The 144,179-nt window shown below is 38.5% G+C and overlaps 5 protein-coding genes and 2 non-coding genes across 11 annotated transcripts; 3 read left to right on the top strand and 4 right to left on the bottom strand.

The window, feature by feature from the left end:
* Positions 1 to 7,482: 7,482 nt before the first annotated feature.
* On the bottom strand, positions 7,483 to 9,235 carry Actrt3 (actin related protein T3). Its single transcript, XM_027942214.2, has 2 exons — positions 8,913 to 9,235; positions 7,483 to 8,497 (listed from the first exon to the last, which is right to left on the bottom strand). The coding sequence occupies exons 1-2, from the start codon at positions 9,110 to 9,112 to the stop codon at positions 7,579 to 7,581; spliced, it is 1,119 nt and encodes a 372-aa protein (XP_027798015.1). The 5' UTR covers positions 9,113 to 9,235; the 3' UTR covers positions 7,483 to 7,578.
* A 1,377-nt stretch (positions 9,236 to 10,612) lies between these two features.
* Trnav-aac (transfer RNA valine (anticodon AAC)) lies at positions 10,613 to 10,685 on the top strand. Its single transcript has one exon. It is a non-coding gene; the product is annotated as a tRNA-Val (tRNA).
* A 1,086-nt stretch (positions 10,686 to 11,771) lies between these two features.
* On the top strand, positions 11,772 to 26,004 carry Mynn (myoneurin). 3 transcript variants are annotated; one of them, XM_027942177.3, is made up of 8 exons: positions 11,772 to 12,427; positions 13,373 to 13,669; positions 18,078 to 18,868; positions 19,260 to 19,419; positions 21,086 to 21,264; positions 22,128 to 22,211; positions 23,309 to 23,395; positions 24,315 to 26,004. In XM_027942177.3, exons 2-8 carry the CDS (start codon positions 13,404 to 13,406, stop codon positions 24,575 to 24,577), a joined length of 1,830 nt encoding a protein of 609 aa, XP_027797978.1. In that variant the 5' UTR covers positions 11,772 to 12,427; positions 13,373 to 13,403; the 3' UTR covers positions 24,578 to 26,004. The 3 variants fall into 3 exon arrangements, with proteins under 3 accessions (XP_027797978.1, XP_027797980.1, XP_071471583.1); XM_027942179.2 differs by lacking the exon at positions 22,128 to 22,211; XM_071615482.1 differs by lacking the exon at positions 11,772 to 12,427 and having other exon boundaries at positions 13,477 to 13,539.
* A 5,777-nt stretch (positions 26,005 to 31,781) lies between these two features.
* Positions 31,782 to 49,560, bottom strand: Lrrc34 (leucine rich repeat containing 34). The gene is made up of 11 exons (XM_027942147.3): positions 49,438 to 49,560; positions 47,539 to 47,659; positions 46,881 to 47,002; positions 46,733 to 46,797; positions 45,485 to 45,568; positions 42,037 to 42,165; positions 41,069 to 41,164; positions 36,523 to 36,677; positions 34,790 to 34,945; positions 34,005 to 34,131; positions 31,782 to 32,091 (listed from the first exon to the last, which is right to left on the bottom strand). The coding sequence occupies exons 1-11, from the start codon at positions 49,547 to 49,549 to the stop codon at positions 31,900 to 31,902; spliced, it is 1,359 nt and encodes a 452-aa protein (XP_027797948.2). The 5' UTR covers positions 49,550 to 49,560; the 3' UTR covers positions 31,782 to 31,899.
* On the bottom strand, positions 37,207 to 37,313 carry LOC114098118 (U6 spliceosomal RNA). The gene has a single exon (XR_003583682.2). It is a non-coding gene; the product is annotated as a U6 spliceosomal RNA (small nuclear RNA).
* Positions 49,561 to 55,429: 5,869 nt separating the features above from the next.
* Positions 55,430 to 76,820, top strand: Lrriq4 (leucine rich repeats and IQ motif containing 4). The gene is made up of 5 exons (XM_027942175.3): positions 55,430 to 56,452; positions 61,276 to 61,449; positions 62,884 to 63,022; positions 65,530 to 65,726; positions 76,509 to 76,820. Exons 1-5 carry the CDS (start codon positions 55,430 to 55,432, stop codon positions 76,659 to 76,661), a joined length of 1,686 nt encoding a protein of 561 aa, XP_027797976.1. The 3' UTR covers positions 76,662 to 76,820.
* Positions 76,821 to 76,901: 81 nt separating this feature from the next.
* Lrrc31 (leucine rich repeat containing 31) lies at positions 76,902 to 108,109 on the bottom strand. 3 transcript variants are annotated; one of them, XM_027942186.2, is made up of 9 exons: positions 108,014 to 108,109; positions 99,387 to 99,530; positions 96,457 to 96,624; positions 93,342 to 93,509; positions 92,943 to 93,110; positions 91,967 to 92,134; positions 88,971 to 89,138; positions 84,715 to 84,882; positions 76,902 to 79,147 (listed from the first exon to the last, which is right to left on the bottom strand). In XM_027942186.2, exons 2-9 carry the CDS (start codon positions 99,508 to 99,510, stop codon positions 78,813 to 78,815), a joined length of 1,467 nt encoding a protein of 488 aa, XP_027797987.2. In that variant the 5' UTR covers positions 99,511 to 99,530; positions 108,014 to 108,109; the 3' UTR covers positions 76,902 to 78,812. The 3 variants fall into 3 exon arrangements, with proteins under 3 accessions (XP_027797987.2, XP_027797988.2, XP_027797989.1); XM_027942187.3 differs by lacking the exon at positions 108,014 to 108,109 and adding an exon at positions 99,675 to 100,283; XM_027942188.2 differs by lacking the exon at positions 88,971 to 89,138 and having other exon boundaries at positions 108,014 to 108,097.
* Between the last annotated feature and the right edge of the window lie 36,070 nt (positions 108,110 to 144,179).

Here is a 144,179-nt window from a genome sequence, read left to right as displayed (position 1 = left end):
CAAGATTAGAGCTCTTTGATTTGCCCTCATAATACAGGCTCCTGGCTTTCCTGGACAGGGTAACCTAGAAACGTAATTCTAAGGAAGTAAAGGCACTAAATTAGGATGATGAATCACACATAAAGTTTGGAGTTTTCCAGGATGAGTGGGAAGAAATAGCCTTTTTTTTTTTTTTTAACTTAACGGGCCATCAGTTCATTTCCTTTACTGAAAGAAAATCAGACCCAATACCTTGGGAGGGAGTATGAATGGAGATGGACTAGAGAAAAGGTAAACATTCCTTTGTAAATTTTCCTTCTTTCTCCATTTAATATCTTACATCCAAAGGCAGAGTTAAAAATGAAATGTAAAAACCATTAAGGAACAAAGATTCCCCTTAGAAAAGAGCCAGAACTTTTAGTTAAAAACTTAAAATCTCGTGCTGGGGTTGTAGCTCAGCAGTAGAGTGCTTGCCTAGCTTAAGTGAGGCACTGCGTTCAATCCTCAACACCACATCAAAAAAAAAAAAAAAAAAAAAAAAAATAGAGGTACCGTGTTCACCTACAACTAAAATATTTTAAAAACTTTAATCTGGGACTGGGGTTGTGGCTCAGTGGTAGAGCACTTGCCTATCATGTGTGAGACACTGAGTTCGATTCTCAGCACCGCATATAAAGAAAGATCCATCATCAACTAAAAAAAAAATTTAAGATTACACAGGCGCGCGCACATACACACTGTTCTTCCACGCCTAAGGGACTGCTCTGCTCTTGAAAAGGACAAAACCCCAACACACTTCGGACTCAGGAACTAAATGATAAAGCAAGAATAAGGGCAACAAAAGGTGTGGGGGAACAAAATAAACCTCTAAGCGGGAACGTCTAGTTGGCAACCTTAGGTCACTGCCCATTAATTTGGGCCAACTCTGGAGGTTGCTCCACGTTTCCTGCCAAATTTACAAGCACTCTAGTCCAATTTTCTAGGTCCGGGGCGTCACTAAGCCCACCACTGACAGCGAGGGACGATGGACAGCACAACCGGCGTCCGCCATTCCATAGGGGATGTATGTATGAACCGAGTCCCGGGTCCACTTCCCACAGCTCAAGGAAGCGCACCGCGCACGGGGACCAGTTCCATTCCTCTTCCTGCGACCAGACGGCCTAAGCCTCGCCCTTCGCAACCGAGACACCCGCGGCTGACAGAGACGAACTCTTCACGGCGGCAATGGGTGCCTCCGGAGAAGCCCCGGGCCGACCGCGGCCTTTAGGCGGGGCGCGGGAACAGGGCGGGCGAGCCCCCGCAGGTCCCCGGGAGGGGCGACGGGTCAGTGGCTGACATTTTTTGTTTGCTCCAGACTAAACGGTGGTTGGCGGTAGGCCAAGGCTTTTCCGCCCGCTGAAAGTCAGCCAGAAAAACAGCGCGCGGGGACCAAAAGCACGGCGCCTACGCCAGTCTCAGTTAGGGTTAGAAAAAGGGTGACCGCCACCCCTCCCGGGCCCACCCTCCGCAACCGGCCGCGAAGCGTGCAGCAGCACCTTATAAAGGAAGGGGACGGCGCCGCGCGGATTGGCTAAGTAATTGTCACAGATCTCGCGAGAGTTGGCCTCAGAATGGGGGAGAATTCTTGAGATTGCATTTCCGGCCATGAGGGCAAGCACCGCCCCTCCCCCTCCGTGGAAGCCGCGGTGTGGTCTTTTACTGTACTTTAAAGATGAAACCAATTGTGCTTCTGAACGCCTTTTTCTTCTTTTAAATGTCTTTAAGATTCTTCTGATTACTATATATATATGATGGTGTGGGGCGGCCAGGACACTGCTCTGGTCTTATTTATTGAACCTTTTCACATATCGTTCCTCCACCCCCCCACACACCCACACACCCCCGTTCGAGGGTAGTGGGGAAGCCACTGATAGGGGGAAAATGGCCAGGTCTGTCTCTAGGGCTTGCAGAGTGTACCAGGAAGAGTGGAGCAGGCTTACTTTCTTTCCTCTAGAGCCAGTTGGCGGAGTGCCTTTTTCTGTCTCCAAACGGACCAGATGCTGTGTTCCTTCACTTCAAGATGGAGTTAACAGAAAAAAAAAAAAAAAATAGGGCCGAGAACCCAACAGGGATTTCTAGTTCCAATTCCCACATTTGTTTGAGACCTCTATGAAAACAGATTCCTGGGCAGCATCCGAATTCCTGCCCTGCCCACTTACACCTGGAAGAACTTTTTCAGCTTGTGCTGAAGATGGGTTTTATTAAGTGTAAGTACAACTGGTTTTGTTGTTGGCAATACTGGGGATGGAACCCAGGGCTCTGTGCACGCTTAGGTAAGTGCTGAACTACTGAGCTACATCCCCAGCCCTACTTCACACTTCTCTCTGGATTGGGGATATAGTTCAGAGGTAGAGTGTGTGCATGAGGCCCTGGGTTCTACCCCAGTACCTGAAAAGAAAAAATAAAGAACACCTCCACCTCTCCTTTTTAGGAAAGAAAGGCTTTCAGTCCTTGACAGCACTTGAAAGTAAGGTTGTGTTGTGATAAATAGAATCAGTTCACCGCAAATGGTAGGTTTTTACAATGGCTAGTATGATGTAGTTTGGTGTATAACTGGGCAGCTGATCTTAAATTTTACTTGTGCTCAGTTGGGAAAACTCAGGGGAGTTGACACTATTGGCCCTCCTTCTAAAAGTGAAATGATAATGTAACAGGGGTTCACTTGATGTTTTGACCCTTGTGGGTTTGAAAATTGCATTTTTCCCCCCAATCTTCTTTTCCCTAAACTACCCCTCCCTGATCTTCATTTCCCTAATCTCATTTTCTCTGAAACACCTCTATAAAAAACGTTTGTGTTCCTGCTGATGGGCAGTATCACAGCCTTTGGGACAGGAGTCACCACCTGTGTTTCTCCTTTGCTAGCAAAGCAATAAACATTCTTTTTCCTTTTTCTCAAAACCACGTCCTCAATGGATAGGATCACGAACAAGGATCAAGCTTTCGGCAACAATAAGATTTTGGTTTATGATGATTGTTAACGACAGAGAAAATATAACTAAAACTGAAATTTCATATTTTGTTCCCTAGATTTCACCTGAAACGGAATACCTATGACTCATGGAAGAGGCTAGAGTCTACAGAATATTCTAGGCTGGTTGTTCTTAAGAGACCAAGATTAAGGATTGTGTGCCTGGACTAGCCATGCAAGCTACTTTGGGATCACTTTAAACTGAAATCTCAACCTCTTTAAATATAGATTTCTTAACTTGTGAAATGGAAATAAGACTTATCTCTTGAAGTTGTTGAAGTTTAAATTAGATAATGTATAATTAGTCCTACTTTCTTTTTTAAAGTGCTTTACAAATTATAAAATGAGGAGTTGGAAAGTAATTGGCCTTGTGGGAGCTGAAGTCAGATTTTTGGTGAACTTAATGTGGACTTCGGTGAGCTTGTGTAGTTCTGCTTTATATTCATAAAGATAGGATTTTGTTTTAACTTCCAAAAAAAAGCTATTCTCTAATCGAAAAACTCATCTTTGGGGTAAAGAGTTAAGTGTCCAAAGGTTTTAACTGTTCATGAAGTCAGAGAGAGTTAGCCTGGCACCTGAACTCTGCCCTTCCACACCTTACAAGATTCCTACAGAAGTGTATTTAAATTCTCTAGTACTAGACAATGTTGGGCAGGGTGAGTGAGGGGATAGGGCTGGGTATTTTAACAGATGATTGCCGAGGAGTGGTATCTGGACAAAACAAAGTCACTTCCCATTTTTTTGAAACAAAATAAACTTGAAAAAATAATTTTTGTTTGGTAAAAATGGGAGAATTCCCACCAATGTTCCTAGCCACAAGGGACCAGTTCCTCTGAGAAATGAATAGTAGAAACTCAAATTTGAAAACATTTGGGGAAAAGGAAAATTGGCTTTCTGTTAATTGGCAAGTGTTCCAGTAGGACTCTATTTTTTATGGGATGTTTATGTTGTATGTACCTGTATATAGACCAGAGTCTCAACTGAGTTTATAAGGTTCAGAAAAGATGATTGGTAAAATTTTGATTTTTGTTAATTTATCTCAATAAAAGCCCACTGGAATGCCAAAAAAAAAAAAAAAAAGGGACTTGGGATCATTCTGTCTTCAGTGCTTGTGAATCTAGTTGAATGTGAGCATCAACTGTTAAAACTGCCCTCAAGTAATCATTTTTTACACCTTACCCAATCCAGACAATCAGTAAAATGCACCTCTTCACAAATGCTTGACTCAAGCCAAACGGAGTTATTTCCTGCTCTTTTTTTTTTACAGCCCAGAAATTTTGCCTTACAGTTCTCTTTGGGGGAAAAGTAGCTATATGGCCAGTTTTGTAAGAACCTTGCTTAGCATCCGGACAGCCACAATTTTAAGAAAAATTTCCCTCTCCCACCCAAGGGCATTTCTTCCAAAGATTCACCACTCCCTCATACCAACCCCACCCTTAACCACCCACATTTGGACCCACCTGTTTCTAATCTCAGCCTGCCCCATAAAAGTCCTGAACCCCAAGCCTGTTTTGCCTCTGTCTATGGAGAGATGGCTTTACTTGTCAGCTCTGACAAACTCTCGTGTGTATCTCTGCCTGGTTTCCATCTTTCATTTCTTGCATGCCTGTCTCCTGGTTCCACACTTTCCTTTCAAGTTTTGTATATCTATATACCTACCAGGAGTGTACCATAGTAGGCATCAGAGAAAAGGACAGAGATGAAAAGGAAAATCTAAGAGCTTATCTAGTGAGGGAGAGAGGCAAGCAAACCAGAAGATATTATTTCATAAATTAAGAGGTCAGCTGAAGTACAAGTAATAGAATGTACTAGAAAACATGAAGGAATCATTTTGATGCCATGGAGGGAGTAATATCTGAACTGTACCTGTAAATTCTCTTAATTTTATAAGCAAAAAAAAAAGTTATGTTTGAAAAATGCCTTTAAGTACATTATTTCATTGAACTTCACAATGACCCTGTGAGACAGATAGGAATCAGCAACCCCATTTTATGGATGAGGACATTTATCTTCAAAATGTTTAAACAGCTGGATTCCAGTGTTGCACACTATAATTACAGCAATTTGGGAGGCTGAGGAAGGAAGATTGCAAGTTCAAGGCCAGGCAAAGCAACTGAAAAACCAGCCTCTACCTCAGAGCAAAGCCTGTCCAAGGAAGGGAGAAAGACCCTTGTCCTTGGAAAGACCCACAGAGCACTCCTAGGCACATACCCACCCTGCTGAGTTGCTTATCTACAAATAACAAGAGAGATCTTTGGAGCCAGGTGTCCCTGACTCAGTCAGGCTAGGTGAGGACCCATAGCAACCCCCTAGCAACCACCAATCAGCATGAGACAGGGAAAATACCTGGGATGCTAGATGACCTTCCCAGTAGTTTATGGTGGTTGATAACATGTTGGGAAACCGTGTAGTTCAGCACGTACACCCCTTGTGGCTTAAACCAATCAATTCAAAGGAATCCTCCTCTTGTACTAACCAATCACCCTTACCCAACTTGTTCCCACCAGTGAATGTGCTAATCATGTTTTATGATTTTCCCGCGGTGTGTGATGATTTGCTAAGAGATGCTATGATGTAGTGAAGTCCCTACCTTCCCGAAAGAGTGTATAAAACTGTTGCAAACCCTGGGATCGGGGCCTCTCAGCGTCACCAGTTGCTGTGTACACGTGGAAGACCAAGCTAGCTTGCAATAAACACCTCTTTGCTGCTTACATGGATCTTGGTCTCTGGTGGTCTTTTGGGGGTCCCAAATATGAGCATAACACAACTTATTGAGACCCTGTCTCAAAAGGGGCCGAGGAGTGCTGAAGATGTACCTCAGTGGTACAGCACCCCAGTATTGAAAAAAAATAAAGTTTAACCAGTGGCTCAGGAGGCTGAGACAGGAGGATCACAAGCTCAAAGCCAGCCTCAGCAATGGTGAGGCGCTAAGCAATGAAGTGAGACCCTGTCTCTAAATAAAACACAAAAATAGGGCTGGGGATGTGGCTCAGTGGCTGAGTGACCCTGAGTTCAATCCCTGGTACCAAAAACAAACAAATAAATAAATAAATAAAAATAAAGTTTAAACAGCTTGCTTTAAGTCATGCAGTTGGTAGCCGGCAGAGTCTGCACCTAAACCCGCACATTTTGCCCCTAAATTCATATGGAAAGGCACTCCATTAGGTGTAAATTCTCATTGTCTTTCAAGCCTAGTCCCAAATCAAATCTATTGGAAAGTCTTCCTTGAGCTCTCAACTAATATTGGATCCTTAGAGCATTTTATACTTCTCATGGGACACTAAATCATTTTTTACCATGTATTGTTATAATTTAGGTATAAATGAATTCTGTCTGTTCTACGAGGTTGCCAGAGTTTGTTGTTTAAGAGATGAGGTCTTAGAGCTGGGATTGTGGCTCAGTGGTAGAATGCTTGCCTAGCACGTGTGAGGCACTGGCTTCAATTCTCAGCATCATATACAAATAAATAAAATAAAATAAAAAAGTTCATCAACAATTAATACACATATTTTTTAAAGGTGGGGGGATGAGGTCTCACTATGTTGCCCAGGCTGGCTCTCGACTCCTGGGCTCAAGCAATCTTCCTGCCTCAGCCTCCTGAGAACCTAGGACTATTTAGTTCATGCCACTGTACTCAGTCTCATCATCTTCAACACAGAATCTGATTCCTGGTTTAGCACTTATTACACTTGGCACAGTACCTTTCACAAATCAAAAACTTTGAATTATATGTCAATACTATCACCATTCTCTCAGATACCCAGGTCATTTCAGAACTTCTTTTCCCCTTCATATCTAACTTGATGCCTAGTCTTGTCACTTTTTCATAATTTTATTCTTTTTAATTCCTATTGCTCTTAATCTTGAGTGAAAGGGATGACTACTTTATATAACTTACCAAATGAGATCACTGAATCTCCAGGGCCTTCCCAGTCTAATTTATTCTCCAAACTACTCCCACATTCACGTTAACATAATTCCCTTATGTCTACTACTTTTAAATCTTTGCCTAAAAGTCATTTAACACTTAAAACCTTTAAGTCTTTGCCTTAATTTACTTTCCTAGTCATAGCTCTCACTCTGATCCCTATGAGCTCTTCATTTTAATGAAACCTGTCTATTATACGTGCCTTGAATATGCTTTGTTCATATCCAGGATGCTCACCTGGGTATCTGCCCACTCACCACTGTAACACCTATCTAATACCACCCCATCCATGATGTTATACCTCTGTTATGAAGACTTTCCTCACCAGAGCAACCTTCTTTCCCTAAACTTCAGCAAAACTTAAATCTTATCACTCATCTGACCTGACACATAGCACGTTGTACCACCTATTGGTCTCATGCCAAGGGAAACATAGGCTCCCCAAGGTCAAGAATAGTTTTTCCTGTAGCATTTATCTTGGTTCTACTCAATAAGTATCAATTTTTCCATCCTTATTACCATTATTATTTCCCCCATTATAGAAATTCAACAGACATGGACATCCCAATAATTGAAATATTTTCTGTTCTCCCAGAAACATAATATCCAAAGTTTTCTGCCACAAATACTCAAAACATTTTCTTCTGACCATTTTATCTGTATTTTAGAAGCATCTTTGGTGTACTATATTGTGTCCAACTTCTTTAAATTCTGCAGCAGTGATCCACATGTCCTGAAAAGCAGACAGGGATGCAAGAATAGACCCTCCCATCCACACTGATATTTTCCTTTCTGGGGGAACTGTAACCTGCACTGAGGTGTTAGGAGGTGCCACCTTTGCTATATCCTTAATTAGCCGCTTGTCTAAACCAGGGAAAGAGGTTGATCCCCCAGCAAGGATAATATTGGAGAAGAAGGAATTCCTCAGATCCACATCACATTTCATTATACTGCTGAAGCACATCTTGTCAATTCCAGGGGCATCTAGGTTCATGAGACACGGAGAGAAGAGGGCCTCTGGACAACGAAAGAGCTGGTCATGGAGCTTGAGGATCTTCCCATCAGGTAGTTGGTAAACTTTCTCTATGCACTCAGGTTTCTTGGCCCTTTCCTCTTCATAGTCTGTTGCCACATAACAAGAGGTTTCCTTAATGCTTTCAACAGTCTTTTTGTCTGTAGTACTAAGCAGCATGATGCCATGGTCCTTCAGTAGCATCATGAGGTAGTTGGTAAGGTCAAAGCCTGCCAAATCTAGCTGTTTTACACCATGAGGCAGACAGTAACCCTCAAAGATGGGTACACATTGAGTAACCCCAGCACCTGAATTCAGCACCAAGCCAGTAGTGAAGCCAGCGGCAAAGAGAGCCAGCACAGCCTGGATGGACATATAGAAGGCAGGAACACCCAGATGTTCAAAAAATACTTCAGTGGTTTTTTGCCTGTTGGCCAGTGGATTCAGTGCTGACTCTGTAATCAAGACTGGGCCATCACAGGGCTTTAGTTTCAGGTTAGAGTCATAGATATGCTTCCACATAATCTCCATGTCCCCCCAGGAAGTAATGACACCACGCTCCACAGGATAGCTGTAGGGAGAGCAATAAGATAAATGGAAGGTTTTAATTTTCCCAGTTTCTGCTTTCTTCAGACCTCCACATGTCCCTGTATTATCAGTATCCCTTTCTAGGCAGTAATTGCTACAGCCTCTCAGAGGAGGTAACTGTCAGCAGAAGCGGCTGTTGCAGTTATACGACTGTAATTTTAAAAAACTGGAAAATTCCCAAATTATGGTATAACTTAAGTAGTTATACTATTTAGTTATTTGAAGATAAAACTCCAAATGACAAACAGCACCATAAATTATGTAACACCATTAAAGGAACTTATATATTGTGAGCTAGAGCTTTATTTACACGTTTGTGTTCTCTTCTTTCTCTCACCGTAGCCCGCCCCCTCTTGCTAGGCTAGCGGCCCGCCCTGCCCGCGGGGAGGAGGGAGTACCTGATCGACAGCGAATGTCTCCTTTCCTGCACCTGGTCGCCCAGCCACAGCTGCAGCGCGCCGTCGGCCGCCAAGTTCTGACGTTTGTCGCGGCCGACAATGTTCGGGTAGACAAAGTCCGGCTCCCGGTTTCCGGCCAGGCCGGCCTTGATCACTCCCGAGCCGTTGTCGATCACCACTGGTAGCTGGTAGCAGTTCATGCCGCCGCCGCCTTCGCCGCCTGCTGTCCCCGGCCGCGCCTTCTTTGGACTCCGCCAGGCCAGAGGCCTGGAACGCCGCGTCACAGAGGCCCTGCACCGCGCAGTCCTGTCGGAGCCCCGTGGCTGCGGGCCGCGGGTCCGGAGCGCGCTAGGCCCACGGACGGGTTCCCGCGGTGAGCCCCGCGGTGCAGGCTGCGACTGCCACTCTTCCGCTTCGTGGAATCGCGGAATACCAATACTAGGAAAACCCCCCAAAGATAGCAAATCTACCCCTTCACAGGTGCATTTCTCAACACTCTGAAAAACCACGGAAACACATTGTTCCCCAAAGTCCTAGAATTCTACTTAACGCGTGTGCGTTTTAGAGTCCGCGGGAAGCTCTGGAAGGCGCCCTGGAAACTGGGAAAGTTGTCGCGGCATGGGAGGCACCGTTCTGTATCTGAAAGGCTCAACTTTTAGGAAAAGAAAATTGCCGAGTTTTAGACACTTTATTGTTTCTGTGCACTGGGCAATGCTCCCTTGAATTTCTTGCCTGGGATTTCTAAAAATGTACCCAGTGAAAACAAATTATCAAGCGGGTTGCGGACGCGGTCGCCTGAAGTTCCATTTCGGAGCCTGAGGGAGGAGGATCGCAGAAGTTCGAAACCAGCCTGGGCAAGGCCCTGTCTCAATAAAAAGGGCTGGGGGTGTAGTTCAGTGACAGAGCGTCCGTGGGTCCAATCTCTACAGTGTTCCCCTCCAAAAACCAAACAACAAAACACCTCCTCCTTTTTCTTTTGGTTTGGTTTAAATAGCAATGTCTTCGCATTATATCCCTTGGTTTTTGGAAGCTTAGTCTTTAGCTTGATTTTTAGGCATAAGCATGTGTCTGCCTCTTTGTAGTTTGTGAGGTTCACACGCAGGTCATATGGAGAAAAAAAGTACATTGCGTATTCAAAAACAAAGTACTTGGTACACCCTTTAGGGAATTTTAAAACAAGTACACAAATTAGAAATTCTGGTTGGTCTTCAGGAGCGCTAAAAGGAAATTAAAACGTTATTTACACGTTCTTCCATGAGGCCGAAAGGTTTGCTTTGTCGCTGGCTAAGAGCATTGCGGGTCGGAGGAGGGACCCGTCGCCGGCTTTGGAACGTGGGTATCCGCTCAGGGATCGCATTCCCAAAAACAAAGCCCCAGGACGTGCCCGGGATTCTGAACAGCTTGATGCTCTGGAAGGGTGGGGATGGGTTTTTAAGTGTGCCCAAAGAACTGGCAATTAGCAGGTGCCTGGGTTTTACAGCGGTACCGGGAGCTCTGCAAGAAAATCAACTCAAATTCGAACTTTCGAAATACTTTGAGTACTGTTCAATTGAACATGTGGTTTTATTTTTTGGGTGATTGTTATTTTATATATACATATTGTTGTCCATTAAATATTAAAACAATTCCGTTTCCTTTAGGTCAAACTGCATGTTGCCACATAGACATCAGGGACTTTGAGGAGGCCAGTCAACAGCTCGGTTTCCGTAGTGTAGTGGTTATCACGTTCGCCTAACACGCGAAAGGTCCCCGGTTCGAAACCGGGCGGAAACAGTACCAAGCTTCACTTTTAAAAAAATCAGTAGCAAACCGAAGATGAAAATTAAGTATCCATTTTTTCTTTCCATGGATGTGATTTTTATAACAACTCTGCAGAACTTTTGAGAATCTGAACTATTCAATTTGGCGTTATTTGATTCATTCACCAAACGTTTTAGTAGGAGATTTGCTACGTGAAAGAACTGACCCAGATTCTAAAAAATTGAATTTGTATTATATATAGTGTCATATTAAGTTTATAAGTATTTCTCAATAAATTATGGAAAATGGTTCTGACCCCTTCCTAATGGAATCAAGAAAAATATATAATTAAGACATTAGATTTTTTTAGGCTGTGGTTTTATTCACAAACTTGATTCATACAAGAGGAAATCCATAGAGCAGGAAGAAGCTAGTAGAAAAAATCTCACGGAAAGAAAAGGTAATAATTCAAGTTGAGATTAACCTTCAAAATAAAGTCATAGGTTAAATTCCTTAAAGTCTTTTTATTGGTGGGGGTATTGGGGACTGAATCCAGGGATGCTTAGCCACCGAGCCACATCCCCAACCCTTTTTAAAAATTTTGAGACAGGGTCTCACCTAGTTGCTAAGGGCCTCGCTAAGTTGCTGAGGCTGGCTTTGACCTCAGATCCTCCTGCCTTAGCCTCCCAAGCCGCTGCGATTACAGGCATGCATAACAGCGAGGGCTGACACAGATTTTTTTAAAAAAATACTTTATTAGTTATTGATGGACCTTTATTTATTTGATTACACATGGTGCTGAGATTGAACCCAGTGCCTCACACATGCGAGGCAAGCACTGTACCACAAAATAAAATAAATATTTAAGTTGTAGTTTTGAGATTCATGATGTCCACAGTTAATAGGAAAGAATCCACCCCAACACATCAGTAAGGCTCATTTTATTGTTTGATACTTTTGTATATTGTAGACATAATTGATAGCCTTTTCCCTAACTGTACTAACCCCAAACTCGAAGTAAATAATTGTATTAAAATTACTCGGGTCTAGACATTGGAAAACCTTTTCCGGTATAAAGCCCACCTTCCTCTGATGCTGCGCATGCCCAGTGTGTTCTACTGCTTTGGTTTGCTTTCGTGCGTATCAGACTTCTTTCACCAGGTAAGGCGTCTTGGAAACAGAGCTATAGTTGGCTGGCACAAACAAAACCTAGGGGGTCCCAAGAGACTTCGGGTATGTAAAAGGGAAGGGGGTGCTCGCCCTCTGCGTTAACAGCCCCCACGGCGGAGAGCCAGAGTACATAAAGCAGCAGTTACCACTGGCTGGGCCGGGAGGGAGGATGACGGGAGAAGACAAGCAACTACAAGCCCCAGCATGCAGTGCGCAGCGTGGTCTCCCGAGAGACTGGCGGTGCAGGCTGCCCGGCCTAGGTCCAGAGTCGGGCTGACCGATACAGGCTGACTGTCGGCCAGAGAGCTCAGCATGAGGAAGAAGGGTGCGGCACTGTACACCAGCCTTTAAGTCTCGCATCCCCGGTGCTTGCTGTTTCGGGGACGCCTGGCATGCTGGGGAGTCAGGGTTCTACGGGCCAGCTTGTCGGCCTTGGCCTGTGTGGGACCTCCACGGCACTAGAGCCTCCGGAGTTACCACGGGACTACGGAGCCGGATGTGACGCTACCGTGGAGGAAGAAGGGAGAGGCGGAGCGTGGCGCGGTGACGTCCTCCCAAGATGGCGGAGAGACAGTGAAGAAACTGTTCCCCCTGGGTGGCCGTCGGTGAGTGCCCACTTCGCCCTAGACCCCCGTCTCTGCTCTCTCCAGACCCTGGGCCATGGGAGGGCAGGCTTCTTGGAGTTCTAGCGCTGGTCGGGGCGAAGGTGGAATGCTGTGCGAAGCAGCCCCCGTGGTAGCCTTGGCCTGTCTCAGCTGTGGGATTTCGCGGGAGTGGGAACCGGGCGGAGGGCAGGGCAGTGGAGGCCGAGGAAGAACCGGCTTTGGTTGTCACTCTCAGAAGCCGCCAGGCGGGAGAGAGTAGGAGGGGAGGGGTGTGGCCTCCTGGGGCGAGTGACAGAACCTTTGACAACCCTTGGCCCTATGCATTCCCCGCCCCTTGGGCACGCGCCTCGCGCTTTGGAGAAACTGCACCTTGTAAGCTAACAGGTTTTGGTGATTTGAGGGGAATTTTTTTAAAAAATAATTTTCTTCCCATCTGTCCCAAGGAGTTGTTTCTTGATGCTTTGTTATTTTTTTCCCGTTAACCATTTACTGAGTGAAAGTTTGAGGGTTCAACTGATGTAAAACCTTGAAATTGTGCGGGGTTTTATTTTTATTTTTTGCAGTTTGTGCAGTATTTTCATTCACGTTCATCACAGTCATTTGTTGTTATGTGCAAGGATTGTGTTAGTGTCCAAGGCAAAACAAAATCATTTATCAGTTTTTTTTTTCTTTTTGTTGCTGGGATTGAATCCGGGTCGTTTTACCACTGGCTAACATCCCCAGTCCTTTTTAATTTTTTAGTTTGGGTCTCATTAAGTTGCCCTAGCTGTCCTCTAACTGCCTCTCAGCATTTTTACCTGGACAGGTTTGATAAAGTCTTTTCAGAGGAGATAAAATAAGACCTTTTTTTCTTTAAATTTTGTCCTCTGTCCCTTCTCCCCTCAAATGAGTGAACCTTTGATGAAAATTTGTGGTTATTGATTACTTTTTTCCTTTGTCTTTTAGATCAAGGGTAAAATCCCATTCTGATATCAAAATGCAGTATTCACACCACTGTGAGCACCTTTTAGAGAGACTGAACAAACAACGGGAAGCAGGTTTTCTTTGTGACTGCACCATAGTGATTGGGGAATTCCAGTTTAAAGCCCATAGGAATGTGCTTGCTTCCTTTAGTGAGTATTTTGGTGCAATCTACAGAAGCACTTCTGAAAACAATGTTTTTCTTGATCAGAGTCAGGTGAAAGCTGATGGATTTCAGAAATTGTTGGAGTTTATATACACAGGAACTTTAAATCTTGACAGGTAAAGTACACATTTTATTTTCAGTTATAAAAGCTGCTCAGTAGTCTTTAGAGCTCAAGTCATTTGTATTTTTTCTATTCGGTCTCTTCATTCGTTCTTCAAATATTTATGCACACAATGTTTTTCTTTTAATAAAGAAGTCAGTGTCACTGACTTGGGATTAACAAGTATTTGATAGGCACAAAAACCAAAAATTTAGCACATTTGTCAACCACAACAAAGCCTGTGATTTCAGCTTTGTAAATGCAAAATTTAAACAATAAATTCCAGTTTCCCTTTGCTTTTTGATCTTTATATCCCTCTGTTGTTCTTTCTCCCTTCTTCCATCTCCTACTTCTTAAGGTATCTGGAGTATAGATGGGGGAAGAAGGAAGAACTTCTGGGCTCATACAGTAGTGCTTCCATTGCCAACCATAAATAGCAGTGTGCAGGATATCTTCCTGATCCTGATTCAGGAAAATTGCTTTGCTGGAGCCTAGATGGCAGTAACTCTGTTCTCTCTTAACATTAACCCACCGTATTAATGCTTAAATCAGGTTGGTGCTAGCATGCTTCTCTAAAATGCTTACTGCTGTCACTGCATATACCAATAGGTTCTGAGGGACCCGACAACATAGGCACTGTGTGTCTTCTCTACATAATGAACCAGATAATTAAAATCAATAATTAAAATCAAATAAAATATTGACTTTATTTATTTATTTATTAGTAGTAGTAGGAGAAAAGGGGTAGAGGATAAAGCAAAGAGAAACTGATGGTATTATTGCTGTTTTCCTACTGCTACCACTTGTGAAAGTGGTAGAAGAATATAAGTAGACTATTCTCAGTTTCCCCCCCAACCTCTTGGTAATCCTGGGGATTGAACCCAGGGCCTAAAACATGCTAGGCAAGAACTCTACCACTGAGCCACATCCCCAGGCTTAGTTAAGACTATTCATAATCTTCTGACATAGATTTATGGGCTTTAGAATGAGATCTTGCCAGCCAATCAGTGTCTCCTTGACCAAGTTGTAACTTCCCTGGGCTTCAATTTCCCCATCTGTAAAAATGAGAAATAACTACTTTGATATTGTTGTGAAGATCACATGAGAATTTACTTGAAGCCCCAATAAACATTAGTTTAGTCCTTCTAATAACGAATAACATTAATTTCTTTTTTCTTCTATACTCCCCACCCACATTCTGATTCCACATTTTTCAGAGAAAAATTAGAAAGAAAAAAGGAAATACCTGAAATTTTGCCACCCACTAATAACCACTATAACTTTTTAATATATATTTATTCTTTTCCTGAAGATCTGTATAGATATTTACATGTACACATTAAGTAAAATTCTTCCCTTTTTTATTGCAGTTTATTATGGAACTATACTTTTTTAAAAAGTAAGAATCAAGATACTGCTTCATTTTTGAAAAGGAAACTTTTCATGCTGTTTTGGAATTATTTTTAAATTTTGGTAAAATGAAATTTTTAAGTGAATCAATTCTGTTTGATTAAAGGAACAAAACAGTGTCATAGATTAATCTCACAAAATAAATTACTTAAATTTGCTAAATAGTTGATTGTGCAGGTACCTCTGATCTAAGATTTTAGAATACTTGATAGAAAATAACCACATACTAGTGATTTTTGGTTGACCTTTAATTTAATGGTTTCTTTTTCTTGGTTAACTATGCAGGAAAAGATCTTAACTTGATTTGAACTCACTGCAGAGCATTTTTCTTTGTGCCTTCATGCAAAGAAGCAATGTGAAGAAGAGCCAGGTGTTTTGTTCAGTCTTTTTTCGATGCATATCTTTCCTGGTGAGCTGGGGAACTAATTGTTTGAGCCCAGCCACGAGTGTAAGAGAAGATTTATACCATTATTAAGAAAAAAGACATGGTGGTACGTAGTACCTGTAATCTCAGATTACAAGGCTGAGGCATCAGGATCCAAGTTTGATATCCTGACTCAAACAAAAAAAGGGCTGGGACATATGGTTTAGTGGAAGATTGTCCCTGGGTTCAATCCCTAGTACCAGAAACAAACAAAACCTAAACAGAGTAATAGAAAATCAAGTGGGCTCAGGAGCCAAATTGTCTTGGTCAAATCTTGGAATCTTAGTTCTAACACTCTGTAATCTTGGACAAGTTATATAGTTTCTTTGGAACTCTGACTTTTCTTTTCCTTTCTTTCCTTTCTTTCACTAGTGCTGGGGATTGAACCCAGTGAATCATGCATGTTAGACAAGCGCTCTACTACTAACCTATACCCTAGCCCCTGATTTTTCATTTGTATGTACAATGAGAATTATAAAAGATTTCATAGGCACCTTCTGAGGATTAAGTGAACCAATTCTGTAAAGTATTTAGCCATATAGCTGGCAATAAGTAATTAGATGACCTTCAATGATTAAAAAATGATAGAAGTCTGGATGTTGTAACTTTGTGTTTGTAAACAAAAGCAAAAGATTAGTTATTGAAATAAACAAATGCTGACTGGCTCTCTTAACTGTTGCTGAGATTATAGACTATGAAATAAACAAATAGTTTGTATAAATCACTGTTTCAGTATTGAACAATTAATGTGTCTTAATGCTAGTTTTATAGGCCTTTAAGGCTACCTGACCTGGTTGTTTGGTTCATTTTATGCAACACAGAGCATATTAATTTAAGACCACAAGATCTGTTTTAGTTAAGTATAATAAGTGGTACAGGAAGTTTGATTTTTATCCTAGTAGTGTCTCTCATTAATTGTACTTTTAGTAACACATTATAAAGTCAATAAAAATGCTGAAAGATGTTTTTAGATACTGATAATGCTGTATACCCATAAGAAAAAAATTGGATAAAAAGTGAATATAATTATATTTGGGGCATTTGTGCTATTTTGCAAGTAGAGAATTAACATGATTACAAAGAGTCATTATATATTTTAAAATTATAGCAATAAAGCCAATAAGAAAAGAATATCTTAGGTAATATTTTCGTATCTAGGGGAAAGACTGAGACTATACCAAAAATTTATTTGTAATCTGTTTAAGAATGTGGGATGGATTTTCTGAGAATAAAATATTCTAAGCTGGAAGTTAGGTTTACAAATTAGCCTACAAATCTACTTAATCTGTAATGAACTGAAAAATGATTGTTTGCAATAAAATACAAATTTTTAAAAGACTTTGTAATGCTAGATTGAATAAGAGAAAACAAGGCAGGTTTAATTGGAAGATGATGAGAAATAGGTAGAGATTTGTAGGTACTGTAGAATGCTTGTAGATATCCTAGAGGTTTCAAGATGTTATTATTTTTAATTAAAATTCAAATTTTAGTCCTAAAAGTAATAATATTACCAGCACTATATTAGTATTATTAGCTACAATTAAAATTAGAAGAGATCATCTTAGAGGACCAAATAATTTAGGAGAGAAATGACAAGTAAGGAAAGTTATTTGAAGGTGGTCTGTTTGTATCTATACTCAGTATGACCCTTTGGTCATATTTTTAGTATTGATAACACAAACTTTCTTAATTTTATAGCTAGAAAATTGGAGTTTCCAGAGGTGGACTCACCCAAATTAATTTGTTAGTACTACCAGCCAAATCTAGTGATTTTTCTCTATATTGTAAACTTGTGGTAGGCAGGGACTATTTGATATTTCTTAATATCTCTCTCAGTATCACTCATGTTAGATGCTCAGTATATATTAACTAGAATGCTGAACAGAGTGACTTGTCTTTCTATATAACTCTAACATGACAAATTGTAAAGCCAACTTAGATTCTGAATATCACCAAAAATGTGGGAAAGTTGCTAGAGGGAGCTTAATGCATTCTAAAACATTGTTCTTCTCGGCTATGATCCATGGACCTGAAGCATTGACATCACCAGGGAATATATTAGAAATGTAGAATGTCATGCTCTGTAAAGACTTCCTGAATTTGAACCTTTATTTAACACAATTCCTGGGTGAGTCACATACACAGTGAAGTTTTAGAAGCAATTAAAAGACTCCCAGAGGAGCAGGGCAGAATAGTTGAAGACAAGTTTCATTAGACTCTTCCTGTTGCCAATTAAGAAAAGTTGGATTGCTATCTGAAGAGACTTCATAGTGAATGAGAGGAAGCAGGGAGTTGCCAACAACTATTTTTGTTTCCATGGTTTTTTAAAAGCAACCAGATAATTAAACATTGTTTTCCTATAGTGGTCCACCTGCAGCTGTAGCCATTATTTTCCATCTTTTCATATTTTGTAAAATTGAAGATCTTTGCCTAAACATTATTTTGAATGAATTAAATTGTGTAAATTTGTTGTTAAGTTATACCTTTTTCAGTATTCTGTTTCATTTGGTCTTTAAAATATGTGTAGCTCTGTTTCAAAAACAGTTTTTCTTCGATCAGAATATTGTCATTTAGCCTTGTTTCCTTACAGTTGGAATGTTAAAGAAATTCATCAGGCTGCTGACTATCTCAAAGTGGAAGAGGTAGTAACTAAATGTAAAATAAAGATGGAAGATTTTGCTTTTATTGCTAATCCCTCTTCTACGGAGATATCTAGTATCACTGGAAACATTGAATTGAATCAACAGACTTGTCTTCTTACTCTTCGAGATTATAACAATCGGGAAAAGTCAGAAGTATCTACAGATTTAGTTCAGGCAAATTCTAAACGAGGAGCTTTAGCAAAGAAGTCTTCTCAAACTAAAAAGAAGAAAAAAACTTTCAACTCCCAGAAAACAGGGCAGAATAAAACAGTGCAATATCCCAGTGACATTTTAGAGAATACATCTGTTGAATTATTTCTAGATGCAAATAAGTTGTCCACACCTGTAGTCGAACAAGTTGCACAGACAAACAGTTCAGAACTCGAGTTGACATCAGTTGTGGAGAATACTTTTCCTGCACAAGATATTGTACAAACTGTTAGAGTGAAACGGAAGCGTGGAAAATCACAGCCAAATTGTGCTCTGAAAGAACACTCTATGTCTAATATAGCTAGTATCAAGAGTCCTTATGAGCTGGAGAACTCTGGGGAAGAGCTGGATCAGAGGTATTCCAAGGCCAAGCCAACATGTAACACATGTGGGAAAGTGTTTTCTGAAGCCAGCAGCTTGAGAAGGCACATGAGAATACATAAAGGAGTGAAACCTTATGTTTGCCACTTGTGTGGAAAGGCATTTACCCAGTGTAATCAGCTGAAAACGCATGTAAGAACTCATACAGGTAAGACTGGTTGACTGTGGGAATATTCAACTCTTTGTTTTTTTTTTTTGTTGTTGTTGTTGGATTGTTTTGTGTGTGTGTGTGTGTGTGGTTTTTTGTTTTTGTTTTGGTACTGGGAATTGAAATCATAGGTGCTTTACCATTGAGCTACATCCCCAGTCCTTTTTCATTGTTTATGACAGGGTTTTGCTAAGTTCATGAGATTGGCCTTAAACTTGTGATCCTCTTGCCTCAGCGAGCGCGCTACCGCTTGAGCAACATCCCCAGCCCAGCAGTTAACATTTTCTAAATACCAAAACTAGTACTGTTGATGAACACTTTTGAAAACTTAAATGACTTTAGCAACTAAAACAGAATTTTTCCTTCTTAACATATTTACTTGCTCCTTCAGGTGAGAGGCCATACAAATGTGAATTATGTGATAAAGGATTTGCTCAGAAATGCCAGCTAGTCTTCCATAGTCGCATGCATCATGGTGAGGAAAAACCCTATAAATGTGATGCGTGCAATTTACAATTTGCAACTTCTAGCAATCTCAAGATTCATGCAAGGTAATACAAACAAAAAATGACTTGTTTAAGTTTGTTAATTACCATAATCTTATGAATATACTGCTATATTAAAATTCAGGACAGTAGTGGTTCCAGCCTTCAGTATTCTTAGCACAGTCCAGGAAATGTGGTAGTTGAAGGGTAATAAGAAGGGGTAAAAACTAGGAAATAAGGTCAGGGTGATATGGTGATTGGATGGTATAGTTCCCCCCAACCCCATAAGCCATTGCAGAGCTTTACCTCCTGAGATTGAGAAACAAGTGATATGACTTGCATTTTAAGAGGATCATTTGGGCTGCTCTAGTAGGAAAAGACTGTAGGATTGCAAGAGTGGAAGCAGGGTGACCAGTTAGGAATCTGTTCATAAAATTCAAGTGAAGGGATTATGACTTAGGGCAGGGTCATAATAGGCAAGGGGATGGGTACCAGACATTTTAGAAATAGAACTAACAGAATTTGTTGACAGCTTGGATACAGGATCTGTAAGAAGAGTCAAAGATGATTTCAAGGTTTGGGGCCTGAGGATCTGAAAGGATGGAGCTGACATTAATGGAGGAGGGTTATAGAGAGAGCTGTTTAAGGAGTTCAAGAGTCTAGAAGTACAGTTCTGAACATTTTAAATTTGAAATGACTACTACACATCTGACAAGAGATGTGCCATAGACAATTAGTTATCTAAGTCTGGAGCTTAGGAGACAAATTTGGTAGTCATCAGTCTGTGGTCACCAAGAGAATGAATGTGGATAGAAAAAGGTGGGAAGACTAAATCCTGAAGTACTCTAGGGAGCTCTTAGATCTGGGATATGTGCAAAAACCAGCAGAGGTAGTCACTAGAAAAGAAAGGCCAGTGTAAGAGGAAAACCAGGAAAATGGGCTGCCCTGGTATCCAAATGAAGACAATTATTCCAGAAGGGCATAATCACCTCCTAAATTCTGGTGATAGGGAGATGAAGACTTAAGAATTTACTTGAATTTAGTGAAATGGGAGGTAAGCAATTCTCATAACAAAAGCCTTGTTAGCAGAGGTTAGTAGAGAAGGAAGTGAGTAGAGAAGAAATGGAAATAAAAGTTTTAGAGACTCAAATTTTTGGTAAAAAGGAACAGATAAATGGAGGAATAAGCTGGGTCAGGTTTGTTTTAAGAGGGAAGACATACTGTTTGTATGCTGTGATCCAGTGGCAGGGATGGATGGTATAGGATGGGGTATATTGTAGGAGTGATGCCGTTGAGTAGGATCTCAAGTACTGTACAAATAGTCTCTCTGGAGTCAGATGAACTGTCATCCTCATATTTGTTTCCAGAAGGAAAACGAAACGATATAGGAGGCAAGATGTCCACTGGGAGCAAGGATGGATGAGGATGTGCTGGTGATTTGAGGAAGTAATTTTGACAAATGAGTGAACGGACCAATAAAAATAATTGCAGTATTAGGAACTCACTGGCAACCATGTAAAGATGATAGCAAAACTTCCTGGCTCTCAGAACTAATGTTTTAATAATTTTATTTAACATTTAATTTTGGCACTATTTTACATTGAAACAACTATTGATTTTAATTTGAAATAAAATACTCTGTGAAATATTATTTGCAAAATGACTGCTGCATAGTTTTACCTCTAAATTGTTTTACTTAACAGAATACAATTGTATATTTATTTACCAACAGGAAGCATAGTGGAGAGAAGCCATATGTTTGTGATAGATGTGGACAGAGATTTGCCCAGGCCAGCACCCTGACCTATCATGTCCGTAGGCATACTGGAGAAAAGCCATATGTGTGTGACACCTGTGGGAAGGCATTTGCTGTCTCTAGTTCTCTTATCACTCATTCTCGAAAACATACAGGTAAGAGTTTAACACAGAGATTGCCTAAAATAAGGAAAGTTGTACATAAAAGAAAAAGGGGAATTGGCCCTTTATAGAAGGAAGATTATAGATTTTATAGTTAGATATCTGTTCATACTTCTTGAAGCTATTGTGATTTTCACCTAAATATTAGATAAAAATCTGACACATTTTCTAGAATAATAGAGGTGGATGAAATTTTTTATCATGTAACACACATTAAAATCAGTGAGGTAATTTTGATACTTACATAAACTTGAATTAAGACATGTTTTATAACTTTAGAAAACATCCTAAGCCTCTTGAGAATTTATTTCCTTTGGGTAAATTGTGGAGGGAAGTTAAGAGATAGGAATAGGTTTAGGTGGTACAGAATTTAAACTTCTTAAGACTTTTCCTATACAGATATTCTGAGGTTTGTAACTTAAACAGATAATGCAGCATATTATCAGTCTTGAAGCATACTACTGATTGAGTCTCATTTTTTGGTAAGGTATGTTTTAAAAGAGAATCGTCCTTAAGTGCTTTATTCTCCTTGAATAATATAATAGATGCAAGATCTGAAATATGGATTCATGAATTTACATAATCTTAATCACCTAAAAATCTACTTGCCCAGTTCATCTCTACCAGAAGGGACATTTGTAGGAATAAAGTTTCGGTATATGAAAAGTATCAGGTTATAAGAACAGTATAAAATGATTATTAATAATTCATATAAGTTGGATCACTGAAAATACCTCTAAAATACAACATAAGTTTTAATTTAAATATTTTAGAAAGCTTACTTTAGGTTATTTGTAATTGACAAATATTATGTTGGTTATAGTACACCACTTCGCTATCTTTTATTTTCCATCTAGGTGAAAAACCATACATATGTGGTATTTGTGGGAAAAGTTTTATTTCCTCAGGAGAGCTCAACAAACACTTTCGATCCCATACAGGTCTGTGTTTAGGGAGAACGTATTATTTTTTGTTCTCTCTTAATTTCTTTTAATGTAAACCTTGGCTTTTAAACCATTATGAACTATATGGTATCTAGTCATAATTTACCTATAACAATATTTTAATGTATGAATATCAACATTTTAATTGCCTTTTTTTGTTTAAAATATGAAGTAAATTTGGTCAGGAATTTTAAAGATTTTCCAAGAAATATGCCAGAAATCAATAGGATTTGAATTAAATCACACAAATGTACCAAGAAACAAAAAGGAATCAATAATATCAAGAAAATATCAGATTTTCTTATTAAACTGTTTCTGTATGCAAGATTTAGGAATAAATTTAAACATTGAAATTTTTATTGTAAAAAGTAGAACAAAAGCATATAAAGAAAATATTTAAAACAAAGGAAATACCACTTTTAGAGTATACTATTTTAAAGAATTCTTCCTCATAATTCCTAAGTAGATTAGTGTGAATATCTAGTAGAGATTTAATAAATTTATTGGCAACTTCTGTATTCTCATGTTTCTTGGTTTATAGTGTGAAGCACTGAATCGCTCTTATTTCAAAAGAATTACAGAGCTGGGGATGTGGCTCAGGGATAGAGTACTTGCTTAATGTGTGCAAGGCCCTGGATTCTATCCCCAGCACCACAAAAAAGGGAAAAAAGAGAATTGTAATAATGTACCCTATTGTCATTATTTAAGAATTTTCTAATTTATAAGCTATCTGAGAGCAGAAACCCATAATTACATTGTTTTCTCTAGCTCTTTTAGCCAGGGTCTGGCATAAATTGACACTCAATAAGTACCTAAATGATAGAAGTAAAAGAGTAGGTTACTTTCTGGTTTGTAAACAAATTTCAGATAATGAAAAAAAATACTCAAATTTTTTTGAAATAGGGATATACTATGAAGTACAGGAATGCCTACGTGTATAGAATTTCTCATTTCAGTATATTATAACCGAGCGATTAAAATGGTAGATTAAAACCAAATTTAAAAAGTATAATGATTTTTGCCTTATATTCATAAACATTGATATTTTTGTCTCAACAGCTTTGTGAATATTAAAGTTTTAACTTGCTTTTTAGGAGAAAGACCATTTATCTGTGAATTATGTGGAAATTCTTACACAGATATTAAAAATTTAAAGAAGCACAAAACAAAAGTCCATTCTGGTAAGTACTGGTATATTTAAAAAATTTGTTCTCCCATTGCTGCGTTTCGTTAAAATGTTGAGTGTACATTTTAACAGCTTAAATTAGATATCAGTTCTTAAAAACTAAAACCAGAAATCTAATAAATAAATGGAAAATGTAGGACATAATAGATACAGAAGTGAAATAGTTTTTCTGGGGTATTAGGAAAGTTCTAATTTTAGGAATGAAGAGAGTTCAAAGAATGGACATGGGTAGGGGAGGGTTCTTTCTAGGCCAGCCTCATCAGCCTAGTGAGATCCATTTCAAAATAAAAAGCGTTGGGGGTGTATGTGACTGTGGTAGAACTTCCCTAGGTTCAAACCCCCAGTATCGCTAAAGAAATAAACAATACAAAACAAGTAAAAAAAAAAAAAAAAAAAGGTAGTAGAAAGTTTTCCCCCTGAGTAAAGCAGAATTTCTGACTTCTTAATATAAATGAAAGTGCCATTGTCTGAACTTGAGTTCACAGAATAATAAAACACTTAAATTTTTTATTTTCCAGTATTTAGAAGGTACTGGAGTAAAATTTGAGGAATTTACAGCCTAGTTGAAGATTCAAGGCATACCTAGGTAGACTATTATATAGCAGTGAGAGAGAGATGCCACAAGGCAGTATATGAAACTTTACAAATGTATAATGAAGTAAATTAAAAAAAAAGTTTGTTCTTATCTAGAATAACTAGTTCCATTTTTATAATGGAGTTGGTGCTTAAACTTTGCCTTGAGACCCAGATGGAGTATGTATAAATAAGGCAGGTATATCAGTAAAAGAGAAAATGCTAACACAAAGCTGCGAAGGTTTAGTGCAGTTCTGGGACCAGTAAGTAGATTTGTGTAGTTCAGGCATTTGGGGTTTTTTTTAAAAAGATTGTGTGAATTTTTTCCCCTTCCATTTCAGGTACAGATAAAACTCTGGATCCCAATATGGAGGATCATACTTTGAGTGAACAAGATTCAATACAAAAAAGTCCTTTGTCAGAAACTATGGATGTGAAGCCTTCTGATATGACTCTACCATTAAGTCTTCCCCTTGGGACTGAGGACCACCACATGCTTCTGCCTGTCACAGATAATCAGTCTCCTACATCAGATACATTGTTGAGGTCAACTGTGAATGGATATTCAGAACCACAGTTGATTTTTTTACAACAATTGTACTGACTTTGTGAGGAATGTGGAATTGCTAAGACATCTGTGGTAGTAAGCATAAACATCTCTGGTAAGGTGCATATATTCATATTAAATTCTCATTCATTTGAATTGTGACCATTCTTTTCATTCACCGAAGTAAAAGCACCTGATGCTGCATTCATAACTGCAGTGCTTGTTTTGTTTGGGGGCTTTTATGTCTAGACTATATACACAGCTTTTTAAGGAATGAATTAATTCTATGGTAGCACTATCTTGGGTGGGTGGATTAGTTTTATTCTCTTTTAAGTTAGAGCCTCCTTAATTCCATTTTTATTTGAATTTTAGAGTTGCCTTCATTTATTGAAGTAGAATCTGTCAGTTTGTAGTGCTTCTGTTTTGACCTGTGGGATTTTCTAATCTTCCCCTGCCCCATTCCCGCTCAAAATTTAAACAAAATCCATGCTAGTATCAGTCCTAAAGTGTTGTAAGCTCCATAGATCAAACCATAAACTATGGTGGAAAAATTTTTCATATTTCCACCTATGAAAATTTAGTTACTGAGTAAGAGCTGTGCTGTTTTTATAATTATATGTTCCATTAGAGGTAACTTCTCTAATGAAACCAAAAGCATTGTTTTTCTTAAAAACTAGGAAACTATAAAAATTTTTGTCATTTAGAACTCAATATTCTGGGTTCTAAACCAATGGTCAGTTGAGTCGGTGTTTTTGATTTATTGGAGACTATATTTTCAAAATGTATTTTAAATAGACATTTGGTGTTTTTAATCTAGTCAAAAGACAGTTTTGGAATTTGATTCAGTTTATATCTTATTGAGTTTTTGGATTGGAAATGAGGAATATATACTGAGTTTTGAAAATTTTTGATAAGCCTCTCATGACTATTATACACTTTTTAAAACAAATATTCTAAAAAGAATTTTCTGGACACAAATAGCGTAAACTAGAAATCACTTTGCTTCTAAATTTGATACATTATATTGCATAAAGATTCAAGAAATTCGCCTAGCAAACTTGAGGCACTGGCTGTCCACAGCACTTCATAAAAGGAAAATTACAGTTAACATTTTGGGTTATCAAAAGTTCAGTTTATCAAACATTTTATATAAGCTTTGTGTTCTTAAATTTTCTAAGTTGAATCACAATTTTGGATTGTTGTCATGGTTTTATATTGGTTCTTTATCTTCCAAGAGAAAAATCAGTATTTATCCTCATATTTGCTACCACTCTTTTCCATCTCACTTTTCCCACATATTAATTTATTTCACCCTTGATCTTTGAACATTAAATTATTATTGTTTCACAAAGTCATTTCCCATAATGCTGATAGAACATCATGGTGACATAATTTCTCATTTCTTCCATGCATTAATTGTGGCTTATTTGTTTTTGAGTTTTAAACTACACATATAATAAAGTTAATGTGTTCATTCATCTTGATTTCTTTAATCATAATTTTCTTTATTTGGGATCCAAGTCATAGGAACTTATTGAAGAATGTAATAAAAACATTGAATTTTGTAGACTGAGAGATTTTCACCATTTCCCAGCACACACAATTTATTTTCACAATAAATTGCCACCAGTGGAAATGACTTAATTAAATAGAGTATAAAATGCTACATTTGTATAATGCAAACTTAATGTTTGGTCATTTAGTTAAAAAAAATCTAATTATGCATGTGTATTAAGTTAATGTACTGGGTTTAAATAAAATCTATAAAGTTTAATGTTAAGCCAATTTGTTTTAGCTTAAATTCAGTAGGAAATTTGAATGTGAAGAAATTTTAAAAAATTAAAACACTCAAGCCTCTTTAAGAGGTTTGCCAAAATGGAAAGATTAGTTTAATCTATATCTTCATTAATCCAAACTTCTAATGGATAAAATTTCTTTTTAAAAAATGACTATGGCCATGGCATAATTCTGTGAGGGCAAGAATGGTCAAATTTCTTCAAATATAATGATAATTAGTATTTTGCCTTTGCATAAATTAGCCTACAAAGTTATTATTTTTAGTATTATTTAGTAAAATTGGAGTGGCTGGGGTTGTGCTTTTTTAAAATCACATCTGCTTAGCTAAAATAATTTTACTTTAATATTGCTTGAGTCATTGTTATCCTCTCCTTTTCACTAATTATAGACCAAGAGAGCTTGAAGACAGTATCCCTTATAATTTTACTATTTATCATAATATGCTTGTATTTTAGTTTGTCTGGTAATCATGATAACACATGAATCATTTAATTAACTCCTTTAAATATATTTGTTAAGCAATGCAGGAAAGATTTAATTAGTCAAGTATTACAGAATTTTTTGAAAGTCTGTCTTTAGAATGTTGAATATCTTTCTGAGAAACTATTTTCTAAATGAGTTAATTTTATACTAGATTCCTACTGTATTGCTAGGTTTTAAACTTTATAAAAGGAAATCATAGATCATTTATAAATGATTTTTTTGCTATTTTTAAATGGTATTTGTTTTATGTTTAATTTCACAGGAAATTTTGGTAGAGACACTTTAGAAAACTTTTTTTTCCCCCAAAGTCAGAGCTTCTATCACTTCCATTGTAGTAGTATTTATCATCTTTTCTCTATATTTATTCATCTTTTCTCTATATTCTAATCCTATAGAAATTGTGCACATGAAAGTGGTTAAAATAGACAGGTTTTTTTTTTTTTTTTTTTTTTGTACTAGGGATTGAACTCAAGGGTACTGGACCACTGAGCCACATCCCCAACCCTATTTTGTATTTTATTTAGATACAGGGTCTCACTGAGTTACTTAGCACCTTGCCATTGCTGAGGCTGGCTTTTGATTCTCCTGTCTCAGCCCGCTGAGCCACTGGGATTACAGGCATGCTCCCTGCGCCTGTAACATTTTAATTCATAATCAGAAATGAGTTTAAGAAAGAGCAATATCCAGGCCCACTTCACCTTAGACTTAATAAATCAGACAATCTCCAGGAAATATATACATACTGGAAAAGCTCCACAAGTGATATATACCAAACACTGGGAACTATCCTAAACATTTCTTGGTTTTCTACCTTTGGAAAGCAGTTAAAAGAAGCTCTTGAATATAATTTTCCATCTTTTAGGGGACTTTGAGTTGCCATTTCTTAGCTAGAAACACCATCATGTAAAAAGGAGTCATAGTAAAATAAGAAATTTAAATTCTAGGGCTGGGTTTGTTGCTCAGTGGTAGAGCACTTGCCTAGCATGTGCAAGGCCCTGGGTTCGATCCTCAGCACCACATAAAAATAAAATAAAGATACTGTGTCCAACTACAAAAAATATTTTTTTAAAAAAAGAAATTTAAATTCTAAATTTTCACCCACTGTTTTTGAATAATAATTGAAATTTAGTTATTGGAGCAGTAATTTCTTGACACCATGATATAATCTACTCTTCTGTCCTCTGCAACCCCTGCCCCCATTCATTCAAGTAAAGTTTGATGTATTTAAGAAAGCAGGTAATTACAGTGTAAACATAGTAACTTTTTGGAACTAGCGTATTTAATTTTGAGAAGGGGATAGTAAACACTGGAGGTGAACATCCTCTGATTTGGATAAAATATCTGGCTAGTATTTCAAATGTTGGAACAAATACAAAATGTGTGAAGATAAAAAATAAGATAAACTCTACCCTTAAGTATAATCATGGAAAAAGCCAGCCTTACTATAACTAGCAGTAAAATAAGCCAGAATGTTGAGTGTTATGGTAACAGAAGGCAAGAAAGGAAATGTTAAGCAGTAAGTGGGTGTTAAATAGAGAAAGGGCCTTTGCCCACCTGGATAGACAAACAGGAAATGGCTGAAGGGAGGAAGTAGCATGAAGCTGACTGAGGAGTGAACTAGGAAGAATGGAGAAGTATTAAATGAATAGATACAGGAGTGAGAGAAATGTCCAGCATTGTACCCACACTGATTTACCTGAAATAGTCCTCTACCAGTGTCTGCTAAAGCAGAGGCAGATAGCCAGCTTTATAACCCATGATCTCACCCAGCAACCCCAGTTGACTTCTGGAGCTGCATTTGTAACACGATTCTATACTTGTGACCCCCATCTACTGGACACCTTAAGAAACAGTTCCTGGACCGGACACCTGGACAGACTCTTTCTCAAGAATTTGAGCCATAAAATTCAGACTGTCAAGAAATAATATATGTTTGGGGAGCCAAGAGACTGCTCCAGAGAGGAAGGAGTGGCCCTGGTTTTGGGCTTTGCAGTCCCATGCCTGAGGAGGGGTCACAACAGTGCTTCATTTCCTCCACTGGATGCCAGTGATTTTGACAGTTGTGTCCTTGCATTAAATCCCCTTTTTCTCAAATGGGCTTTAGAGTATCTGTTCCTTGGAGTCAGACAACCCTAAGTTGGACTCTTGATTTTGAATACTTGGTGATTGAGAAGATGGTGATACCATCAACCGTGAAAGAAACATAAGGAGTAGGTCTGGAAGGTGATCTTGGATATATATTTGATTGGTACTGGGATAGGCATGTGAAAATGTCTGGCAATAGTTAGAAATCAAGCCTAGGAATTGTTAAATCTAGAAATGTAGATCTTGCAGCTCTATATGAGGCCAACAATAATTTATTGAAATGATGAAGGCAGCCTGGGAGATGATATGCGAGAATAAAAGATGAGGACCAAAAATTGAGGGAAATATATATAAAGTACGTGCAAAGACAGAAAAGGAGGTGAAAATAACAGAAAAACAGGAAGATATCCAGAGTTGTGCAAGTTTCTCAAATGGGACTTTACAGTGATCACAAGGTAGAATGCAAATCAGAGACATAATTGGGTTAGGGAATTGAAGCATGATTATCATTTGAGAAGGCAGCTGCAGTGTAATACAGTAGGAGCCAGATGGATACTATTTGAGAAGTAGATATTAAGACATAATGAATGAATAGTACTGGAGAAATTTGAAAGTGACAATGTGTAGAGTAAAGAACATTATTTGAAAATGTATACTACTTTATTCCATTTTGCTTTCAAATCTGAAAGGAGGAGTATAATATGATCTGTGACTATGTAATAAGCTATATTTAAGCTGGATCTTTTTGTAGTAACAGGAATTAAACCAAGAGCGCTCCACCAATGAGCTACATCTCCAACACTTTTAAAATTTATTTTTAATTTTATATTTTTATTTTGAGACAGACTAAACTGCTGAGTCATTGGGATTACAGGTGTGTACCACTATGCTTAGCTAAGCTGAGTCTGATAGCTGCCAAGCTTGGTGGTGCATGCCTGTAATCCCAGGGATGCTGGAGGCTAAGGCAAGAGGATCCAAGTTCAAGGTAGATCTCAGCAATTTAGTGAGATCTTAAGCAACTTAGCAAGATCCTGTATCAAGATAAAAAAGGACCAGGGATGTAGCTAAGTTAAAGTCTAAAGGAAATTATGAGTAAGCAGAGAAAGGCAATCTGTAAAGGAAGAAATGAAGTTTGGGGAGCCAAGAGTTAAATTCCCAGTCACCGTCCCCCCCCCCCCCAAAAAAAAAGGATAATTGCTAAGAGGAAAATGGGAGACAGTTATACAATATGGTTGCAGATTTACTCATTATAATTAAGATGTGCAGAGGAAATGGAATTTTCTTACAGAACTGATATATCCTTCTTAAACCCTACCTATTGGTAAGTCCATAGAAAATTAACTTCTGATCTTAGCCAGTTGAAAACTTACCATATACTCTGATATAAAGGAGATATAAAATATAATAACTTAAGGTATCTAAAGTAATCCTTAATCTGCTAGGAAATGCTATCTGGCTTCTGCCTTTTTTGTCTCTCAAATTGTGTCCAGATGTATGGAGAGGGCTTACATGACATAATGGCATTAGTGTGAGGGATCTTGAGCTCTTCCATTCTTTGGGCATCCTACTGGCCTCTGATATAGTTAAGCAGTGGCTTTTAAAAATATATGATCAAGTCTTTCGTAACTCGGTCAGAGCCTGGTGGTTCTTGGCTGAACTGGCCTCACCTCCGTTCTCTTGGGTGTGGAGAAATCTCTGAGGCTCTGCCACCTGCAGTACTGTCTCAAGCAGTCTAATGTAGGTCAGGCTGCAGGTTTATCACATATGCCATTCCACAGTAGGCTCAGGAGAGCCCCGTTGCTTCCCCTTTAGTTATCTTATAAATCTCCCTCTCCAAAAATATAGGAACTTGTGGGTCCATTCCATACCATACAGGAATAGACAGTAGCCTGAGAAAGCAAACTATATTGCTAAAGACTTCTTTTAACATGGCTGTGTCTTAGCCTGAAAGGCCATATCTTTTCATAATCCTTTAGACTATTCTACTTCCAAGCATATGATAGAATACTTCAAAACAATTAAAAATGGACTACTGTACATTCAGCAACATGAATTGCATGTATATAATGTTGAATAAAAGAAGCCAGACACAAAAAGATTATATGATTCCATTTACATAAAGATAAAAAATCGGCAGAAAGACTCTGTAGTATTAAAAGTCAGTATAGTAGTTGTCTATGAGAGGAGGGTTGGGGAGCTAGCAGCACTCACTTCCTTGGAAAGGGTATATATTTATATGCCTGTATTTATGAAATAGTTATTAACATCTATCTGTACCTAAATAGGATATATACATAGAATATTTTTTCAACTTCTGAACTTTGAAAACCCTTTAAATTCACTGGGAATTTGTCACCTGAAACCCTTTCTACCATTTTTTTTTTTTTTTTTTTTTTTAATATTTATTTATTTATTTTAGTTTTCAGTGGACACAACATCTTTGTTTGTATGTGGTGTTGAGGATCGAACCTGGGCCGCACGCATGCCAGGCGAGCGTGCTACCGCTTGAGCCACATCCCCAGCCCCTTTTTTTTTTTTTTTTTTTTTTTTTAAATATTTATTTATTTATTTTAGTTTTCAGTGGACCCTTTCTACCATTTTGTAAACAACTTTCAGTTAAGGTATCTGTAGTGACCTTTATTTGTATCCTGTTTCACTACTTGGTTATATTTTCATTATAAAAATAATTAGTACAGTTCTGGTTTCTTCAGGATTAAAATTTTAGTCTTTTTTTTTTTTTTTTTTTTTTTTTTTGGTGGTGCTGGGGATTGAACCCAGGGCCTTATGCATGTGAAGCAAGCACTCTACCAACTGAGCTATGTCCCCGGCCCTAAAATTTTAATCTTCATATTGTAAATTTTTTTTTAAATTACCCAGTTTTTCACAATGACAGCTATACAAAGTTTTACATATTTCATAAAAGTAACCTAATTTATGAAAGAGAATAGGACATAAATCCAACAGAAGTAATTACATGAAAACTATTTTAGAGCTTGCTTTTCAGAAATATGGACCTACTGAAACAACACAGCAAAATCTGCACTAGATGAGGGGCTATTAGCATCTCTATGAGTTGGTGTCCAGTAATAATGCTTTTTAAGGCCGTTGGAGACTTCTGCAAGATACACGTGTCCATCCACCACATATGGCTCCACATCTGTATTGTTTGGTTTTAGATGGCCCATTTGAATTAAATCTGAATATGCCTAGGATTTTTAGGAAAAATTATCATTAGGAATATAATTTATTCAACTTACAATGCTGAAACAAATATAAACATTTGATTTAGCCATGCTATTTTGTAGTTTAAAATACTCTTAACATGGTTGAATTTTAATATTTTCCAGGTATTTTTTATTCATTTAATTACAATGAAATTGTAATATTGCAAAAAATTTTTTTTAAGTTTTTAATGTATTAGGCATGTTTTGTAATTTTGTAACTCTTCAATTCCTTATACTAAGTGGACCAAAGGTTTCACAGTCAAATTTAAGTCTTACAAGGTGATGGTGCACTGAGTAGAGGGTTGTTTTGGTTGCTCTGAAAAATCTGATGATAGCTGGGGACCCATTCCTCAAAAACATTCTCAAAAACATAAAAAGGACTGAGGATATAGCTCTGTGATAAAGTGCCCCTTGGGTTCATAGTACTTCCCCCACCCCCCCAAAAAAGAAAAGAAAAAAAGTGTTAAGGATGTTGTTCAGTTCAGTGGTAGAGTACCTGCCTAGCATGCCCAGGATGTGGGTTTGATCACCAGCATCATCAAAATTAAGAAAAAAGATTTAAAGCTTTGTTTTGCTTTCCATATTTAGCTTGTCATTATCAGTGGTTCCAAAATCAACTTACATACCTTCTAGTTTATAGAACTACTAAAGGACATTGATGTTTTTCAAAATTTATGAGTGTTTATTAGACAGTAGTATGTATTTTAGTACCCTGTAAGTAGTGGAGTTTTGGTTAGTCCTTTTGCAAATTTTGAGAATTTTATCTTCTTTTTTTCCCCCAGTAATTCCTTATTATTTATTCTCCTCTTAGAAAGACACGTGGAAATATAAATATAAAATGGTATATATCATACTTAGCAATAGCCAAATACACATTTTCTTGGTATTCCCCGTAAGAATAAACTAATGAAATTTTCAGAAGCATGCTATACTCTATCCCTCTTACCTTCTTGAAAAAAAAAAAGGTCAATTCTTTCAATTCTCCACAATTTTTTTTTTGAGGGGGGTGAGTTACTAGGGATTGAACACCCAGGGGCACTTAACCACTTAGCCATCCCAAACCCTTTTTATATTTTATTTTGAGACAGGGTCTCACTAAGTTGCCTAGGGCCTTGCTAAGTTGTTGAGGCTGGCTTTGAATTTGTGATCCTCCTGCCTCAGCCTCCTAAACTGCTGGGATTACAGGGGTGTGCCACTGCACCTGGCTCCATGATTTTTAACAATGGAGTCTCAGATTAAGTAATCTAAGTCTATTGAGAGGCTAAAATATCTAAATCAACAAATTTTAAAATATTTGTATGTGGGCCAGGCCCGGTAGCACACGCCTATAATCACATTGGTTGGGGAGATTGAGGCAGGAGGATCACAAGTTCAAAGCCAGCCTCAGCAAAAGTGAGACATTAAGCAACTCAGTGAAACCCTATCTCTAAATAAGATACAAAAAAAATAGAGCTAGGAATGTGGTTCAGTGGTCGAGTGCCCCTGAGTTCAATCCCTGGTACCAAAATAAATAAATAAATAAATAAAAATACACACACACATGTTCATATATATATATGTATGTGGTTGTACATCCACATACACAATGTATAATATCATGTTGCCAAGAAACTCCAACTAACAAATATTCTAAATAAGGTTTTCATTTCTTATATTTTGCATGAATAGATTCTGTTCTGTTCAAATCTGCATGGCAATTAAAACAAATTTGAGTGCAATATACATGTGTTTGTGTGTATGTGCACGCACACGTGTGTATTCTCTTAAGACAAAACATTAAATACAGGTATATTTAGTATACATCTCCTTATATCTTGTAACCATTTCTGAGGCACATGTAAATAATGTCTGTTTTAGAGAAGTTCCAGAAAAGCCTTCATTGACGAAAAACTTACCACACATGTGGCCTCATCAAATTTGTTTCCCCAAATGTAGATATTAGATAATGTGGGATTTGTTTTCACTGACTGTGAAAGTGCAACAAGTCCTTCTCCCTCTATATTGTTGCTGACTACTGATAATCTGTAGAAAAACAAAAGGTAATAATTCTAGAAACCAGAAGTTCAACAAAGAAAAAAATGTGTAAGCAATAACATTTATTACAGCCATTTTCACATATAAAATCTCAGCATTACTCTTTAATGTTTTAATGTGAACAAAATATTGGCCATATAATTTCTAAAGTTCAAGAAACTTAAGTTTTCTTATCATATGCTTCATTTAATTAGGAAAGCTGCCTAGCTTTTAAAAGTAGTCTGCTTTATATTATTCAGTAAATGTTTGGGTAAATTGTAGATATAAGTCTGTATCTCATTGAATGTTTCTGATTTTTCAATATAATTCAAGGTACATAATATAACCAACAAGAATTTTCTCATGAATTTTTCTTTCTTTTTTCCTGTGGTGCTGGGGTTTGAACCCAGGGCCTTGTGCATGCTAGGCAAGCACTCTACCAACTGAGCTATATCCCCAGCACCTCTCAAGGGCTAAACATCTAATATTTAAAAGGCATTACTTTTGAAAAATAGAAATTAAATATTTACTGTAACTTAGTAGGGAAAGATTTAGAAACTGAATCTTCACATTTTATCATAATTTAAGATTTAAGGAGTTTGAGATTAGTATTGTAAAAAAAAACATGTTTTTCTGTTAATGTGATTAAATATAAAACCATACTAACACTTTAAGACTTCTGTTGTGTAAAGTAAGAGTTTCACTGAGACAGTTTGCTCCTGCATTTTCTATTCTGTTAAAAGAAAGATCTAAAACTTCCAGGGTGGTATTGCTTTTCAGAACATCAGCCAAATACTCCATTCCGTCACGAGTTATTTTATTGCTGTGAAAGGAAAAATATTTGGTAATATTTGAAAATACAAAGTACTGCTTTGTTATTTACAGTAGTAAGATGCTTGAAAACATAATAAATAGTACTTTCTATTTTAGCTCACTCAATTTCCAAAAAAGTTAATGAATTTATAATATTGTTCCATATCTGATTAACATAACTAAATTATTCATTCAAGATATGAGATTATCAGGGACCTAGGAATTAAACCAGAGACCCTGTGTCTCATAGAAGAAAAAGTAGGCCCAGATCTTCATCATATCAGATTAGGCCCCTACTTCCTTAATAAGACTCCTATAGAACAAAACTTAAAATCAAGAATTAATAAATGGGATGGACTCAAACTAAAAAGCTTCTTCTCGGCAAAGAAATAATCAGTGGGGTGAATAGAGAGTCTATAGCGTGGGAACAAATTTTTATCACTTGCACATCAGATAGAGCACTAATCTCTAGGGTATATAAAGAACTCAAAAAGCTAAACACCAAAAATCAAATAACCCAATCAATAAATGGGCTAAGGAACTGAACAGACACTTCAGAAGATAATATATAATCAATCAACAAATATATGAAAAAATGTTCAACATCTCTAGCAATTAGAGAAATGCAAATCAAGACTACTCTTAAGATTTCATCTTACTTCAGTCAGAATGGCAGCTATTAAGAATACAGACAACAATAAATGTTGGCGAGGATGTGGGAAAGAAGGCACACTCATACACTGCGGGTGAAACTGCAAAATGGTGCAGCCAATATGGAAAACAGTATGGAGATTCCTTGGAAAACTCTGAATGGAACCACCTTTTGACCCAGCTATCCCACTCTTCCATGTATACCCAAAGGACTTAAAAGAGCAGCATATTACAGGACACAGCCACATCAATGTTTATTGCAGCACAATTCAAAATAGCTAAACTGGAACTAACCTAGATGCCCTTCAATAGATGAATGGATAAAGAAAATGTGGTATACGTACACAATGGAATATTACTCAGGAATAAAAGAATAAAATCATGGCATTTGCAGGTAAATGGATGAAGTTAGAGAAGATAAGGCTAAGTGAAGTTAACCAATCCCCAAAAAACAAATGCTGAATGTTTTCTCTAATATAAGGAAGCTGATTCATAGTGGGATTGGGAGGGGAGCATGGGAGGAATAGACAAACTCTAGATAGGGCAAAGGGGTGGAAGGGTAAGGGAGGGGGCATGGGGGTAGGAAAGTCGGAAGAATGAGATGGTCATCATTACCTTAAGTACATGTGTGAAGACACGAATGATGTGAATATACTTTGTATACCACCAGAGATATGAAAAATTGTGCTCTATATGTGTAATATGAATTGTAATGCATTCTGCTGTCATACATAATACATTAGAATAAAAAATTTAAAAAAGCAAAAAAAAGATGAGATTATAAGAGACATAATAACAATATTATCTAAATTAATAAATATTAAGGCTTAGGATGAAAAGTTGACAATGGTTGCCTTTCCTAATCACTGGAAATAGTGTGTAACAAAATATCTCATGTACAACTTTTGATTTAGTAACAAGTAAATTATCACTTACCAGCTGATATCAAGGTAACGCAGGCTTCTGTTCAGATACAGTGCATCGCATAACTTCTGCATACCACAGTTTTTTATACCATGCTTACATATGTGTAGTTCAACAAGCCAGTGGTTTTCTTTCAACATGTGGCCTAGATGGACAGTGGACTCTTCCTGAAAATAGATAAAATCTTGTTTTTAAAATACAAATTTGAGGGGCAGGAGTTGTAGCTCAGTGGTAGAGCACTTGCCTGGCATGTGTGAGGCTCTGGGTTTGATCCTCACCACATATAAAAAATAAATAAAATGAAAGATCCATTTAAAAAAAAATACAAATTTGAAGCAATGCGTGTTTATTCCAAACATATGCTACTATTTAAATTAGCTTTTTAGAAATATATATATATATATATATATATATATATATATATATATATATTTGTTTTGGAGTATAGTGGAGATTGAACCCAGGGCCTTATGCACACCAGACAAGTGCTCTACCACCAAACTAATATCCCAGCCCAAAAGTTTGAGACTTTCTTGCTAAGTGGCTCAGGCAGGCCCTGAACTTGTTATCCTCCTGCTTCAGCCACCATAGTTAGGATAATTTGACATGTACAATGATGCCAGACATGAGAAAGGTTATACTGTTTTTTTAAAAAATTTTTATTTATTTATTTTTTAGTCATACATGACAGTAGAAAAAAATATGGAACGCTTCACAAATTTGCGTGTCATCCTTGCGCAGGGGCCATACTAATCTTCTCTGTATCGTCCCAATTTTAGTATATGTGCTGCCGAAGCGAGCACAAGAAAGGTTATACTGTTTAAGACTATTAGTCTACTCAAAGTTGTATTTGGCCTTAAGAAAAAAAATCATCTTTGCCTCAAATCATATATTTATTTGTTTGTTTGTTTGTTTATTTATGCATGCAATACTAGGGGTTGAACCCAGGGGCATTCTATCACTGTGTTACATACATCCCCCTCCCTTTTTTAAATTTTTATTTTGAGATAGGGTCTTACTAAATTGCCAAGGGTCTTGCTAGCCTCAAATTTGTAATCCCCCTGCCTCAGCCTTCTAAATAGCTGGTATTACAGTTTGTGTCACAGTTCCTGGCTTGTACCCTCTTAGAAATAGGTATCAGGCACTTGTAAGATGCAGTGAGTAAGGATGTAGAAGAAGATGGAGAGTTTGATTTACAAAAACAATAATCAGTCATTTCATGAGGGAAAAAATAAAAATAATTGGTTCATCCTACATTAAACACGTAAATTCCCCTACTGCTGGCTGGACCCTCAAGAGTCTCTGAAACTTTCTTATATTCTCTATATGTTCCTGAACTTTGCCCCTGATTTCTACTCTCTTTTTACTTATAGTGTTGGGGATTGAACCCAGTGCTCTAATACTAAGCTATACATGAAGCCCCCCCCCCTTTTTTTTTGTATGTTTCATTTTGAGACAAGGTCTTGCTAAATTGCCCAGGCTGTTCTCAGACTTATGGGTATGCACTACTAGGCCCAGTCCTGATCTCCACTCTTGATGGTTTTAAGACAAAATACAAAGACATTTCCAATCTTGATTTTACTTTTAAAATATACTCATTAACCCTGTGATATATTTGATTACTTTCCTTTTATATGCATGCCAAGAATGTGTTCTATTCTTGTTTTCTGATCACCAGAAGACTTTTTTTTTCATATTTTAAATTTCATAGTCTAGCTACTTCTAAGAAAAATTATATACATAGTCCCAACTAAGGTTTGAATACTAAGCATTTTAAGTTTTTAGAAAAATCGAAGCATATCTTAAAATGAATGAGCCCAGGTATTTTGTGGTAAGAAATCTTAAGAATGCTCTGTAACATAAGTAGTTTTACAGTCACTGGAAATATTGATGATGAACATGGACAACTACATGTTCTTATTATGTATAAATACATTGAGATAAACTAAAAGTTAAAGGAAACAACATAGTAATAGCAAAATGTACATAAGTTTTATAATAATCAAAACTGTCCAGATGTTAGCTTTACCTTTTTCCTGGGCTATATGAATTTCAGCAAATTTCATCTAGCCCAGTCTCAATTTACTTTTCTGTAAAATAGGTGAAATTATGCTTCCCTCACAGAATTAAATAAGTCAACAAATAAGCTCCTGCCATAAAATAAGTATTCTATAGTAAACTGTAAATCATTTATTATTGTTCAGTTTTCCAAAATTCTGTATCTGATTTGTTGAAATTACTGAAAAGATATAACTAAAGAAATGCTGTGTAGTCTGGAATCTTAAAAAATGAAAACTGACCACTTACAGGTCCACTATTGCTCTGCTTCCTGCTGACAAGAGGACATAATACATTTTTGTACCTTGACTGCATTTTTAAACTAAGAAGCTTGAAAAAGGAACCATCTTTATTAAAGGAGAGAACTACTATCAGAAATAGTAAAGGATATTGTCCCCATTTGCTGAGTTTGTGACTTAATTTAGTTGCACCTGGCATCACTATTTATCTAAGCTTCCCAGATAATATCAATGAGCATCAAAGGTTAGGTCAACATTTACAACTTTTTATCTTATCATCCTGATTTTTCTATGGTAATGAACATTAAACCTTAAATGCAGTAGGTTTACAGGCTTTTATTTGGGAACAACACAGTATAGGAAAGAAGGTTTTTACTCTACAAATACTAAAGAGTGGACTAATGCCCTCTAGGATACATACAGTGATGTCTACCTTAGAAAAGAGAAGAGGCCTGAAGTATCAGGCTAGGCAAGAACATGGCCCCATATAGGAGCCCTGGGCTTTTAATATTTGTTCTCAGACAGATTTGTGATTAATGACACCACTCAACAAATTTAGAAGAGGGATTGCATCTAATGTGATTTCATATATTTAAACATACTTATTTCCTAAAAGATATAGTCCAAAAAATTTTTAATTTAACTGTCAAACTTGTCAGGTCCTCAATCTGAGATCCTTCCCTGCTGCCTCACCTCTCCCTGCTTTGATTTCAGTGACTTCCTTATCCTCCTGTGGCACCCCAAGCACATCATTCTCTAGACTGGTTGATTTCCCTCTACACAGACTGAAAACTCCTGAAGACAGGGTCATATGATTTGATCTTTTATCTCTGTCACCCTGCATTTTGTCTGGTTTAGGGTTGCATTCAAATATTTATGATTCGTAAATGAAGCAATTCATTGTGTGCCTACTTTGAGCCAGGTATTTTGCTGGTATTTAAAGCATTTTTAAAAGTATGTTTCTATTATTTGAGGATTCTGGGTGTCTTGTTGAACAGATTAAATTTCTGTTTATGAAACAATATGATATAAAACTCAAAAAATGTTAGTAAAGCAAAGTACAGAGGTAATTCAAAGGGAGAGATCTACATAGGCAAAGAATGCAAGATACACTTCTGAATGTGAAAAATAGTACTTAAAATATGGTTCTGAATTACTCATACTAAGGTGTAACTATCAGGTAGTTAATTTTAAGTTATTAAAAGAGCTTTGAACTTTGTTAAATTTCATTTGTATGTTCAAAACTCACTTAAATATTGAACTTAAAACATTAAACATTTGCACATTGAACTTTAATAAAGTTTATTTTTTGGACTATATAAAGTGCTTTTGGTGGTGCATGCATATAATCCCAGCAACTTGGGAGGCTAAGGCAAAAGAATCACAAGTTTGAGGCCAACCTTAGCATTTAGTGAGACCCTCAGCATCTTCCTGATATCCTGTCTCAAAATAAAAAAGAAAAAGGACTGGGGTCATAGCTCAGGGATTAACCGTCCCTGGGTTCAATTCTCAGTACTTAAAAGAAGAAGAAAAAAAAAAGTGCTTTGGATATTTACTTTTCCTTTTAGCAGATATATCTCTTTTTATTTAGACCAATAAAAAAGGGGTTCTTATTCCTTTTTTAACTTTTTTAAAATTTAAAATATTTTTAAATTTGTTCTAATAGGTCATATTCTCTCTCTCTCTCAACACTATTTAAGTAAGTTTAAGCCACTCTAAAGTGGCTTAAAGGATATTTGTTAAGGAAAAAGAAGCCTGAAAGAAGCAACCATGTTTTTTCTATCTCCAACATGCACCTTAACTACACATAGGTTCAAGTTCAAACTTGCCAAACTGCTGTTCAGACACATTTTGCTGTTATTTGTTACCATGTTTCAAAAATACAATGCTTCATCACATTTCAACAAATAAAGACAGTTGACACTGGGCTCTTACATCCTGGCCTTTAATAAAACTTTTACCATATATTATTTTTGTCTTGAATGTTTTAACCCTATAGGTCTACTCATTCAGAGTTTGAGTTTCAAGAAAAAAAGACATTTGATGCTTAAATAAGCAATATCTAAAAGCATATTCAATTTTAAAAGTCTTATCAAGAATATAATAATTTTCCTTTTAAAAATTTCTATTTGTAAGTAGTAGTTTACAAAGATATAAGGATAATTCCAAAAATACAATGTATTCATACACTATAAACTTCACTAAGAACTTAGTTTTATTCACATGCTGTTATACTAGCTACCATCACTTTGAAAACATACCTGTTCCCCGTACAGTATAGGTCGGTTTAGGTTTATTCCTTTAATTGCTTGGTTTTGAGTTAGTACTGTTGCAAATGCTATCACATTTTGCATTCCCTAAAAAATAAACAGGAAAATTCATTAAGGAAACTGATACTATATAAATTAATATCTCTACATAAATATTTCAAGATCATTTATCTGAATTCTAATAAATCAAACTTTGTTTTTAAAAAGATTGCTCTTTGAATTGTAGGTTGATTGAATTCAGAAATCAATTGTTATTATAGTCTTCTTTCCCTGGCCTAAAACCTGTTTGCAACATGCACAAGGAGTTTCTTAACATTTCAGTATTCATTTCTTGGGTGTCTGACTCTAGTCTTGCTTCTTGGCCCTCAAGGTTCTGTGTGGGGTTCTCAAGATGTGGACCCCAGCTAGGGCTCATACTTCTTATGCAATATACGACTTTGCACAGGCATTCTTTTATGTTCATATAGCACATGAAGTCAAGCAAAAACCACATTTTTCATTATCAGGCTCAGAGTAGCTTTTACCATCCTAGTATTTTTCTTTTTTTTTTTTTAGCATTATTTTAAATTTTTATGGCATAATGTAAATATTACAAAGTATTTTCAAAGTAAAGGAATTTGTATTATACTAGAGAACTAGTATTTGTTTAATTAAAATGAACATGATTGTTTTCTTCAAAAATCCCTTACAGGTTAAGATGAGTATGGACAAAAGTTTAGGAATATTTTTATTATACTGTATATTTTTCTATGATATTTACTATAATCTGATTTTATTAACAGTCTGTACTATTATATCAAGGAAAAAATCCCACTTTTTCTCTTATTTTAGACATTAGGGACAAGATTAACAATTCATAAGACTGCCATTTGACTGGTTTCTTGGATGGTTCTCTATGCTGATTTCCCGGGAGAATAACACATTATCTTGGTGATTTTTTTCATAAACAATTTACTCACCAGGTCACAGTCACCCAGATCTAATTTCTCTAAGGATGAATTAATTTGCAGCATTGAAGCAAAAAACATTCCACCTTTATTTTCAATCTTATTTCCAGTCATTCGCAGATATTTCAAAGTTGTATTCTTCTAAAAAAGAAAAGAATCAAAACTTATTTAACTCTTTTTGGGGGGTACCGGGCATTGAACCCAGGGGCACTCAATCACTGAGCCATATTCCCAGCCCTATTTTATTTTTTATTTAGAGACAGGGTCTCACTGAGTTGCTTAGTGCCTTGCTTTTTCTGAGGCTGGCTTTGAACTCACGATCCTCCTGCCTCAGTCTCCCGAGACACTGGGATTACATGTGTGCACTGCTGCGCCCAGCTGTTATTTAACTTTTTAATCCATGGAATTCTCTAAATGAGTTAGGAGAGGGAATATTACCATTTATAAACACATGTAATCTTCAAGGAGATAGACTAGGATATTCCTTAAAGGTAATACTCAATTTCCAACAATAGATAAAACTCTACTAGTTTAGTAAAACGAATGACCAAGAAACAGAAGTCCAGTCAATAACCAGTAAATAAAACACATTTTAATAAACTTTCCTTTCATTGAAAATATAAATTTATTTTCTAAGAAATTATACCACTTTTTTATAGAGGTGAAATCCACATAATGTAAAATTAACCATTTTAAAGTATACAGCTCAGTGGCATTTACTACATTCCCAATGTTGTGTAGCTATCATTTGTAGCTAGTTCCAAAACATTTTCATTACTCCTAAAAGTAGTCCTGTACCCATTCAGCAGTCATTTTCCATTATGCCATCACTTTTTTGTTGTTGCAATGTTAAATTCCTAACTCCCATTTTAAAGCAATATAATTTCTCAGACACTTGCAAGATTTAATTCCATTTCTTATTCCACTCTTGATTAAATAACAAAATTATAGATATTTCATTATTCTAATGAATACATGTTAGGATATATAATAATGTAAATAATTATCTGTTTAAAATGAATTCAAACTCCTTTAAGATCAGGAAGAAGAGAAGTGTGTCTGTTCTGGTCACTTCTATGTAACACTGTATGGAAAGTTAGAGCTAGGGAAATTTGGCAAGAAAAAGAAAAAAAATCCAAATTAGAAAAAATGCTTGGATATGACATGATCTTGTACTGAATATGAAACCCCCTAAGGAATCCACTAAAGAAATGCTGTTAGAACTAATAAACAAATTCAGCATAGGATACAATATCAAAATACAAAAATCAATTGTATTTCTATACTCTAGCAATGAACAACCTAAAAATGAAGTTATAAAAACAATTTCACTTTCAGTACCATCAGAAAAAAATAAAATATTAATAAATTTAACAAAAGAATAGCAGACCTGCACATTGCAACCTACAAAACACAGTTGAAAGAAATTACATGGAACACATTCCATGTTCTTCGTTTGGAAGACTTAATATTGTTAAAATGGCAATACTCTACAAATTTATCTATAGATTTAACAAAATTCCTATCAAACTCCTTGGCTGCTTTTTCTTATAGAAATTGATAAACTCCTAAAATGTGTATGGAAATAAAGGGACCCAGAAGATCCAATATAATCTTGAAAAATTAGTAAAGTTTGAAGACTCACACTTATTAATTTCAAAACTTACTACAAAACTATAAAAATCAAGATAGTATAGTACTGGCATAAGGACAGAAAATGGATTAATGGAATTCAGAGTACTGCAGAAATAAACCCTCACATTTACATCAGCTTTTTTTTTTGGACAAAGGGGTCAAGGTAATTCAATGGAATGGAGGTAAAGAACAGTTTTCTTAACAAATGTGGTAGGGACAAGTGGATAGCCATTATATAAAAGAATGAAGTTAAGAATGAAGTTTGATGCCTACTTCATACCATATATAAAAGTTAATTCAAAATGGATGAAAGAACTAAATGAAAAGAGCTAAAACTACAAAACTCTTAGAAAATATACATGTAAATCTTTGTGACCTTGGGTTGGGCAAAGCGCTCTAGATATTTAACATCAAAAGAAAAGCAACAAAATTAAAAATTGGGTTGATCAAATCTAAAAGGTTTTATACTTCAAAGAACATCAAAGAAGTGAAAACACAACGTACAGAATGAGAGAAAATGACTTGCAGATCACATATTTGATAAGAAACTTATATATAGAATATATAAAGAATTCTTACAACCCAAAAGGACAACCCACCAGTTGCAGGGCATACCCCTGTAGTCCCAGCCACTCAGGAGGCGGAGGCAGGAGGATCTCTTTAGCCCAAAAGTTCAAGACCAATCTGAGGGGCTGGAGATAGAGCTCAGGGGTAGAGCAGTTGCCTAGCATTTACATATGTAAACTCTGGGTTCAATCCTCAGTGCTTCAAAGAAGGAGAAAAAATAAAATGACCAACCTGAAATAATATAAGACCTTGTCTCAAAATAAAACCCAATCTCCAAAGGGCAAAAGATTTGAACAGAGATTTCTCCAAAGGATATATACAGATGAACCATAAGCACATGAAAAGATTCTCTACATCATTATTCATTAGAGAAAAGTAAATCAAAAAACTACAAACTGTTTCACACTCCCTAAGAAGGTTAAAATTAGGCAATAACAAGTGCTGGTGAGCATGTGGAGAAATTGGAACACTCAAACATTGCTGGTAGAATTGTTGGTAGCTGCAGCCACTGTGGAAAACAATTGTCAGTTCTTCAAAATGTTAAATAGACATCACATGACCCAGCAATTCCACTCCTAGGTATGTATCCTACAAACTGAAAACAAGTCCATAAAAAACATGTGACTATCCATAGTAGCATTATTCATAATAGCCAAAAAGTAGAAACCCAAATGTCCATCAACAGATAGATGAACACAATATGATATATCCATACAGTGGAATATTACTTGCTAATAAAAACAGATGGAACGTGTTACAATATGGATGAAACTTTACACATTAAGGCAGCAAACAAAAGGCCTTGTATCATAGGATTCATCTATATGAAATGTTCAGAAATAGGTAAGTGTACATATAGTAAGTAGATTAGTAACCTCCAAAGACTGGAGAGTACTGGGAGGGAATAATGGAGGGGGGATTGCTATAGGTTTGGAGTTTCTATAGGATGGGGGTGATGAAAATGTTCTAAAAATATTGATAGTGGTGATGGCTGCACAGCTCTCTAAATATACTTTTTATTAAAATCTCTCACTGAATTAAAGACTTTAAAAGGATAAATTTATTATGTATTATAATCTTGATAAAACTATTTTTAAATGAATTCAAAAGTGCTCATGTAATGTCCATACTTTAATAGACTAAAAGTGAAATAAAGAAATAGTATAATTTTACATTAACATTTAATTATGTTGTTACCAAGCAATCAAAACTTAAAATTCCCAAGTAATATGTTAGTTTGAAGTACATAAATGCTTACATGAAGTGCTTTAGCAATCAATTCTCCACCTTCAGGTCCAATATCATTAAACATAAGATTTAAGTAAATGAGATACCTCTGTGTCTATGAGAGATAAAAAAGAAGCTATTATGCATGTATTATGGAAATCAATCATATACACATTTATTTAATTAAAAACACTGATCAAAGAAAATTTTTATGATCCAGAAAAACTGAATTCCAGCAAAAGCAACTACCATTAAGGAAAAATAATGAATTTTCAATATAAGTGAAAGAAAATTACTGTATTCACTTTTACCAACAACTCAAAAAGTGTGGACATGCTATGGTAATTCATAATGGTGGGGGAAGAATAGAGGTATTTTGGACTAGAGAGAGGAGTGAAGGAGGGGGCATTCTGCCGCGCAACCAGCGCGTGAGCTTCATAAAAGAGGTTCGAAGCATAGAAATTAACTAGTGAGTTTTAAAATTAAAGAGACATACTCTCGTTACCTTTAATGCCCAGCTCCGGAGATGGCTTCTCCTAGCTCCCGCCTCCAGCCACCTAATGCGGTGAGCAAGAGAGGGAGAGCACGCCAGGGAGTGAGCTTTTATTGGGGAACAAAAAATTCAAGGGAAAATCCCATCCAATGAAGGTCGAGGAGAGCAGCATTCCAAGGTCAGGGTCAGTGACTGGTCTTCAGGTCAGTGGTCAGGCACACCTCCACACGGACAAGCCCTCGCCCCTGGGACAGGGTGGGGAAGGCTCTGACACAGTTGTCAAAGCTCCTCTCACCCAGCCAGGGAGGTGACTCAAATCACGGGCGAGAATGGCTTCCCACAGGGCATGGGTGTAGAAATGATTGTAGAATAAATTGGACATTATTACCCTATGTGCATATATGATTATATGACCTGGGTAACTCTACATCATGTATAACCAAACAAATGCGAAGTTATACTCCAATTATGTATGATGTGTCAAAAGGCATTCTACTTTCATGAATAACTAATTAGAACAAATTTTAAAATATTTAAAATTATTAAAAAGTGTGGACATACTTTATGTATTTAACAATGGTATACAAGTTTGCAAAAGATAACTCAGGAAATCTGGGTATCAGCTCTACTGAGACCAAATATGAATTTCCATGTATTTCAAGTATTATAAATATAGCACAGAGTCAGGACCTTGACATTTTGCATAAGTAGTGTTTGTGTACGTGCCATTAGACTAAGTAGTTTCACTGTAAACAGAACTAAGAATATTCTGTAGTCAAATAATACCTGAAGCAGGTTTGCAGCATAGTATGCACCAGCATCACTTAGAACGTTATATCTCACATCCAAACCTGAAAAACACAGATGAAACTTTACATTCCTTATAAAATAGAACACTGAAGAGCAGGAGGTACTTATTCTTAATCAAACATACCATTAATATATGGGCAAGTCTCTAAAATTTGGGAAAGAATCCCAAAATCTTCATCTGTTACTCTTTCTACTGGGATTAATCTATTGTTACCCACGATGTTTAAGGTGATTCTTTTTTCCAATCTGTTAAAATACAAAAAAAAAAAAAAAAAAAGGAAAGAAAGAAAAAAATGGAGAAAAGATTCTGAAATACAAAGATGACAGATACTGGAACCATGTAGTAGAATGACTTACAAGTATATAGTAGATTTTTACCAGGTAACTAAAAACTACTGGACATTCTATAGACTTTGCAAAGCACTTTAGTGTATTCTGTATGAATTAATTTCTCTCTTACACACACATACGCAAAGTATTCCCTCTTTATATTAACAACATAGACAATATTGATGATTTGCCTAAATTTGTCAGCTCACAAGAGCTAAAAGGAATCTGGAGCCCTGACTTGAGGGCTCTTGGTCTAGTGCTCTTCCCAGTATCCTATACCATCTCTAAGATCTACCAACAGTGTCACTCATCTACTTATTCATCTGAATCAAAACATTCATCCATTTTTACCCAGCTTTTTCATGGCTATAAAATCAGTGAGTAGCCCAGGACTTTCACACATCTAAGAATTAGTAAAACTACTAATGTAGTCAAATACTTATTTTTCTTACCCCTTTTTAATATCTTCATCCACTTCTTGGAGTACATGCAATATATAAGGATTTATTTTCTTGGAGTTTTCCAAACACAGATTACAATAATATTCCTGGAGCCCAGCAATAGATTCTGGAACTTTTAGAAAAATAAATGCATCTATCAACACAAATTATTCTAAAAGTTTTTTTCTCAATATACGTCCTTCAAAAGTGTGTGTGTGTGTGTGTGTGTGTGTGTGTGTGTGAGAGAGAGAGAGAGAGAGAGGGAGGGAGGGAGAGGGAGAGGGAGAGGGAGAGAATGTGTAAAAGAAAAGGAGAGAGAACTAAGGATAAAAGAGAAGAGAAATAAAAGCAATGGGAGACCGAATAAAAATGCTGATTTTCCTTATAAAGAATAATTTCTATGAGGGCCATTGATGCACCCACCAAGGCTGGGCAGACACTGGCTGATGACAGTGGAAATGACATAAAGGGAGAACTAACCTCTTTCCTTTGGTAGCTAAGGAAAATGCTGTCCAGAGAAATATTTTATGTAAAGTCATGTAATAATAATGGAATGTGCAAAATCAAACCGATTTCAGACTCTTCCCATTTATGAACTGTAAATATAAATGAAGCAAGTACAACAGATTTCACAAGTGTGTATGTATGTGTGTGTGTGTGTGTGTGTGTGTGTGTTGGCTGCACCATGGACCAGGATACCAGAAATGTATCAGATTTAGGAGTGGTTTTTGTGGAGGCATAAAGGAATCTTTGATTAGAGCCTAAACATTAGTTTAAGAAAGTTGCAAGAATATTTTTATTTAATTAGCTAGCCATATTTTAAAGCTTTGCTATATTTCCCTGTTACTCTTTTGATTTAAAATTCACCTGTGTTTTATATATGGAGATTTTATGGTGCCAATAATTGGCTTTCTATACTATATTCTTATTAGCATAAAAATATTAAATCAGTCTTCAAATTGTAAAGCAAATTGAAAGGCAAAACTAGGAAACAATAGCTGCACGGGAAAATGTCAAGAATCTAACCCAAATTTCGTTTTTTATCTACACCTCTGGCAGACATTTAAAAATTTCTAGAGAACGGGCCTACTTATTTTGGAGGCAGCTCCCTCCAGATGATCTTTTATGGCGGAACAGCCACATACTGGAAAATCCAAGAGTTGGAATCAGATTTTGTCGCCCTATCCATACTCTGTGGTACGTAACTTTAAGCAAATTAAATTCTCAGGGCTTAAATTTCCTTTTATGCTAAAGGCAGAGCATAATAATGCTTTGTTCCGGTGCAATGAGGATTAAGGTTCTTTATCCACCTCGTTTCACATCTATCAACACACACTTTAAAACAAGCCTAGTGACTGGAGAGGCCGAGGCAGGAAGATCTTGAGTTTGAGGCCAGACCTCTGCAACTTATTGAAACCCTGTCTCAGAATAAAAAATAAAAGGGGCTGGAGATGTAGGTAAAGCATCCCCGGGTTCAGTCTCTAGTTTCAAATAAATAAATAAATCAGAATCCAAATTTGAAATAGGGGACAGGTGTCATTCAGGCTAAGCTTTTTTCGTTAAACTAAGGCAGTCCAAAAGTGCAAAGTCAGAATGGTCTCCAGATTTCTCTTGCTCCACTGGTGTCTAACCAATGCGGCGACGAGCTCCCAAACACACCTTCCTTCAGACCCCAGAAAGCAGCTACGCGACTGGAGCGCACAGGGCACACCGCGGGCGGTCTGGGCTTCTCTCCTGCCCGCGTTTGGAGACTCCGCAAAGTCTGGTCCAGAGTTGGGTTGCCCAAGGGCATCCTCCAGCCGCGCCGCTTTGGGCAGGCAGCTTGCTCGAGGAATCAGCCGGTGCGACACCGCTGCCCCTCGCGCGTTGCGTCCGGGCCAGGTGGGAGCACAACGGCACCCTCCTTCTTACCGTTCTCGCTTGCGGAGGCCGAGTCTGGGTTGGGGTTAGGGGTGAGAGTAGGAGTTGGGGTATCATCGGTCTCCACCGCCTGGGCGACGTTCTCCTGCAGGCTACTCGACATCCTGTGCTCTTCTAAACGCTGCGGCGGCGATATTGCCTTGGCAACTGCTCGCCGAGCCGCGCCGCGCCATTGCCCGCCCAGGGGCGGTGCCTCAGGGAAAGAATAGGGCGGAGCCACGGCGCAGGCCCCAAGCGCCGGATCCAGCGTGTTGCGCGCTCCTTGCTCCGCGCGCGTGGGCCTTGAGGCCCTGCTGGGCACGCGGAGAAGCAGATTCTGAGGCTCCTCGGCTACCCCGCCGGGGCTGAAAGGCACACTGAAGGAGGGCTCCCCGGCTCCTTTGCAGGGAGGAGTTCCCGGGATTTGGGTGGATATAGGGCTAGGGGCTGGGGCTAGAGAGATGATTATGACACAGCCGTCACCCGCAAAGGGTGCACAGGTCTGCGGATGCCAAGCTCTGGAAACTGATGGTAGCACCAGCACGCGTTAAGGACGTGGCGGTATGGGAACATAAAGGGTTTTGTGGAGGGGCGGGACCATCCAGGAGGACTTTCTGGAGGAGGTGACAACCAAACTAGTCAAGAGGTAACCTGTCAGAGGGCACAACTGCTTAGTGTGTGTTGCAGAGGCGCAGGTACTTTGGGTGTACCCGGATCAGTTCAAGGAGTTGAGAAGCAGGCGCATCTTCCAAGGAGCACAACTGTGATGGAGCTGGAGCATCAACTGTTAAGGGACAGGGACCCCCAGAGCCCTCAGATCGCAAGACGCTGATGATGGAGGATGGATTTGACTGGACCTAGACGGGAAACCTAGTCACAGGCAGCTCCAGCAACCCAAGAGAGACTGGCTAAGGTGGGAGTCTTACCGCTCTGGTTTCACCGAAGGCGGCAAGAGGGGACAGAACCCAGTGATATTACAAAGTACTACTACGGTCAGGATGTGGGGCTTTTTTGAGTGTAGGAGGGAAACAAGGTAGGAAAAGGACAAGATCTTCTGTTTGGGAGTTGCCATAGACCGAAGCGAAGGAGATGGAGGGGACTTGTAGAGGACTGTGGAACTATTTGAGACTCCTTGCGGGTGAGAAAGTGGAGGAAAATGCGAAAGGTGAAAACAGGCCACTTATAATTAAGTATAGAATGCTGGACTAGTGCATGCAAGACCCCGGGTTCAGTCCCCAGAAAGAAACACACACACACACACACACACACACGCACACCACACTTCTCCTTCAGCTAATTAGCTTTTTAAAACAATAAACATCGGAGTCCTTCCTCCCTTGTTCTACCCTACTGGGCGAATTCCTAACAAACCAGCTCTCCATCTCATGAAATTGTGCTCGACCTTGCTTGCCTATATGTTTTAGAGTATCCCTTGAAATGTCCTTTCTCCAGGTGAAACATGATGATTATAGGGAGCGCTGTATTCATTTATACTATGTACTCCCAACAAAGTTAAGAGGCAGCTTGAAATTCTAAAGCAAGAGTGAATCCAGTTCCAGTCCCCATGTGCCTTTTCCTATCTCTCCCTTACAGTATTTAGAATTAAGAAGGTAAGGGAAAGCAAAGCGGGTGAGGATGCTACTACTGAGGAAGGAAGGAATACTCTTCCAAGGAAACAATAAGTGTGAAATGTTAGAGTCTCTAAACAAGTCAGGATGGCTCCTGGTATTTTGCCAGGGGGAGTGGTTTGTGAGGTGGCCCCAGTGAGCCATTAAGTGTGGAGATTTCTTATTGGTTGACTGCTGTATCTAGTTTATGTTAATTAAGATAAGCTGTGTGGAATGTATATATACCCCTCCTGTCCTACAATAAACGGCTCCCACTCCTGCTGTATCAATGTACATTAGTTGTTCATCACACCCCCTGCCCCACCCCTTTATTTTGCCGCAGCCGGACTGCGGCAGTGAAATCAGACTTTAGTTCCAGAGAGTGACTAATTAACAGAATAGAAAAGGAGCTGCCTTAAACCAAGCAGCACCTATAGCACTGTTTTTCCTCTCCATCTTAGCAAAACAAAGCAGAAACAATGAGAGAGCATTTACACCGAACTACAGTGATGTCAAATACATACCAAATAAAACGGTTGAAAGGACACTGACCACATCTACAACTAGTTTCCATCAATACATTTCTCCTTATTAGTGACTCCCAGGTGGAGGCGGATGTAGTCCAAAAAGCTCCCTCCTCTTAAGAATCACTGATGGGGAAAGATGTTATTGAACTGACTTAAAGGAAACTTGGGTGGGTTTGCTGAATACTTAAATTCAAGATTCCAGAGTGGAGGTATAATTTGATTCTGAACTTTCTAGAAATCAGAACAAAAGATAATATATGTTCCAATAAAGGGAAGTATTTGCATTTTTCTGGCTTCTTAGCCTAGGAAAGTTTAGTATGTATTCTTATATGAGTAACTTAATAAACAATGTACTATTGCTTGATAGAAGATCCATAAATATTTTTAAATAGTTAAAGCTTCTTTTGCTTTAACTCAATGTAACAATGGCATTCAATCATAATTTAAAGGTGTCATTTCTCTAGAAACCCAGATAATACTTATACAGAGAAAAGGCTTGCTGCCCAAAGCACATAGAAGCCAATACCACAGCACCCCGTTTTTGTGAAAAGAAAGGGTTTTCATGTCAAGGAGACAGGAAGCATTCTCAAATCTGTCTCCTCTCTGAGCTGTATCAAAGGAATTTAAGCAGCTTGGGGTAAGGAATTGTGCCCAGTAAAAGGGACCAGGGAAAATTGTGGATACTTTGTAACTGGGAAGTTTCCAGTCTCTTTGTTCTGGTCTGCTCTGCTCTGTAAGGTCCTGTTCTGATTATTTGTGTTCCACTCAATGAAGACTTTGGGTATGGCCAGGTTCTCAAAGTCATTTTAAGCCAAGTTGTAGGGTTCTGCACCTGTGTTCTGAAAACCAGCTTGGACAGTTTTTAGAAATAGGGAATTTGCTGTTTTATAGACCAGTTTCAATATGGCCCATCTAGGTATGTTTTCTTATAATTTAGAGATGGAACTCAAAGGATTCAGGGAATTCATACTTAACATATCCATCAGCTATCGTTTTTTTTTTTTTTTTTTCCTACCAGATGGCTCAACTGTGCTGCTATCAAGTGCTGGAACAGGGTAGACTTGTGGTTGAAATTTCTGACATTGAATTTTCTGAGGGGTATTTGGAGTGCTGGCTTCTGGTGTTATTCAGGCATGCATGTTTGGGTATTGAATATGCAGGTGGAAGAATTAGTGTTTTGTTACTTAAAAATTTTTGGCCCATAGATAAGAGTGAGTCATGAAAATTCTACATTTTTATTTTCTGATGAGATGGGAAAGTATGGTAGTGAAATACAGACCAATACCTTCTTGCTCATTATTAAAGGTAAGTTTGAAATAACAAATTCTTTAAAAATAAATAAACAAGATTTTTTTTCCTGTGAATTGCCAGAGAGATGGTGTGAGTAGGGGAATGAAGAGTAGAAACACTCCAAAAAATGGGTAAAATGCCATTTTTGAGTCTATCTAAAGGAAATAAGTCCTGAGAAGCTGTTTAGATGAATAGTTTGGTGTTGGGCTGATGGGGGCACACTGCTGTACACAAGTGCTGACAATTCTGGCAAAGGGATATTCTGCTAAGGACTTTTTCATCTTTAGGCAACTGATCAGAGATTTTTTTTTTTTTTTAACCAGGGATTGAACCTAGGGGAACTTAACCATTGACACATCTGCAGCCCTTTTTATATTTTATTTTGAGATAGGGTCTCACTAAGCTGCTTAGTCCTTCCTAAGTTGCCGAGGCTGGCTTTTAACTTGCGATCCTCCTGACTCAGCCTCCTGAGCCGCTGGGATTTTAGACATATACCACTGACCCTGTCCTGATCAGAGATTTTCAAAAGGATGAAGTTACTGAATCCCAGCTTATCAGAACTCTGGGGATATTTTAAAGCCCATGATAAGGTTTTTTTTTTTTTCCTCCTACCATTTTTCTCAAGCATAAAACATATCAAGGACCTAAAAATTCCAAACTCAACTCTTTTAAAAAAATTTTTTTAGTTGACGGACACAATACCTTTATTTTATTTATTTATCTTTATGTGGTGCTGAGGACTGAACCCAGGGCTTCACACATGCTAGGCAAGTGCTCTACCACTGAGCTACAACCCCAGCCCCCCAAACTCTACTTTTATGATTGGCTGAAACTTTGAGATTCTCTTCACCCACTGTTAAATATCTAACTCTCTTATAACAAGAAGTTCACTCCAGCTTATATGGAACTTCATTTCAAGGGATTTTATAGTTTCCCAGAAGTTTGTTTTAATCAAAGAAAAGGGTAGTGTTACTATAAGGTAGACAAGACTTTACCCACTAGGATCCCTTTCTGAACCTGAAAATTAATTTGACATAAAATAGGTAAGCAGAAGAAAATCATACAAACAATATAAATTTGACAAGGTATGAGAGCCCTTGTAAGAAAATGTAGACCCAAAGAAGTGGCAAAACCTACATACTTTTAGATTATGTTGAACAAAGAAAGGCAATTCTGGAAAAGTAACAAAATTATGTGGGGAGGCTTAAGGAAGATTGGATTTTTTTTTTTTTTTTTTTTTTTGGTATCAGGGATTGAACCTAGGGGTGCTTAACCACTGATCACATCCCCAGACCATTTATTGATTGATGATTGATTGATTGATTGATTCATTCATTTATTTTGAGATACGGTCTCACTAAGTTGCTAAGACTGGCCATGAACTCCAGCCCCAGCCTTCCGAGTTGCTGGGATTATAGGCATGTGCCACCAAACCCATGGTGAATGCCTGGCTAGGAATTATTTTTAACAAGGTCTGTTTGTACAGAATTCTCTCAGCTATGACTCCCATTGAAGAGTGTTACCTTGCTCCTGATTTAGGGAGGCCATCTTTCACAGGGAAGTTTTTTATCTCTTGCTTTCTGAGAAAAACAGAAAGATTTTCCCATATAAAATGCTTATCAACTTTTACTAAAAAGGAAAAAAAAATTGCTGAGATTTGTATTGGTATTACATTGAAACTAGAGATTAAATTGGTGGATCTTTGACATTTCAATCTTATTGCATATTCTAATCCACGGGCATCCTTTATATCTTCATTTATTTAGGTTTTTAATTTCTTGTTTACAGCTTTGGTTCAAATCACTGCAATTTTAAAATATTGCTTAGGGTTTTAAGCCCATTCCTCCAGCCAGACTTAGAGATCTAAAACATGAAATCTACAGGTTCTCCACTTTTTAATCCAGCCTGTGACTTTCCCTACAGCCACTTAGTCAGCCAAAGTTTAATAGAGGACACCTATCTAGTGGGGAGAACTGATTCTAAACATGAGAACACTCCAGATTCTAACCTCCTATGCCAACCCACACAGGGCTGGTAAAAAGTTTGGCTAGCTCTCCTCCTCCCAGAAGTTCTTCTCTGCCTACCAGCCCCAAATGTGAAACATGCCAGGCATGAAAGGGCCCCATCACTGGCCTCTACTTACATAACAACAGCTGGTCCATGTCTAGAACTTCATTCTTTTAGCTGTCTTCAGCTTAGTGGCTTTAAGGAAAATAATAACATTTTAAAAATATGATTCCATTTCTATTTTTCCCTCAGTGTTATGGCAAAACAATGATATTTTGCAAACTTCTATAGCCTATCTATAAGCATTTTTAGAAACTGGTATTAGACACCCCCCCCCCCTTTTTCCATGTGAGTCAGCCTGTTAGGAGAAAGAGGAGCCTATACTTTAATTCTTATCCTAACATGAAATACAAAAGTCTAAATTTTAGGTTGCATAATAATTTCAAGCACCAAATTTAATCAGTGAGATCTTAATTGTTTTCTTTCATAGAGATAGCAAATGACCGGAGATTTCTGATGTTTTTCTTTTCATAGTATTTTGGATTTTGAATATTTGAACTTTTCTCCAAAATAATGTCAAAGGATTTACTAAAATTACAAGAACATTCACCTAAAGTTCTTCTGAGAAATGATCCACCACAGGTCACAAATAGGACATTCTTCATTGACGCTTCTAATCAAAGCCTGACTGCCATTCCACTGGAGATCTTGGCATTAAAGGAATTAGAAGAAGTGCATTTGGAAAATAACCAGATTGAAGCAATACCCGAGGACATTCAGCAATTAAAGAATGTCAGGATCCTCTACCTGAATAAGAACAAACTGCACGACCTGTGCCTGGAGCTGGGGACGCTGAGCAACCTGGAGGGCCTGGACCTCAGTTACAACCCCCTCCTCTCCTCTTCCCTCCCAGTCATCAGCAGCCTCCGTTCCCTGCGGGAGCTCCGGCTCTACCAGACTGACCTGAGGGAGATTCCCATCCTGATCTGCAAAAGCCTTCGCCATCTGGAACTGCTGGGACTGGCTGGAAATCACCTGGAATCGCTACCGAAGGAAATAGTGAACCAGACCAAACTAAGGGAAATCTACCTGAGGAAAAACCAGTTCAAGGAGTTCCCGCAGGAACTCTGTGTCCTCTACGACCTGGAGATCATCGACCTGGATGAGAACAAACTAAATGCCATCCCAGAGGAAATCGGGAATCTGACGAGGTTGCAGAAGTTCTATGTGGCTTATAACAATCTGACCTTTTTGCCCGAGTCTCTGGGCCAGTGTAGGAAAATATCAGTGCTCGATTTATCGCACAACCTCCTCCATTCCCTCCCGCGTACCTTTAGTGAGCTCCTGGAGATGACGGAAATGGGGCTGAGTGGGAACCGCCTTGAGAAGGTGCCGCGCCTTATCTGCAAGTGGACCTCGCTGCACCTGCTCTACCTGCGCGACACCGGCCTGTGCGCGCTGCGGCGCTCCTTTAAGCGGCTGGACAACTTGCGCTTCCTGGATCTCAGCCAGAACCACCTGGACCACTTTCCGAAGCTGATCTGTGGGCTGAAGAATCTGGAAATCCTGGCGATGGATGATAATCAAATAGGGAAGGTACTGACTCCCTTTCCTGCTGTCACTATCTTCTTGGGGCTCTTCCTGCCCTAAGTTAGGGTGTTCTGTGTGTAAACAGAAAATCTGAACTGACTTTATGGGTGAAAATTCAGTGTGACCAAATATATCCTCCAGGGGAGGGGTACTTTGTACTGTTTTCCTCTAAATAGTAGTGGCGATCATAAATAGCAGCTAATATTTAATTAGAACCTGTATGTGCCAGTCACCAAGCTAAGTATTTTACACCTCTTATTTTGTTTAATCCTCACAATGACTTTTTTGTCTTTGGTGGTACATGAGGAAAATGACAGGCAGGGAGCTAAACTTGTCCAAAGCCACACAGCCTGAAAGTGATAGAGCCAAGAGGCCAACCCAGAGCTGCTGGCCTCCAGGGTCTATAATAAAGTACACTTCCTAATAGGGTTTCCATAAACAGCAGGTTTTTCTTATACATACATTTAGACCTAAATGTTCCTATTCATGGGAAACTGCACAGATTTGTTCCTAATCTCCCACATGTGTGCAGGCTTATGGTTCAAATTGGTCTTATAGCATTGTTGATAATCATGAAGTATGGGAGACAATCTGAATGTCCCTTAGTAGAGGACTGGGCAAAATCAACTGTGGTACATTTGTAACATAGAATGCTGTACCATAATCTAAGGACTGGAACTATATATGTGAAGGTGGATGGAACTCAAATTTTATATTAAGAACCACAGTGAATATTTTCTGGTTCTGAGCACTTTAGATCAGCAGTTCTTTTTTCTTTTTTTTTTTTTTTTAAGAGAGAGAGAGAGAGAAAATTTTTTAATATTTATTTTTTAGTTTTCAGCGGACACAACATCTTTGTTTGTATGTGGTGCTGAGGAGGATCGAACCCGGGCCGCACGCATGCCAGGCAAGCGCGCTACCACTTGAGCCACATCCTCAGCCTAGAACTCAAATTTTAGTATTGACTAAAAAGCCACAAAATTGTGGAACTTTATTATACCATTTGTACATTTTTAAATCACAAAAAAATCACACATGTATACATTCATATATATGTATACATATACATACAACACATTTTTATGGATATTTGTGTACATAATAAAAGTATGTAAATATAAATTGAAAGAAAAATGACTAAATTCTTGATGGTAGATGTCTCTTGGAAGAGAAAAGAAAGTCAACAAAATGGGGAAGGGATAATAAGGAAGCAACTTTAATATTAGAATTTCATTGTATTTATTAAAAGATTTGTGCAGTGGGCATGCATGTGTTTTTATCTTTATTATTTCTTAATATTTGAAAATTAAAAAGAATAGAGTTTCTATTTCAAGCAAAGGGCAACTGCAGAGAGAGAAAAGGGAGACTTTGGAAATCAAAATCTGGAACCAAGTAATAGTTCTGATTTTCCTGGCCATGGACACCAATCTCATATATTCACCATAAGTTATAAAAAATCCTGGGCCTTATGGATTTATATTTTAAATATTTGTGGGGGGTAATGGGGATTGCACTCAGGGGCACTCAACCACTGAGTCACATCCCCAGCCTATTTTGTATTTTATTTAGAGACAGGGTCTTACTGAGTTGCTTAGTGCCTCCACGTTGCTGAGGCTGGCTTTAAACTCGAAATCCTCCTGTCTCAGCCTCCCAAACTGCTCAGATTACAGGCATACACTACCCTGCCCAGCTATATTTTAAATATTTTTGATTTGCAATTTCTAAAACTTTTTCCTAATTGCTATGGGGTTTTCTTTTCTTTTTTGGCTTCACGATTTTATTTTACAGAAAAGTATTCAATATATACTTATTGAGCACCCTATTCCTGTGGGGTTTTAAAACTACATTTTGATGGTAATCTGAAATTTACCAAGAGAATTTAAGACTTACTCTCTACTAAGGTAACACCCCACCTTGGAGAATTTTCAAGGTTCCGTGGTACATGGCAGCAAATTTCCCCCCACTATTCAACTGCTTATATAAGAAATCATTTTTAGTGGATAAGCCTTTTATTCTAGAGTTGAAGTGAAAGTACTTAAAACATAAAGTGCTTTGGGGAAAGAAAACACATTGACTTCATTCCTATCAAGTTATGAAGGATACCTAATCCTTTCTTGAGAAATTTTAAGAGGTTAGAGTCATACAGAGACTGCTTGTTGACAAAGATAAGCCTTATTCAATACCAAGAGTTACTGTAAATGAAACTGTACTGCAATGTAGACATGATAAATATTTTTATATTGAACACAAAAATCTCTATGTACCATTGCTTTTATCCTTAATTATTCTGATGGCATGTTTTGTGCTTTTGTCCCTCTTTCTAGTTTTCCTCTTAGGCTAATTCTACCTGTAACCTCCAGGGCCTTTCTCTCCTTAATGACAGGTGGCCTTCAAACCAGCTTCTTATCTCTCCCATCCCAAAATCTCAGCTGATGGGTTTTTGGCTCTTGAAGCCTGACCAATGGCTTCTGTTTGCCTAGGTGGACAAAAAATAGCTGATGTTCGATGCATGGACTTAATTTGTATTGTAGATTTATATTAAGGGAGAAAACCAAAACAATGGATTCAATATCAAATTGGCATAGCTCAATTATAGTGTCAGCAATCGTTCCCCTCCATTGATGCGCTGTAGATTCACTCTATATCCAGATTTATTTCCATTATACTTTAATATGACTATGAGGAATCTAAATATTGGATCCTGAAAAAAATCTCTGAACATTCAATATGCTTTGAAAAAGAAAAGCTAAACCTATGCATTAAGTAAACAGCAATAAGAGCAAAATCACTAGGTTAAAATAAAGTTATTAGATTGAAAAATCTTTTCCCATTGTTTTGAATTGCACTAAACACAGGTGCTTTCTTCTTCTTCTCCATCTTCTTGGTATTGAGGGTTGAACCCAGAGATGCTTTATCATTTAGCTACATCTGCAGTCCTTTTTATTTATTATTCATTTATTTATTTTGAATTTTATTTCAGTGTCTTGCTAAGTTGCTGAGGCCGGTCTGGAACTTGCTATTCTTCTGCCTTAGCCTCCTGGGTTGCTGGGATTACAGACATGTGCTACCTTATGCCCAGCCTGCAGGTGCTTTGTATGGAAGGAAATGAAGTGCCTGATGAAGAATTTTTAAAAACCAAGGAGAAGAGCTTAAACATCAATTTCTCTGAAGATTGACTTATCTGATTTTTTAAAGTAAATAAATAGCTGTGTATGATGGCACATGATTGTTAATCCCAGTGGCCTGGGAGGCTGAGGCAAGAGGATGGCAAGTTTAAGGCCAGCCTCAAACTAGTGGTAATAATAATAATAATAATAACAACAACAACAATGATAAAATAAAAATACATTTTTAAAAAAGTAAATTTTTAAAATTGAAAACATTTTAAAAGTATTGGGAAAGTGAGACCATATTTTATGCACACACAAAAGAAAAATGTCTTCAGGATGATTCCAGGTGTATGAGACTTTAACAGATAAGTTGTACATCTGGTGGGCTTTTCCCCCGCCAACTGTGAGTGACCGGTTCACCAGTGATCTTCCACCCAGCTGTCGCGAGGTGTGAGGGAGAGGGGACCTGCATTGAGCTGAGGTCAAACCAGAAAGGAAAGCAGGGTAGCAGATTAGGGAATGGGTGGGAAGAATGCCCAGGGGCTGAGGCAGGGAACTAGGAGGAAGGATTTCCTCTGGTCAGGAATAAAACCAAATTCAGAAGTATGTGAGAAGCAGATGAGATGCACAGATGGGCTTTTTTCTTTCTATAAGAAAATCTGTAACACAATTAATAGGGTGATTATGTCATATATATTTTAAGAATGAGAATTTTTCCACGAGGTTCAAGAGAGCCAGAAAGAGACTGATTGGTGAACATGATAGTCATGCAGATTATGATTTGATGAAAGAAGGGAATCTGATGTTTAGAAGTATTGGCTGAAGGTAATGAGCTTGTCTTTCCAGGTGATGGGTAACTAGGAGCTGGGTGGCTAGTTATCACAGTGGTGGCACAGAGAACCTCCCTATAGGCTTCCAACCTCAAAAGTTTGGCCATCTTCGAGATGCCCACCCATTACCCATATGGGGCACAGGAGCTTTGGTATTCACTGGAAGGCAGAACGTGACAAGTGAGGGTCATAATAGTCTCCACTAAATGCTCTAATTGGAAATGGTATGAACACATTTGCTTCCAACTGAAATTTCAACGGGGGTTTCAAAATTGCTCAATTAAAGCCTTTAGGGCCCCGATGTGGTGGCACACGCCTGTAAACCCAGTGATTCAAGAGGCTCAAGCAGGAGGATTATAAGTTGGAAGTCAGCAAGACCTTGTCTCAAAATAAAAAATAAATAAATAAAAGATATGGGGAGGTAGCTCAGCGAAAAAGCACCCCTGGGTTCAATCCTCGGTACCACAATAAATAAAGTCTTTACCATAAAGGATGAGAGTCACATTACTAAACTTGTCAGTTGTGGAAACTGAATTTATTAAGAATTAATTATCACTGCAATATCGTACAACCACAGTACCTTTTCTTTTAAAGGTATCAGGCATTTACCATATGAGAGTTCATAAATTTGCAATAAAGCATGTTATAATCACTCTGATTTAAAGTAGTGCATAAAAGTGGGAACCAGAAAGGTGATAGGAAAAAAGATAGAATTTCAGAGTTATGATCTACAAGTAAATATACTGCATGTGTAAACTTTTCACAGTAAGAGATGCTGACTTGCCCTACTTTTCATTTAGCAATCTGCCTCAATATCAGAAGTGGCATTTATTTTCTGACTGTTAAAGATAATCTTAATTTTAAACTTATCTCTTTGGAATACTTCTAGTTGCCTTCGGAGTTGGGCTTACTTTCGAAACTGAAGATACTTGGACTATCAGGAAATGAGTTCTCTTCCTTCCCAGAGGAAATCTTTTCTTTGGTGTCTCTAGAGAAGTTATACATGGGGCAAGACCAGGGATCCAAGCTTACCCAAGTGCCAGAACACATTGGGAAATTACAGGTAAGTCCCAAATGAAGACAGAAGCAGGCCACTTACCCCTAAATACGGGGCCTAAGAAAACACAAGGTGCCCCAGAAGCTGGGTATGGGATCATCCATGTTAGATTTTCAGTTCTAAACAAGTAGTCATTTTTACACTTTGAGGTTTTGCTGTCACTGAACAACCCATACCACATGATGATCGCTGCTGGATATGTCATGCCATATTTCTTTCCATTGTGGGTTTGGTCATGTTCCAGTTGTAGAAATTAAGTTACACTTCTTTCAAATACATTTGCATGTTGGTAAGTAGCCCCCTTAAGACTGTACTATTTTCAAGCTAGAGTACTGTACTAATGGCACAACCAGGAGTCTGCATTCTGTTGGAAAGGATTCCCTCCAAGAGGTGGTGTGAGCTCCCTCCCTGCTTGGAGATGAGCAAATTATGTTGCACCAGGTTCCTGCTGATGATGGGTCCACAGTACTGTGCTGAATCCTACCAAAGTAACAAGATAGCTTCATTAAGAGGAGGCTTACTGGCATCTTTTTATATATTCATCCTTTAAGGGACTGGTGTTTTCCCCATGTTACTGAATTCTTAATAATGATAAAGTAGATAGCTGGATGCGGTGGTGCATGCCTGTAATCCAGTGATTTGAGAGACTGAGTCAGGAAGATTGCAAGTTTGAGGCCAGTCTCAGCAATTTATTTTGAGACAGTGAGACCCTGCCTCAAAAAAAAAAAAAAAAAGGAAAGGGCTAGGGATGTAGCTCAGTGATAAAGTAACTATGGATTCAATTCCCAGAATAGATAGATGATAGATAGGATAGATAGATGATAGATAGAAGTGTGGGCTACCATAAAACCCCCCAGTTATGGAACTGACCAACATGGCATGTATAACAGGTAATCCTCACTGTGACATAGAAGTCCTGTTCCTAATTCCCCATGCCTCTACCCTATGTTCATAGAACAACTTTTGTCTTCTAGCTCCTTGTACATGTTATACCACAATCATAGGGTGGAATGCAAACACTGAATTTTTAGCCAGGAAAGTTGGTAATGCTTATTGAACCCAAACCCATTATCAGTGCATTTTGTCTACTTCTACTTAAGTCAATGTTAGGTTGATAGCTGAAGCAATTATAATTCTCTTATAACTTCTGTGGATAACTAGTTATTCAAAGGAAGGAAGTGATAAATTGTCCACGCTATTTTTCTGTAAAGTTGTCGTAAGATAAATTTTCCATATTTTCTTTTCCCCAAATAAATGGAAACTAAATCTTTATTTAAAAATAATTTTAATAGTTGATGTTGGTCTTTCAAATTTGTGTTTCCTTTTATCCCAATGCATGATTTTCCATTGAGAGCTCATAGGCACTCAGAGGGGATTTTGATTATTATAATTCATTTTTCAAGATAAGGATTATTGTGGTGTACTATCATGTTTTTTCAGAGTCTTAAAGAATTGTATGTAGAGAACAATCATCTGGAGTTCCTGCCCATATCCTTGGGAACAATGCCTAACCTGGAAGTTCTTGATTGTCGGCACAATTTGCTTAAGCAACTCCCAAATGCCATTTGCCAAGCACAAGGTGAGAAACTTAGTAGACTCACACCTAGGAGAGTATGCAGTCAACAGTCCCATGATGAACATCTTCCTTGCCTTACTAAAGATCCATCTCAGTGCTTGGAGAACCGAGCCCTGTCCCACTACCTCCTTTCAGGGCTCACTAGTGAGTGGTGTGGGAGAGGCCAGGTGCCCTGATCATGAGATTAAGAGTTTTATACATGTAGGTTGTAATTTGAGTTGGAAAGAGAAATTAATAGCAACTGCTGAAAAAATTAGCATAAGTACACCTACTATCAGCAGTAGTTTACTGAATACTTCCTATATGTCAGAATTTTGAGTGGGGGTCCTGCAATAAATTTTCATATAGGACACCAGTCACTTGAATAAAAGGAAAAGTATTGGCACAGAATGGTGAAATCAAGAATGGGACTTTTGCAACTATATGATTGACTTGGAAAATCACATAACAAGCCAGGCACGGTCACACACAGCTGTAATTCTAGACACTCCTGAAAGCCTGAGGTAGGAGGATCACAAGTTCAAGGCCAGCCTCAGCAACTTAGTGAGATCCTCTCTCAAAAAATAAAATATAGATTCCGACCATTCATTATAGTATGGTTACCATTTTGATGAAGTTTTGTGTGCATGTATGTGTAGATCTTCATGTGCCTTGATAGTTTCTGTACCAAAAAAAAAAAAAAAAAGTACCCAAACATTTCCACTGGGCTAAATTGTTTCTTATCTGCATATGCATCCATCCATAGAACCATTTATCTGTCTACCTAGCCACTCATCCATCCATCTACTTAACAAGCTTTTGTTGAGTACCTACTAGGACCAGATGAAATTTTTTGGCCATATTTTGATGAATCTCCAGGTTTACTGACATGTTTTTAAACTGTGGCTATTCAATGAAAGGAGGTGAAGAAATATGAGAGTTGAATTTGTCACCTGCGTACAAGACATTTCAAAAATCAAGGTCAGGTGTGGGATATAGTATGCCTTAGAGATGCTCCTGTTCTTGGTCCCTGGAGGAGTAAAACATTCTCAAAATTTTCAGTGTTAACTCTCTTCCTGTCCCTAGTATTTGTTTACACTAGCCTAAACACTTCCTGTTGTTATGAAGAAGAGAATTTGGTTTGCCCCATTAAATCAGATGCCTCTTATACATGGCAGGAAACAAGTGTTTCAAAATAACTGGACTAACAAATGCACATTTTAATTTTGCCTGATTTTTATTATGCGTATGATTTGTATTATGTTCATGAAACATACAAATCAAAATTTCCCTGTATTTATCTTCTCTTCGATAAATCAAGTAGAGAAAAGTAGCTGAGTTTGTAAGCCATTTATCAAGGAGTATGATTTAAATAAAATTTTTCTCTTCTACCTCCTTTATACTGAGTATTATCAAACTTTTCATCTCTGCCTATAGGATTAATGAAATATTGCATTTTGGTGTTTCATTTGCATTTGTTTCCATTGCGTGATGTTGAGCATCTTTCCCAGGTTTACTAGTCATTTTTATTTCTCTTTCAGTGAAGAGTTTAAGATAATTCCTTGAAAAATATAGATCTGAATCATTATAGTATGTTATCATTTTGTAAAGTTTTATGTGCATGTATCTGTAGACCTGCATGTGCCTAGATACTTTCTGTAAGGACTCACAGAAATCTGATAACAGTGGTTTCTTGTGACAGTTAAGATGTGACAGGGTTGCTATGAAAGGGGGGAATCATTTTTATACTTTGTCTGCTGCTTTGGTATGCATACATTTTTATTTATATGAGGTTACTTTTATACCAGAAAGTATACAATTTTTCAAAAAATAATTGCTTATTAACTTGAGAGTGGTAGGGAAATGACTATGTGAGTCAGATGCCCCACGTTCCACATCCATGCGTCCAACCCTGGAGTGATAATACGAAGTAGCAAGGCTTGTAGGCTACTGAAGTGTCCTGTCCAAAGGCACAAAGTGAGGTCTTCCAATATTCTGCTGATCTAAGAAACAAGTCTGAGGGCATTTTTTTCCAGTGAGCCGTCAGTTGGCAACTACTGCTATAAAATAAAAGCAAAACCAAACAAAGACGACATCCACTCTTAGAAGGATAAGAATATCCAATTGCTGAATTTCTACTTTCTCTATTATGAGGAAGAAGACATGTAGAGATGGGCTTTTTATTAGATGAAATGAAAATATTTGTCCGTTCTTGTACATCTGTGCTCTGATTTCTCTTACTAATGCAAAGGTGGATCCCTCAGATACTGGGCAGGTTTAGGAGCCAAGTTAATGTTGCTTGTTCTTAAGATAAAAATCACTATTTGACAAAGTTAATTGGGTAACTTCCCTTTAGTTACACCAGAGAGTCATTATTATTCCCTTTACATATACATATATGGTTATTATTATTATTATTATTTATTTATTTATTGTGGTGCTGGGGATTGAACCAGGGCCTTGTGCATGCTAGGCTCTACCACTGAGCCACATCCCCAACCAAAATCCATTTGAAACAAAAATGTTTCTAGGCTTGAAAGAGTTGCTGCTAGAGGACAACTTGCTCACCCATCTCCCAGAGAATTTGGACCGCCTGGTGAACCTTAAGGTTCTTACACTGATGGACAACCCCATGGAAGATCCCCCCGAAGAAGTGTGTGCTCAAGGAAATGAGGCCATATGGAACCACCTTAAGGAAAACAGAAGAAAGAAAATAATGGTCATAAAGGTAAAATCAGCACAGATTCTTGATAACACATTCGCAGTTGCTTTGGAGGGGGTCTAGTGTTAAACAAATTAGAGATTTTTCTATGGAGCCGTTTTTATACTTCTCTACCTTGTCCTTCTTGGGAAGAGACTCTTTTTTTAAATATTTATTTTTTAGTTGTAGTTGGACACAATACCTTTGTTTTATTTATTATTTTAATGTGGTGCTGAGGATCGAACCCAGGGCCTCACATGTCCTAGGTGAGTGCTCTTCCACTGAGCCACAACCCCAGCCTCAGGGACTCTGAGGTACTTTCATATCCACATGGAATTTTTGAGAGAACTTTTAAATTTTGGCTCTCGTATTTTTGTCCTGTATGTCTCCTATCTCTTGTCAAATAAGAAACCAATACATAAGCAAAGGAAACCAAAACTTTAAATCCCAAGACAATCTAAAATTCTTGAACTATTTCACTTGAGTGAAAAAAGCTTGTATTAACAAAGGCAGAAAGTTGAAGTTGAAAAATTTTAAATGAAAGCATTTGTGGATCAGAAGCTCAGAGACCAGAGTTTTGCTGAGCCAGGGCCAGGATCAAAGGGCAAGGAGCCTTGGGATCCTGCTCTTGGCCATTAAGTCCATGAGACATAGAATGTGCCAGACAGACCAGGAGGTGTCCACTTCAGTCAGTGCTGGGGATTGAACCCAGAGGTACTTTACCACTGAGTACTTTACCCCAGCTCCTTTTGTTTTTTATGTTGAGACATGGTCTCACTAAGTTGCTCAGGATGGCCTCGAACTTGCAATCCTCCTGCCTCAGCCTCCCTAGTTGCTGGCTTGACAAGCCTGTCAATGTTCTTTATTCTTCAGCTGGTCAAGTCCCCATCATCTCATACCAGTGTCACTACATTAGTCCCCAAATTGTCATCCCTGCTTCCACATCCACTTACCCTATAATCTGCCTCCACTCAAGAGTCATACAAAGCCTGTTAAAATAGATTGGATAGCACTACTCTTTGCTGAAATCAACAATTCTTCTTTCACCTGGAGCAAGAATCAAAGTCTTTGGTCTGAAAGATTCTTTATCAATGACTCTCAACCCTATCAGACTTACTACCCTCCCTTTCATAAGAAATATTTGTGATATCTCCTTTTCTAAAATTTTAATAGAAAATATCACCTATCAAAACATAATTTCAATAAATCAAAATAATGCACAAATTACAACATAAAGAAATTTTATAATTGTGTTATAAATTATAAAGTAAATTAGAATTTTTTTTTGTACTGGGAATTGAACCCAGGGCCGCTTCACCACTGAGCCACATCCCCAGCCCTTTTTAATATTTTATTTAGAGATAAGGTCTCACTGAGTTACTTAGAACGTCCATAAATTGCTAAGGCTGGCTTTGAACTCATGATCCTCCTGCCTCAGCCTCCCAAGTTGCTGAAATTACAGGCAAGGGCCACTGCACCCAGCGTAACCTGCATTTCTTTTTTTTTTTTTTTTTAATTTTTTATTGTTGGCTGTTCAAAACATTACATAGTTCTTGATATATCATATTTCACACTTTGATTCAAGTGGGTTATGAGCTCCCATTTTTACCCCATATACAGATTGCAGAATTATATCAGTTACACATCCATTGATTTACATATTGCCATACTAGTGTCTGTTGTGTTCTGCTGCCTTTCCTATCCTCTACTATCCCCCCTCCCCTCCCCTCCCCTCCCCTCCCCTCTTCTCTCTCTGCCCCCTCTACTGACATTCATTTGTCCCCCTTGTATTATTTTTCCCTTTCCCCTCACTTCCTCTTGTATGTACTTTTGTATAACTCTGAGGGTCTCCTTCCATTTCCATGCAATTTCCCTTCTCTCTCCCTTTCCCTCCCACCTCTCATCCCTGTTTAATGTTAATCTTCTTCTCGTGCTCTTCGATCCTACTCTGTTCTTAGTTACTCTCCTTATATCAAAGAAGACATTTGGCATTTGTTTTTTAGGGATTGGCTAGCTTCACTTAGCATAATCTGCTCTAGTGCCATCCATTTCCCTGTAAATTCTATGATTTTGTCATTTTTTAATGCAGAGTAATACTCCATTGTGTATAAATGCCACATTTTTTTTATCCATTCATCTATTGAAGGGCATCTAGGTTGGTTCCACAGTCTTGCTATTGTGAATTGTGCTGCTATGAACATCGATGTAGCAGTGTCCCTGTAGCATGCTCTTTTTAGGTCTTTAGGGAATAGACCGAGAAGGGGAATAGCTGGGTCAAATGGTGGCTCCATTCCCAGCTTTCCAAGAAATCTCCATACTGCTTTCCAAATTGGCTGCACCAATTTGCAGTCCCACCAGCAATGTACAAGTGTACCCTTTTCCCCACATCCTCGCCAGCACTTGTTGTTGTTTGACTTCATAATGGCTGCCAATCTAAGTGGAGTGAGATGGTATCTTAGGGTGGTTTTGATTTGCATTTCTCTGACTGCTAGAGATGGTGAGCATTTTTTCATGTACTTGTTGATTGATTGTATGTCCTCCTCTGAGAAGTGTCTGTTCAGGTCCTTGGCCCATTTGTTGATTGGGTTGTTTGTTCTCTTATTGTCTAATTTTTTGAGTTCTTTGTATACTCTGGATATTAGGGCTCTATCTGAAGTGTGAGGAGTAAAGATTTGTTCCCAGGATGTAGGCTCTCTATTTACCTCTCTTATTGTTTCTTTTGCTGAGAAAAAACTTTTTAGTTTGAGTAAGTCCCATTTGTTGATTCTAGTTATTAACTTTTGTGCTATGGGTGTCCTATTGAGGAATTTGGAGCCCGACCCCACAGTATGTAGATCATAGCCAACTTTTTCTTCTATCAGACGGCGTGTCTCTGATTTGATATCAAGCTCCTTGATCCATTTTGAATTAACTTTTGTGCATGGCGAGAGAAAGGGATTCAGTTTCATTTTGTTGCGTATGGATTTCCAGTTTTCCCAGCACCATTTGTTGAAGATGCTATCCTTCCTCCATTGCATGCTTTTAGCCCCTTTATCAAATATAAGGTAGTTGTAGTTTTGTGGATTGGTTTCTGTGTCCTCTATTCTGTACCATTGGTCCACCCGCCTGTTTTGGTACCAGTACCATGCTGTTTTTGTTACTATTGCTCTGTAGTATAGTTTGAAGTCTGGTATTGCTATACCGCCTGATTCACACTTCCTGCTTAGCATTGTTTTTGCTATTCTGGGTCTTTTATTTTTCCGTATGAATTTCATGATTGCTTTCTCTATTTCTACAAGAAATGCCGTTGGGATTTTGATTGGCATTGCATTAAACCTATAGAGAACTTTTGGTAATATCGCCATTTTGATGATGTTAGTTCTGCCTATCCATGAACAGGGTATATTTTTCCATCTTCTAAGATCTTCTTCTATTTCTCTCTTTAGGGTTCTGTAGTTTTCATTGTATAAGTCTTTCACCTCTTTTGTTAGGTTGATTCCCAAGTATTTTATTTTTTTTGAAGATATTGTGAATGTAGTGGTTGTCCTCATTTCCATTTCAGAGGATTTGTCGCTGATATACAGGAATGCCTTTGATTTATGCATGTTGATTTTATATCCTGCCACTTTGCTGAATTCATTTATTAGCTCTAATAGTTTCTTTGTAGACCCTTTTGGGTCTGCTAGGTATAGAATCATGTCATCTGCAAATAGTGATAATTTAAGTTCTTCTTTTCCTATTTTTATGCCTTTAATTTCTTTCGTCTGTCTAATTGCTCTGGCCAGTGTTTCGAGAACTATGTTGAACAGAAGTGGTGAAAGAGGGCATCCCTGTCTTGTTCCAGATTTTAGAGGGAATGCCTTCAATTTTTCTCCATTCAGAATGATGCTAGCCTGAGGCTTAGCATAGATTGCTTTTACAATATTGAGGTATGTTCCTGTTATCCCTAGTTTTTCTAGAGGTTTGAACATAAAGGGATGCTGTACTTTGTCGAATGCTTTTTCCGCATCAATCGAGATGATCATATGGTTCTTATTTTTAAGTCTATTGATGTGGTGAATAACATTTATTGATTTCCGTATATTGAACCAGCCTTGCATCCCAGGGATGAATCCTACTTGATCATGGTGCACAATTTTTTTGATATGTTTTTGTATCCGATTCGCCAGAATTTTATTGAGGATTTTTGCATCTAGGTTCATTAGAGATATTGGTCTGTAGTTTTCTTTCTTTGAAGTGTCTTTGTCTGGTTTAGGTATCAGGGTGATGTTGGCCTCGTAGAATGAATTTGGAAGTTCTCCCTCTTTTTCTATTTCCTGAAGTAGCTTGAAAAGTATTGGTATTAGTTCCTCTTTAAAGGTTTTGTAAAACTCTGCTGTGTACCCATCCGGTCCTGGGCTTTTCTTAGTTGGTAGTCTTTTGATGGTTTCTTCTATTTCCTCAATTGATATTGGTCTGTTTAGGTTGTCTATATCCTCCTGACTCAATCTGGGCAGATCATATGACTTAAGAAATTTATCGATGCCTTCACTATCTTCTAATTTATTGGAGTATAAGGATTCAAAATAATTTTTGATTATCTTCTGTATATCTGAAGTGTCTGTTGTGATATTGCCTTTTTCATCCCGTATGCTAGTAATTTGAGTTCTCTCTCTTCTTCTCTTCGCTAGCATGGCTAAGGGTCTGTCGATTTTGTTTATTTTTTCAAAGAACCAACTTTTAGTTTTGTCAATTTTTTCAATTGTTTCTTTTGTTTCGATTTCATTAATTTCAGCTCTGATTTTAATTATTTCTTGCCTTCTACTTCTTTTGCTGTTGTTTTGCTCTTCTTTTTCTAGGATTTTGAGATAAAGTATGAGATCATTTATTTGTTGGTTTTTTCTTTTTTTAAGGAATGAACTCCAAGCAATGAATTTTCCTCTTAGAACTGCTTTCAATGTGTCCCATAGATTCCGATATGTTGTGTCAGTGTTTTCATTAATCTCTAAGAATTTTTTAATTTCCTCCTTGATGTCTTCTATAACCCATTGATCATTCAGTAACCTATTGTTCATTCTCCAAGTGATGTATTCTTTTTCCTTCCTTCTTTTATCGTTGATTTTCAGTTCCATTCCATTATGATCAGATAGGATGCATGGTATTATCTCTACTCCTTTGTATTGTCTAAGAGTTTCCCTGTGACATAGTATATGATCTATTTTTGAGAAGGATCCATGTGCTGCTGAGAAAAAAGTGTAACTGCTTGATGTTGGGTGGTATATTCTATATATGTCAATTAAGTCTAGGTTATTAATTGTGTTATTGAGTTCTATAGTTTCCTTATTCAACTTTTGTTTGGAAGATCTGTCCAGTGGCAAGAGAGGTGTGTTGAAGTCTCCCATGATTATTGTATGGTGGTCTATTAGACTCTTGAACTTGAGAAGAGTTTGTTTGATGAACATAGCTGCACCATTGTTTGGGGCATATATATTTATGATTGTTATGTCTTGTTGGTGTATGGTTCCCTTAAGCAGTATGTAGTGTCCCTCTTTATCCCTTTTGATTAACTTTGGCTTGAAATCTATTTTATTTGATATGAGTATGGACACTCCTGCTTGTTTCCGAAGTCCATATGAGTGATATGATTTTTCCCAACCTTTCACCTTCAGCCTATGTATGTCTTTTCCTATCAAATGCATCTCCTGTAGGCAGCATATTGTTGGGTCTTGTTTTGTGATCCATTCTACTAGCCTGTGTCTCTTGATTGGTGAGTTTAAGCCATTAACATTTAGGGTTATTATTGAGATATGGGTTGTTCTTCCAGCCATATTTGTTTAATTATGTTACTAAACATGGTTTGTTTTCCTCTTTGATTATTTTTCCCCCCTTTACTGTCCTACCTCCCACTGTTGGTTTTCATTGTTATTTTCCATTTCCTCTTCCTGTAATGTTTTGCCAAGGATGTTTTGAAGAGATGGTTTTCTAGCTGCAAATTCTTTTAACTTTTGTTTATCGTGGAAGGTTTTAATTTCATCTTCCATCCTGAAGCTTAATTTCGCTGGAAACACAATTCTTGGTTGGAACCCATTTTCTTTCAGTGTTTGAAATATGTTATTCCAGGATCTTCTAGCTTTCAGAGTCTGTGTTGAAAGATCAGCTGTTATCCTGATTGGCTTACCCCTAAATGTGATCTGCTTCCTTTCTCTTGTAGCTTTTAAAATTCTCTCCTTATTCTGTATGTTGGGCATCTTTATTATAATGTGTCTAGGTGTGGGTCTCTTATGATTTTGCACATTCGGCGTCCTGTAGGCTTCTAGGATTTGGGATTCTGTCTCATTCTTCAAGTCTGGGAAGTTTTCTCGTATTATTTCATTGAATAGATTGCTCATTCCTTTGGTTTGAAACTCTGTCCCTTCCTGTATCCCAATGACTCTTAAATTTGGTCTCTTGATGTTATCCCATATTTCTTGGATGTTCTGCTCATGGTTTCTTAACAGTCTTGCTGAGCTGTCTATGTTCTTTTCAAGTTGAAATACTTTATCTTCATTGTCTGATGTTCTATCTTCTAAGTGTTCTACTCTGCTGGTAGTATTCTCAATTGAGTTTTTAAGTTGGTTTATTGCTTCCTGCATTTCTAGGATTTCTGTTTGTTCGTTTTTTATAACCTCTATCTCCCTGTATAGTTGATCTTTTGCTTCTTGGATTTGTTTATGTAATTCATTGTTGAAGGGATCTTTCATTGTCTGATTTTGCTGTCTGATGTCTTCCTTGAGACTCCAGATCATCTGAAGCATGTATATCCTGAATTCTTTATCTGACATTCCATCTGCTGTAGCTATTACCTCTTCTAACATTGAGTTGACCTGCATTGCTTGTGGTCCTTTCTTTCCTTGTCTCTTCATACTGTTCGCGTTCCTTTCTACTTGGTGAAACTGTTGTGCTATTGAATTTTCCCCCTATATATTTATATTGGTCTTGTATAGTTGCAAATTCTCCCTCGTAGGCGCAGGCGGCGGCTCTGCCCCTCCTCCAATTGGGGCAATGTGCCTACCATGCCGGCAGGCCACTGGGCCTGCTCTGCTGGTTGGTAGCAGGTCCGCCGACCTTGCAGGCGCGGGCGGCGGCTCTGTCCCTCTGCGGGCCGCTAGGCTTGTTCTGTCGGTGGTCGCAGTTCTGCCTACTTTGCAGGCGCAGGCAGCGGCACTGCCCCTCTGCAGGCCTCTGGGGCTGTTCTGCCAGTGGGTCGCAGGTCCGCCTACCTTGCAGGCGCCGGGGGCGGGGCGGCTCTACCCTTCCTCAGGCCACTGGGCCTGTTCTGTCTGTCGGTTGCAGGTCTGGCCTGTTCTGATGGTGGTCACAGTTCCGTCTACCTGCAGGCGCGGGGGGAGGGGGCGGCTCTGCCTCTCAGCAGGCCGCTGCTCCTCTTCTGCAGGTGGGTTGCAGTCCCGCCTACCTTGCAGGAGTGATTGGAAGCTCTGCCCCTCCGCGGGCCACTGGGCCTTTTCTGTCAGTGGTCACAGTTCTGCCTACCTGGCAGGCGCAGGGGGAGGGGGCGGCTCTGCCTCTCAGCAGGCCGCTGCTCCTCCGTAACCTGCATTTCTATTACATTTTCCCTCAGAGTTGATACTAAGGTTATACATGTATTTTATTTTATTCTTTTCTGGATTGTTTTTTTCCAGAAAAGATCACACATGCAAGGCAAACCCTTTACCACTAAGCTATGACCCCAGCTCCTACTTTTTCTTTTTGGTACTAAGGATTAAACCTAGGGGAAATTTACCACTAAGCTATATCTCCTAATTATTTATTTTAAAATTTGAGACAGGCCAGGATCAGTGGCATAATCTGTAATCCCAGCAGCTCAGGAGGCTGAGGCAGGAGGGATCACAAGTTCAAAGCCAGTCTCAGTAACTTAGTGAGAACCTGTCTCAAAATAAAAAATAAAAAGGGCTGCAGATGTGGCTCAGTGATTAAGCAGCCCTGGGTTCAATCTCTAGTATGGCGGGGGGGAGTTGATACAGGGCCTAGCTAAGTTACTGAGAATCTCACTAAATTGCTGAGGCTAGCCTCTAACTTGCAATCCTCTTGTCTCAGCCTCTGAAGTTGATGGGATTACAAGTGTGTACCACCACGCTGGCTCCTTAACTCTTTTAGGTTGCCTTTTTGTCCAGCTAGGCAACAAAACATTTATATAAATTCTACTTTTAAACTAAAATTTTTTTTCTGTGAACATGTTTTTCAATATTTTAGGTCATTTTATTACAATTACTAATAGTATAAAATCATCTAAAAGAACATATTTGTTACAAATTTTTATAATTGTGAGACATATCCAAATGAGAGGGACTTTTTTGCACTTTGTTTAGATAATCATGCATAAATATTGTGAATTACTAGAAGGAGACAGGTTTTATCATGGATTCTACTCATGTAAATCTTTATTCACAAAAATGAGTTGTGAGAATGGAAGTTTTTTTGTATTATTTTGTTTTAAATAATAATGCCTCACACATTTCTGAACTTCTTCCAGATTTATATATCTAAAAGGAGAACGCAGGTCTTAGCTGGCATATCAACTAGTCTTGCTTCTAATTTCTTTTTTTTTTTCCTTCTATTTTTTGAAAGCAGAGTTGGAATTCCTCAGTCCTCGAGCCGTTTGTGGTCCCAGTGTCTACACTAGTGTTTTGTATTGTCCTTTCTCTTGAAACCCCAGACATTTTGAGTCCAGGGCAATACTTCATAGTAAGATCTAGAAGAATGCAAGGTGTGCCTGTTCTCTGGAAAGTGCCAGAAGGGCAGTGGTGAGGGGGATCAGCAGTTGTATTCCCAGGCTGATCTTAGAAAGGGGCAGTAGGGAAGTGGAAGCTTGGGAGATGGATTGCTTTCAAGCTACTCCTGCCTGCACACCTTCCAGGAGGTGGTGATCCAGACTACAGTTCACATGAGAGACTGCTTAACCTAAACAAAAAATACTGTATGTTTCCAAAGTGCCTCTAGAGGGCGCACCATTCCCTAAAGAATCACCTCTTTGTTTTCATTCCCATCTTTCTCTTCAACTTAAACCAGATCCTGAGTGTTCTTCCAGGAACCAAGTATCGTCCTGCCTCAGAGCCTTTCCTCTGCCCAGAGATGCCTTCTCCAGATATAGGCAAGATTCTGGTCCTCACTTCAGTGTCTTCTCCAAAGTCCTCTGACCAGAAAGAACCCTTCCTGATCTACCTTATATAAGACAGCATAGCCCTACCACCTGATTCATTTAATCAGTAAATATTTATCAAATTTCTACCATATCCCAGGCACTATCCTAGGCACTGGAAATACATCAGTGGACAACACAAATATTTCTGTCCTTGAATTGCTTTAAATCCTAGTGTGAGGGGAATAAAAGCATGAAAAAAATAAAACAAAGTTTTATACTATATAAAAAATGATAAGTGCTGTTAGGGGAAAAATAAGTTGAAACTTAGGGGAACTGAGATTGCCAGAACTGGTGTGTATGTGAACAGAGAGAGTGTTGATTTCCAGGAGATGATCAGGGGTAGGTCTCATGGAAAAGATGGCTGCCATAGTCAACCAGGGCTGCCATAACAGGGTATTGTACTCAAATGGCAGAAGTGTGGTGGGAAGCACAAGGTCTCTGATGTCTCTTAAAAGGACCCTAATCCCATCCTAAGGGCCCCACCTTCATGCTGTCATCTAAGCTTAACTCCCCTAACCCCCCTCCAAATAGCACCACATTGGCAGGTTAAGGCTTCAAGATCTGAATTGGAGGAACACAGTTCACTCCATAGCAATGACAATCAAGCATTTGAGGATCAGCCTTCTGACTATTGGAAAGTCGGTTTGAGGCATAGAGAGTACAGAGGCCCCAAGGTCATGGGAGGGAGCAAATCTGATAGGGCCTTGAAGCCATTGGAAGGGCTTTGACTTTAATTTTGGAGAGAAATCGGGGGCCACAGGAAATTCTGATAAGAATCTATAATGAGAGGAGAGGTTTTCCTGAGTGAATGGAACAGAGTAGGACCGAGGGAATAGGATCCGGCTCCAGTGGGAGCTGGTTTTAGGTAGGAGCCCAGTTTGATGGCAACTAGTGTCATACGCTGATTCCCCAGGCTTCTATTTCTATGCACGTCATTCTCCACAGTTCTTGTCACCATCTGTCAAAATATATATACATGCGTTTATTGTTTCTTCTGCTCACTGAAATGTGAGTTTCAGAAACTCAGGGACACTAATATTTAATTGCTGTTTCCCAAATGTGTAGAACAGTCTCTTTTTTTTTTTTTTTTTTTTTTTTGCTTGACTGATTGGCTGATTGAGAAAGATAGAATATAAGGTTTAGAATTCAAGCCACCTCCCACTCTCTGCATCTTTAAGACCACACACCAGAACAAAGAAATTAAACATCTCCAGTGTATCATTGTCTTAATCTATTTTTGTTGTTGTTGCTATAACAGAATACCTGAGACCAGGTGAGTCATAGAAAATAAATAAAGGTTTATTTGGCTCATGTTCTCAAGGCCAGGAAGTCCAAGAGCAATGGTATCTGAAAAGGAGGTCACAATATGGCAGAAGGTGAAAGTGCAGTTGTGCACATTCCAAAGGAGGTGAAACACACGTGGAGGCCTTGCTTTGTAACGGTTGTCTCTTTCTGTCATTAACCCAGTCCTATGAGAACAAGGACTGTGTGTTAAGCCGGCATGGCCCAATAGCTTTTAAAGATTCCACCACTTCTCAATGCCATTACATTGGGAATTGTATCCGTGTGAGTTCCAGAGGAGACAGACCAAATTAAAACCGCAGCAATCATGACATCAGCAGATGCTGAGTTTGGGTTTACTTTGTTTGCAGATCCAGGCATGGTGGCGTGGGACCATGGTACGGAAAGGATTTGGGAAATATGAAGAACTAATCAAGGCACGAAAGAAAGGAAAGACGTCTCCAAAAGATAAGAAAGGAAAGAAGGTGGAAAAAGGAAAACCCGTAAAGGAAAAAAAGAAATAATTTTTATAAATTAATGAATTGAGGTAATGATTAATGGATTAAGAAGGCAAAATGACCAGGAATCAGATGCCTTCCATGATCAAACTTATAGAATTGTGGTTATTTGTAATAATAAACGATTCCTACTTTTGCTGAATTATTTATGGACAAAAGAATATACCTGGGAATGGCTTTAAAATAATATGGGGGAGGAGGAAGAGAATAGAGATTGACCATAAACCAACAACTGTAAAGCAAGTGGTTGGTACTAGGAGTTTATTTTAATATTATGTCTGCTTAAAATTTTATTTTGAAAAAATTATAGATTCACAGGAAGTTCCAAAGAATGGTACAGGTAGGTCCAAGCACCCTTCACCCTCCCTCAATGCTAACATCTTACATAATTGTAATACAATAATAAAACTATAATGACATTGGTACAATCAACAGAACTATTTCAGATTTCTTCAGTTTGCACATGTCCTGGTGTGTGTGTGTGTGCGTGTTTCAATGCACTTTTGAAACATGAGCTTTCTATAAATCATCACAATCAAGACACAGAATTGTTCTTTTTTTTTTTTTTTTAGTGAGAGAGGGGGAGAGAGAGAGCAGAATTGTTCTTTACAAGTCTCCCTTGTGCTATTCTTTTGTAGTCACACCTACCACTACGCACCTCAATTCCTAAACTGTTCTCCATCTCTAAAATCCCATTATTTCAAGAATGTCATATAAATGGAATCACAGAATTTGTAATTAAGATTGACTTTTTTCTACTTACCATAATCACTAGTAGTTCATCCAAAATATTGCATGTATCAAGTTTATTCCTCTTTGTTTCTGAATATATTATATAGTCCCACAGTTTGTTTAAGCATTCATTCACTGAAAGATATTGGGTTCTTTCCAGTTTGGGGCTATTACAAATCAAGCTGCTATGAACATTCATACACAGATAGTTGCATGAGCATAGATGTTTATGAGATTCATGGCACTGCACAGGGAAGAAAATATCACATTAACCAAAATATGCCCTTCTACAGCCCTCAAAACCACTCATCCTGATGACTCTTTTGAAGTAGTACTGATTTAAAATTTACATGTTTTCTAAGCAATGATTGCAATCCTAATTATATTGTAGCTAGAGAAAAGCAAGACACAATGTGATTTGATGGTATCAGAACAGAAATGTGTATGCAAACATCTCTGCTCTGCAATGGCTTTGATGCAGTAGTATAAGAAAAACAAAAACAAAAATATTGGGGGTGAAGTATAAGGAATTGAACCCAGGGGTACTTAACTACTAAGATACTTCTCCATCCCTTTTCATTTTTATTTTGAGACAGGGTATTGCTTAGTTGATTAGGGCCTCAATAAATTGCTAAGGCTGGACTCAAACATGGAATCCTCCCGCCTCAGCCTCCTGAGTTGTTGGATTACAAGTCTGTGTGCCACCACACCTGATTTCAAGAAAAAAATTTTTCAAAAATTGCTTAGAGCAACACAAAAGCTTTTATTAATGAATTAGTAATAAGAAATACCCAGAGGTGATAAGTTAACAATTTGTTCTAACTATAAAATATTTTACTTTATTTTAACGAGATGTGATTTTCATGCAGGATTTTGAATTTTTGGCTACCTTTTAACCAAGATTTATATATCAACAGCCATTATTAGTGTACATAGTTTATATCTGAGAGAAAAATGCAACACAACAAGTTTTATGTTATAATAGCAAAGATAACATAGCACTTTTACACAGCTAGTTTCTTTTACATTAGATTCACATTTATGTGCATTTAGGTACACGCACACACACACACCTTTATATTTAGAACATGAATAGGAAAACAAGAAAGAAAAAATTTCAGAGTAAGAAGAAAGCAAACACTCTATAAGAATATCAACATGTTTGGTAGGCTTTCTAAATAGTAAGTGAACTAATTATATATCCAAAACAAAATCTGTTGGAAAATGTCATCCTTTTTTCATAAGACAGAGAATAAAGACATGCTGGAATTGAATTATTAGCTACATATATTTACAAAGCTCTTGTAACATAAGTCCCAGTAAACAACCACAAGTTGATACTCAGTTGATGACACTGGAATTTGCTCATACTCTTTTCCTGCTCTAGAGAATTGTTCCTAGCTAAGTAAGACCTAAGAAACCAGTTTACCGAAACCCACCATGGTCAAAGTGAATGCCTCTTCTTTTGGGATCTTGGTCAAAGGATCCTAGTTCTTCCTCCTGTGAGGCTGGGAGGGTCCATCTTTTCATTCCTATCTCAGTGATTTCAGGGAGTTTGGTTACAGCACATAATAGATATCTAAACCAATGTCCACAGTCCCGAAAGTGTGATGGCCGAAGGCTAATATCCAGCTCTGTTAACTCTTTGAGGAACCACAAATTTTGGCAGAAGATGGCCCATCCTGCATCACAGATGCCATCATTATAGCTCAGGTCAAGCTTCTGCAGTTTGGTCAGGTGTCCCATCCGTATAACTGATGCTGCAAAACAAAATGAGTATTGCCCCCAACACTAAGAAACAAGAATACTTTCTACCCTTGTTGTTTCCTATTTCACATAACACGGCATCCCTGGGATTAGTAATGACAATATTAGTAATTAGTAATTATTTGTTTTTAACTAACAGCTTTTATTCAGGCATCTGAACAAAATTTCCCCTGTACATGCCATTTAAAGTTTGAAAATGGATTTTTTTTTTTCATTTTTCCTGATCTCAACCCAAAGAATTTCATTTTTGTCCAGTTCCTGCTCTCTGCCTCCCTGGAGACCCAGCTCTCCTTCAGACTTAAACGTCTGGAGGGATGATTCATTGGCATGAACTCAGGACCACTTGTAAATAGTCTTCTTGTTGTTTAATACTGTTTAGTTATTTTCTAGTCATTCATTCCATCATTCTTCATTCAATAATTATTTAACCAAGCACTTTCAGTGTGCAAAACATACTTGGATAATTTCACTTTAGAGATCACTAGTACACAGGACAATTTCCCCCTTTGAATAGTACATACCATAATAGATGCTATAAAGGCACTTAATAAATAATAGTTATGATAAAACTAAGAGAAGATAACAACTTCTGCAAGAACAGGTGGGAGAGATACCCAAGGCAAATAGCACATTCTTTCCTCTTCAGCCCAGGTACGGGTCCCAGAATCTTGGAGTGTCAAGGGATCCTGAAAGTCTCCCCATTCAACTTCCAGAGCAATGACCAGAGAGGAATCCCTTTGACAGCCCTCTATGGGTGACCACCATGACTCCACCTGAACCATCCTTTGAAGTTCATTGGAAAGCCACTTTAGCAGGGAGAATCCCTTCTCGGGCCCCCTTTCTGCTCCCAGTGACTTTCACCCATCAGTTCTGCTGGCCAGCTGGAAAACTCAGCTCCTCCTTCTCATGCCAGTCCTGCAGTGTTAGACAACAGTCAGGTCTGCCTCAAATTCCACTTTGAGGACTAACCATGCCCGGGTCTTTCAATCACTTCTCACCCATCATGGATCCCAGATCTAGTAGGACACTCCAACCCCATCTCTTTCACTCGCCAACAGGGGGCGCTGGAGAGCTCAGTCGTCTGAACACTCAAGAGTTGCTGTCTGTCCCTAGGTGTCGGTTTCAGTGTGTGTGTCACCTTAATGTCTTGTCTCACAACATTACTCACAGTATTCTCAAGATCTGACCTGTGTTAAAGACAGCGTGCATGTTTTCCCCCACTCTTTAGAAAAGTTTGTAGCAGAGTGTAGTGGTGTGTGCTTATAGCTGAGGAGTTCAAGGCCAGCCTAAGCAACAGCCTAAGCAACTCATCTGATGGCGGGGGTGGGGGTGGGGGGTTGAATTATGGAAATTATCAAATATACAACAATTAGAGAGGAGAGTGTGGCTGCCATGTCCCAGCGTTCGGCCTCAACAGTTGTCTTCATTACACTAATTTTGCCTCATATAATCCTCTTTCCTCTACCCCCCCCCCCTTTTTTTTAAAGTATTTTTAAAGCAAATCTCACTCATTTTTCTATCCTTTTTGGATTTTCCATATGTGAGTACCCTATTTACAGTATTATTTTTTAATATTTTATATTTATTATATCTTTAAAGATCTGGGTAGTGGAATTGTGGGTCATGTAAATATTTGCTTTGTAGTCTACTCTATGGGGGAAAAATGTTTGTTTATAAAGGAAATTAACACCAGCTACCAGTGATTAACAAATCCTTAATGTTTCTGTTAGAAAGAAAGCAATATAAAAGTGGCAATGGCTAAACCCACATTTAGTAATATTGCTACTAAAAATTGAAAGAAGAAAAAAATATCCCTGACAAATGTAAAAGTATAAATTTTATGTAGGGGAAAAAAACTAGCGGCAAAAAATAAGAAAAACATACAATGACTGAAGGTATAATTGATAAAATTTTATGTCGACCTAAATAAAATGAATTAAAGAAATAAATTTTAATTGTAAACTTTAAATAAAATAACTAACTTATGTATATTTAATGGTTTCAAGCTTGGCATGGTGGCACATGTCTGTTATGTCAACAACTCAGGAGCCTGAGACAAGAGTATCACAAGTTCAAGGCCAGCCTCACCAACTCTGTGAGACCCTGTCTCAAAATAAAAAAATAAACAAAGGTCAAGGCTGGGGTTGTGGCTCAGTGGTGAAGCGCTTGCTAGCATGTGTGAGGCACTGGGTTTGATCCTCAGCACCACATAAAAATAAATAAATAAAAGGTATTGTGTCCATCTACAAGAAAAAAAAATATTTAAAAAAGTAAACAAAGGGCTGAACTACATTAGGTAGAGCACTCCTGGGTTTAATCCTCAGTACCAAAAAATATTTTTAAAAATTTAAAAAATGAAATAAAAGGGCTAAGGATATAGCTCAGTTCCATCCCCAGTACCAAAAATAAATAAATATAAATAAACAAATATATATAACTATATATAGGTAACAAATATACATATAATTATATATATACATAGCAAATACACATAGTTATCTCTCTTGATATACATCTTCTGAATTGGATACCATTAAAAATACATATATTTAAAACATATATTTAAAATAATATAAAATATATATTTTAAATATATATGTTTTAATGGTATCCAATTCAGAAAATAGACTTTTAAAAAGCTGATTCTTTCAGAAGATTGGTAACATTATAGGGGCTGGGGTTTATAGTTCAGCAGTACATTTGCCTAGCACATGTGAGACACTGGGTTCAATCCTCAGTACCACATAAAAAAATAAGTAAATAAAATAAAGGTATTGTGTCCAACCAGAACTAAAAAAAATATTTCAAAATTTAAAAAAATCTATTGTATTTCTACACATTAGCAATTGTTAATTTGGATTCAAAAATTAAATAGTACCTTTTATAATAGCACCATAAAAATTAACTACTCAGATAAAAATTTAATAAAATATGTGCAGGATCTGTACAGCAAATTATAAAACACCAATGAAAGAACCAAAGAGTACCTTAATAGGGAGATATAATATGTTAATGGATTGGAATATTCAGTATTGTCAAAATGTCATTTCTCCCTGAATTGATCAATGGAGTTGAAATCAAATTTCCACGAGGATTAAAAAATGATATTGACAGTATGATTCCAATTTTATATGACGATGGCATGGAATTAGAAAAACCAAAATACTTTTGAAAAAGAACAAAGTCAGAACACTCATACTGCCTGACTTCAAGATGTAAAGTAAATCAAGACAGTGTGATATTGGTAAAATAATATAGACATAGATCAATGGAGCAGAAAAGAAAGGTCAGAAATAGACCCTCACAAATAGGGCTAGTTGAATTTTTACAAAAATACAAAGGAAATGCAATGGAGAAAGGAGAGTTTTTTTTCAATTAACAGTGTTCAAATAATTAGAAAGTCATATGAAATAAACACTAATTTCTATTCATACCTCACACCTCATATAAAATTAACTCAAATGAATAACAGGTAAAATGTAAATATAAAACTTTTAGAAATACCGGAAAAAAATCCTTGAGAGTTTTGTATTTTCAAAAAGTTCTAAGTTGAAACACAGAAGAAGCTCTATCCAACAAATTAACAAAAATATAAATAGACCTACTCCAAAACTGAAGGTTTTGCTCTGCAAAAAAATAGTTAAAGAGAACGAAAAGCAGATCAGAGAAAATACTTGCCAATGACGTATTTGGTAAAGGACTTAATGTCCAGGAAATCAAGACAGATCTCAACAGTCATTAATAAGAAAACAAATGATCCAACTTTTTAAATTAGGCAAAATATTTAGAGCAGACACTTCACCAAAGAAGATGTACAGTTGACAAATACGCACACAAAAAGATTTTCACATCATCGATCACTAGGGAAATGCACATAAAAATCACAATGTTTTGTCCCAATCTTCTAATCACAATCATTTTTGTTATAACATTTGTTTTGAGAATGCAACTTTCTTCCAACTAGATTGAAATCTCAGGGAACAGTTTGAGCATAATGCAAATTCCTTCTTTGTTTTGCACAATGACCAACAGGAAACACCAGGTGAACGTATAAAACCATTCCAGCTGCTCATGGGAATAAATCTGTACACACGAACACACCTCAGGGGAACAACAATGCTCACTCAACCACATCTGGTGTTGGAACTTACTATTCTACCTCAGGTGATTCTCCTTCCACAGACAAACTTTAGATCTTTTCAAAGTGCCATATTTACTGTAATATTTCTGTATTTCTTAGCCAATTTAACACAGAAAACAACTCTACTGGTATTTCTACTAGTTCCTATGTGTCACTGATGAAGTTTCAAGTGCTGTGCCTCTAACCATAAACCCTGTGGTTATTACTGAGTGATTTTTGCATAGCACGTGATTTTTAGGCACAGGTGTCCTCTCATAGCAGAACAGATGGTAAACACTGAGAACATAGATACAGCTACCTCATTTCCATGGGTGCTCATGGCTTCAGAGATCTGAAAGTTGGTGGCTGAATAAAATGGGGGTGTGAGGACAAGGAAATATAGGAGACAGAGACTCTCCAATTCATCATTTCCCAAGGGGAAGTGGACCTGCCTAGTGATTTCAGGTATTACATTGCCTAGAATCTCACAGTACAAAAAGTTATTCAATTTTCCTTATAGCTTTCTAAATTGACGTGGAGAAAGTTCTAGATTTATTTATTTATCTATTTATTTGCAAAGAGAGAATTAAACTCTTCTCACAGTCTTCAGCAGGCATCACTTTAATCTGTATGAGAATTAACACATTTCAGTGCGAAAATTGTATTCTAACTTCCTTTATATTTTTGGTTTATTTTATTCATTTATTTATTTTGTTCTGGAGTGAAACCTGGGGTGGGAAAGGGGAGCTCTATCACTGAGCTCCATCCCCAGCCTTTTTAATTTTTTTAAATTTTATTTTGAGGGTCTAATTTGCCCAGAACAGCCTCTACAATTCCTCCTGCCTCAGCCTCCTGAGTAGGTGAGAATACAGGCATGTGCTACCATGCTTGGCCAGTTTTTTATTTAAATAAAAGCAAGAGTCAATTCAGAGGTAAAATTAAGTAGTAGTGCAAATACCGTGTGGCTAGGGCAAACCTTATGTGGAAGTAAAATGATGGACGTGTGAACACTGAAGACTCAACATATGGGAGGGTGTGGAGCAAAAGCTATCTACCTGACAGGAACCACCTATCTGTATCCATCTCCTCTTAGGAAACACTTTTATGTAATTTCCTTTTATTTATTTTTAAAATATTTTTTTAGTTGTAGATGGACACAATACCTTTATTTTATTTATGTATTTTTATGTGGTGCTGAGGATCAAACCCCAGTGATCGAACCTCACATGTGCCAGGCAAGTGCTCTACTACTGAGCCACAACCTCAACCCCTGCCATTTGCTTTTAGAATTGTCCCTCATTTTAACCAGACCTCTCCTAGACAGATTTTGGGGAAAGGGAAAGCTTACCCAGACCTTAGCCCCAGGCCTCCTGACTTCTCCCTCTCCCCCATTCCCGTGCTCTGCATGCCAAGACTGCCTTGGAATGATCTGATACAAACCCAGGAGTTCCACGTCCTCTGTCACCAGGGAACAGCTGCTCAGCCTCAGCACTTGAAGAGATGTTGATAGCTTTAGTGTTTCCAGAAGCAGTTTCAGGTTGCCACCAACACACTTATTCCAAGAAAGGTTGACTGTTTCCAGAGTGGGGAGGTGAATAGAGGCTTCGACTAAAAGTGATAATGATAAGAATAACTTAGATATCGTAAGCCTTGAACTTGAGGAGCATAGACCAGGACAACATATTAATATACTCAGGGTGGAGAAAGTTGTAGAGATTGTTTTCTCCGGCCTGAAATTCATGGCGTCAATTTATATTGATGATTTTTAGTTGGGAAAACATTGGAAACTTCAGAACAGTAAAACATGATTAAATGGAATTCACTATTGGCTGGGGGTTTTTCTCTCTTTTTCTTCATATTTGGGAAGGAGAAAAAGGCAAAGTGCTTGGAGAGTTAATCAAGATTTTCAGAGCATGCCCTGGTTGGTTACATGCTCCACTGTACAGTCACTGCTGAAAGTCAGAGATGAGGATAAGCCTCCCGAAGGCTTTGGAACAAAAAGATATATTTGTGTTTACTTCACTGCAATTACTGAGGCAAGGAAAAGAACCCATGTATTTTGGAAAGTTTTTAAAGAAAATGAAAACATTTCTGCTTGATTCTCAGTTGACCTTAGAGTTAAAATTAACCAGAACAACTTATTCCCAAGCATAGTAATTAAAAACACTTTTTGTGCTCTGTTTTTTTTCTAAAGAACAATATGGCTAGGTGCTATGGTGCATGCCTGTAATCCCAGTGACTAGTGAGTTTTAGGCATGAGGATCACAAGTCGGAGGCCAGTCTTAGCAATTCAGTGAGGCCCTGAACAATTTACTGAGACCCTGTCTCAAAATAAAAAAATTAAAAGGACTGGGGCGGTAACTCAGTGGTAAAGTACCCCTAGGTTTAATCCCTAGTATCAAAATAAAAAGAACAAAGAATAATATGTGTTCAAGAGAAAATATCTATTATTTTATAGTATATTGTAAGAAAATCTCTCTCACTTATGATACAAAGATGTACAATAAAGAAAAATCAAACTTTTCTTAAAGAAGCAATGTAGAGTACTACTTGGGAGTCTGAGGCAGGAGGATTTCAAATTTGAGGCCAGCCCAGGGTAATTTAGAAGACCTTGTCTTAAAGCAAAAACTAAAAAAGGCTGGGGGTGCAGGTGTAGAGTGCTGGCTGAGCCTGTGCAAGGTCCTGGAATCAATCCCCACTACCATAAAATTTAAAAAATGAATAAACAAAAAATGATATAGAGTATATCCATCAATCAGGTTAATTTAAATTGAGTGGATAGAGTTATGTCAGATGATATAATTTAGTGTAATTTCTACTTGATCATGATTCATTGTGCACCTAGAATTAGAAAGTCATGTATCTTAGGACAGCTTGATTTCTTCAAGATTTTTTCTTTTTCTTAAAAAAAAATTCAACTTTTCCCTACTGGAATTGTATTTATGAAATATGATGTTGACCCCAAATTTACTCTTTTTTGGAACTTATCTAAATTAGTCTAAGCAGTGGAGTATGTCATTTGTGTATGTAATGTGCCTACCTAACCATTTGATGAATTACAGACCCCTTTAAGAAGTTTGTTATTTATTTACTAATTTAACTAATGTTAACTAACTTAACTAAGTGTAGATAGTACCTAAAATGTGCTTAAGGTATGCAATAAAGAATCAACACAATCTCTCCCCTCAAGGAGATTATAATCTAGAAGAAATATAGACATTAAACAACCACACAAATAAATACATAATTATAAATTCTGATGAAGGTTATAAACAGGTTCCTAATTTAGATAACAAGAGACATTTTTATGTGTTCTGTTTTCTTGGGACCTGAAAATTGAGTCAAAACTTCCCAGGAAGGAGTAGGGATTGGAGGTAGGGCGTGGCAGAGAACAGGATGGTCTTGCGTGACATGAAGGAACAGAAAGAATCCAATTGAGGTTGGATTCAGAGAGCAAAGAAAAGAATAGTCAAGGTACTGAAGCTAGATCCCTAGGGCCATTTAAACCACATTGAGGAATGGGGGTATCACCTGAAGTGCGACAGGAAGGACACTGAATTTTTTAAACAGGGCAGTGATCCAACACTATTTGTTTTAAAAATGAAATTTATAGACTCTCTCCCCATAATAACATCAACAACTGACATTTATTGAACATTTACTATGTTGCCAGGAGCTTTCTAAGAACTTTACATGCATGAACCCACTTAATTCTGACAACCTTGTGAGGCTGTACTATTATTTCATCTTATATTTTACAGATGAGGAAAGTGAAACATGGAACAATAATATTAAGTACCTGAGGTCCCACAGGTCTCAATAGCCACAGTCAGGATTTGATTTCAGGCAGACTGAATTCCAGGCGTTTTGGTGGCGGGGGGCGGGGGCAGGAAATGTACCAAACACTCCCCCAACACAGAATAATTGTGATCAATTTTAGGGAGCTCATAGGTAGGCCCCCTCGAGCATACTGATAGACTCTCTGTGACCCCAGATAAAGAATGCCAGGTCTGATAGGAACATGACCTGGGATTTCTCCCTATCCAGACACATGGCAAAGAGATGAAAGATTACTGCTTGGGAGCAGTAATGACAAGGACCAGGTCTACATGGGTGAATGCATTGGAAGTCAGCAGTGCCCTTCGAATTTGGAGTGAGTGATATGTATTTATTTTTATTAACAGAATGCATTTCATTAGTAATAGCTCTTGTCTGGTCCACAGTACAATACACTTTTCATGAAGTGTCAACTGGCATAGCACTTGAGAAAGGGTCAGAGGGGAGGACTCTGTTTTCATCACTACTCGGGAAGTACCTGGATCCAATGGCTTTAGTCACATGCACATGTGCAAAAAAGAGGTAACATAGCAAGCCTGAGACTCCTACCCGAAAAAGGCCTGCTACTGATCATGCCCTTTGCTGGCATGTGGGAGCTTGGAATTGGGGAATGTTCTTACCGTTCCCTGATAAGGCTAGATCACTGTGCCTAATCAGTTTGTACTTATAATATGATTTATGCTGAACACCAGCTTTCCTTCTGTGAGTCTGGAATTTTGGAATGTGCCAGGCAGAGGTGGCCTATATGACTGAGCCTCAATAAAAACCCTGAACTTTTAGTAAGTTCAGGCAAGCTCCACTGGGAGATGATATGTCACACATGTCATCATAACTCACTGCTGGAGGAATTAAGTGTGCCTTGTATGGCTCCTCTGAGAAAGGACTCTTGGAATCTTGTGCTTGGTTTCCTCTGGACTTTGTCCCGGGTACCTTTCCCTTTGTCGGTTTTGCTTTGTGTCCTTTCACTGTAATAAATCTTAGCTATGAGTGCAATGGCATGCTGAGACCTGAGTCCTCCTAGTGAATCACTGAACCTGGAGCTGCAGTTGGGGGCCTCCAGCACCATAGTACAAAATGCTAAAAAAAAAAAAAAAGTGCTGGTTGCCCAGGTGGTGTATTTTGAAAAACGCTACAAAGTCCCTTTTGCCTCAAAATATCTCCTTCTACTTGCTGACCATACTCTTGCTCCTAAATAGGCAGAAATTTCAGATCCAGTAGGCCCTTGATCTAGGTTGGTATATCCAAGAACTTGAGGCATACCCAGATTCCTGAGAGAGAACAGCAAGAGCTGTGGGGATCTAGGTGCCGTGGTGCACACCCACAATCTCAGCAATTCGGGAGGCTGAGGCAAGAGGATCACAAGTTCAAGGGCAGCCTGGGTAACTTAGAAAAACCCTGTCTCCTAATAAAAAATAAAAAGGGGGTTTGGGGATGTAGCTCAGTGGTAGAGCACCCTGGGTTCAATCCTCAGTTCTGAAAAAAAAAAAAAAAAACTGTGGGGAAGTGAACTCAGTCAGCAAGACTCACACACCTTCCATCAATGTACTGCAGTCTCAATTCAGATGGAAACTTCTGGAAAATTTTAAGTTATCATGGGTGTAGACCCTCCAGAGTTGGTTATATACAAGGTAAATTTAAAATATAAAATCTGCAGTTTCCAGAATCATTTGCCTTGAGAAGATCACTTGTAAGAGGGCATATTTCCTAAGAAGACAAACTATAGTCATAAACCTCATGACTACGTACCTTATTGTACCTGTGGCTTGAGCTTTGGAATGAAATTTGTGTATAGAGAAAGAGAGCGTGGACCCTCCCCTGTTATTGCGTGGTGCCTGCAGGGATCTGGGTAATTCTCTCACCGAGAGCTGTGAAAGTCTCACTTTCCAAAGCACAGTTGTTCATGAGTAACGACCTCAATGCGGGTAAAAATCGGAGCCTGCTGAGTAGGTTCTCAGAAGAGCTGCCCATGTTTTTGTTGGCCGATAAGTCCAGTTCTTGAAGATTTGAGAGTAAAGGGATAACCTGGGCTGTTAAAATACCAACAGTGACATGTTTTAGGCACCATCTCACAGACAGCCATCCAGTGTTGGGTTGTCACAATCCTCTTAACTGAACAGTCAACCAACTCTCCCCAGTGTGACTCTGTCCTTTACACACCTCCCAAACCAGCCTCTTCCCAGGGAGCCACTCGGGCTTTTCTGCTTCAAAGCCTCTCCCCAGACCAGAGGTTAAGAACAAAGACTTTGGAGACAAGAAAGAACTGGGCTCCAGTCCTGGATCCTACTACTAAAGAGCAGTGTGATTTGGAACAAGTTACCTACTCTGAACCTTTGTTTCCTCAACCATAAAATACATCCTTCACAGGATCATTAGGAAGATAGGAATTGGTCTATGTAAAGTACTTGGTACAGTACCTGACACATATTAAAGTTTGATATCATTCTTTTCTTAGAAAGTAAGTACCAGGCCAGGTGTGGTGGCACACACCTGTAATCCCTTAACTCGGAAGGCTGAGGTAGGAGGACTGTGAGTTCGAACCTAGCCTCAGCAACTTACCAAGGCCCTAAGCAATTCAGCAAGATCTCATCTCAAAATAAAAAGTAAAAAGGGCTGAGGATGTGGCTCAGTAATAAAATGCCCCTGGAGTCAATCCCTGGTACAAAAAAAAAAAAAGTAGGGGAGTTGGGGTGAATATAAATATTAGGAAGCAGGAAGGCAATGAAACCAAGCAATCAGGGCACCTGTCAGTAACAGCACCAGAGTGGTTTCTGTTACCTCTAGTTCACTATCCTTGTGCTGCATTTCCTGCCCCCAGGCCTTTGCCCCCGCTCTACCAAGATGGGAATTTCAGTATCCTGAGATCTCCATGAGGCTGGCTCATTTCCTCAGATCCTTCCAGGGCCACCCAAGCTAATGTAAGCCCGTGGTCACTTCACATCACCCTATTTTTTATTTGACAGCACCCACGGTTGCATGATATTTTCTTGTTTAGTATTTGTTTTCTGTCTCCCTCATTGAAGGAAATCTCTAAGTATGGGGGACTACCTCGACCCCAGGATGGGGATCAGTACCCAGAACATCAGAGGTACAAAAGCTTGTGCAAAGGAAGGGAAGACAAGCCGGGCAGGGAGTTTTCATCCCAACAGGTGGAACTGCTTCCTCCTCTTCCAGCATCTTGAATACCCCCACCCCACCGTGTAATCCGGATAGGGATTGTTTTATTCCTGCCCCTACCATACTAAAGCTCTTTGACTGTCTGAGTTTCCTGTAGACCATGGCATGGTGCCTCGCACAATTAGATTAATCAACAGTTATTGACTAAATGATCTATAATTCTATTTCTTTGGAATTATCTGTAACAATCAGATAAATGAATGTTCAGTGATTTAGGGTCATAAAGCATTTCCAGCCTTTAAAAATTAAGCAGAAGGTGGACAATACCATTTGCTCCAGTTATTATATAATAGTTGGCTTTCTGAGGCTGTTCATCCATATTAGTGGTTGTGACCTGGATAAGGAAGGATTATCCCTCAGTTATACTGGTGGTAGCCATGGAGATCCTCTAGCACTTTAATCTTTCTCTTATCCACCTTATTTAATAAGATAAGATGTGATACTCATGTTATTTGGTTCCACCAAGGGAATCCAGAGGCCTGAAAACTCAGCATGTCTCCTTAGGTGTGACTCTCAGCTCTGATAGGTCAAGGGGATGGTAACACCACATAATGCTCCAAGTAGGGCTCAAAAGGAATTTTCTTTTTTTACTTCAGAAATCTTCATAAAAACCGTTAAATTTTCTCATTTCCCCAAATCAAGGGATAAGGACCTGAGAAATAATTTAGCAGTTCTACAAGATAAATGTTAAACCTGAAAACCTATTTTACTATTTTTCTCCCCAAATTATACTAATTTTTTTACAATTATATTTATTCATGCTTGCCATTCATCTATTCATTTATTCATATATTCAATATGCATATATTGGGGACCAGCTATATGCAGGTGCCTGTGCTTGAGCAATGTGCAGGTGCTTAATGAGACACATACTGACCCTGGAGTTGCCCATGGTCCAGAGAAAGCAAGAGCAAAAGCCCTCAGGCCAGTGCATGCCTGGTGTGTCTGGAGGTGAGGAAGGACAGCATGGCCAGGGTGGAGTAAATGAGAAGGGGTAGAGAACTCAAGCAGAGTGGGGGCGGGAACAGGGAGACTGTTTGGATTTTGTAATAATCTAGGCATGCGATGGCAGGGGCCTGAGCTAGTAGAGGTCTATAAGGTAAGCTGTGCTCAGATTCCAAATGTGTGCTCAAGGTTTATTGTGGCCATGGATGAAAATAAAACCCTTAATCTCAAGGCTATGCTTGCTATGTTTGCTGTGGGAAATTGCATTCACATATAACATGTTGCAACAACAGACCTATGTTTATGGTAGGGAAATAAGTGAACCTATCTTGAGCCATTATGTTTACCCATCACGTACCACTACCTGGCTCTTTTTTTGTAGTTTCACTTGTTTGAGTGGCTTGACTTTACTGGGCAAGTTTGAACAACATTTTGGCATTCTCTCTACATACCTGTTTGTAATCAGCTTCGTGACACTAAAAGGTTCATTGCTAAGCAGAAACATAAATTCAAAATTTTCTCCAAGTGCCAAATCTATCATTTACAGCCGTGCATAGGAGGAATCTAGACTCAATAGCATTTACTGAGCATTCAGTATATGCTAAACACTGTGTTGAGATAGTTCCAGAACTTTCATAATTTGATCCTTCCAATAACTTCATAAAAAACTAAATTTAAATGTACATCTCAAATTTTCCAAGTTCCAAAAAGTCTCTCCTTTACAGAATATACTTACTCAGTGACATTATGTCGTCCACTGTTAGTGAGCACTGGTGAAGATCTAGGACTTCCAGATGCTTTAGCATGACCAGTGGGGCTGATGCATCTTCAAAACCTCCACCCAGCTCCTTATTGCAGGAAAGATCTAATTTCCTCAGCTCACCCAAGTATCTAAAAGTGGCATCTAAAAAGAGTCAAAATGTCATTTTAATATATTTTAAGGTGGTAGGAAGGTATGTGACAAGGAAGGAAGTATGTGCTGCAGGAAGAGAGGCTGACTGAGCACACTGTGTTGACGAAAGCCAAAAGGAGGTATACCAGTAAGTACACTTCTGCCAGCTGGTGCTGTGTGGATCTGACATGATTCCACACACATGCTCCCTGACATCTGCATGGACGGCCAATGGTTCTGACCTGAATCCTACAACTATATGCCCCCAACTGTACTTGAGCAATGGAGTTTCTGTGGACTCTTGGATTTATCAAGTTGCCAGGAGAAGGATATTACAGGCTCTGTAAGCCAGAGGAAAAAACACAGTGTCATGCTCTATGACCTGGAGACTTCACACAGGGTAATGTTTTAACCATAGACACCATTGAAGCCATTATTTTTATCAGTACCAATTCCTTCCTACCACTGAGCATAAAATAATGCTGAAGTTTTTCAAAGACACGGAAAACCTGCCAGCTATAGTATCACAAAAACTTTCACTTTTCCACTCTCTTATCTCATGCCTAAAATATCCTGCCTTTTCAGAATCAGCCATTTCAAAAGCTTATTTTTGTAATCATGATATATTTACTGTAAAATATTAATAAAATAAATAAAACATGAAGAATATGTAAATTACCCATTCATAATTGTATTCCCCAATATATCTACTGCTTACATTTTGTTTTATTTCCTAAGAGCTTTTAAGTATGTATTTGTGTATCATCTATACTAATAGTTTATGATAATTTTATATTTTATAGATATGTTGTTAACGCACCCAATATTTTGACACTCTTTTGCGATAATCCACATGAATGTAACTTCAGTACTTTCAGAGTTGAGGCACTTTGTAATCCCTGAGCAATACTGTTGAGACTACCACCGATGTTTCTGTTAATGGAAAGATCAAGTACTTCAAGACTTTGCAGCTTGGGTAGCAACCGACCTGGAAGAAAGGAAATCCAAACAAGAAGAGCAACACTGTAAAAACATAGCATGTGAAAGTCCAGGGAAAGAAGGAGAGAGAATGAAGTTTCCAGAGACCTGAGGATAGAGTTAGCCTCCTTTAAAATACAGGGTAAGAGAAAGCCCAGCAAATGTAGATTCCCAAGCTACCAATCATGGACATCTTCCCATTCTTTTTTCCCTGGGAAAAATTCTTCCAAATCCCACTTACCCACAAATGCCCCATCTTCTGATGTGAGGGCACAATCCATTAGTTCAAGGACATGTATCTTGCTCCCTTTTTGGAACTTCTGGAGAATCAGAGGCAAGTTTCCTCCCACTTTACTATTCCAGGACAAATTTAGCTCTTCAAGTTCAGGTATCATTTCAAGCGCTTCTCCTGTTACAGAATGGCCAGAAAATCCAGTTGATCATTACACAGAAAAGCAAGAAATTCATTTCAAAATTGGTACAACCATTATTTCTGGAGTATGAAAACTGGGCCAGGTGCTATGCTAGTTGACACAGAAGTGAGGGAAGAAAAGGACCCAGTTCCTGTCTCCTTAGCGAAAAGTGAGTTTTTATATTTGCAGGCATAGCTATTCTAGTCTCTCCAAAATTATGAAGCCATGATTGGAAGCTAGAAAAAAAATGGTTGTTGTTAAAAAAAATCCACCTATCAATAGGATGGTTCTACTGGGTTGTTTTTTTGGTAGTAAATATCTGAACCAGTCCATCTGCTTGATCTCATCGGTCCTCTCTGGGATCTGTTTGGGGTGTAAGTGAGGCAAAGCTGTGAACTGGCTACCATGGGGTAAAGCTCACCTCAACATCAAGAATACCATGTGCAGCTAAACAGCCACTACAGAGAGGAACTAATAATAGAACACCAGGTTTTAGCAGCTACGACAACCACATAGCCTCTGAGGGGAGTGAAGTACATAGAGAGAGGGGTGAAACTTGTCCATTTCCTGTCTAAAGCCATTTCATGCAGAAAAGCATCTGAAGGCTAGAATGGAGGCTGGGCAAGATGAGGGAAATCACCGGAGAGACTAGCTGTAGAAATTATTTTTACTGCCTGAGGAATAGAGCACACACATGCAAAAGTACTTCCTCAATGTTCAGTATAAATCTTTACACCAATCAGTTAAGGGTTCTGAAAAGTCCCCTGAATACAAAAGCCTCTCTTCCACTGTCTGCAATTGGGCTAGGACTTCTACTATGGTTTATTCATTCCATGGGTTAAGGTTTGGGGAGTCCAGGAGTCCTGGGTTGAAATGCATGTTCTCCATTAGTTACAACATCTTAACCAGGAAATGAACAAGTGTCATTTGTGGGTCATTGCCAGTCAATTTGAGGTGACTTTCTACAGTCCCACAGTATCCCCAGGATCCAAGAGAAAGAGTGAAGATTAATTAGTTATGTCTACAATGAACATGACAGTGGAAGGCATTAAGCAATTATAAGAAAGGTAACAATTTTGAAATGCCTCCTGATTGATGGATGTTATCATATCAATAAACCACTTGTTCTCCTTGTACTCCAGCTGCCATTAAGGCTCAGTGAGGACAGAGTATGGATGATAAATAAGCCCTCCTTCATGGGAGAGGATTTGGGAGTTCTTCCAGAGACAACAGCTCTGGGACAGGGAGGAAGGTACAAAACTTCAGTGACAAGGGTGCTGAGTCTTTCCAAGACCAGGTAAGTGTGGAAAGGACCTCAAGGCAGAAATTCCACTTCTTGGATTCCTACAGACAAAGCATTGTGAAAGCTCAGGTAAATAAAGAAACCAAACTGATTTCACACATGGTTAATGATATGTTAAATTTGAGACTCTGCTACATTATAACCAGCTGCTAACTGGTGGGCTATATTGATCATGTACACCCCCAGAGAGGTATTTTGAATGAGAGAATAGGGAAAAAAAGGAACTATTAGTTAGTGAGCACCTACTATATACAAGGCATGTAGTAGGCACTTTACAGAAATTAATTAGTTCTTCCACAGTTTTTGAGGCAGATATTAGCCTCATTTATCAGATTAACAGGCTGAGTTTCAGAAAGGTCAAATTACTTGTTAAATTATTATGTTTACACAGTTAGTTGAAAATCAAAGCTAAGATTTAACCCAGGATCTGGCCAACTCCAGGATGTTTAGTGTTTCTCCTTGGCCACAGGAAAGTGGCCAGAGACATCAGGAGCCTCCACTTACCATGGACTAAACCCAGGAGACAGTTGGCATACATTGTGTTAACAGAACTCTTTAAAGAGATGTAAGTGATCAAAGTAAAGAAACTTCAGACTGAAAAAGAATATAAAGCATTCATGACACCTAACAAGCCAGCTAGCCTTTTAGCCAAAAAGTTGGGTAAGTAGTATGACTTTGTACAGATTTTATCCTATGTTCAGTATATCAACTGATTTATTTGAGGTTCTAGTTCTAGTTAAACCATCATTTTTAATTAAAATCTTGTCTTGATCAATTTTTTTTTTAAAATGGGTGTAGGAAAATAGGGGAGGTATTATTCTGGAATTTGAAAAGAACTTAAATATTATCTACTCCAACTCCTGTCTTTTTTATTTTTTTTTTTATTATTTTTTTTTAACAAGATAGGATAGTATTTAATAAATGTTCTTCAAGTCAAAGGGCATCCTTTACAAATCTTCTAGATTCAGGTAGGCAATTTATCCATTTCAGTTAGAAAAATTGTCCATGTTCAGGTGAGGGTTACCCCACATATTGTTAGATGTTGCTTTAAGCATGTCTCTTTGCTTTGTTCTGGGTTTTTTCCTCATTCCCACATTCTTCTGGTAACAGTTGAACCCCACAATGAAATGCTCAGGGCTGCAGCCTCAGCTGAGCGGACGGTGGCTGAGCACACCCTCACCCTTATGGCTCTCTCCTCTCTTCTCACCTCTAAGTCCTGGCTACCAGGATAGGGTAGGAACCTAGCTAGAGCTGCCCAATGTTAGTTCATTTTTGGTTCGGAATGTCCCTACTCTCTATATTTCCTCTTATTTGTGGTAGGGTTATTTAAATATAATGACCATATCCTGTCTTTTTTAGATGAGGTAACTGAGACCTAGAGCAAGCTAGTGCTACAAGAGCCTTACTTAAACTCCATGAAAGCAGTTATCTGGTCAGCCCTGTTCCTTCCCTTATCCACAGAGCTTAGCATAACACCAAGTATAGGGTCACATAGCTCTTCAGCAGTTGTACAAGTGCCCAACACAGCATTGCATTATATGGTGCTCTTGACCATGATCACTGGGATAGTCTGTAATATAGATTGTTTGCCCTTGAGAGTTTGAGGTGTAAAGGTGCTTCCAGGAAATCATTCATCGTACCCAGTGCTCGGACATCCTCAGTGGTAAGTCTGCAACTAGCCAGCCTCAGGACTTTTAACTTGCTGGTAACATGCATTTGTTGAGTGATTGAGGGGAGGTTCCCACCAACAAAATCATTCCAGGAAATATCCAGTTCTTCCAAGTCTGGGAGAAAAGGCAACAAAGCAACTAGAAGTAAACAGAGAAAAATACTGATTTGTATATGTAAATTTTAGTAAGCAGAATTCAAATCTTACATGCACAAGATCTAGTTTTGCACTATAAGAGGTTGGGGGAGGTGTAAGACATGTTGACTTTCAGCCAAACAGGGATTTTTCAAGCTGTACAATTGGAGAAATTATGACATTTAAATTTCCTATTTCTTGGGATGCTTTCTATCTGTGTTAAATAACTGTACCCTGAAAATATGGTGATGTCTTCATAAGATCCTTTATTGGAGTTGAACCCAATAGTAGTAATGATAATTCTACTGCTGCTGCTGGGAACACTGTGACTGTGATATGTATTCTAGTCTCTTTATTTTGCAAAAACCCCTGACACCCATCACCCATCACCCTATTGGATGCTCAGAGCTAGGAAATGCTCTAAAGGCCAGGACTGCTGAGATTGGCTGTGCCTGTCATCTTTTCTTTTTTTATCTTGATTACCTGGCCATCACTACTTGATACTTCAGTTGACCAAGAAGTGGAGGTTTGAACAGGCTTACAGCTTGATAGGAGCCTTCTCCAAATCTCTGCCACTGCTCATTAAAAGTGAATTTAGTTTCTGTGGAAAAGATTCTCGAAGGGCATCTAGCTCCTGAAGCAATAAAACTTGAGAATGGAAATGCTAGAGTAGAAGAGATAAAGTATCTCTGCTTGCTTGCTTTTAAATCTGTCTTGAACTTTAAAATAGTGGTCACATTCAAGCAGCCTATTGAGCTTCTGTGGTTACAGGCACAGGAATTCCAGTCCTTCCAAAATTCTGAAACCATGTGACAAATAAAAAGTTTCCACTAGCATGCAAAGCACTTTAGCAACTGCATCTTATTTGCCATAATCAAAATATTATAAAAAGGATTAAACTATTGAATACATTAGGAAAAAAAAAGGAAAAAACTCAGTGACATGCTTTTTTTTTCTTTTTTAAAGATTTGTCCTTTCTTCATATATATAAACCTTTATCTTCTTTCTTTATTTTTTTTAATGGGGTGCTGAGGATTGACCCCAGTGCCTCACATATGGTAGGCAAGCACTCTACCACTAAGCCCCAACCCCAGCCCCAACCACGTGCTTTTTTTTTTTTACATCAAACATTGATTTAGCAGATGATTGTGTCCCATAACCTTTTACTCCAATTTTGATTTTAACAAAGGAAATCAAGCCTCCTTCCTGTTAGTAATCTCATTAAGAAAATGCAATACCCGTACACAACATACAAGCCAGCGGCCAGCCAAACTTCAGCTTGCATCAGAATCCCCTGTGAGGCTTGTTAAAATACAGAATCCTGGGGCCCAGTCTGAAAGGCTGATTCATTAGATTTGAGCTGGATTCTGGTGATCGCATTTCCATGCCCTCTGCAAGTGGATTCTGACCCCATATGCACGAGGAACCACAGTTTCCTAAGAGACCTGTCCAAATGTTAAATAAAATAGTGCTCTAATCTGAATGTTCACAGACTCCCAAAATGCATATGTTGAAATTTAATCCCCAGTATAATAGCACTAAGGGGCGGGACCTATAGGAGGTGATTAAGTAATGAAGGTGGAGCCCTTATGCATGGGCTTAATGCCCTTATAAAAGAGGCTCAAGAGAAGTTTTTTGGCCCTTTCTATCATGTGAGGGCATAGTTAGGAGGTGCCATCTATGAAGTCTTGATCTTGGACTTCCCAGGCTCCAAAACTGTGAGAAATAGGTTTCTGTTTTATGAATTAACCCAGTCTACAGCCCGAATAGATCAGAACAAATGGTTAAGGACCCCTCACTCAAAACGGATTCTGTTTATCTCTCTGTTGGCAGACATGTACAATCTAATTAAAGGCTTATTTTAAGATATCTAAGAAAAAGAGAGTTAAAAAAAAAAAGGTGGTGTGGGGAGGAGGGCTTTTCACAAAATGGAAGGTATATGTGTGTTTATAAAAAGGTGTAAGCAATAATTGCCCAGAGTTATACTTTTCATCCCACAATAATGAACATCCCACAATAATGAATAATACTTCTTTAAATTCCGATCAGGGCTCAGTTTTATGGATGATTTTTATGAGTTTATATCAAATGCAAGAATAGATGTATTTCAAGGATAAAGAGGTAATTACTAGGTAGGTAAATTTGCTTAGGAAAAAAACAAATGAATCAATCTAAAATCAGCTCAAATCTTTGAAGAATGATGAAGGGTTGAAGAAGGGTCAGCTAATTTTTTTCCAGTATTGGGGATCGAACAGAAGAGTTCTCTACCACTGAGCTACATTCCTAGCCCTATCTATCTTTTCATTTATACATACCAGGGATTGAACTCAGGGGCATTAGCCACTGAGCCATATTCCCATTCCTTTTTAAAAATTTTTAATTTTGAGACAGGATCTCGCAAAGTTGCTGAGACTGGCTTTGAACTCGTCATCCTCCTGCCTCAGCCTCCCAAGTCACTGGGATTATGGGCATGCATCACTGTGCCCAACTCAGCCCTTTTTATTTTGAGACAGGATCTCACTAAATTGCTGAGGCTGTCCTCAAAGTTAGGATCCTCTTGCCTCAGCCTCTTGAGCAGCCCGGATTACTTGCATGTGCCACCGAATTAACATTATAAATAAATAAATAGTGTTGCAGCAGTTCTTTCTGACATTATCTTGCACTGCTCAGCAAACTTTGGCCTACCAAAGTCACTGAATGTGTTTTGCCTGCTCATCTCAACAGAAAAGCCTGTATTCCTCTGTACAAGGTCAGCTGCATACAGACCCATTTTGCGCACATCTGCGGTTGTTAATCCACAACTGTTCAAATCTAGACACTTGTTGACGATCTTTTTGCCCAGCGTCTGCAGGAACTGATCATTTTTCTCCATCCTGGATCCCAATTCCATTTCTGAACTGAGAGTGTTAGCTATATAAAAATAGAGAAATTGTCTTTTAATAACAGATAGCATTAAAGAGGCTTAATGACCATATAAAACAAGTGAAAAAGAAACCCTGATAACAACCCTGAATCATTACCTAGGAAACCCACCTCAAAAAGGGACACACTTACCAGGCACAAAACTTGACCCTGTTCCTGCTTCCAGGTGCTCAGACACCAACCCTCCAGGAGCCTGAGCCACTCAGTAGATTTTCTTTCCTGACCTGCCCTGGACTTCTCAGTGTGAAGACAGAATTGCATTCCTGGGCAACTGAGAGACGCTTGCTGCCTCAAGAACACACATACCTTTGGCAAATACAACTGACAGGCAGGAAGCTCAGATATTTGCCTCCAAAAATTAAACAGGTAAAGAAGCATTGAAATCACTGTCAATGAGATTCAGGTGGTCAGTGGGAGTGAGGAAACCATGTGCTGATCAGCCCCTAGATAGTTTCAATTGGCACACAGAAATCCAGAGACAACAGTGTCCTGGAGAGCTTTGGTATTTTCTCAATTCCTGCCAGAGAATGACTTCAGAAAGCCTCATTTGTCTTTCTTGCTCTTTGGGACTACTTACACCTCAACAAGTTCTCTGTAATAGCATTATGCTAACATGATATCATAATAACAAAAGGTATTTCATTAAGCACCTATTATATACCAGTTCTCCTCTATTTACCTGTGCCAGCACGTAAAACAAACATAAAGTACATCATTCTTTTGTAAGAATAAATAAAGATGCAGGTACTGAGAGTGACTTTAAAGTGGTTTTGTTAGGTGAAAATGTATACTTTTATTTTTATTTATTTATTTTCGATACTAGGAATTTAACCCAGGGACGCTTTACCACTGAGCCACATCCTCAGCCCTTTTTATGTTTTATTTTGAGACAGTGTCTCACTAAGTTGCATAGGGCCTCACTGAGTTGCTGAGGCTGGCTTTGATCCTCCTGCCTCAGCCTCCCAAGTCACTGGGATTACAGGTGTGCACCACCATGCCCAGCTAAAAAGTATAATTTTAAATATATAAAATGAGCATATTGAAATCCCAAAGGAAATCCTAAGTTCTGAATGCACGGTAATATTTTACTAACCCTGACAAAAAAAGTATAAAACTACATAGTTAAGAAGAATAGTCAATACCAGTAAAAATCAAAAGATAGTAGGCTATGGTAGTAACAAGTTTAGACTAAAAGATTAAAAGGTTCATAAAACTCCACTTCTCATCCACTATGTATCTTGTGACTTGCTGCTTTTGGTAAGAAACAGGTGCACACATGATGGCTGGTCTTGCCAGGTTCTACCAGTAGGAGGCAGCACCATCCCCATTTTACCTCTTCACACTTGTCTGAAATTTCTGTCATGGCACATTGGATACAAGGTATTTTATTTTGGATAGCATTGCCAGATTTGGGAAATACAAAAACAAGATGCTTGGTTAAATTCAAAATAAAGAATTATTTTTAGTATGTCCCACATTACATGTATTTTATCTAGCACTTCTAGTTTTGAGTGGGGCAGAGCAGAGAGCTGTGGGAAAGGGGGCAGGGAAGGATTGCCTCTTACCTGCTCACAAGTACAGGACATCTTGCCTAAATTTAATGATAAGAGTCACAAACTATTCATAGGTTTAGAAACTTAGACTACTAATTAATAGTCAGAAGCAGAGCCAGAATTTGAACTCAGAATATTTTGCTCCAAAGCAAATATAGGTGTGTGTGACTTTTGCATTTTAAAATATTTCTCTGTGTTGCATCTTATTGTCTTCTCTCTTTATAAAATCTCCAATTTACAAGTTCCAGCCCCACCAACTTTCTCTGTCTTCTCTTTTCTACTCAAGTCACTGTTCTGTCAACCGTTTCCTTTACTTTACTTTTACTTTACCATTACTGTCAAATGTTTGGAAAGAGTGGTTTGTACTTGCCAGCCCCAATTCTTCACCACACCGCCAGTTCTGGTTGCCACACTCAGCTATCCAAATCACTTTTTTAAAGTCACCAACAGTGACCTACTAATCGACAGATTCAGGAATCTCTTCTCCATCCAGCACGTACCTGGCTGCTCTGTAGATGATTGACAAGTCCACAGCAGCACAGACAGAACACGGGCTTCAAATCATGAGCCCATTAAGTGAACAACTCACTTCACTTCTCTGAGTCTTGGTTTACTCCTCTACAGAATGGAGGTATTTCCTGCCTGGCTCATTTCTCTAGAGCATAGTGACTTAAACTTACTGAAGCCTTCCATGATTAGGGGACTCAGCAGTGCCTTTTACCTGAGAGGTACTTAATAAATATTTGTTGAATGAACAAATAATTGAATTTTGGTTCTACAGTTCCTTAACTACTAAAATAAACCAACACTCTATGTCTTGATCAAAACGCCTACGTATGAGTACTAACTTAGGAGACGCCTAGACATCTCTTAAAAGACTTTATTTTAGTTTTTGTTTTAATCTGTAAACACTTTCTGCAAATGATCTCTTATATCATGCTCAGTGTGTAAAACAAATGAGCCACAGCTGTAGAATTGAGCTGGGGGAAGATCCAGCCCTTCATGGAGGACAGAGCAGTGGTCACAAGAGTAGCTCTGTGAAATGATTTGGGCCCTCTTACTGGCTGCTTTAGCTCTGAACAAAATCTCTTGGTTCTCCAGTTAATTCTGTGAGCTCACCAGTATCTTCTCATTGAGTTCCTTTCCAACTTAAATATCAGGGTTGGTTTCTGTTGTTTACTATCCAGAAGAGCAATACTTTCATAAATCATTATGAAATGCTGGTCACATGAGTGGTACTGCTCAGGGAACCAAGGTAACAAGGTCCTGTGTTCAGAGAATTACCTGTTACCCGAGGAGACAGACAAGAAATTGCAGATGAGAAGCGCAATAGAGGCACACCGAGGGTGTATGCAGCATGCCTCAGTGACAATAAGAACCTCAAGGATAGTGGTCCCAGGCATGGTAGGTGACTTTTGAAAAGCTTCTAAGAGAAAGTGGTATTTGAATTGCACTGAAAATGAGTGACAGTCAGGTGTGTGGGTATTTTGGGGGAGGATAGTGACACAAGAGAAGGTTTTTCTGGGCCCAGGGAACCACTTGGGGGAAACATGGCCAGTTCAGGAAATTGTAAGTAAGTCAGAATGTCAGGAGAACAGGATGAATATGGGCTGTGGTAGGAGTTCAGGGGTAGTCAGAGGTCATGAAGAGATATCCATCTGCTCTACATGAAGTCCATGCTTGGGAGGGAAGATTTTCTCTTCAAGGCAACAGAGACTTAGTGAAGGGTTTTAAGCAGATGAGAGACCGTCATACCTCTGGTGTACAAAGAGACCTCAGGCTGGGTGTGGTAGTGCAAGCCTATAATCCTAGGGGCTCGGGAGGCTTAGGCAAGAGGATCACGAGTTCAAAGCCAGCCTCAGCAAAGTAGCAAAGCCTATGCAACTTAGTGAGACCCCGTCTCTAAATAAAAATATAAAAGGGGCTGGGGATGTGGCTCAGTGGTTAAGCACCCCTGGGTTCAATCCCTGGTACAAAAAAAAAAAAAAAGAAAGAAAGGAAGAAAGAAAGAGTGAGCCTTCAGTGGTAGTGTGGAGGAAGGTTGGCAACAGAGCAATCTTGAAGCAGAGAAGCTAGTGAGGAGGCTGTGGAGGTGGTGCAGGCAAACAACCATGAGAGCCAGACCACAGCCACAGAGAGGAGGAAACAGGACTGAGGGCCTCTGAAGGCAGAATTAACAAGACTCCAGGGGCCCCTGGATTTGGGGAGAAATGGAAATGGAGAAGACAAACATGGACTTGGGGTGGGGGGGCAGTGTTGCCCAGCAGGGGTGACCAGCTGCTCGGTTTTGCACAGTTAACTTAAGCACTATTACAGGAATTCATTAACCACTTTCCTGAAGCTCCAGATCACACTTTGAAACAAATATGAACAACTTTCTAATATAGATGGTCTCCTTGTAAAAGTAGACAGTAACTTTCTCTTAACAAAAAATGCTTTAAATATATTTAATTTACGTACTGGTGAAACAGCATTATATTTAGTATTTGATGCCAAACAATCCAGGGGATTAGGTATAAATGAAACAATACTGTCCATCTTGCTAACGGTTGGTGATCACAGGGACTCCTTCTACTGTTTGCTTCATTTTTATATATGTTTGCATAAAATGTTTTAAAAATACATTGAATATATTGATGACATTGAATATGACACATGACCTTGGAGAGAGATTTGGCAGTTTTTATTCTCAGAACCCTTTAATTTGTAATCCCTATTCTGGCAATTTATACCAAAAAAAAAAAAAAAGAAGAAAGAAAAAATTGCTGAAATACAGTGAAGCAGGTAATAGGAAAGAGTATTTGCAAGAGGGTGAAAGGAAGAAACTAATTATAGCATGTAATGGAATATTATGCATCTACGAAAATTATACATATACACATCGTGTAGCAAAATGGGATTGAGCAGTATAAGAATATGTTCTGGGGCTGGGTTAGTGACTCAGTGGTAGAGTGCTTGCCTAGCATGTGTGAGACACTGGACTTGATCCTCAGCACCATATAAAAATAAAATAAAAATACAAAAAATATCAAGAAAAGATGCATCTATTGCATTTACATATATATATGTAGATAGATAGATAGATAGATAGATAGATACATACATACATACATACATACATACATATAAAAGAATATTTTCTGAGCCTGGTGTGGTGGGACATTCCTGTAATCACAGTAGCTTGGGAGGCTGAGGCAGGAGGATCACAGGTTCCAAGCCAGCCTCAGCAATTTAACAAGTATGTAAGCAACCCAGTGAGAGCCTGTCTCAAAAAATAAAAAGGGCTGGGGATGTGGCTCAGTGACTAAGCACCCCTGGGTTCAATACCTGTTACCAGTGTAGGGGAAAAAACAGAATATGTTCTGAAAGTAAGATCAAGGTCCCATGTAAGCTCAGGAGAGATTTATAAACTATTACTGAAGCAGCAACTCCTTCCTAAGATGTTTCTTTTTATCTCTGTTAATAGCTACAACCTGCTAGTTTCTGCTTCTGCAATCATGTTTGCTCAGCATCTATGGCAGGAACCAGAGCTGCGTGGAGAAAGGGAGAGACATCATGATTACATCCATAAGAAAGTCCTGAAACCCAAAAGTCTGTGCTATAGAAAAGATACTGAGAACAAAGGACTGTGCTCAGCTTTGGGAGAGGACCCCGCTGAGCCCTCACCAGTGCTGACCAAACCTTTCTCTTCTATAGCTCCAAGTGCCACTTGTCTCTTTCCAGGGCCATAATTTTCCATATTTTCAGTAACATTACAACTGTGCAAGAGATGCCTGTCTGGCTCTAGCTGCCTCTTGGACTTGTCTCCCACATCTCTGTCTTCAGCATCCCTGACCTCCTGGCTCGCTCTCACACACTCTGGGCTCACTTTCACCTGGGCCTTTCCACCTGGGGCTCCCTGTGCCTAGAAAGCATTTCCCATGCATGTGCATATGTCTGGTTTCATTCATTCATTCCACATGGCTAATTTTATTCAGATCTGTGCTTAAATGTTACCAAATGAGACTCCCTTTCTCTAGACCCAACTAAAATAGTACCCCATCCCAACATCATTCTCTGCCTTCTTAGCTTGCTCCCCGCCCCCCCCCCCCCCAATCACTTAACACCTGGAATTATATCTGCACTGGGGTTACTGTTTATATAATGTACTTTTTTCATGGCTGTATTTCTAGCAGTGGCTGGCATACAGTAGGCACTATGTTGACTGGCTTACTGACTGCACATAAATGCATACATATGCAAAAAGACTGAAGGCAATTTTAAAGAAAGGACAGAGCTGAATACAACTGTGCGTGTACCCCTAGTCCTGGCCAAGGTGGGAGGACCATTTGAACCCAGCTGTCGGAGACCAGCCTGGGCAACATAGCAAGACCTCATCTCAAAATAAATAAATAAATAAATAAACAAACAAACCACATGGAAAGAAACAAATGATCTTTTCTGTTATAATGAAAGAAAATTGGGGATTGCCTCTAAACCTTTTATAATATTGTATTGCTTTTTGTAACCTAAAAGTAAAAACTTTGGAAAAGCCAAACTATTGAAAACATGAAAGTAACACAAATGTTTAGCATAGAGATTCATCAGTTTTGGTTTAACACACAGGTTTCTTTACAGGAAAACATTATTCTAAAAAATAAATAGTAGCAGCTAATAGTTTACCAGTATCTGAGGTGGCCATCCTGTGGGACCCATTGCTGGGCTGGGGAACAGTTGTTTCTGCTTTCAGCTTTGGACCTGAGTCTTGAGCACCCAGGAAATTTACTGGCAAATGAAACCTGGGACTTAGTTTCTCTAAGGAATTTTTCCTCCTTTTTTGACTCATGGTCAAGTTGAAGGGGGTCTTTCTCAGTAGAACAGCTTCCTGATGCCTTTCTGTTTTCTAGGATTGCTTAGAAGAAAACAATACTCTGTCAAAACATCCTCCTTTACATGAGTTTCCTGTGTCCTTTTCCAAACTGTTTATTGTTGGTAATGATTAACATAAAAATGAATGAGGTAATCCAGGATCAGGATCGGGAACCAACAGATGGTAAGGGATACAAAACCAAAGCAAATTTGAGTTTTTAAATTTGCCCCATGTTATTGTGTGAGATACAAGTCATTAAACACTACTTTGGCAAATGTAACAACTGTGCCAATAGATTTTAAGCTACAGAAGCCAATTAGTGCTACCTTGTAAGAGATGTTAATAAAGGAGGACCTTAGGGTGCCTCTCAGCAGGACTGGCTGTTTGCAAAGCTAGAGGAAATTGCCTTCAGCAACCCAGCCTCTTCTCCTCGCATATAGCTCCTTTTAAATCTTACCATTTCCATACTTTCTCTACCACCAACCCATTGGCAGTAAAGAATTCCTTCATTCCATGAATACTTTTTTTTTTTTTTAAAGAGAGAGTGAGAAAGAGAGGGGGAGAGAGAGAGAGAGAATTTTTAATATTTATTTTTCAGTTTTCGGCGGACACAACATCTTTGTTTGTATGTGGTGCTGGGAATCGAACCTGGGCCGCACGCATGCCAGGCGAGCACGCTACCACTCGAGCCACATCCCCAGCCTACCATGAATACTTTTAAAGAAATAACTGTGGGCCAGTTACTATTTCTAGATTCGAGAGGTTCAAGGACAAACAAGACCCAGCTCTTGTCATTGATGTAGTCATAACCAGTTGGGAAGATGGACCTATGTGCAGGGCTGCAGGGAGGACAGGCAGAAGGAGTCAAGGACCTCCGGGGTGAGTGAAACCTGCCTCAGAGATCAGACTGAGCAAGAGTGACATTGCCTGGGTTTTGAAGAACTGAGAGGTAACTAGAAAGTGAAGAGCAATTAAAAAGCAGGCTGGAGTGGAGAGGGAGGAGGATGTTGGGTAATTTTGAAGTTATGAGACTTAAACCTAAAAAGAAGAAAAATGTTATTCTAAAAAAACCTATCAAATCAGCTTGTATTATTTCCATTTCTGTAGAAATTTGTTTAGGTGTTTGTATTGAAGTAGAAAAAACATAGGTGAATAACAACATGACCATAGATGAATATTTGCTGATAATATATACATATATCTATGATGAGAGAGAGAGAAATTCATGATAGAGAAAGCAAAGCAAAAGCAAATTGAAAGGAGATATATATATTCTGAAAATAAAATAATCAACCAAAACAAACAAAAAATCGGGAAGAGAGGGAAGGTCATGCCAGGCACACGAAACAGCAAGCTCAAAAGCTGCCAGGCATGAAGTTCTAGAAGAGCCTTCCTTGGCTTTAGGCATGAATCCTGGTTTGCCTGGAGCTGGGGAACAAGGAAGAAAGGAGGTTAGGGGTGGAGTCTGGTGTGATTAGAGGCAAAAAGGATTCCTGGGGTCCGTTCTATCATTTTTCTGGACATACAGTTTATGGACATTACAGTTTATGGGAGGGTTAAGGGCTTAAACTAAAGGAATACAACTGTAAGTGGAATTGAAATTGGTTCTCTTTCTATAAAATGGTTCTTTCTGTGATTATGTTTCCAGAACGGCTCTTGAAACATTATGTACAGAAAATCTTAAAAAAAACTGACCTTGCAGAACCCATCATAGCCTGTGGGATGGAATGTTCTTGTACATCTGGAGTGCTGCTTTAGGATCACACCTGGACATCCCATTTTCTTTTCTTTTTTTTTTTTTTTTAATTTTCTTTTCATATCAGAGCAGAGTCTAGTCCTGGTTTACCCAGAAACAGGGAGCAATGCAAGCAGATGATTGCTTCAATTACACTGGCCTCCCCACAGGTAGTTAAATGGGGTTAAGTGGGAAAGAGACAGGAAGGACCCCCTACTGGGATTCTCTCATAAACCTGGCAGAGCCTGCAGAACTGGTTGTCTCACCCTGATCCCAAGTTTCCCCATAAGCCCATTTCATTGTACTGGTTCTCTAACCCCTACCCAAGACTTACCTCCAGGGTCGTTTGCACCCAATTTCACCTTCTGGAGATTTATGCAAGGCCATTCTCTCTCAGAAGCCTGCTCAGTGACCGGCTTCACTACCTGCCCCCCACCCCACCCCACAGTGCACAGACTCCAACTCCCCAAGTCTTAAGAAAACACTGCTGGAGGTGCTCCAGGATGTGGTAATTTGCCCAAACAAAACTCCACCCAGTTCTGAGGCCTGCTGAGTTATCTATGCAGGTTAATAGCACACTAGGGAGCAGGGGAGCCAGGGCAAGCAAGAGACCCATGCAGGACCCAACAAACAGAAGAGAAAACCAAAGGAAGGAGAGAAATGCAAGAAGGAATCCAGAAAGGAGCCCTTACGGGGAAGGGAGACTTGGGAGCTAAGAGGGCAAAGCTCCAGCACTTGCTTACTATATCCTCATTTAAGTAGCAGGTTGTCATGCGCAGCTTTGAAAAAAAAAATTTTTTTTTTCTTCAAAATACATTTGGGAAAATTCCTCTTTACATGATAAAGTTTAATAAACCCTCAGGAATCCCATATTCAAGCTTTAAAAATGGGCTTAACTAAATCTTCTGCATCTCCCTTGCCTCAGCCTGGACTTGACTATATGAAGATAAACCCGGAAATGGGATTTGGGAAGGGCTTCAGATCACAGTGCAGGCTTCACACTACAGCAGCTGAAAACTGTGTCTTCTCCTGGGACCAAAGGCATTCACTTAAGAGCCCCTTGGGAAAATTAATTTCAATTCAGCCCAGTGACATTAATGGAGCAGTTACTTTAGATATTTATTGTATTCTTGGTAAGCTAGGTTATTGCCAAAAAAAACCCAAGAGTAATTCATATTTGATGGGTTATTTCTCTTACATGTAAGGTGTTTGTATTCTGCTACTTTTGCAGAACTGAGGAATACCCTTGTTTTCCATTCTTAGGTTTGGGCTTAACATTTTTAATTTTTTTGAGAAATGCTTTTCAAAAGCCTTAAATTTTTTGATTCAGTATTTCAGAGTGAATCCTATTTTCAATGTTGCTTGTCAAAGTGAGCTGCATTTTTTTCCCTTTCTCTACAAAATCTGCTTTTTAGAAAGGAACAGAAATCTTGTTTCATGTTGCAATTTGGATAAATCTAGAGAACATTATGGCAAGAGAAGTAACTCATTCACTGCAAGACAATACAGGACAATACTGCTACACAAAGTATCTAAAGTGTCAAACATGCAAACAGCAACTAGAATGGTGGTTGCTAGGGAGAAGGTAGCCGGGTGGTGGTAGGGAATGGGTAGTTATTTAATGTGTATGGAGTTTTGCAAAATGAAAAGACAAAAAAGCTCTGGAGATTCGATGCACAACATTTACAGAACTGTATGCTTAAAAATGGCTAATATGATAAATTTTATGTTATGTGTTTTTAACTCAATTAAAATTTTTAACAGTATATTTTTAAAAAGTGACCCAGAACTAGAACTCTCAATGTAAAGAAGTTTTAGGAATACCTTAATCAATTTCTGCTTTCATTTTCCTTCTTATGTATTCATAAGTGTGGTAAGAATTTTTAAAACCCACACCTATATATATCTATATAAATTTTAAATAATTAAAAGTTAAAATCCTAAGTAATTAAAAAAAACTTCACTTAATTCTAAAGCACTTTAAGAATATACAGTATCCTGAGTTTTATGCCTGATGGGCTTAGTTCATCCCTATCAGAATTCTAACCTTGAAAAGATATTGTTAGACATATTTCTAGAAGTTTAGTAAATACTACTATTCGCAATTAATGTAAATAGAAAAAGATTTATTAAAGGAATGGCAAAATGTCTATTGAGCGGATCTCAGAGGTAAACATGTGTTCACCCCTGTTCTTTTTGAAACCCCATTGGAAACAATAGTTAAAGATTATTTTTTGTTTTGTTTAGTCATAATTCTAGCCAGGCATAGTGGCACATGCCTATAATCCCAGAGGCTCAGGAGGCTGTGGCAGGAGGAGTTGGAGTTCAAAGCCAGTAATTTAGCAAGGCCCTAAGCAACTCAGCGAGACCCTGTCTCTAAGTAAAATACCAAATAGGGCTGGAGTGTGGCTCAGTGATGAAACCCCTCCTGGTTTAATCCCTGGTTACCCCCCCCCAAAAAAAAATTAATCATAACTCTATTAGGGTAAAGAGAACTGGATATATGTCAATACAATTTTGGACTGAATGAGAGAATGACTGAATTTAAAGGTAAGTGCCTGGTAGGATTGAGAGAACAAAATTTTCAACTATAGAATTCCAAAAGGCTTAGTGATTGAATATGCCAGGTAATTCTGAAGAAAGAAATGGGATATGGGTAGGACCGCATAAAAATGGATTAGTTTGTAAGACATTAAAATGTTAGATACCATTTCTCATCCCAGGGTAGCCAGATAACCACCTCTTCTCCACCCTGTCAAAGGGTAGAAAGTTTGCTGGTGCAGGGGCCCATCCTGTAATCCCAGCTACTTAGAAGGCTGAGGCAGAGGGATTACAAATTCAAAGCCTGCTTGGGCAATTTAGCAGGACCCTGTCTCGAAATAAAAAAATAAAAAGGGCTGGAGATATAGCTAAGTGTTTGAGTGCCCCCAGGTGCAATTCCCAATACCACAAAGAAAAGAAACTAAGAAAGAAAGTTTATTTTCAGGACAGGTTGAAACACAGAGGATCTAAACTCAGATACTGGTCATATTTTGAGTACCTTATCCAAAAAAGAAGTTAAGTTTATATCTTGAGCTATCACACCCTTCCTTATCTCCTTCTGTTCCTCTAAGAACACACTGGCCACCAAGCCTAACCACCCTCTTCCACCACTCAACAAAGGCACAGTGGAAGACACCTACCTGTGGAAACTGGCTAGCCCAAGAGAAAAGACCTACATATTAGCCATTGAGATCCCTCAACTAAATGACTCTATCCCTGTTCGAGCACACTACACAGAAGCCTAAGGACTGATCACTCCCAAATATATGACACATAATTCTATATGTGCATGGAGGACCAAGGTTCTCAAGATAAGTTGAGGAAAGACTCTGGCATGAAAAGGAGAAGCAGAAACAATAAGAAAAAGGAAACTTGGAGAAACTAAAGACAACATATGGAGAAGAAAAGACACTTTAGAGTCTTTTAAGACTTTCTAAAGACTTTCTCTACTTGGAGAGTTAAGAGATGATGTAGAGCTTATAAATCAAGAACCAGAAGATATAAGAAAAGAAACATCCAGAGAACAAAAGAACTTTTAGAAATTAAAAATATTTGATAGCAGTTTCCAGGCAAATGCAAGTGGTGATAGTGTAATTTTGAATCTCCAGTCCTCCAAAATGCACAACTATTACCAACTATGAAAGAGACAAGGCGTCCCCTGAATCCCTAAATATAAGGGGAGGAATGACTGACTGTCTGACAGCAGTAAGGCCCCCATGGAAGGCATGGAATCGGCAGGTGGACAGGAGGAGGTACAAAGCAAAGAGCCAACAAGCCTATAATAAAATGGTCTTTACCCCAAAATTAAAATGTCCTCACTCAGCATTTAAACCTTTTGAGTCTTTTTGAGAACAGCTGCCAGATTTGGGAAGGAGGTTTTTTTTTTTGGGTGAATGCAAAGGAAAAAGTTAGATGGTGTGGGATCCTCTGCACCCTATTAAACCTCAAGACCAACTGACTAATCTCCTTTCCAGGACAAAATGCCTCACGGAGGAGAATCTGCTGGCAGCCAAGTCTAAACTGAACAGCCAGAGACCTAAGGGCACAGGAAAGAGGACATCCAGATAAAAATAGGGAAAGAGAACAGAAAGGGTAGTTTCAGAAAGTACAAGTACACTGCTTATCTCCTTATAAGAGCCATGGGAAAACCACTGAGCTGGGGAAGTGATCTTGGCCTACACTTTTCTCCTATGGTCCACCACAGGGGCCTCTGCTTGGGGCTCCTGGGTATATTCTCCTGACACAGCAGCTTCCTTGTCAAAAGCAAGTGACTCAGAGAGAAAAAGGACAAGGGTGTGATGCCGGTTATGACCTAGTCACGCACCGTCAATTCCACCAGTCCTGTTGGTTAGAAGTGAGTCACTAAATCCAGTGACCAACAAGATAAGAGAAATAGCCTTTACCTTTCTCAGGAAGGAGTATCCAAAGATTTTCTGAACACCTTAAAACTGTTTTAAAATATAAAAAGGATTATTGAGGAAATAAAAGATATAAATAGAAGATAGTCAAAGATAAACCGACATTTTTTTCCTTTTCTTCTTTTAAAATTCTCTACTGGGAGAGTTAAGAGATGATGTAGAGCTTCATGGAGATTCAAAATTACACTATCACCACTTGCATTAAAAATTTGTTCTTTTTAGTTACACATGACACTAGAATATATTTTGACATACCATATATACAGGGAGTATAACTTCCTATTTTTGTGGTTGTACATGATGTGGAGTTATGCTGGTCGTGTATTCATATATGAACATAGGAAAGTTATGTCCCGTTCATTCTACTGTCTTTCCCATTCCCACCCGCTTCCCTTTCACTCCACCCTGTCCAATCTGTTGAACTTTCCCTCCCCACCTCCATGCCTCGTTAGTCAACATCAGAGATGGCCTTTGATTTGGGGGGATTGGCTTATTTGACTTAGCATTGGCTTATTTGACTATCCATTTACCAGCTAATGCCATGATTTCATTCTTCTTTATGGCTCAGTAATGTTCCATTGTGTATATATACCAGATTTTCTTTATCCATTCATCTGTTGAAAGGCACCTAGGTTAGTTCCATAACTTGCCTATTGTGAATTGAACTGTTATAAATATTGATGTGGCCACATCACTATAGCATGTTGATTTGAAGTCCTTTGGGTGTATGGAATGGGATAACTGGGTCAAATGGTGGTTTCATTCCATGTTTTCTGAGGAATCTCCATACTGCTTTCCATAGTGGTTGCACCAATTTGCAGTCCCACCAGCAATGTATGAGAGTACCTTTCTCCCCACGTCCTCACCAACTTTATCATTACTTGTTTGTCGACAGTGGCAAATGAATCATTGTTTTGAACTCCATAGTCTTGGACAGCTAGCCTGCCCTTTTGGATATCTCTCAACAAAATGGTGCTGGAAGACACGTCCATTTGCAGGTGGCTCCTATTAATGGGGCAGAATCCATGCCTGGCCTGGGATTTATGTGTTCAATAGCTTTGAATTCAGATGCCTGCTGCCCTGGGGTGAAAGAAACATGGAGCATTCAATGGCCTTGAGGCACTAGCTGTCCAGAACAAGAAGAAGATATTACACAAATAGATGAGCCCCCATTAGCCCATTCCTGCGGACTTTGTTTACCTTGAAGAACTCTTCCTGACAATAAATCCTTTTGTTGTCATAACAAAAATCCTTACATAATAAAGGATTCTCGTTTTTTTTTTTATTTGTTAGGGATCAGATCCATCAGGTCTGACCACCTGTCAGGCCCCCTGCTTTTGAAACTACTTTTCTGTGTCTTTTGTCTTTTATTTCTTATTAATTACTTCAGACTTTTAATTTCTCAGCCGGTTCATTCCTCTGTTTGGTTTACTGATCCCTCGCTGTGCAGGATGCAGAGAGACTTGTATTCTTGATAATTGCCATTCTGACTGGAATGAGATGAAATTTCCGTATAGTTTTAATTTTCATTTCTCTTTTGCTAGTGATCTTGAACATTTTTTTCATATATTTGTTGATCGATTGTATTTCTTCTGTGAAGTGTCTATAGTGTCTATTCAGTTCCTTTGCCCATTTATTGATTGGGTTATTTGGTTGTTGTTTTTTTTTTGGTGTTAAGTTTTTTGAGTTCTTTATAAATCCTGGAGATTAACACTCTGAGGTACAGGTGGCAAAATTTTTCCCTCATTCTGTAGGCCCTCTCTTCACATTCTTGTTTCCTTTGCTGTGAAGAAGCTTTTTAGTTTGACACCATCCCATTTGTTGAGTCTTGATTTTACTTCTTGCGTTTTAGGATTCATGTTTAGGAATTTCCTAAATTGACATGATGGAGAGTTGGGCCTACATTTTCTTCTAGTAGGGGCAGTGTCTCTAGTCTAATGCCCAGGTCCTTGATCCATTTAGAGTTGAGACAAACCAATATTTACATAATGTGATTCCCTGACACAGAAATCCAAAGGAAATACTAAAACCTTTAATTCTTGAAAACATTTATAAAATAAAATAAAACTTAAATTTACCTAGTAAAATGACACAGTACATCTTTAGGAAAATCTATTTGGAATGCATAACAGCAAGATGTATTATAATAAAACTAATAAGTTTGAAAGAGAAAAAGAAAGAACAGAAAGACTAAGTTATTTATAGGGTAAAGTCATCAGATTTTCTAACAACAGTTTATTATTTGTTTCCAGAGAGAGGAATAGCTTATTTTATTTTATTGTTAATTTTTGGTACTAGGGATTGAACTCCAGAGAATTTTACCATTGAGCTACATCCCCAGCCCTCTTTATTTTTTTATTTTGAGACAGGTTTCACTAAGTTGCCCAGGATGGTCTCAAACCTGCAATCGTCCTGCCTCAGCCTCCTGAGTCACCAGGATTACAGGTGTGTGCAACTGTGCCCAGTTTGGAATACCATATTTTAAATATTTGGGGGTGGAGGGATAAACCAATTACTCTATAGTTAGCCATACTGAACTCTACAGACATACTTTAAGAAACATTTTAGAACTCAGGAAATACCATTGCCAAGAATTTTTCATGGAGAATCAATCTAAAGAATGATCTTCAAGTAATAAAAGTAATTGAAGAGAAAGAAAAATTGACTAGTGTTGATCTATAGATTTTTCTTTCTCTTCAATTACTTTTATTACTTGAAGATCATTCTTTAGATTAGATATACTTATCTGTAGAGCTAAGAATCACTGTTGTGGGCTGGGATTGTGGCTCAGTGGTAGAGTGCTTGCCCAGCACATATGAAGCACTCAGTCAATCCTCAGCACCACATATAAATAAATTAATTAAATAAAGGTATTGTGTCCATCTACAACTAAAAAAAAAAAACAAATAAATATTTTTAAAAAAAGGAATCGGGGTTGTAACTCAGTGGTAGAGCACTTGCCTTGCATGTGTGAGGCACTGGGTTCGATTCCTGGTACCACATAAAAATAAATAAAGTCATTGTGTCCATTTATAACTAAAAAAATATTTTAAAAAAAGAATCGTTGTTGTATTTAATGGAGACCAAGTGTTTAATAGCTTTGTGATTTGATACTGTGGATATTAAATTATGAAAATGCTAAAAAGAAATAGCTATTATAAAACGGGCATGGTGGTACACGTCTGTAACCCCAGCAGCTTGGTAGGCTGAGTTAGGAGGATTGCAAGTTCAAAGCCAGCCTCAGCAACTTAGTGAGGCCCTAAGCAACTCAGCGAGACCCTGTCTGTAAATAAAATACAAAAAAAGGCTGGGGATGTAGCTCAGTAGTTTAGTGCCCCAGGGTTCCAGTATGAAAGGAAGGAAGAAAGAAGGAAGGAAGGAAAAAAGGAAGGAAGGAAGGAAAGAAAGAGCAAGCGAGCTATATGGTATAGAGATTATAGATTAATCAAGTATAATTTCTGTATTATAGAAACAATAATAAATAAATAACTACAACAAAATAAAAATCTGTTGTACTTCAAGAGACAAAACAAAAACAAAGAAATTATATGAGAAAAGTTTCCAGAACTTTAAAGTATGCATTTCTACATTGAAATAGCCTCTTGAATGGCCATCAGAAGAATAGAGGTGGGGTCATGCACCTATCAACCCTATGTCAAAGTACTTCTTGAAATTTCAAAACAATGAAGAGAAATAGAAGATGATAAAAGCCGCTATAGAAGAAAAATTCAATTACATAAAAAATCTTAGGACTCAAAATACCACTGGGCTTTCAATATCAACCTTAAAAGCCAAAAAGACCTCCAAAACTCTAGGAAGAATTATTTCCAATACAGAATATTGTCTTCCCAGGCAAACTGTCTTGTGGAAAGGTCAGGAGAAGGTATTTTCAAACATGCTAAGTCTTAAGAAGTTTCTGTCTCATAAGCCCTCTCAGGTAGCCTCCTTGAAAATGAGGGAGCCAACAAAGATAAAGAAAAACATGGGTTCCAATAAGAAAGGAGGATTCCAAGATGGCTATCCAGGGAAATCCTGAAATGACAGGAACCAGGTCTACAGTCAACCAGTCCATGAAAGTCAAAAACAGTGACTTCAACAGGGCTCGTTCAAAGAAAGAGAAGAGGAGGAAGGAATAATATCTGAGTCATCTGGCCCTAGTGGAAGGAGTTTTGAAGCTCTGCCAGAATTCACGGATGAATTGGTAATAAGTACAATAGGAAGCACATTTAAAATGTAATAACTTCCAAACAATTACAAGTAATAAGGCACTGAGACCTGTGTCGGTGGAAGCCAGGATGTGGGCAGGCAACTGGGGAGGGCCCAGCGGTGCCCCCAGAAAAAGGAGAAGGAGGGGGGCCAGCATGGAGAGCCAGCACCTGGAGCTGCAGGCTAAGTGCAGCACCCAGGGTGCAAGAAGATGAAGTTACAGTTGTGTTGAGTTTGCATTTCTCCTGGAAAACAAGGCTTGAATGCAAAGCCAGCATCAAACAGATCTAGAATGAAAAGCCAAAACAAGTTGTTTAACAACACGGTTTCAGGCCCAGGGTGATACAACTGGTGGAATTCAAAGGGAGATGCCTTCCTTGTGGTTTTTCTTGAGTATTGTTGAGAATGTTCGGTCAACCGGAGCTGTACAGGAGTTTTGATATTGCTGTCTGCCTTTGGCCGAAGGACGGTTTACTCCTTCAATACTTCACTCAGGTGAAAAATCAGGAACTGGCTGGGGTAAGCATTCTGACACTTTTCAAGCTTAGATCTTCCTTTTTCTGATGATGATTTGTTACAATCTCTGGTTCCATCTACAAGTGGATGTAAGACACTTGACAAAGTCAGAAAAGCCTGTGAAGAGTTTGTCTCCAAATCCAAGGATGGTTTCTTTTGCTAGAGTGACCTGCTTTGATTAAAAAAAGGAAAGGACGCTGGTGGGAGACATTGCTGGTTATCTCCCAATATCTGCCTTCCTGTTCTTCCCTAATAAAAGACTTTTAAGCTGGACCCACGGCTGACTGAAACAAGATTTACCTTTTTCAGCATCTCATTTGAAGGAGGAGGAGGAAGAAGAAGAGAAGGAGGAGGAAGAAGGAGAAAATAATAAACAAGCTTGGCAATTGTGGGATCAATATACAAAATTCAATTTTATTTCTGTACATTTAGCAATCCCTGACTTTTTCTACCTAATTTTTGACACAGAATTTCACTAAGTTGTCCAGGCTGACCTCCAACTTGCCATCCTCCTGCCTCAGCCTCCCCAGTCACTCAGGCTCAGCTCAAAAGACCTAATATTTTTTAAGTTGCTATTTTCCCCCAACTGATCTACAGATTCACTACAATCACTATCATAATCCCAGCTGGCTTCTTTGTAGAATCTAAGAAACTGGTCCTAAAATTCACATAGATACTAGAGACCCTAAGTAGCCCAAACAATCTTGAAAAAGAACAAACATCGGAGGATTCACTCTTTCTGAGTTCAAAATTAACTACAAAGCAACAGTAATCAAGGCAGTGTGATATTGGCATAAGGATAGACATAGAGATTAATGGAATAGACTTGAGAGTGTAGAAATAAGCCCCCACAATTATGGTCAGTTGATTTTCAATAAGGGTGCCAAGACCATTCACTGTGGAAAGAATAGTTCTTTCAACAAGTGGTGCTGAGACACTAGATCCACATGCAAAAGAATGCGGTTGGACTCTCACCTCACATCATCAAAAACTAACTCAAAATGCATCAACGACTTGAATGTAAGTTTCAAAAAATCCTTAGAAGAAACATCAGGTTAAATCTTTGTGACTTGGATTTGTCATTTCTTAGATACCATACAGAGAAAACATAGGCAGCCAGGAGAAAAAAAAAATAGATCAATGAGGCTCCATCCAAATTTAAAACTTTTGTTCTTTAAAAGACACTATCAAGAAAGTGAAATGACAACTCACAGGGAGAAAATGTTTGTAAATCATCTATCTGAAAAGGGTTTATACCTAGAATATAGGAAGAATGATGGGGACAAATAAAAGACAACCCAGTTTTCAAAGGAGTAAATGATCTGAATAGATATTTCTCCAAAGAATATATACAAATGACTAATGAAAACATAAATGATGCTCAAATCATCGGCCATTAGAGAAATGCAAATCAAAACTCCAATGAGATGTCACTTCCTAACCAGTAGATGGCTAGAATTGAGAAGTTAGGATGCAGAAAACCCAGAACCATCAGAAGCTGCTGAGGGAATATAACTCAGTGCAGTTACTTTGGAAAGAGTCTGCAGTTTCTCAAAAAGTTAAACAAGGAGTTACCATTTGATCTGAAGATTTTACTCCAGGTATATATCTAAAGAAATGAAAGCACAGCTACCAGAACTAATCTGTGCACAAATGTCCATAGCAACATTATTCACATGGCCCAAAGATGAAAACAACCCAAATTCCCATCAACTGATGCATGGATAGACAAAATGTTATTTTACAGATAGAATATCATTCAGTTATAATAGTGGAGTATAGATATATAGAGCATAGGTGGAGCTTAAGAAGATTGTGCTGATGAGAGAGGTCAGACACAGAAGGCCACATATATTAAATAGCCAGATTTGGCAAGTAGAGAGAGACAGGAAGTCAATCAGTGGTTGTTTTAGGAATGTGGAAATAAGGTTGTGATCACTAAAGGATATACGGTTTCTTTGTGGGGACAGGGGCTGAAAATATCCTAAAATTGATTGTGGTGATGGTTGCCCATCTCTGTGAATATATTAAAAATCATTGAATTGTCCACATTATATCTGGGGAATTGTATCTCGATAAAGCTATTACTTTAAAAAATAAAGTAATCATTACCAAAAAACCCCCAAAATGTGGAAAAACATAAATGTGGGTTGGTGATATGGCTCAGTGGTAGAAAACTTGCCTAGTATGTGCAAAGCCTTGGGTTCAATTCCCAGCACTGCAATTAAAAATAAGTAAAAATGCATCAATATGTTTTGTCTATTTTATGGTTAAGCTATAAATAACTTTTATGTAGCCATAACAATATGAATGTTAGGTATCAATTAAAAAAAAAAAAACACCAACTCTGTAACCACACTGTAAGGCTGAGGAAAAGGAAAATAGAGTTGAAACAAGTAAATCCATATGTGGTTTACAGAGAAGATAATAGTTAACCTCTAAAAATGAAATAACAGGGGCTGAGTGTGCAGCTCAGTGGTAGAGCATCTGCCTAGCCTGTGCAAGGCCCTTGGTTCAATCCCCAGCAAAATCAAACAAACAAAATAAAAATGAAATAACCATGTAAGTGTATTATTTAGAAGTGCAAAGCAAACAGCAGACAAATGAACAAAAGAATTGAAATAAGTTGTCTGAACAAAACTCTTATCATAATTAGGTTTTCTGAACCTGACAGAAACACTTTAGATTTTTTAAAAACATTTTTTTCTTATTAAGTCTTGGAAGAAGAAAGAAATGAGAAACCACAGTGATAACTCAAAGACCAAAAAGCTGTTCTGACTTTTTATAACCTTTTGAAGAACAATGAAAATATACATCAGTGTTGTCATTTTCAATCTAAGGATAACATTTTATGAACTAACATTTTCATACAAGGAAAAAATGCTAAGTTCAAAAAATTATTTTGTCTAGAAATTACAGTGAAGGTCTTTAAATACATTAAAAGATTTAAACAAACAGAGTTTTTCATAAAAGAAATAGAGGAAGCAAACAGTTATTTAGTACTACCAGGAGCTTGCTTCAACTAAGGCCTTTCATAGTATGCCACCTTTAAAGTCCTTTTTGTCTTAGTTATTCCTTTTTAATCGAAGCTGGCCACAAGGAGACACAAACAATTTTGTTCCCTGTTTTCTCTGTTATCCCCTGCTGACCTCATTGATGGAGGGGCCTGGGGCCCCTTGCTAGAAGATTGGCTCAGGCTGCCTTTGAAGTCTAGCATAATTCCAACAGCTGAAGTCATCCTTCATAATCGATTCAGCATGGTCCAACTGCTGAGCTTCCCAGGAGATTCTTTGAAATAGCTATAGAATTCAGAACAAAATGGTTTGGGGGGAAAGATGGATAAAAAAGAAAAAAATTATTGGTGGAATGTTAAGACAGGCATGGTATACCTGTGCCCATGTGTTCCAGTAAAGATGGCTGGGAAATCGGGCATTTGCAGCTTCCATAGTTGGAAGTGGCTCTTCTTCTGTATGTGGAGGAGTCTCCAAATATTGAAAAGACTTCATTGTGTGAAGTCATTCAACATAATGTGACTATCTATTTCATTCACAGGATTTCATTCTCTGTTTTTTATTCTTATACTGATTAAGATGTTAAGACATACATGTGTATCTGTTTTTCAAGGGGAAAGTGAAAAAATTTTTCACTCTCTCAATTGTTCTGATTTTGCATATGAAAAAGGTCTGTATAAAATAAAATATATTTTGTAAAACCCCCAAAGTTTCACCACTTTTCATGTGTTTACTTGTTTATTTAATTTATGGTAATCCTAGGAGAGTACTTGTGACACATCTTAAATGCAACCATTAAGTCAAGAGTCTTGAAGCATCCTTTTAAAGGCGGGTACTTTGCAGATCACTAACAGATAAGGGAAACTAACTACTAGATAATAAAAAGAGGTTTATAAGCTCTTAGAGACTTATTAGAGGTCATGGCATTAGTAAACAGATGTCAAAATTTAACCCAAATTAGTGGCTATAAAAAATAAATAACATGAAATACTAATGGTGATGGAGTGGTGGGGAGCATGGGAGGAATGGAGGAACTTTAAATAGGGCAAAGGGAAGGAAAGGAAGAGAAGGGTCATGGGGGGTAGGAAAGATGGTGGAATGAGTTAGACATCATTACCCTAAGTACATGTATGAAGACACGAATGGTGTGAATATACTTTACATACAACCAGAGATATGAAAAATTGTGCTCTATATGTGTAATATGAATTGTAATGCATTCTCCTGTCATATATAACAAATTAGAATAAAAATATATTAAAAAAAGAAATAACATGAAATAGGAGGATTTGCTTGTAACCATCAAATACGCCACTTTGCCTTTCTCCAACAAACAATTAAATCACATTTTCTGACGTAGCCTGCAAAGTGAATGCCCATATTCCACAAAAGAAAAGAGGCAAATCAAGGCTGCCTTTGTGCACCAGAAGCCACAACCATTTCTGAGATGGGCCATCAATCTCAGATCACATAGTGAATGAAGTTGGCCACAGAAAGCTCCTTGCCAGTACCAAGCTCGTTGGTATTGCTTGACAGCAGAGTTGGAAGCAAGGAAACTTCCAGCCTTGAAATATGGTGTTGCAATACATTTGATGTCCAAGATGTTTCGGATTACAGTTGTATTGGTATCTTTTGCATAGATAAGCTTTTCTCTTTCAAAAAGTGACAAAATAGAATTTTTTTCAAAAGCAACAGAACACTTTCCATTATGATCTGGTAGAAATTAATGTGACTTTGTGTGCTTTGCCTCATGGTGGTGCCATACCTAAAGCCAAGATTACAGTATAGCACACTGTCCAGGAAAATGACACCACTAGAATGTAGAGCTGGCAATCGATCAAGAGAGAAAGAATTAGATTATGAGCTCACTCTTCATACTCAGTGGCTAGAAATAACATGAAGCAAGAAGGTTTTCTTTTTTTTTAATATTTATTTTTTAGTTTTCGGCGGACACAACATCTTTGTTTGTATGTGGTGCTGAGGATCGAACCCGGGCCACACACATGCCAGGCGAGCGCGCTACCGCTTGAGCCACATCCCCAGCCCAAGAAGGTTTTCTTGTTGTACTGGTAGGGCACATTTGTGACCTGACATATTCCCAACCCAACTTGTTCCAGAAACATACTTTCAAAGAAAAGAGAAAGGCTGGATCTCACATATCCCTGAAAATGTCATTAATGATAATTTGTGTAAAAAGTCAATGTAGTATTTTCTCTTCAGTTTGGATTTCTTTGTTGCATAGAACAAATCCTTGCTGTATTCTAAGAATTTTGATGAAAATGATTAACTACAGAAAGAAGTCTGCTGAATTGTAAAGAGAGATACAATTTTACTTACAAAGGAAAGTGCTTAATTTTATCTTAAATGTATACAGCCATTCAGATAGTTAAAGAATAGGAACCTGTTCCGAAAGCCCTTTGAGACTAACAAGATTTTTCCAGGACATTCTTTAAGAAATGAACATCCATTTTGGCCAAAATTTTAAAGTAATTTAATCCAATTATTAACTTAATGACTTAACTGGGTAATTAGTGGTTTTCTTCAAAGTGTAGTGACAATGCTTAACAAATAAGGCCCACCATAATTTTTCAGTTGGCTTGAATATTTTAGCTTCTAGTACAGGCAACAAGTATTTATAATGAATCCTTATAATTCCTGAGCATGCTATGTCTCAGACCTTAGATATCCGGGTTGAGTGTCTTTCATATGATAAATATATAATTAACCCAACTTAATTACTGACAACGAATAAGTGCTGATACAGGGCCTTGACTTTCTTTGGTTCATGCCAAGGAAGTGTGTAGCTATAAAAGTAGCAGGTTTCCTGCCCTTAAAAAGGGATGGGGGATATAGCTCAGAGGTAGAGCACCCCTAGGTTCAATCTCCAGTATCTAACACACACACACACACACACACACACACACACACATACACGAGCTAATCATAGCATCACTAACTGTGGGAACTTACACAAATTATTAAATCTTCCTAAGTCTTATCAGATTCATTATCTGTCAAATGTTGTGCAGGGCAGCGACAGGCTAGGAGAATAAAGTGAAAAAGTATCTGAAAATAACTAGAACAATTCTTAGCACATCAAGGTATTTAGTAATACTTGTTTTCCTTCCCTAAGATTACATAAACGTCTGATAACAGGACACTAGATGTCATAGAAGGAGACATGTTAAGAAGAAAGGAAGACATTCTAGCTGAAGGACATATTTTGATCAAAGTCCCAAAGCAAGAAACACACCAGGATTACTTATGGACACTCGGCAAGCCAGTCTCACTGGCACTTTGGCTACCACTTTGGCTCAGGTACACTGAACCAGAGAATTCTCCCCAAAATGGTTAAGAAATGAATTAGGCCATTGGTTGGGCTGCCATGCCAGTATCAGTGGAAATGTCACCTTCTTGGGAGGTTTAATTTGTTTCTTTTCAAATAAGTAATGAGGTAGTAGAAATTCGAGGCCCACAGAGTGTTTGCCACTGTCTATAGTGACAAAGGTTCCCTACTGCCCTTCAATTCATATGTTGAAGCCCTTACCCCTAACGTAACTATATTAGAGATGGGGTCTTTAAGGAGGTAATTAAGGTTAAATGGGGTCATAAAGGTGGGGTCTTAATCCAATAGGATTGATGTCCTTATAAAAAGAGGATGAGAGACCAGAGATCTCTGCTTGGGTGTTCAGGTGAGGACACAGGGAGAAGGTAGCCATTGGGAAGCCAGATAGTAGGGTGATTGAATGCTCATGGGAAGATCTAGAAATGCCTGGGAGTAGGGCAGGGAATGATGATTTTTTTTTCTTTGCCATGGGCTCCTCCCCTTTCTACTTTAAGACCTCTTTGAAGGTAATGAGAAGTCAGAGACCAGTCTTGGGTGCAGGATCTTAGGTGTAGCCAATGCGATACTATAAATCTTTCTTGGCCTTCTCTAAAACCCCAAGACTTAGAACCCTGGCAATCAGCATGCACTCACACATCCCTTATTACACAGTAATTTACCAGAAGGCTGCAAAGATAAGCCTGCCAATGGGCTCTTCCACTCCCATTTGGGGATGTTGATCCTCAGTTGTCTCTTCCAGCAGATTTGTCTCTTTATTGGCAATAAACAGAAAACACTATTTGAGCTCAAAGTGTCTCCAGATGGGTATAGGTGCTTACAAGGGATTCCTATCCTGGATATCACCTCCCCTGTGCCCAGCACCTGGAGAAATCAAGATTCACAAAATCCTGAGGCCCGAAGATCTATAATACATATTTCATAGTGCTTTTATTCCTGACAGAGGAAAAGACAATGGAAAGAAAAGGAGAGTGTCCCTAGATAAAGTGCAGGGTTTTAAAAACTACAGTGAGAGCTGGAAGACTTAGATATATCTAAGGAATCATATCATGTTTTAACTCCCTTAATTTCAGCTCTCTACTTGTAGACTTTCCCTACTGTAAAGATGACAAAATTAAAAGGACTTTTCCCAGCCTTCCTTGAAGCTAGGTTCTGGATGTGATTTAGATCTGCTGAGCCCTGGCAATTGTGCAAGGCTTGAATTTGCAACTGAGATACATGGGGAAAGAATTGAGTTATGTGATGTCCAACTTCCTGGCGTGTGTGGTTTCCAGCCTGCAGCTGTGGCAGCCACTTTCAGTTTCAACAGGCAGTGTCTTCATCATGCTGGGCAGTCGCTTCCATGATGGGTGGCCAAGTCATGCGACGTGGCTTTGGGAGGACTTCCTAGAAATACAACTTAGAATTTATTTCTCCGTAAGCTATTTAATACCTGCAATGGATCCCTTTCCACCTAATCTAGCCAAAGAGAATCCTGGTCTCTGCCAAAGAACCCTGCCAGATGTCCTGGGATGGCAGAGGGTGGGGGTAGTTGCTGGAGGAGTGGAAGAGTCATGGGAGGTTTATGTTTCATGAGCCTGGCGACTGTGTCCCCACTTTTTCCTGTTCAGCCTTGCTTGCCTTTTCTTCAGATTCACTCCGCAGACTAGGAATCTCAGCCTGGAACATTCTTTCGTTGCTGACACCTACTTGTTCTTAAATCAACCCTCCCATTCAATCTTGAACCTCAGGATGCCCATGTTTTGTGCTCTCTTAACATGTTCAAATTCCCTCATAATTTCAGTCAAGGCAATAATTAGCTAACAGTTTATAGCATTTAAAATAGAGATCTACTCAGCCAGATGGGAAATTTCGTGATAGCAGAGACTTTGCCTTATATAGCTCTAGTGTATTCCCAGTGTCAATAAATAGAGTTTATTGTACAAGGTCAGTGCTCAATAATTAGAGTTTGAAGAAATGCACTCCATCTGCCTTCCTCCAACCTGGTGCCTCAAACTGAATACTTACTTCCATGATCGTTGTGGCAAAAGAAGATGAGCTGGAGAATCGGACCTGGCTCTCAAATGCTTCTGCTTGGGAATAACATGCATCATTTTCATGAACATTTCATTGGTCAAAGAAAGTCACAAGGTCATCTAAATTCAAAAGAGTGATCCAGGACAGAAAAAAGAACTGAAAATACTGGTGCACGGTTGTAGTGCCTGTTGCAGCCTCCCATCCAGGAAGCTGACCTAAACATTAAGGTTGGAGGAGGGGGAAGGCCTGATTATTCTGTAACTGGTGGCTTGAGTTTTATTTCCTAAAGCAAGTGCATTATATTCTTTGCTCTAAAGCATGTTTTTGGTACGTCACTTTTACTGTCTTGTTCTATACTGGCTAATGTGCATTCTTATCTTGGCAGTTCTAAGCTCAGGGATTTACCAGAAATTTCCCTGTGAAAATGAGCTGTAGAGCAATAGCAGAATCTGCTTACCTAAGCGGGCTGACCATTTATTCATTGCCTTCACAAGGCACATGGATTTAGTTCCTTTGTTACATATGAACCATGGCTGTGCCCTGTTTTCATTCAGTTGCCTTGAAATTCAGTTGCTTTGGAGTTTTGCAGAATGGAACTTGCATCAACAATCAATTGTACATTTACTGAACGTCTGTTTCCTATAATGCCTTTGACAGGTATTGATAGATGCAAAGAAATATAATCGATGGCTTTTGTCCTTAAGGAAATAAACTTCCAACTGAGGAAACAAGTTGTAAATTCCCCCAATACTACCAAAATTCATCGCTATGTTTTTTTTTTTTTTTTTTTTAATGTACTGGTCTTCAGGCAACAAAAGAATTTCAGAGGTAAGAAAGCTGCACATAGTCAGGGTCTGGGGGATGTGAAAGGTGAGCTGGGCTCAGGGGAAGGAGAAATTGGGTCACCATGCTGCATTATGTTCTAAGCCTGGGCTTCTTCAGTGAGAGCCTGAGAGAGAATAAAGGAGGGACAAGATCAGCAACAGGACAGAGGAGGGAGCACCTTAATGGCCATAGAATAGGTGTGGCTGGAGCAGCTGAGGCACGTAGGCCACCTCGCCCAATGCTGGCCTCCCTCCCTTGGGTCATCTCAGTGCTGACTTCAAGTCTTCTCCAGATTATATTCCCTTCTGGGATTTCAGAAACTCTACCTCTTCCTGGAAGTCCAGCCAGTGTGTCTGTTTCACATCCTCTGGGCCAACATTTTACTCTGACTATTGGTGTGCTGACCAGCTACATGCAAATGTAACTGGACAGCACACTGGGCTGACCCTCTGCCCTGAGCATCTCTTCCACCACCTTGAGCGACACACATCCCACTGTGGGTGCCCACCTGGAAGTGCAAAGAAGTTGGCACCCCTGAGGTAAACCTTGACCAATGGGAAACTTAGGGGCTCACAAAAGATACATGTTTCTTTCTTTCAAGCCTTGGACTGCCAATTGTGAGGACATTTTACACATTTTTTCAGAGGGTCCCAGAAGGAATGAACCACTGTGCCGGTAGGAGTTACCCCTTTTCCTTTCCATCATTTCAGTTTTTCCTGTCCAAAAAAAATCACAAGTCCACAAGCCCAAATTAGGGCACATCTCCCCAAAGAAAATGTTTAAGCTTTCTTTCTTTCTTTCTTTCTTTCTTATCTTTCTTTCTTTCCTTTTACTTTCTTCATTAGGCACTTACCCTTTGTTTCAGAGTTAAGTTTTGAGGGGAAAAAGGTTAATTCTTTGCACCTTACTCTTACAATAGACTCTTTTGGAGATCTTTCCATATTAGCACATACTTATTTACTTTATTTTTAAGATAAATATCAACTCCATGGAATATCATAACGTATGCAGTCAGTTCTTTGTTGCTGTGATAAATATTTCAATGGACATCTGTGCATATGTCTTCATCCTCATTTCCCCCTCAAGCTACCCTAACCTTTATTTTGGTGTTATTTCTGCTGACCAAAATGCTGGGAGAAGTATTTTAACCTTCACTTTACTAGGACAGGCCAAGATGGATAGTCTTCTTGCAGTAAAGCTAAGCAGTGGAGATGCGCATGCCATATGGGTGTGCCCAGATATCTGAGTGTTTAACCAATGGAAAATTTGAAGGAATAGTCCATTTGGGAGACTGCTCTCACTTCTGACACCGATTATAAGTTCAAGGGTCCCCTGAACTCCCCTTCTGACATTTGCAAGTTTAGGAGTGTCTAATACCACCTTTAGTTTTGATAATTTATTAGAAAAACTTACAGAACTCGCTAAAACCTATTATCTATGATTACAGTTTAATACAGCTAAAGAATACAGAATAAAATCAGGCAATGAAAGAAGCACAGGGAAGAACTCAAGGAATTACCAAAGGTAAAGCTTCTGTTTTCCTCTCCTTGTGGAGTCAGAACACTTACTCTCCACCCAACCCCAACCCTGGTGTGGGAGGATTGAAGAGGTACTCTATCACTGAGCTATATCCCCAGCCTTTTTAATTTTTTTAAAAAAATTTTTGAGACAGGTTCTCACTAAGTTGCCCATGCTATTCTCAAACTTGCAATCCTGCCCCAGCCTGCTGATTCATTGAGATTACAGGTGCACACCACCACACCTGTCTAGGACACATACCTTCTTGGCATTGATGTGCAGCAATATGCATTGAGTTTGAGGTAGCCTGAACACTCCCAAGGAAGTTACTTGAGCCTGGGTGTTCAGTCTTTATTGGAATTCGGTTGAGTAGAAATTATTGACTGCTGTAGTTTTCAGCTCAACTGACACCCAAGACCCAAAGCCCCCACCCCACATCACATTGTAGGTGGAGCTCAGAGGCCATATCCTTCATTACATTGTTACTGTCTGGCCAGTCCAAGGACCTCAGGCAAACAAAGATATGCCTATCAGGAAGCTGAGGCTCCCAGAAGCAGAAGACGAAAGACCCGGCCTCTTTTGAGGCAAGTTTAAATTTTTTACTGCACGATACCCAACTCAGAAATTATTCCACTAGATTTTTATAGGGAATTGTCTAATTATTATCATCCAATTTTTCCCTCAAAAAGGGAAGTAACTACTAATTTGCTGATAGTAAGAAGTGTCTCTCCTGAATAGTCACAAGTGTCCTTAACAGCAGTTGGCTCAACACATGGCAAAGAGACCATAGCAGTACCCCCATCAAAGGATCCTCCAACGTCCCTCCCTCCCCAAACCTGTGGAAAATAGCAAGCTGTATCAGGTCATATATTTTCCCCTTGGTCTTGAATCTCTGTTTATTTTAAGGGAAAATTAAACCCCTATGTTTCAGAATCACTTATACTTAACTCATTTAAAAATTTCACAATAGAAATTCTTTGCTCTCTTCTCTAAATCTTGCAAAGGACAGGGAGAAGAATAAAGAAAATTTGAATAGCAGGTATTCAACTTTTCTGTCCCCTCCCCCTTTTTTTTGCAGTACTGTGATTGAACCAGGGTAACTCTACCATGAGCTACACCCCTGGCCCTTTTTATTATTTTGTTTGTTTTAAGACAACGTCTTGCTAAGTCACTGAAGCTGTCCTCAAACTTGAGATCCTTTTGCCTTATCTTCTTGAATAGCTGGGATTGCAGGCATGCACCATCATGCCTGGCCATTTCAAACTTTTAATACAACCACAATCTAGTTTGGGGCCATGAATAATAATGTCAGTGTTAATAATCTCACATGGATCTTGTTCTTCCAGACCTAACATACTCAGATCACACCATCCTCACAAGCTCTCTGGGGCTATATCAGACCAAAGAGCATTTATTGTATTGATTACACCCATGTTCCCATCTAATATCAACTTAAGAACTTGTCTCTGCAAAAAGAGTGTAAAATCCTCAAGTAGGAGGGTACTTACTCTGTACACATTTCCCAGCTGAGCATACTTTTAAGCACTAGTGTTTCAGTCAGGTTTTTTTGGGAGGTAAGGTGAGGAGAGAAGGGATAGTACTGAGGTTTGAACTCAGGGTCACTTTACCACTGTGCTACATTCCCAGCCCTTTTTATTTTTTGAGACAAGTTCTCACTAAGTTACTAGGGGTCTTGTTAAATTGCTGAGGTTGGCCTCAAATTTACAATCCTCTTGTCTCAGCCTCCTGAACAACTGGGATTACAGACATGCACCAGCTTAGTCAACTTTTTAGTCACTGTGACCAAAAGACCTGACAAGAATAACATAGAGAAGGAAATTTTTATTTTGGCTCATAGTTTCAGAGATTTAGTTCATGGTCCTCCAATTCTATAGTTTGGGCCCAAGGTGAGGTAGAACATCATGGTGGAAGGACATGTTAGAGGAAAGCAGCTTAGAACATTACAACAGGAAGGAAGGGAGAGAGAAAGAGAGAGATAAAGAGAGAGAGAGAGAGAGAGAGAGAGAGAGAGAGAGAGAGAGATGGAGCTTTGCTTACCAGGGACAAAAGCATGCCCCAGTGACCTACCTCCTGTCACACCCTACCTGCCTATAGTTACTACCCAGTTAATCCATATCACTGGGTTAATCCACTGATTAGGTTAAGGTTGTCATAATCCAATTGTTTCACCTCTGAAAATTCTTGCATTGACTTACACATGAGCTTTTGGGAGATACCTCATATCTAAATCATAACAGCTAGCCAAGCACACAATAGGTGTTCAAGAAGCCCATGATGATAATGAGACAATTTATATTTTTGTAGGTTCTTTTTAAATATATTATTTATTTGAGCCCCGTAATGCATATTAATTTTTGTTCTAAATTTGGAAAATATGCTCCCCCCAACCCCTATTCTTTAGTTCTAAAATCCTGTACCACTAGCTCTAGTGAAGCCCACAGGAATTGTATTCTACACCTATTAATTACATATCTCTGTATGACACCAACAAGATGAAATTAAACATGATTAAATGGAAAAAAATTTGAAAGAACTCCTGAGGTGTGGGAAAGGAGGAATTTTGCTCTGGTTTTTAATATGGACTATATCCGTCTCCTGCCCCCCACAATTGAGGAAAGTATGCAGTTAATCTACAATCAAAACCTACTGACTTTTTTTTGTTCCTTAAATACACTTTATGTAACTTGTACATTAAATAAATTTAGACCTTGTCCAGAAGCTCCATCATTACCAGTTCCCAAATTCTGCAGCTAGAAGTTGTATATTACACACAATATTTGGTTTCTGCTACACAATAATGTTTAATTAATCCACTGGTTTGGTTATGATGGAAGACCATATTTTGCCCTCAAAGGACCTTTAATGACTTATTGTCTTTGTCCAGGAAAACAGTGAAAATTTAGGAAAACCGAGGACACAGTGCCATTCAAAAAAAATGTGGTCAGGGGACTGTTCTCTTTATTGCTAAAGTAACTGCAAGTGTTTTATTTAGTGGGTCAATTTTCAGTGTAGTCTAGCCATAATAAAAATTCTAAAATAAATCTAGCATCGATACATTCTTTAAGACTTTGGGGAAAATCATTAATTAGATACACAAAGTATCCTTGTGATTTTGGGTCACAGGCATTTTTTTCCAGCTGAACATTTCTGAGGCTCTAGCAACTTTATCTGGTAATTATTTTGCAAAATATCTGTGAAACTGGTTGACTGTGAACAATTTTTAAAAACAGAACAGATTTTTCAGCAAGATGCTGTGACTTTATATGTAGTTCTAAAAGACATGAGCTCATCAAGGTCTTTCCCAGAGAGGAGATGTTGTGCAGACAAAACAGTTTCACAGAAGTCCTTGAATAAGAACAATTTTCCTAACAATGCTAAGATGCTATTTGGCTGGTTCACTGTCATCCTTGTGGTAGAGTTTTGCAGAGGCTGGGTGACATGTGCTGTCACAACAAATTGAATGAAGAAACAGATCTGAAAATCTGCCTGTCTTCTTATAAACCAGATGTCACAGAGATTAGCACAAATGGAAAATAATGCCACCTTTCTCTCTCGATTTTTAAAAATATACATTTTTTTTACACAAATGTTACTTATGTTAACATGTAGTGGATTATTATTGTTAGTTTAAAAATGAATATTTTAAAAGTCTCTTTTAATTTCTAATGCAGTAGGCATTGACACAGATATCCAGTGAAATAATGTTCTGAGGCACTCAGCACACTTTTAAGAAAAAATGGATCCTGAGACAAAAATGTTTAAGAAGCCTTACCGGTGTAAGGGAAATAGCAATGTTTTTGAATTGAGACAATCCTGCTGCATACCGGCCACTTTTACACACACACATAAATGCGCGCATACACACACACACAACCCAATCAAGCTCTCATTTCCTACTTAAGAAAAATAAACAACTTAATTCAACAAATCAATATTAATCTATTCAACAAAGCAATTAAAAGAAAAAAATCCTCCACCTGAGTAATTTGTGGAAGAATTTCCTGAGAAATGGAATGAATGTTTACATCCCTCTAAAATTTTTATATGGAAAACCAAGCCCTAAGGCGACATTTGGAAGTGGGGCCTTTGGAGAACATTAGGTTATGAGGGCAGAGTGCTTGTGAATGGGATTAGTGCCCCCTGGAAAGGTCACCTGTCCCTTCCACTGTACCTCTTTAAGTTTTGACAAGGAATAGTGACCATTTGTAACTCTAAGAAGGAGGTCACATGTATTCATATTTATTTTTATAAGCATAAAATATCTGAAAAAAAACACAAAAAAGGAGGGAAGCTGGAGTTGAAGGGAGAAAGAAAGATCATTGGAATTTTGAACCTTGTGAATGTATCAGTATTTACTCAAATTATAAAATAGAATTTAAACCAAAAAGAAGCTAGGAACATTTATTCTATTTTATGGAATAAAGTGTTGCCCAATTCTGGAATCATAAAGTCAGTTGATATCTTTCAACAAAAACCTTTTTTTTTTTTTAATTAAAAAATATTTTTAAAAACCAACACAAATCCAACTTTTTTCTAAAACAACTCCCAAATACTTGGTTCCAGATCTACGTCGTCCAACAACGGAGATTTGATTGGTGCTCCATTTTTGTAAACTTCATTTTTCTCTACCAGATGATAAATTCTTTGAAGGAGACGGCCACCTGTATACTTATAAGTCTTGGATCTTCCTGTAGTACTGAGCACAGTACTGGGTATGAACAATGTGCTGAATAAAAACCTGTTAATTAACTGGTACGTCTGTTCCTGAGGGACTGAAATAATGTCAATAAGCCAATTTTATGTGGCATTTTATTTTTTGTGATGAAACTGGACCAGGCATGCTCTGACCAGCAAAGCAGCAGCACCAAAATAAATAAATAAATAAATAAAATTGATATTTTATTTTAAAAAATAATTGAAATAGTCATTATGGAAAATATAAATCTTTGGCTGGATTCCCTACAAGTATTTTCTAGCGTGGAATTGTTTTTACTTGTTCACATAACAGAGGAAGCACTGGTCCTCCTTTCTACCCTGGGGCCTCTAAGAACTTATCTAGTTGGGAAATCAAATAACAGGGGAGATGTTATCTATGGGTTGTTTCTGGTTGTTGTTGTTTATTTGTTTTTGTTTTGTTTATAAATCTGTGATGCTGAGTCTTTGTAGAAAAAATCATTCAGAATCCCAAGGCACTTCATAAAGCAGTAAAGCTACTGTTTCAATGTCACATAAAGATCTGCCCATGTCTCCTTTCCAGAAAAGGCAACTGTGATCAAATAAAGGCCTTTTTGTTTGTTTTTTGTTTTTGCAGTGCTAGTGATTAAAACCAGGGCCTTTGCATGCTAGGTGAGTGCTCCACCACTGAGCTGCACCACCAGCCCCTAAATAAAAGCTTCTTAGGTTTCAGCTTGGGCCTTTTGTCTCCAATTTTGAGAACCTGACTTTTGGACTAGATCCTAAACTTGGTCAAGTTTGGTTTTCAGTAAAAGGTTGTTGGCACTACAAAAACATGGCTTAAATGCTAAAAAGAAAAAAAAAAAAACCAGCATGCAAAATGATTTCTCTTTATTTGAAAAAGCTGTCATCCAAAATCAGTGAAGAATCCCTGCCTGGTCTCTCCAATTGGTGGGAAAATACTACTGATAAGGTCCATAATATTTCACTCATAGGAATGACTACCTCGTGGCAAATTTGCAGGCGATGAACCATTTAGAATGTTCTGCTTCCTCTTAATGATTCTCACTCTCTAGAGTTCCTCCAGCTCTTAATTTTACTGTAATTGCAAATCGAAATGACCAGAGTTTACATGTTTAAGTTTAGATATTGTAGGAAGAGAAATTTTTATTCAAATTTGCTTTTAATCTTTTATAAAAGACAGGCAAGGGATTGTGACCACAATTTCAAAAGCCAAATGCTCTTCTGAGTTTTGATTGTTTTGGAGAACAAAAGACTGTTATTTGCTTAGAAACATCAGAGTTGATTTTATATCCAGATACACTGAAGAGATAACAACAGGTTATGGGCATAAACCATCATGACTTCCCACACGGGCCTTACTCTCTGATGTTTCATAGTTTTGTAAACCTGTTTCAGAGTTATTGACAATTATAAAAATTTGCAATTTAGATGGATATCAGAATAATTTGACAATTTTCCTCATGTTTTAAACTAACTGGGTTAGTCAGCTATTCATCATTGTGACCAAAATACCTGACAGTAACAACTTAGAGGAGGAAAAGTTTATTTTGGGTTTATGATTTCAGAGGTTTAGTCCATATTCGGCTGGCTCCAACATAGAATATCTTGGCTGAAGGGTGTGGTAAAGGAAAATTGCTCAGCTCACGACAGCCAGGAAGCAGAGAGGGAGAGAGAGGGGGAGGAAAGGAGGGAGGGAGGGGAAGGGGCCCGGGACAGATACAGTCCAAGGTCACACCCCAACTGCCTACAGTTACCTCCCAGTAGTCCATTCAAATTATTAACCCATCCAATAGATTAATCCACTGATGAGGTTATAGCCCTCATGATCTAATCATGGCCTAAAATTCTCCACCTGTGAACATTGTTGTTTTGTGGATTATGCTTTCAAAACATGAGCTGTTGGGAGATTTTTCTAAATATCCTAAAGATATAACAGAGAAAATCTGCTACTTGCAATGGAGCAAAATCTTTGGGTCTTTAAGAGTGTGTCTCAACTAGATTACTTAAACAAATTCTTCATTTAGTAGCCTAAGTCATAAACATGAATTTATCCTTTAGTTTCATTTATCGACAGGGAAAGCTAAAGTATTTTCTCTTGGTAATTTGCCGTATCTTTTCTTTTCAATTAAAAGATGATTCACTTCTAAAAGAAAGTTAAATTTTTCTAATTTCAACTGTTTCCTTCTCAGAGAAGATCTCAGAGAGAAGACACCTACAGTTCTGTTTCCACATCTACAAAGCCAGCCTCGTGCGTCTCCCCTCCTACACAGTTACCCGGCTCAGCCCTGCTGGACCAGATTGCTGGATGTCTTAGGACGTGGGTGGAGGCCAGGATACTTTAAGAGCTTGGCTGTGCTCGTGCCAAACTCTTGGCAGGAAACCTGGCTGTGCAGTCCAGGTCCCCATGCTTGATGCCAGCAGCCTGGTCTCTTCTATGCCTGGCTTCTCACCAGGTGGAGGTAGGGCCCTCTGCCATGGCCAAAAATCTTCTCTCTACTCTGTTTTGTTGGCTTAGAGAACTGTACCCAGTGATCTCCTAAGAGGCTGCCATTTTTAAAGCATTATTTATTTCATCTTGGTCTCATGGTTTAAAATTTCTATTTGGTGGTGTTATATTATGTACATAGCTTATTAAGTCATAAGACATAGAGGAAATTTATACTTGTTTTTTTTTTTTTTTTCTTTTTTGGTACTGGGGATTGAACTCAGGGGTGCTTAACCACTGACCACATTCCCAGACCTTTTTAAAATTTTTATTTTGAGACAGGTTCTCGCTAAGTTGCTAAGGGTCTTCTCAAGTGGCTGAGGCTGGCTTGGAACTCTCAATCCTCTTGCCTCAGCCTCCCAAGCCACTAGGATTACAGGTGTGTGTCATCACACCCTGGTTTGAAAATATTTTTGATGGGATTTCCCAGCCAAAAAAGTTTGCATACTACTGGTTTATGAGCTAACATTCTAGAAAAGGGTTTCTATGCCCTTTCCCCAAAACCACTTAAAAAGCTTATGTCCAAGACTAAAGAACCAATCAGAAATAACTCCAATGGCCAAAGATGGGACAATGTGAGCATTAATATAAACAATGGGTTAAAACATATTAAATAAATTAAAAATCCATAGTCATAATGTAAGTTTAAAAACAAAAGCACCAGTCATCTATAAAGGATGTCAGTGAACCAACTAGTTATTCTGAAAAGAACTGAGTATTGAACTTGACTTTCTCTGTGAGTCATACCCTACAGTAATGCTATAGTTTGAATGTGTCTCCCAAAGGTCATGGGTTAGAAACATAATCCCCAAATTCATACACTGAAGGTATTTGGAGATGGAACCTTTGAGAAGTAACTGGGGTAAGATGAAATTGTGAGCCACTTATCCCCATAACGGAATTAGCAGCTTTAATAATAAGACCTGAGCACACACGCCCATTGCTTTCACCATGTGATGTCCTCTGCCATGGAATGATACAGCAAGAAGACCCAGACCAGATGCCAGCTCCTTACCTTGGATTTTTTCAGTCTCTAAAACTATGAGTAACAAATTAATTTTCTTTATAAACTAACCACTGTTAGTTTATAAAGAAAATTAATTTGTTACTCATAGTTTTAGAGACTGGAAATAATTTGAATGGACTCATAGTTACTCATAGTTTTAGAGACTGGAAATAATTTGATGGGTTAATAATTTGAATGGACTACTGGGAGGTAACTGTAGCAACGGAAAACAGATGCCAAGAGAAGACAGGTGCCAATATTTGATGAGGGAAAATGTCTCTGTCCACATACACACACCCAGGCATACTCAAGGAATACCAGGATTAGACTATCATTATTTGGCCAATCTCAAATGAAATAAGATTTAGACTATGACTATCAATAACTACTAGCAGTACAAGAAGAGAGAGACCAGAAGGTGATGGTCTCCTGATGGAGAATCCACCTCAACATGTGTAGCAGTTCCCCTCAAATTGAAACCCAATTGAGATCAAGCATCTGAACCTATTAACTAGGTTTTGAGAAATATGGAGGCCTGTGGAACATGCTAACATCAATATAGGATTCAGTGGGAGAACATCCTCGCCCTTCGCCAGAATACAGCTGGGACAGCAAATATGTTTACAAGGAGTAACCCCATTGTGATCCTGGGAGTCACCATCCCTTTGGTTTCCTAATATAACAAAATGTTCCAATGCCTCATGCTCTGAGGGTTTCTTGGTTGCGGAAACAGAGAACCAGAAATTGGATGGTGGAAACAATGTGTATTTATTGCTAGTCCATTTTGGAGGCTCAAAGTTCAAGATCAAGGTTGTATCAGGTTGGTTCCTTCTGAGGACTGTGAGGAAGAATCTGCTCTATGCTACTCTCGCTTGTAGTGTTTGATGGCGGTCTCCAGTGTTGCCTGGTTTTTAGATGCATTCATATAGTGTTCTCCCTGTATGCATGTCTGTCCCCAAACCCCCCCTTTTGATAAGGACATCAGTCAGAGTAGGTTGGAGCCCACTCAATAAACTCAGCTTGATTACTTCTATAAACACTCTGCCTTCAAGTAAGGTCACATCCTGGGGTGCTGGGGGGTGAGGACTTCAAAATATGAGTGGGCGAAAGGGCACAATTCAACCATGACACTGGTCTTCCTGTTGTTGGGGACAAATTGCACTAGTTTTGGATTCTCAGATTTCCAATAAAGTCACTGGGCTACAAATTCCCAAGCTCTGCTTCCTTTGCTGTGGGTTCCTAAATCACCCTCCTCTTCTTGCTCTTGGAGCTTTCTCAACACTGTTCTGGTTAATGTCAACTGATTAATGTCAACAAGGCTCTGGGTGGCCTTGCTTGTGGCTGTTACTGTCTATCACTGTAATTTGGTTCTCATCTCTCTTTTCTTTTCACTGTACAGTCCACAAATCTTAAAAAGGGTTTCTCCCCTGTCAACACAGTGTCCTTGGCCAGCTTTCTGGTGGCTGAGTTTTATGTGCCTATTGTATTCCTTGAACCCCCTTCCAAAGGTAGACTGCTCCTTTCAGGAACTCAGGATTGTTTCCCAGATCTATTAAAGATGTGGGAAGGTAATACAGTACTTCTCCCCTATTGCCCTTGAACTCTTCTCAAAAGATGGGAACAATTTATCTTCTGTCTTTTAAAATATGTTAACTCTGCTTTTCAAGGTATTTCAGTACCCTGAAATTGGGGGATAGTCTTTGTCACATTTTTTTCTCCCTGAGACTTTTTATCTTGATGCTCTAAGAATTTGTACCTTCTGAAATTAATTACTCTGTTTCCAAGAACTTGGTGGCTCTTGTCCTTCCATGACACTCAAGGTTTCCCAGGGCTGATGTGCAAATCAGGTGTCTACCAAACCTCAGCACGTGAAAACCATCTTCACCTAGCCAGTGTCCCTACTCTTTGGAACCTGTGGTCCAAGCAAGCAAACAAAGAAGTAGCCTTACCCTTCCAGGAAAAGGAGACATCCGGCTAGCTTGGTTACATTATTAGCCACAGTGCTTCCAATATTCAAGCAGAGAGATAACAGCCATAGGTTCACATCCCTTAGCTAAAGAGAGCCAAGGACTGTCAGCAGAGAACTTGATAAACTTAGGCGCATTTTGTGTTTTCTAACACAAAGCGGACAGTTGTACTCCAGGTCACCAGACAATACTAATAGTTACATAATAGTTACATGCTAAGACCTCAATTGTAAAAGAAAAACAAAAAACAATAGTCAATAACATGGGAGATAGAACTAAGGAGAAGAGAAAAAAAGAAAAGGTCCAGAAAGTTCAAAGAATACCTGGGGAATGGTTGGGGGAAGGAGGGAGTGGGAATAAAATGGAATGAGTTCTGTTCCAATCCACTCAACACCAACCTAAGGTGATATATGGGTGCTGAGAAGTTTGCGAAGCCAGAGAGAGACGAGTTCAAACACAGCCCTGTATCTACTAGCTCTTCAAGCTTGACTCTATCTTTGCCTCAGAATCCTTACCTATCAAATGAAAGTAATACATCTGTTGAGATGAACGCATGAGATAACACCAAAAACAAGTACACAGCACTGGACCCAGTGGCACAGCCTATAAAATTAGTGACTTGGGAGGCCGAAATAGGAGGATCACAATGTCAAGGCCAGCCTGTGATGTGGGAAGCCGTTCTCACACGTGATTGGGTACCTCCCTGACTGGGTGTGAGGTGCTCCAGCCAGCTGTGACAGAGCTTATCCCTACCCTTTTTAGGTGCGAGAGCCCGTCAGTGTGGGGTGTGACTGACCACTGACCCTGAGACCAATCACTGACCCTGACCTTGGAATGCTGTCCCCCTCGACCTTCATTGGATGGAATTTTCCCCTGAATTTCTTGTTCCCCAATAAAAGCCCACTCTCCGGCGTGCTCTTCCACTCTCCTTCTGGTCTCTTGTGTAAACCTCGCTACTACATCAGGTGGCTCGAGGCAGGAGCCAGGAAGGGCCGTCTCTTAGCTGGGCAAGAAAAAGGTAAATTGAGTTCATGTGTCTTTATTTTGATCTCACTAGTTAACTTCTATGTTTAGAACCTCTAGTATGAAGCTAGCGTTCTGGTCACACAGCAGACTGGGGAATTCTGAGAGACCCTCAGCAACTTAGCAAGACCCTGTCTCAAAAAATATAAAGGGCAGGATGGATTGTAATCCCAGAAGCTCGGGAGGCTGGGGCAGGAGGTTCACAAGTTCAAAGCCAGACTCAGCAATTTAGTGAAGCCCTAAGCAGCTTAGCAAGACCCTGTCTGAAAATAAAGTAAAAAACCAAAAAAGCTGGGTATGCAGTTGACTCTGAGTGGGTTGAGTGCTCCTGGGTTCAATCTCCAGTACCAAAAATAAAAAGAAATGGGGCTATAGATAAAAAAATAGCTTTATTATCACTATTATTAATACTAAATCCAAAGTGCCCTTCTCTGTTCTGTTGAAAGAACAAAAATAATTCCTTTGGCCTTAGCCATTTGTATATATGGGCAAAGAAATTCCTCTCTATCAACCCAGATTGGCATCTTCAGGTCAAGGTTATTTTTAAAATTATTATTATTTTTAATTTTTTTATAGTTGTAAATGGACAGAATGCCTTGATTGTATTTGTTTATTTTTATGTGGTGCTGAGGATTGAACCCAGAGCCTCACACATGCTAGGCAAGCACTCTGCCAATGAGCTACAGCCCCAGCTCAGGTCAAGGTTATTCTATGAGAAACATATTAACATTTCCCTCAAAAGTTGGAGCAGATCTGCTAAATTTCCTTGGCATTTTATAAGATGGAGGAGCATTTTCCTATCATTACATTTCATAATCACCCACTTTTCAACTTTCAACAGTTCACTAGGTACACTTACCAATTTCACCAAATCTAACAAAACACCCACAACATTGGAATCATGTCTCTGAAGGCATGGCTGGAAGGACTTGGATCAGAAGGCACTTTCTATGATAGAAGGCCCTGACTGGGGCAGCCTCATCCTCAGTGAAAGACAGGGGGAAACTCCAGCAGCAGTCACTTGGCAGGAAGACTGCAGCCATGGATTTTGAAGCAGGAATAGAGGCACAAATATCATAATTATGGACTATATAAGCTCTCACCTTTGTCAACATCAGGTGAATGATAGGAAAAGCTAGTGATAAAATATTGATGCATTAATCCTAGGGACAAAAGGGTAAGATTACTTATTTTTCTGTTATACCTAAAAAAGTCATAATTCATCCCAGAAAATCGATTGACATACTGGTGGTTGCTTGTCTTTTGGATGGTGTTCCCAGCTTCTTGACAGACTGGTTCTGGCTGGGGCCTGGTTGCCCACGGCTGCCAGGGAGTCTCCCTCCGTGGGTGAACTGAAGGAAGTCCCTGCTTGGTTAATCATCGCCACGGTTGCCAGCTGCAACTCATTTTTCCGTCTGAAGCACATTTCTTTTTCCATCTGAGAGAGCCTGGATTTATGGCTACAGGGTATGACACGAAGCACATAACTTTGATCAGAGTTAGTTCCTGTTATATCAGGTTGTTTGGTTGTAAGCAGGGGACACATTATTTTTTCATGAATCTTGGCTGCCTTTTTTTTTTTTCTTTTTTATCAGAGACCTAAGATGGGGAACTACAAAGAAACGAAAACAGAACAATATTTGTGCAACAAGGTGACTAAAATGCTTGAGTGCTCGTCTTGCTGGGGACAGGAAGTGGAGAGACAGTGGCGGGACTGTGTGTGCCAGGCTGTTTTTCCTTCAGTGCTTCCCACATTTTCAAGCATTCTGACATCCGCAGCTTCCTAAACCTTGACTCAAACCCAAAGAGTGTTTGAAACTTCCTTTAGGGGATGTTTTAAAACCTTCATTCTGAACATAACTCTGACATGAAGAGAAAGGACTGGAAGCACTACAATTTAGCTTGAGTCCCCTGAAGTTTCAACTCCAGTTCCCACGACAAACCCCAAGACTTGATTTTTTTTTTTTTGTCATCATTATCCTTGCCAGATACGATCCTTCTGAGAATGTTTACAGATACCTTGTAAGTGACACTTGAGCAAAGCTCTTCCTTTCTTTGCCAGATAGCTCTATTGCATTTTGCAGTCACCATTATCAGAATCCATATCATTGCTCCTGGTGCCAAGTGACATCAGTGCTCCTGGGACCCCAGGCTGCTGCTTAGAGACTCAAGAGAACACAGACCCTACCTTCTAGGCACAAACACTCTTAAGAAAGGCAGGAAGGTAACAAAAAAACAAAAACCCACTGCAATGAAACAACAGTGGTGGCAGACATAAAAACATTCTGGTGCAGGCTACTGTGACACACACCTGTAATCCTAGCGGCTCGGGAGGCTGAGGTCCTTAGGAGGATCACAAGTTCAAAGCTAGCTCCAGCAGCTTAAGGGAGACCCTATTGTTAGAGGACAGATAGATGAGAATGGTGAGAACATGAGGTTAAAGGAATAATTCTATAAAATGGGCCCACTGTGCTGAGCCCCCCTCCCATGCTTTCTTTGCCCCAAAGCAATCTACCTGCAGCCCTGCCTGGCCTAAGTGGACAGGCTATGCCACATTCCTCAGAAAACTGAGGCAGGGACAAAGGTCCGGTAGGTAATGTGATGGGGGTTAGGAGGATGACCACTGGTTATCCGAAAGAACAATGATTTGCTAACGGTTAACCTCCACGATTGTGCTCCTGGGTGCTCTGGATTGCTAACAATTGGCATCTTCAGGTCAAGGTTATTTTTTAAATTATTATTATGTCCCTGCTCTTGGTCACATGTACAGGGAAGAAAGAGAAGACAATAATTAAAGAGGAGTTCTGGGACCTATAAAAAATCAAGTCGCAACCCCTCCCATGGGCTCTCAGCTCCAAGGCCTACTTCTCTTCGGAGAAGTCTGTCTCTGTCCCTTTCTTAAATAAAACTTGCTTTCAACACTTGTTTTGGCATTTTTCAGGTGTTTAATCTTCAACATCAGGGAACAAAAACCAGTTCCCGATCTCCAACAGACCAGTATCACTGTTTCTAAATGAAATATAAAAAAATGCTCAGTGGTTAAGTACCCCTGGGTTCAATCCTCAGTACCAAAAATAAATAAGTTAATTAATTAATTAATTATAACCACTGGTGACGTAAAGCGGGACTTGGTCCCACAGTGATGGTTCTCCCCTGTGAGACCCAATGCTTGATTCTCATACAAAACATCTTGCATCACTCCCTTCACATCCTGAAGTGTAATTCATTAAAATATATAACCTGCCTACACACTTTCAAAAACTCAGAGGATTTTAAGGGCAGTGAGAATGCTCTATGATTCTGTAAGGGTAGACACCTGTCATTATACATTTGTCCCATACCCACAGAATGTCCATCAAGAGTGAACCCTAATGTAAATCATGGACTTTGGGTATAATGATAAGTTGATAGAGGTTCATCAGTAACAAATGTACCATCCAGCGGGGGATGTTGGTAATGGGGGGCAGCTATGCCTGTGTCAGGGAGGTGGTATGTGGGAGATCTCTGTACATTCCCCTCAATTTTGCTGTGAACCAAAACCTTTTCATAGAAAAAAAAATCTTTAAAAAAAAATCAACAGAATAATCCAAAGGTAAGGAAAGAAATGTTAAAAAAACGATTAAAATATTTTAATATACAAATATTTAGCATGACTATACTGAAAGATGTGAAAAGTCAGAAGCTCATACCTACTTATATAGAATATTTTAAATTTAATCTTATATTTATTTTATTACCTTGTTTCATGTTTTAATTTATTATATTTTGATATATTTAATTTGTATTTAATATAATAACACATTGTTATTTGTATACAATGGAATTTTTTATTTTTAAAATACTTGCCATTTTGAAAACATGACCAAATTAGTATATTGTACATAACACTATATTGAGAGATTTTTAGAAAGAAGAAAAGATAGATACTAGAGAGAGTGAGCAAGCTATGTAAGTACTAAGAACATGTAATAGTACAATGGATTGATCTGGTGACTCATCTGGCATGAAAGGCATTGTTCTTGATGACAATTTTTTTTTAAATATGCTAAACAACTCTTAATTGGTTTGGAACAGAAGAAAGCAATTTTACCTCAACTTTATCAAGTTAAATACATAGAAAATTCAATGTATACAAAAACCACACAAAAGAAAGCTTTGTGTTTCATGTAAAGTGGAATTCTGTTCTGAACTCTGCTAATTGTAATTCCTCTTCATGAATTCCCGGAGAAATGTCTTAAATTTGCATGTGAGACTATACAATCTTGTTGAGTGGGCACGGTCCACATTGCAGATGTCTCCCCTCATCCCAGAAAACAACCCTTAAAGTCTATAACATTTCCCAAATAACTAATCAACTGAAATTTTGATAGTTTTAATTAATTAATTAATTAATTTGTATCACTGGAGGAAACAACATCAACCCCAGTGTGGGCCCCTCATCTCAAATTTCATGTCAAATAGTCCTGGGTTCAAAGCCTGGCTCTGCCTCCACTAGAATTCTAACCCTTTGAATTCAAGTTCCCAGCTGTTAAATGGAGAAATAACAGTGGCTAAACCTGAGAACAGGGCTCTTCTGAGGATTGCATGAGACGAAGCACTTGAAATGCTGGCCGTGTAATTGCCATTTGATCACTAGGAATGTGAGCTGTCTATATAACCATGCCTCACTGGGAGGTCAGGGTGGGAAGGAGGCCCCTGGGAGTAATGTCCTTTAATCTTCTTTAACATTTGGAATTCATAGATCTGCTATTTTTTAGGTGTGATGATTTTAAAAAGTTCTTTGTGAAGTCACAATTTTTTGTCTCACCCATTGAACTTAGGTATTTGTTGTAAATTTGTTACTTCTTTTGTTGCTTTCAAATAAAGAAATATTTGTAAGAATTATTTCTTATAAATTCCAAGGCTGTGACACAACTATAGCATATTATGGAAATTAGGATGATTTTTCTTTTCATGCAGTGCAGGTAGAAGTCTTCTGCAAAGGGAAGAGCCCTTTAATTCATTTTGATCCAATCTTTAGAATTGGCTCAGTGTACCCTAAAGTTGCATGAATATAAGAATTAGCTAGAACAGTTGCTAACAATACAGTTCCCCCCAAAATACAGATCTCCTTTCTCTGGAGAGTCTTGTTAAATTAATCTGGGCTTTTTGCTAAGGATATTATAAATTCCGGTGAATTAATAATAGCTAATGTTTACTGAGTATTGACTATGACCAAGAATGATTTTAAATTCTTGTTCAAACCTGAATCCTTGCCATAATTCAGAGGAGGTACTCAGGTCCTAAAGGAACCAGGATGTGAACCAAGTAGTCTGGCTCCAGGGTACCTGCTTTCAAAAATTACACTTTCCTCTCCACCTTGTTTACCTTATGCTGTGGCTTGAATGATTTGTTCACATCACCAA

The sequence above is a fragment of the Marmota flaviventris genome, chromosome 8 (assembly GCF_047511675.1).
Source record: "Marmota flaviventris isolate mMarFla1 chromosome 8, mMarFla1.hap1, whole genome shotgun sequence".
Classification (NCBI taxonomy): domain Eukaryota; kingdom Metazoa; phylum Chordata; class Mammalia; order Rodentia; family Sciuridae; genus Marmota; species Marmota flaviventris.
Note: the sequence above shows the minus strand (reverse complement) of the source record. Positions and strands in the feature narration are given on the sequence as shown.

What these genes read in the sequence shown, in the direction of transcription:
- Lrriq4 (XM_027942175.3), top strand. Translation starts at nt 55,430, where the DNA reads ATGTCAAAGGATTTACTAAAATTACAAGAACATTCACCTAAAGTTCTT. An exon ending in AACACATTGGGAAATTACAG is followed by an intron (nt 61,450 to 62,883) that starts GTAAGTCCCAAA and finishes ATGTTTTTTCAG; the next exon opens with AGTCTTAAAGAATTGTATGT. An exon ending in TGCCATTTGCCAAGCACAAG is followed by an intron (nt 63,023 to 65,529) that starts GTGAGAAACTTA and finishes AAATGTTTCTAG; the next exon opens with GCTTGAAAGAGTTGCTGCTA.
- Lrrc31 (XM_027942186.2), bottom strand. Translation starts at nt 99,510, where the DNA reads ATGGAATTGGGATCCAGGATGGAGAAAAATGATCAGTTCCTGCAGACG. An exon ending in TGAGGATGTCCGAGCACTGG is followed by an intron (nt 93,510 to 96,456) that starts GTACGATGAATG and finishes ATTCTGTAACAG; the next exon opens with GAGAAGCGCTTGAAATGATA. An exon ending in AGAAGATGGGGCATTTGTGG is followed by an intron (nt 93,111 to 93,341) that starts GTAAGTGGGATT and finishes CCTTTCTTCCAG; the next exon opens with GTCGGTTGCTACCCAAGCTG.
- Mynn (XM_027942177.3), top strand. Translation starts at nt 13,404, where the DNA reads ATGCAGTATTCACACCACTGTGAGCACCTTTTAGAGAGACTGAACAAA. An exon ending in GGAACTTTAAATCTTGACAG is followed by an intron (nt 13,670 to 18,077) that starts GTAAAGTACACA and finishes GTTTCCTTACAG; the next exon opens with TTGGAATGTTAAAGAAATTC. An exon ending in TCATTCTCGAAAACATACAG is followed by an intron (nt 21,265 to 22,127) that starts GTAAGAGTTTAA and finishes TTTTCCATCTAG; the next exon opens with GTGAAAAACCATACATATGT.
- Actrt3 (XM_027942214.2), bottom strand. Translation starts at nt 9,112, where the DNA reads ATGAACTGCTACCAGCTACCAGTGGTGATCGACAACGGCTCGGGAGTG. An exon ending in AGACATTCGCTGTCGATCAG is followed by an intron (nt 8,498 to 8,912) that starts GTACTCCCTCCT and finishes CTCTCCCTACAG; the next exon opens with CTATCCTGTGGAGCGTGGTG.
- Lrrc34 (XM_027942147.3), bottom strand. Translation starts at nt 49,549, where the DNA reads ATGTCGAGTAGCCTGCAGGAGAACGTCGCCCAGGCGGTGGAGACCGAT. An exon ending in ATGCTGCAAACCTGCTTCAG is followed by an intron (nt 45,569 to 46,732) that starts GTATTATTTGAC and finishes TATCTCTCATAG; the next exon opens with ACACAGAGGTATCTCATTTA. An exon ending in CGTTACCTTGATATCAGCTG is followed by an intron (nt 34,946 to 36,522) that starts GTAAGTGATAAT and finishes TTCCTTTCACAG; the next exon opens with CAATAAAATAACTCGTGACG.